The sequence below is a fragment of the Acomys minous genome (genome assembly GCF_964271855.1).
Source record: "Acomys minous genome assembly, chromosome: 8".
Lineage (NCBI taxonomy): Eukaryota > Metazoa > Chordata > Mammalia > Rodentia > Muridae > Acomys > Acomys minous.
This window is the reverse complement of record NC_140489.1, coordinates 74,359,972-74,504,150: the sequence shown is the minus strand read 5'-3', so window position 1 is coordinate 74,504,150 and position 144,179 is coordinate 74,359,972. Positions and strand designations below refer to the sequence as shown.

Genomic DNA, 144,179 nt, shown 5'->3' with positions numbered 1-144,179 from the left:
ATTGATAATTCATTTATCATAAATTTTAAGAACAAAAAGTAATAATAACTATTGTTGCTACTGATGTCATTGGGGAGCTCATAACATAGCAATCATCTGGAAAAAAACATTGAGAGGAAAGTAGGCTATGACTAATCCATTCTAATATCACATTTAAAATTTTTATTTTATTCCCCTAGATACTTTACTTAACCTTTACAATCTTTATTTTTATAGGTCAAAATGATTAGTATCATAAGCACATAGTAACATACCATCGCCTGGTTTTCAAGCTACTGTTGTATCCACTAAGTAAATAACTATTGTATAACATATGTGAATGGATTTTCTAACATGTGACATTCTTTAATTTCTCCATGAACCCTAATGGTTTACTCTTTTCCCTTTAACTGCATTCCAATGTTTCTTTTAAAGAGTCACATTTATATTACAATGCTTCAAGAACAAAACAGACGAATGGAATTTATTAAAGTGAATGACACTATTAAGTGAAAATATTTTGAGAGATGATTTATTAATACAACTGACAGACTGTTATTATCCAGAACTATACAGGGACCTCAAGTAACTCAATAGTAAAAATAAATAAATAAACAAATGAGTACCCAAATAAAATTAGGCCAACGACTTTAAAATAGTGACATAGAAATTGGTGACAGGTATCTGAAAAACGTTCAACATCAACAATCATCATAGAGATGCAAAGCAAAGCTACAATATCCTAGTGTCTCAGAAGTGCCTTATAGGTGTTTAAATAGCTAGAATAAAAAAAAAACAAAGGGTGATAAATATTGATGCAACTGTGACAAAAAGGAAACCTTTGTATACCACTGCTTAGAACATAGCAGTATGAGGGTTCTTCAAAACATATAAACAAAACCAATAACCAATCTAGCAAGCCCACTATGAGGTAGATGTAGCCAAAGTTAGTGAAATCAGCATACTAGGAAACACCTACATCCCAATGTTCACTGTATCTCTATTATAGCACTATTCACATTAGACAAGATACAAAGTCAGTCTACACAACCACCATGGATGAAAGAGAAAAATGTGCTATGTGCACGTACTAAAATGGCATTTGATCTTAAGGAAGACAAGAAGAACATAACATATATGAATCTAGAGGATACATGCAAAGTAAAATCAACCAGGCATAGAACTTCAACTACCACATGGTTTCATATACCTGTACAACTTAAGCTAAACCCTGAAGCAAATAATTCAGTAGTTAACAAGAAACAAATATAGGACTATGGAGAAATGAACATAGCCTGATCGATGATCCACAGCTTCAGTCAGACCAAAGGATAAATGCTTAAAACCCATGGGGCAGCACAGTGACTTTGCTTACAAATTTGTATCTTTAAATCATTAAGCAGGAGTTGGGGTGTCACTCAATGGTAAAGCACTTGCCTGGCTGAGGGTATAGCTTAGAATTAAGGACATGCTTACATATATGAGCCCAAGGATCAGTCCTCAAGACATACAGAACACAAGCCACAGAATCCCACTCTGTGTGTGAATAAGGGGCTGGGGAATCTGATTCCATGCAACTAAGGATAAAAAACAAAGTTTAGCAAAAATTAGAAGAGAAAGAAAGTAACAGCTCTTGAAAGAGCTCTTATGATTTCCAAAACCTCCAAAGGCATTGGAAAGAAATGCCTAGTATTCCGTCCACTTATTGACATCATAAAATTAGAGAGTATCTTGGAAATAAGAATGTGAACACTTTAGAAAGCCTAGAAAGAATGCATAGCTCTGACTAGGGGATATAAGAATTCAAGATTCATCATATTCCCTGGTGTTGTTTAAATCTGAACTGTCCCCATATGCACATGATTTAAACACTTGGTTCCTCACTCAGATGGTATTGCTGTATGGAGAGGAAATGCTGCCGGTAGAAGGTGCAGCCTTGAGATAGTTCTCTACTTGAAGCAGTTGAAAATGGTGTCCCACTCTAGATGAGAGAAGCATGGGAGAATGGGGAAATAGAAGGATCCAGAGGGTCCTTGAAACCTACAAGAAGAACATTATGATAGGCAGATTTGGGTCCGGGGTCCTGCTCAAACTATGGCACCAGCCAAGGACAATATGTGCAGTAAACATTAAACCCCTACTCAGATCTGGCCAATGGACAGGACATTCTCCATAGTTGAGTGGAGAGTGGGATATGACTTTCTCACGTACTCTGGTGCCTCACATTTGACCATGTCCCCTGGATGGGGAGGCATGGTGGCACTCAGAGAAAGGATAGCAGGCTACCAAGAAGAGACTTGATACCCTATGAGCATATACAGGGAGAGGAAGTCCCCCTCAGTCACAGTCATAGGGGAGGGGAGTAAGGGGAAAATGGGAGGGAGGGCGGAATGGGAGGATACAAGGGATGGGATAACCATTGAGCTGTAATAAGAATAAATTAATAAAGTCTATTTTTAAAAAGAAAGGAAAAAAGCAAACAAAATGGTGTCCCATTCTATCATTCCTGCACATTTACTCTAGCTGCTGGGCCAGCACAATGAGAATACTGTCCACTACCATCTGCTGTGCCACAACCCCCTCTATGCCTTCTAGGGATGAGGGAAGCTCTCCAAAACTATAGCAAACAAAGCCGTTTCCTCCATAAGTCCCTTCTGTCAGGTAAGTTAGTGACAGTTGTGTGGATGTGACTGTTGTGCTTATGAATGTCTGCATTTTTCATAAAGCCATATTCCATAATTATACAAATCAATAAAAGACATAAATACGTTTCTCTCTATGGAATTCAAACCAATCCAGATTGAGGCAATGCAGTGGCCCTTTTATATTGACCTATAGCAATGCCAAGGGTATAAGGTTAAACTAACTCATATCTGTACTTGATGTCACTTAACAGAAAGAGAAAACATGATTGAAGGCATTAGAAATCTGGTTCTCAGCAAGGCTGTCAGTGGTGGAACTGAGATAACAGTCCAACCACAAAATCTTTGACCCACATTTGTTCTGTCTGCAAGATGTGCTGGTGTAATGGTGCCTCCGAATTTATGAGAATGGCCAACTAGTGACTGATCTAACATAAAGTCTAAGCTATGAGAAGGAGTCTATACACAACAATGCCTAAATGGACAGGAACCAGAGACTGGATGCCTCAGAGACAGAGGGTAGAAACAAACATGACTGACAAAAACAAACAGAAAAGAAAGGAAGAAAGAAAGAAAGAAAGAAAGAAAGAAAAAGAAAGAGAAAGAAAGAAAAGAGTAAAAAAAAATAGGTCAACAAAATGATTCCTAATCATATTCTGCCACACTCATAGACTGATCCCTAGTCCAATTGATATCAGAGAAGCTTCCACTGGAAGCTGTTAGGAGCAGATACAGAGACTCACACCCAACCATTAGGTGGAGCTAGGGAAACCCTGTGGAAGAGGGGGAAGAAGGATGGTAGGAGCCAGAGGGGTGGAGGACACGAGGAGAGCATGGCCTACAGAACCAACTATGCAGCGTTCCTAGGGGCTCATGGAAACTGAAGCTACAATCACAAGGACTGCATGGGTCTGCACTAGATCCTCTGCATGCACGCTGTGGTTCTTTAGCTTGGGGTGTTTGTAGGACTTCTCACAGTAGGAATGAAGTGTGCCTCTGATTCTGTTGCCTGCTCTTCAGACAGGACAGTTTTTTCTTCCTTCTGGGTTGTCTTATCCAGCCCCAATATGAGAGATGACACCTATTCTTAGTGCATCTTGTTATGCCATGTTCAGTTGATATCAATGGAAGTCTTGCTCTTTTCTGAAAGAAAACACAGGGACAGTGGATCTGGGGGAGAAGAGTGACAGAGCACTGGGAGGAATGGAGGAAGATGAAATCTCAGTATTGTATGTATGTGTAAGAGAAAAATAAAATAATTTTTTAAATATTCTGGCTCTTGTTGAAAAGGTAAGTTATTGTGTTTAAGGCATGAGGTGAAAATAACAATAATATAGAAATTTCTCATGTAGTTTCAATACATTGTTTTGACTACATATTATTGGTTAGTACTAATATTACATAAATAATGGACCAATGAATAACAATTTTTGACAACTCAAATAAGTGAGGGTTGTTCTTGGCAATGAATATGCAGTATTTGAACACTGGATTGTTCACATTATCAGGAAAAGACTTACAAACTAGGTGTGTTACAGTTACACAAGTTAAGAGTTGTTGAAATGTGATCATCTTATTTAAGTTTGAATATTTTATTCAATTTTCTGGGTATGAATAAGATGCTGGGGATTCTGACTGCTGATAACTAAGGATAAATACCAGATGGGAAAGTGACTAACAGTCCTGAAGGGGCTGTTATGGGTTTCTAAAACTTCCTAAGGCATAAGAAAGAAAGCTTAGTATTTTTCCATCTAAATGTTGTCATTATAACATTCTAAAGTAACCTGGAAATAAGAATGTGAATTCCTTAGAAAGCCTAGAGAAAATGGAGAGATACGACTAGGGATGTGTGAGACTAGACATCCCTATTAACCAAAGTCCTCACAAAAATAGTGTCCACTATGGAACTCAAAGAAAAATCAGGCAACATTGTCTATGAACGTTGTTCAAACATGGCATAACAAAATCTGAGGAATGCATGAGAGTCGGCCACGCCATTGTTCCAAGGACCCACAATGGCTTCTTTCTATCTCCAACTGCCTCGATGCAAGTTATTTTCTATTCTATACTTTATTCTAGAGAAAATTCTACTAGGGACCTACTCGATTTTAAGTTCTGCTGTTTGTACTGAATCTATCTCTTTTTTATTTTGTTTTGTTTGGGTTTTTTTTTTAAAGACAGGGTTTCTCTGTGTAGCCTTGGCTGTCCTGGACTCACTTTGTAGACCAGGCTGGCCTCAAACTCATAGTGATCCACCAGTCTCTGCCTCCCAAGTGCTGGGATTAAAGGCATGTGCCACCACCGCCCAGCTAAATCTATCTCTTTTAATAGAACCTGATTACCTAGAGTCTGTAGAACTCCATTTGAAAAAGCCTTCATGAAAATTAATTTTTAATTATCAATTATAATTGCTATTCTTCTTGTAGGCTTCTGTCTACTAAACTTAGCATGAAAAGCTCTTGTTTGTCTGCGAATGGGAATCCATAGAAAAATAGATGTCTCTTTATCAAGAACTTTTATCATTATCAGAGTGGTGTTAGCCCCTGGTAAAAGCTAAACAGAGAGGGAGGAGGCCAAAAAGCCCCCTGAGAATTGTCTACATTGGTTATTGGGCCTTGATTTTGTCTTTATCCTGCCACTAATGTGTAGGTGGATTAGGTAATGTAGCATTCTCCCTGGTTGCTTAGTCATATTTCTCTCTGAAGTGCCTGAATATTCACTCAGTTAAAAATGCAGGAGGCTGGAAGTAACTGTAGATTTTAAACCCGCAGCTGTAGTAATTTATCCTCTCAGGAAAGATAGACTAGTTAAGATGCTATTATAGATGGAAAACTCAGAGGGGAGGGAACATTTAAACCTGAATAACTCTGACCAAGTAATAACTTCACAAAAAGGAATTTCAGGTGAAAAAAGATTTATGAATCAGAAAGGAATTGGGTAAAATGGGTTTTCTGAATGTTGAGCCGCATTTTCCATACAGAGGTAAATGCTATGGAGGCCCACGTTAAATCAGTGATTCTGGGTTTCTTCTGCTTCCTCTGGGGTTCCTTTGTTAGTGGCTGCCTCTTTGTCCTTGTCTGTGTTCTCAAATCCCTCTAGGCTTCTGGTCTTCCTGTCTTTTATTCTGTTCTCAATATAAAACTGACAGTTGAGGTGAGTCACTCATTCCCAGGCCATCCCAAACATGATACTGGATCCTGGCCCCTGACTTACATTCTCAACAGTTTAAAGACACATGGAGGTTTGGGATTGGAAGGCATAATATAACCCCTGTAGCCTAAATTCCTTCCATAATTTCTATCTTTTTAACATACTCACAGCAAATGTACTCAAACGCTTACTGCATGCCTGCTGGGACTGGAAATGTCACAATTATTTTAAAGACTTCCTCTCTCTGTTGGATATAGTTCAACTCTCCCTCTCCTCCAGAAGCCTATGACTACCATGATCTCCCAATGTCCTATGAGCCTCTACTTCAATCCATAACTGAATGATTACTGGTTTGGTCTCATATAGGGCCAATGGAGCCGACTGAGTTAATAGGTGCCATGGATCTGTCATGCCCTTAAGACTGTCTTATTGGCTTTCCTCCCTGTTGCCCAATTCTTACACTCTTCCTCTTCTCTTCCATAATGGTCCCTAAGCCTTTGAGCAGGAGATATAGGTGTCCTCCTGCACTCAGCAGTCACTTGGTCTCAGCACCTTGACCAAAACCTTAAGTTTCTGTAATTACCAACCCCTCACTACAAAGAGTAGCCTCTTTATTCATAGCCTGAACATAAAAACTGATTAGAACAACGCATTTTTAAGGAATTTTTCCTCTAGCTTTGTGGCAAATTTTCTAACATCAGGGTTTAAAAGAGCACCAGAAGGACTTGATTGCCTTGATGTCTGTTCATTCCTCTCTTAGGGTACTATTTGCTGTGTTTCCCAGACTTCTGAGCTGTTCCTCCCATTAATTCAGATACAGTTTCAAGATTCTACTGTTTATGGAGGTTTTGTTAAGATAGTAGTAATGCTGAGAAAGTGGGGAATCTAGTCATGTGTGCCTTAAGTGATCAGCTCACTTTCCCTTGAGCATCGCTCACCTTAACGTCTGTTAGCTGGTGTATTTGAGTTTTAAGTCTATCCTAACTTTGTAGCCTTGTCTATAAAAACCTCATGCTCAGCCTCCCAAAGTGATCTGAATTGTACTGCTACTGCTGGCCACTTTCCATGAATGCAGAGAATCCTGTGGTATGGATTTCTCTTCTCCTGATCTTGACATCCTTGTGGCTTTACACCTATCAAAATTATTGGGAATTTTAAGGGAAGAGTTAAGCACATCAAAGGGTTTTTTTTTAAAGATACTTGTTTATATTTTTAAAATTTTTAACGTGCTATTTAAGTCCTATATTCTCTAATTCTTTAGCTTTGTCTCCTAAGAAGAATGATCCCAATGATTATACTGAAAATTAAAAGAAAAAAGTAAAAAATCTCAGACAAGATAAAGATAAGTTGTCTATAGACACCTTAAAACTGGCTCCAGATGTTGGTGCTCATTTTATTTTAAAACTGGAGACCTGCTGAACTGAATCATCACTACACAGAGCATATTAACCCTTCATTCTGCTGCCACTGTGCTTTAGGTCAAGGGCTCTGTGGAGTTCACAGCTGCTTCCATTTGTTTGTATGTGTTATTTCTATAGTTGCTTTGATATTATAAATATTAACCAATGGTCACACTAGAATTGAGTAGTTTCAAAAGTATGTAATATCTGATACTTTACAGAAAAACTTTGTTGGTGTTGAAAAGAAGTGTTACTTTAGTTTTAAAAAAAAGAAATAAATCAAATGAGATAAAGAATCAGAGAAAAGAGAAGAAAACTTTAATACACTGACCCAAAAAGGTTTTAAAAATTGTGTTATTTAAGTATAAAAAGTGAATAAGAGCACCGTCTCCAGGATGGATTACTTTTAAGAACATTAAACTCAGATTTTTTTTTTGGTAACAAACTCTTTGTTCCATTACTTAATTACATAAACAAGTAGGAGATTGGAGCATTTGATACAATTTCTTCCCTATAACCTCAGTAGACTTAGCAGTATATAAGGAAAGACAGATACTTGGGTTGTTTCAAGTCTTTATTGTTTACAAACACCAAACAGTAGGACAAATCAAAGATCCTTCAGATTTCAATTCCCTTATGCACAGTGAGTGAATTAACCTGCATAGTGTTCACTGGCTATGATCCTATAAGGTTACAAAGCAGCAGGTACCAGCATCTTCCCTTGTGTGTGAGGTGATCTTGTGTTCTCCTCACTGTAACATTAAAAAAAAAAGCATCAAACATTAAACTGAGGAGTTCTGAAACTGTGGATGTGTTATGTGCCTATTCTTTATTTGGATTGTCTTAGAAAAATCATTTATGCAATTCCATGCTCCAGTTTCCTTTTTACTAAAGCAGCAATAATAGTGTTTGTGTCTGTAGTGTATCAAGATATACTATTCTTTTGGCAAAGCTATTTGGGATGATTTGGACCAAAAGAGATGCATAAATACTAAATTCCTTTTTCAAAATTAATTTTAGGTTATTACAATAATTCAAAAATACTTAACCTTACCCTTTAGAATTCTGCATAGAATATGCAAATTAAATGCTAAATTCTACATAGTCCTTACTCATGTGTGAAAAAATTAGATATTCTGCATCGTAGACAACTCTTCTGAAATAATGTCACCATGTAATATCACCGTTAGCTTTCCCAGCTGAGAAATGCTGTTTCCATGAATAGTGATAAGAAAGGAATTTGAATGGAATTTTACATTCTCATGCCTTGTTACATAAAATTGTCACCAAGGACTATAAATTTTATCCCTTTTATACCAAATATAAACTATCAATTTCGAATGTGTAGTAGAGATTTAAATGCATTTCTTTCCATTTAATTTTTAAATGTCAGGTAAACAATGTTGAGTAAAAAGAACTCACAATATGATTAGCTAGCATTAGATATATTAAATAAAACCATAACCCTCACCTATTAATATATTAAAATCCTTGCTATTTTTGTAATGCATAGCAATTGGGACTGTTTGCCTTAATAATCCAACTTACAGTAACACAAAATTTTAATAAGAATTTTTTAAAGGTCTGGACCTTTGGAAATGGGACAAAATTACTTCTTTTTAAATATTCACCCTTAACATTTGATACTTATGCTGTTAATTAAAGTACTCAAAAATTATGTTTATATTTCACCAGAAAATAGGATTACATATGATATGAGCTATGCACGTTTTGTGAGAGATTGTAAATTAATTTTGAGAAGTACTTTAAATAAGCGTACCACTAAATCAATTTTTAAGAATGCGTTTATCTGTATATAATGTAATGATCGGGAAAGTGTAGGCCTTTGGCTGCAGAGCCTGTCATTGTTTGCTGAGTTGAAATTGATTATTTAATATTTATGAAGCATCTATGAAGTTCACTGGAACCCATAAAGCCTGATCTTTGTCTAAAGGAGTGTATGCTAACATAAGCAACCTTTAAAAGGGCTTGCTAATGAAGGAGCAGAGAGAACAAATACCTTATCAAAATAGAATTCTGACAACATTCTTCTCCTTTAGACTTCAGTTTCTCTTGATACTCTATCAAAAGAAACTATGTTTGTTCACTATTTTAATGTGACAGTTTAGAGCCATATCCAGTGTTGTTCCTGCAACAATGGTATATTTTATCTGCATCCTTTCAAATTAAATTTTGAACACCACTGGTGTAGTGTGTGTCTTTGTTTCTTTGTTTCTTTTGTTTTCTGAGACATTGTCTCATGTTCCCAAGCCAGCTTCTCCTTCACTTGTACAGCTGTACATGGTGTTGAAATCCTGAGTCTCACCCCAAATACAGGGATTCCAGTCAGGCGCTGCCACACTGCAGCCATTTGTAAAGTATCCACAGGGTGTGTAAGGACCTTGTCCAAATTCATGTAAAACTCAACCTGCATAACTTTTGCAGTCATTCTCTTTTCTTCTTCTAAAAATGTTTAGCAATGTATTTTATTCATTCTATCTGAATATATACTTTAATGCTTATGCATTATTTCTTCTTTAATAAATCTAGCATTGCAGCCACCATGGCATCTTATCTTAAGCAGCGAACAAGTTCTGGGACAATTGAGATAACGTCCCATCTAGTAATACTGTTATAACTGGACCAAAGCACCCCATCTGATAGTTCACAAAGCCAGCTCTTGATAACTCATGAAAGCCTTGCCTTTGTGCACAATGGTAAAGACTTACAGTAATACACTTAATGAGCAACTCTTAGAAGCACAGCTTCAAACACACTACTGACTTCAGGACAATGGACTGCTGGGAAAGTCCCATGAGGCCACTACCATCTCCGTGCTTCAGAAAATGTCTTAGGGCCTGGATGTAACTTTCAAGAATTAAAAGTAATTTCACATGTTTAGCCCAACTGTCAAGGAAGAGTATGGCTCACATATGGACAAAAAAAAAGAAGTCAGTGTAAAAGAAGCACATGATCAAGTAGAAAGTGACCAGAGATTAAAAAAAAAATCAAGGTATGTAATGGGAAAGGGGAGGAATTTTGTGTTACATAGATTTTATTATGGCTCTTGATGTTGCCCATCTCCTGCTTAATGTTTTACTTTAACACTCACTCTTGGATGGTGTTGATGGTCTGGACCAAGGGAAGTGCTCCAAATGAAGGTCACTTCTCAAATTAGTTTGTAAAAAAGACTGGTTCATTTTGCTTCCCTCCTCTACCCTTTTGCCCACTCTTTCTAACAGGTGCCATCTGCCACACTGTGACTGGACCTATAGAGATGAACATGAGAAGAACTGAGCCTTTCCTTCAACAACCAACAGGAAAATGGAGACTTCCAACAACCAACAGTATTAGAAGTATTGGGAAGATCCATTTGTAGCTGGATCTTTCTATCAGAGAATGCCAGTTGACACCATGTACAAAACTCTTAAGTCAAAGGAGTGAGTTAGTGTGCACCCAGACCCTAACCTAGAAAAAAAAAAACTACGTTATACAAAGGTTTCTTGTCCAAAATTGTGAGGTTATAGGGTAAATTGTTATGAAACATGTGGATACATGTGTTTCCACGTGGGTTATCATACAGTTCTTTGGATTTTGTACTGCACTGTGATGTTTTTCATTCATATTTCTTGAAATGTAAAAGTATTGGATGATTTGGAGAATGGAAGCTAAAGCCTTTCAAAATGACCACGAGGTCATCTCTGAGGTATACACCTATAGCACTAGCACTCAACAGGCTGAAGTAGTATGTTTGTAAATTCAAATTTAACCTGGGTTTTATAGACCTTATATCAAAAGAGGATGAAAAGTATGTGGAGAGGGGAGGGGAATTACTGTTGTTCTCATGATGTCACAATGGGCACAATTTCCGAGGGATAAAAAAAATCAAAAAGTATTAGGAAACCATTGTCCTAGTTCAAGAGAAAAATGATTCAGGTCTAAACTAAGGCAGAAGCTGTGCAAATGAGAGATGGTCAGAATCGACTGTATTTACAGAAAAAGCCAAGAAGAACAGTTGATAATGGAATATAGTATGTAAGGCATGAGAAAGAAGGAATAACTCAAAAATGTTTCCAAAATATCAAAAGACTGCAGACTCGGACATGGTGAAAGCTATGCCAGAAATGGATTGGAAGATGAAAGATGTAAAGTCGCTTTTTGTGTGCGCTGTTGCATTTAATATCTGTATTACATATGGTATGTGAAGTTCCAAGTGATTAACTCAGTGCTCAGAACAGAGGTCCAAATTGTAAACAAAACTTTAGAAATATTCAGAATATAGCCAGCATTTGAAGGCCTGAGTCTGTGAGACCACGGAAGGAAACATAGCAATAGAGGCAATACGTGCACCAAACTAAGACTCACACTAAGGGCTAGCATTCATAGGCCTTCTTAAGTTGGGCTCTGGGAAGGAGCAGCAATAAATAAACAGGAAGATAAGGAAAGTACATGTCCTAAAAATCAAGAGGAAAAAAAAGTCTTCAAAAGCTGTGTGAATACATGAAGTCTTCTTCTCCTCTCCTTTCCCGGTCTCTCCTCCTCCCAAGATTTCTCTGTCTTCCCAAGCCCTGGAACCTCAGCCATGCCTATCCTATTTGCCCTGCTCAGGTATGATGGCCTTTTTATCGGTCAAACAGGTTAGGCTGTTAGGCAAGGTACAGGTGTGGCACAGAGATAGCAAGCAGTAATCAGCATCAAAATACATCACACCAACCTCCAACACATTTAGAATTCTTTTTGCTTTACATTTTCAGAAATAACTAATAATGAGAGGCCAAAATAGTTAGCTTTGAAGAAATGAGACAGTAATCAGCATTTACTAACTAGAACTATATTGGTTAAAAATATGGGAACCTGCACTAGATAGTAGCCTTAAAAAATAAGCCACACATAAAGTTTATAAGACATAAATGATAAGGGTGAATCTGAATATCAATGACAGGTATGAAGGAACAAACCAATAACAGACAACAAAATGTGCTGACTCCCTTTGTCTGGAAGTGTCAGGCTAGAAACTTAGAATATTAGAGCACCTGTCTTCAAAAAAAGCATATAGTTTTGTAAATGATCTGGAGCAGCACATGACAGCCTGGGAAATAATAGGGAGGAAACTTGCTTATTGTAAAGTGTAAATTGAGAAAGCCTCTTTAAGATAACAGTAGGTAGATTCTATAAGAGGTACCCTACTGGCTCAAGTACTTAGCACTCGGTGTTCATTGGTGGGGTAAGTTCTGGATTATTTAGGTGATTGAGATTCATTGGAGGAAGTACTTTACCAAGGGCAGGTTTTGAATATTTATAGTGTCTCTTCATCTATTTATCTACTTATCTATCTACCTATCTGTCTATCTGTCTGTCTATCTATCTATCTATCTATCTATCTATCTATCTATCTATCTAACATCTGTATCAACTGTGTGTCTATCTATCTATCATCTCTCATCTATGTCTAGCTATCATCTACAATCTATTTATCATATCAATCTATCATCCATTATATCATCTATCACCTATCTACCTGTCTGTCTGTCTGTCTGTCTGTCTATCTATCTATCTATCTATGTTTATCTTTCTCTCAGCTTCCTGCTCCAGCAAACTGTTGCCATAACTCCTCCCCTTGCTGGCCTCTTTTTATGAAACTGTAAGCCGAAATAATCTTTTTTTCTTAAGCCACTTTTGGTCTTGGAATTTTATCACAGCAACAGAAAAATTCCTAATACAGCTGGCAATTGAAGAAGGTTAGGGAGGTTGGTACCTGGATTCTGTCCAAGAAGAGATGTTCAGAAAGGGCTGTTTTGAGATGGACTTCAGATACAAGGATATGGAGTTGCAAAGGCACTTGGGTACATGCATGGCAGATGAAAACTGATAGGTACCCAAAAAGTTTGAATTAATAGAAGATCAGAGATGGAATCTGATCAAAGATGAGTTTATTTGAAGTTTGAAGTTTTGTCTAGTCTCTCTCTGTCTCTGTCTCTCTGTCTTTGTCTGTCTCTCTGAGTGTCTCTTTCTCTCTCTCCCTCCCTCTCTCTCTCTCCTCCCCCCCCCTCTCTCTCTGTGTGTGTGTGTGTTTGTGTTAGATGTGTGTATGTGTGTGAGAGTACAGGTATCCATATTCTATGGCACATGTGTGGATAGCAGAGAACAACTTTAGGGAGTTAGTTCTCTCCTTCCTGCACACTGAAGCAAATTGTTCTTGCCTCTGCAGGCTGCATTCTCAAGGCTCTAGGCCCGCCAGCTTCCTGAGGACTCTGCGGTATCTGCCTCCCACTTTACTATAGGAGCACTGAGATTACAGAGCCTTGCCACAACATCCAGCTTTTTACATGGTTTCCAGAGGCCAAAGTTGAATGGTCGGGCATGCAAAAATAGATCGTTTTGTTTTGTTTTGTTTTGTTTTAATAGAAGCCAAAGAATTTAAAGTTTAGTATGGAAGCCCCCTGAAGTCAGTGAGAAGAAGACTTGTATTAGACTAAGCTGTCTACTTGTTTTGCAACAATAGTGTTCACAGGACTAACCACACTCTTGTCTTTATTTAATTTGAAGTTAATAAGCCCCTTAAAGATGCAAAAGGGTACCCAACAAGAAGGATGCAGATGAGAAGGAAAAGCAGTAAAGTGGCCACAGTGCTCCACATGTTGCCTAGCACAGCATTGGGACACAGGTGATTCTAAGAAAAGTTCAAACAAAAACTATCTCCTACAGTCTGGGGGAAATAATAAATTGACAAGCAAGTACTTATTACCTAGTCTGAAATTAAAAGTGGCTTTAGCAAGTACTGTGACTGACTTCTCAAACAGAAGAAAAATGTTACTCCATGAAAGAAGACTGTTTATCAGAAAGCAAACAAAAGTTCTTCTGTTGAAAGTGCAAGGACACTGCCACTGTGACTTCCCCAGCCAAAGTCTTTAGAACGAACCCGATCGCAAGGATAGCTCCTACATTTTTCAGGAGAAAACAAGAAGGAAACTATAAGTAATGGCAGATATCAACTTTTAATCCAACACAAGAAAACATTTTATTGTATCTAAAGTTTTATGGGGAAAATATTCATTAATATCTCCTCTGCTCCCAGGAACTCTAGCTCAGACTGTCTTCCAACGTGCTATGGCCCATAGTGACCTTGAATGACTTTCCTCCTTGGGGACTTGTGGTGTGATAGCCAGCCTGCTTGGTTGATATGGACCATCACTCTGCCAACTGAGCTCTGTATCCAGCCTGATTATTACCTCTTAAACCAGTTTCTCTATATGGCCAGAATTAACCTCTGTAGTAGGTTCACTGAATTTTGAGTATAACCTGTAACCTATTTTTTTCCTCATTTTTTTTTTAACCAATGAAAATAGTTACCTCTGCTTCCAGTGTCATAGAAAATGGAGGTGTCTTGTCCATCTGAAACAATATAGCAGTTTGGGTCAGGTGGTAGTTGGAAGGAGGAAAGCTAAGTCTGACTTTGATTATGTTTTATTACAGACCGTCCCTTTAGACAATTAGCGCTTAGGCTTCAGAATCATGAATTTATTTTGAGATGTCAATTTTGAGACAGTATGAAAAAAAAAGTGTTCAAGGCAATGATAATGTCCCACTTTAAAGTTCTTATGTTTTTGCTTAAATGGTTATAATAACACATGCTGTGGCAGTTTTCTATATTTATTTTGGAATTACTGCTATGCGCATATGTATTATTCTTGGTAGGATGGGCATCTTCATATCTAGGGCATCCCACTATGATGGCTGATTATGTTCCAGCTGGTCTTTCTCTACTTAGGAATGAAATTTTTTACTGGAGTAAATTTAATCAGGCAATCTTGTTAAATGTGGCAATGGTCCCAATCAGTTGAAACTTTTGAAAAGAGGAAGACAAGAGGAAAAGACAAAAGCTATGGCTTTCTCCAGTGTGACTTCCGAACTCACATCATCTTTGGTTCGTACCCTGGTTGTGCCCTACACAAACCCTGCAAATGCTTAATCTCGCCACTTTAGGCTCTCTAGGAACACAATATCAACGACTGCATTTTAAGGTACTGGATGAAGGAGACAATGAAGGTATGCTTGCCCAGTATCAGGCAAATGGGAAATGGGCAGTCAGAGTGTCCTTTTATTGTTACTGTTGTGATCCACAACCAGTGCCAAAGTCTGATCTGTAAACCACCAGCTTCCTTATCTCACAAGATTCTTACTAAACTATAGCTTGCTGGGTATTTTGTACCAATTATTCTTTGAATTTCCTAAGGTTGAATTCCAGAAGTCTGTCATTTTTATAAGAACCCCAGGTGATTCTTATGCACATTAAAGTTTCATGGGCCAAATACCCACATTTTACTTTTAAAATACTGTCTTACAATCTCACAGTATTAGAAAGCTTCTTTTGGATTTCTGCATCATGTTCTATTGTAGAAATTCTGCCTCCCGGGAGGAAATGGATCACATTGCTGAGATCTATATGTAAATGTTCACACTTTCACATCTGAGCTCAAGGCCTTGAAGACTTGTCTCCATCCTAGAGGCTCCTAATTCTGAATCTCCCTCTTTTCTTACTTACCCTGGACAGTACCAGTGGATCCTCTCTAAAACATTCCTTAGGAACGCCTCAGAATCTTACAGCAGCCATCCCTGCATTAAAAACAAAAAGAAAAAACAAACAAACAAACAAACAACGATCCATGCTCCCTTTCAACTCTCTTTCTCCTTGCAGCCACTGACACTGTATATTCCACAGAAATAGGAAACTTCCCTCCCACTTTAAATAAGTAGCTCCCCCCCCCCACACTTTGATTCCCTTCCTGAAGTAAAAAAAAAAATTCTTAAAAGAGAAACATGGAAGTGTTATGTGGCTTTTGTGGACGAAGAACAATTGTATTATAATCTCCAGATGGCAGTTGTGCCACACTTTAGTGGACATAATTTCAATAGAAAGAAATGTAATAGCCTTCTCAGATCCTTTGTTGTTGAGACAGTCTCCATTTGTAGCCCAGACAGGCCTTTAATTGAGATCCTCCTGCCTCAGCCTCCTTAGGACTGGCATGAATATATATAACACACACACACACACACACACACACACACACACACACACACACACATATATATATCACTGCACCAGGGGAGATTTATATGCGTATTGTTGATCTGGGGACCAAAGTAATCAAGTATCAACTAACCATGACCTGATTTTCATTCCTTGATATTATACTGAAACAAGCATAAATAGATCAATCTCATCTTAACATTTTGTCATATTTTACTAATTTTAAGAGATAATTTGGCCAAGCCTATCATTTTTGCTTTTAGAAGAAACTCTAGGTCACATGGCCAGTTAGACTGAAGCGTGGGGACGATGAGAGACTTGGGAATAGTGGCCAGCAATACCACAGGTGTTTCTGTAGCTCCTTCTTATTCTGGAGACAATTACACTTTATATATAAACTGAATATAATATAAAAATGCTTATTTCTGGGGATAATATCATGTATATTATATATGTAATCCTTATAGTTTACATACAACCTATAGAAAAACAAAATCAATCATGTGGATATTTTCTACTGACCTACTATGAAATCTATTTACTTCAATTCTAACTTTATACTTGAAAAGCTGTCATCATTCCTGCTTATACAGATCATTTCTTATTTCTCAGTTCCATTAGCTTCTTAGCTCAATTAATATGAGATATTCTAATAATTTCATTCTTACAGTAGTTAATTGAGTCAAACTGGTGTTTAAATATAATCAATGTATTTCAGCTTTATTTTTCATTTTCACTAACCAGAAGAATTAAAAAGTACATATTTAGTTACCAGCGATGACGTTAATTAAAACATTTCTTATTACTTAATCCTTGCTGTGGTTGACTATGGTATATGGTAGCCAAGATAATAAGTTCCCTAAATACTACCTTAAATAACACATCATATGGCATGTCTGTATAAATATGTTGACATATATCTTATAAGTCTAAGGTGAACTCTATGTTAAAATTAAATCCATTATACAAAATAACAGTATTTAATACTTTTTCTAAAATATGCCTCTCTGAAAACTTGCCTGTGTTCTAAACAAAAATTTATATAGCAACACTTTAATGGACCACATTATACAGTCTTATTTCAAACTGTTTACTACTTAAGCACAATACATAGTAAAATCTGTAACTATGTTGTGAAGGACTGAATAGGAATGACCCCCATAGATTAATGTGTTTGAATGATTGGCCCATAAGGAGTGATGCTATTAGGAGGTGTGGCCTTGTTGGAGTAGGCGTGGCCTTGCCAGGGGCAGGCTTTGATCTCAAATGCTCAAGCTAGGTCTAATGTGGCAGTCTCCTCCTGCTGCCTGTAGATCCAGATGTAGAACTCTCAGCTCCTGAATGCTACCATGCTTGTTGTGTGATGGCAAGGAGCTAAATCTCTGAACCAGTAAGCTAGCCTCAATTAAATGCATTCCTTCGTAAGAGCTGCCATGGTCATTGTGTCTCTCCACACGATGCAATTTGGAATTTGGCAGACCTCACCAGTAATATTTTTATAAACATAGAATAATGTTAAAATACTTGAGTTTTCATTTTTAACTGTTTCATTTTCTCATCACGATTACTAACTATTATACAGTTGTTACACTTAAGGTCTTGAACCAAAACCTCGAATTTAAAAATCATTTAAAGTTTATTATTAGAGGGAAATGGATGATGGTTGGAGCATGGTAGAAAATGTCTTTACTCTCTGTACTCAGGAAGCTGAAGCCAGGTGGATCTCTGTGATTTGAAGTCAGCCTGACTTACATAGAAAGTTTTAAGGCAGCCAGGGCTTACCCAAGGACAAGAGATCCTGTCTTAAAAATAAAATAAACTTTCATTTGATATAGGCTTAAAGGGTAGTAATGAAAGGGTTAAATTAGCCAGGAGGACAGGAGGGGAAGGGAGAAGGAGATACGGGGAGGGGGAATAACACTAAAGACCTTTTAGAAGAATCAGATGGAATCCTACCTTCTCCTATAGGGGCCTCCTAAAACAGAGTGGGCACACATGTTAAAAAAAAAAATCCAAGACTATATGAACAGCACAAACTGATTTTATGGGTTAAAAGAGAGAGAGGAAGACACAGAGTTGGATTGCTAGAGAAGGAGGATTGTGTCTGAGTAGAGTGTAGAGGCATAATTATGACCAAAACATGTTGTACAAAAATTTCAAAACCCAATTAAATCAATTTGTGTATGAAGCTCTGCTCTACCATAGTCCTTTACAAAACAAACAAAGAAACAAACAAAAAAATGCTGCAATCTTTCATTTGACTATGACAAGAAAAATTATAATATAAATATAACAAGAATAAACAATATTTTCTTTCATAAAAGAAATAAATACACACACATTTTTATATTTTGGCTTGCATATGTTTTGTGTGTGCACTTATACATACAATATATATGACATTAAAAAAAAGAATAAGAGACAGGGCTGACGTGAGAGGGGAGAGGGGAAAAAAGACATAAGTTAGATAAATATGAGCAAAGTAAAAGGAGACTATGCATGAAATTGCCGTGATAAACTCATTATTTTGTTCACCGAGTAAAAATATTAATTAAAAATAACTGCAACAGTGTAGCAACATTTAAGGATTAAATACTAAGTGCTCTCCAAATCTCACTTCATATGTTTGATTGCTATTAAAAAACTTTAACCCAGTTTTATAATAAATGTCGTGACAAACAGGCTTAACACTTCTCGTCTTTTAGCACAGTTTAACAACAGCTGGTTCTGCCTTTTCTCCAGAAGTTGTGAAGGTGAGTCGTAAAATCGCCAAGTAACAAATACGAGACGGTGGGAATGATGCTGTCCCATTCTGTTCCTAAATTTCCTTTCTCCCATTGGCTTTATTACTTTGGTGGTCCTTTGTGGTTTTTTGAGACAATCATTTTTTTTTTATCACAGACTGGCCTCAAATTCATGACAATCTGCCTGCTTTAGCCTCCCAAGTACTGTTGAGATTGTAGATGTGAACCAAATAACTATCTCTCACGAATATTGCATCCTATCTAATGCCTCCTGTTATGCTATATTTCTAGATATTGTCCTGGAAACGTGTGTGTATGTGTGTGTGTGTGTGTGTGTGTGTGTGTGTGTGTGTGTGTGTGTGTGTGACTGGATAGCCCAGGACAAGCTCAAACTTTGAAAAGTATTTGAGGACAACCTTGAACTTTTGACCCTTCTGCTTTCTGCTTTGAGTTAATTCTACCCATGATAGCATCTGTATCCCCATCTTTGATTAAATACAAGGGTGTGGAAGAAAGGGGGAGAGGAGGAAGTTCATTGAATGTGCTGAACATCTGGGTGGCTAATATTGAACTTCTTGGCAGCATCACTTGACTGGCACTGTCTACTTTGAATAGGAAGTGGGCCTAGCTATCCAGTAGCAAAGCATTCTCCATTTTCTCATTGGGTCTATTGTTCCATGAGACCCTTGGTCGTCAGGGCCTGGCTTAGTGTCTACCACTTACTTGCATAGAAACAAAAACAATTTAAAATATATAAAATAGATTCATGGACAGCTTGGGCCAAAACTAGAAGGAGAGCAACCACTCAGTCTGCCTCTGCTTTCCCCTCCTGCAGTATTACAATTTCCAGAAAGGATGAAATCAAAAGATAGTAAACACATGTGGAGAGTTAGCCAGGAGTCTCAGTACATTATGCCAACATATCAGTCATAAAATTCTTGACTTTTGCCGGTTGGGTTCTTACTGTCCCCTCCAAATGTGTGTACCAGGACTTCTGAAAGAAACTGCCTCCTTTCTCAGTATATTGTCTGAAACAGAAAAGACAATTTAGAAAACAACAAAACACAATCTGGATATCATGGTTCACAACTAAAATCAAAACATTTGACAGACCATGGTGAAAGAGTTACCTACAGTTTAAGAACTGTCTGTGCTACAGTGTGAGATGCTTCATTAAAAAAGCAATAAGTAAATCCTAATTGAGGGAGCTCAAGTCATGCTATGAAACTCCTGAGTTTGGTCTAGTCCAGAAAGGAGATAGGTGCTAGCCAATCAAGATGGAGTTTCAAGTCAGATTCACTTCGATTTCATCACACAAAAATAAGATGATATTTCTATGAACTAAAAAAAAAATGGCTGAAATTAATAGACAATTAAAAATCCATTGAGTATATAGTACAAATATATACCTAAGTGAGTAAAATTACATTTTTCTGTGTGTTATAAGCAACAAAAGATAAGGGTCAAGCTTCATACAATGTGTCAAAGAGACATACATATTCCAAGAGAATGCAGAGAGAGCCGCGTGGTGAGAAAATGCATTCTATGTAGTTATTCTGTAGGGTTAGTCATCCAGAAGTTTCCATTGTATTAAAAACTTAAAGCTCTTGTGCTAGTTAGGTTTTGCAACTATGATCAAAACCACTTAGAGGAAAACAAACTTAATTAGGGATCAAACTATGGCTGTTTGCAGAAAACTATAGTGGAAAGAGGCAGATGCTGTTCTTCATTTTTAAAGGACAGAAACCTAAGAGAAAATGATATAGGAAAAGGCAGAACACAGTAAGGCCCTAAGGATACACCCCCAGGGAGCTACCTCTTACCTACCTGTGGGTTTCACTACTTCCCAAAGGTACTGGCATGTAGTGATTTATCAGTTAGGCCAGAGCCATCAGGACCTCATTGTCTATGAAAACCAGATACACTCAGCAATGTGGCTTAGTAATCCCCTAGGCTTTCCCTTTCTATCTTTTCCTCTTCCTGGCTGTCCTGCTACAGTAGTTTTTGTTTGTATACTTCGTCTTAGGACTCTGATACTTTAAAAAAAATATCCTTAGTTAACCTGGTCCAGGACAGATGTCAGTCCTCTAAATTGCCTCCCATAATGGGGCAGGCATGGGATTCCTGTCTCAATCCCATGCCACCTGCTTCTAATAACTTCTATCAAGCTACCTCCCATCCATAATCCCTAATACTTGTTAATGTTCTTCATCTGGGCCGGATTCTCCATCCATGCTGCTGGCCATTTGCTTCTTCTCCAGCTAACCCACGGTGGTCTTCCTCTCTTCACTTTAGGGTCTCTCTCCTTTCCTGGTGGCGAGGACTCTGATACTTTTCAGGGTTTATGTATTGTATGTATGTGTCGGTGGCTGTGCATGCCATGTGTGTGATGATAGCTATGTGTTCAATCCCCAGGAGCAGGAGTAGCAAGCAGTTGTGAGCCATCCAACTTGGGTGCTAAGAACTGAACTGGGGTCTTCTGGAAGTGGCTTTGTTTTGCAGGATCTTATGTGTAAGGTGTGCCGCCATTACCCCCCCCCCCCCCCGCCAGCTAGAACTGTTTTTGAACTTTAATGAGCGTTGTTGCCAGAAACATCTACTGAGAAAATTAATCCATCATTTCATTTCAAAACAATAGATGTTATTTACAGTCAGAATGGCTAGTGGTGACACTAATGTCAGGAGTAGGGAAGGGGCAGCAAGCAGATGGCTGAGATCAAGGCCAACCAAAGCAGGTTCCAAACAAACACACAGACAAAAACAGAGAATTTCACCAACAAAGTAAGGTTCTGCCCATTCTGTAAGGAAACCAAACTATGCAGATTTAACAGAGTATGGCTTAGTGACAAGGCACTTGCCTAGAAATGGGAAAATTTCTAAGTTTGGTCCCTACAAAGAGATGGCATACTGCTCTTATACAGGACAGAGGTTTGGTTCTGAGCACTTATATTAGACAGACCTTAACTTCCTGTAACACCAGCTCCAGGGTTTTCTGAAGCCTTTTGCCTATATGGACACTTGCATTCACATGCATATACCTTCACACAAGTACACATTCATTTGCAAAAGGTAATGTCAAAGATGTATGCGTCATGTTGTGTGGAAGTATAGAGGGGATTTTTATCTCCAACCAAGAAAGGAATTATATCTTTTGTTTCCTCTTGGACATAAGCCAGGTTGCCAAACTCTAATAAATTTTTTATGATGACAAATGTGTCATGAATATATTTCCTCTCTTCTCTTTATACTTAAAAGATATATGTATGTGTGCATAAATATTCTCAATTCTCTCCTTTGTAAACCGAGAAACAGAAGACTCACATTCATAACACTCATATATATATATGATACATATGATTAATATATTTGTAGGTATAATATACTAAATATTATTTAAACTAGAAAGATCTTTCATAATAGTGTATTAAGCTACCTTCTGTTAATATTAGGAAATATTCCTTAAATTCTATAAACTGTATACATTTTACCAAACAGGAAATATACATTACTCTTCTTTGTAATTCTCCCACATTTTTTGAAAAAAAAAAAAAAACTATAGGCGCATACAATCCACCAAAAGTATGGGAGGATAGAAGAGAATAAAGGAGAATTATGATGCATGAAACACTTTCCCGTAGGTCCTAATCAGTGGGACCCAGTGCTCTCCCTAGACACACATGCTGTTCACACAGAAACACAACCACACTGTTTTTATGCTTTTTTCAGTTTATTTGTTTCCAGTGATGAAGGTGTTTTCGATTTTCTCAGATACTAGGTGATTCAGAAGCTTGAAACACTAGTGAATAAATTATGAAAGGGGGAATAGTGGAGCACACTCAGCCACAGGGGACAATGGCATGAAGGACATGGACAGAAAGAAGTGCAGCTTCTGTCTGGGAAAGCACAGGAAGTGGAGCACCTGTGTAGGAAGAAGAAAGCCCCAGTTCGCCAGGAGAGAATGACTAGACAGTGGGGATCCTTGTAACTGCTGGACTCCCGCCCTTCTGTCCCCAGCTGCGACTCTGGTAGACTTTAGACATTTAGGGATGCTGAGAGGAAAACTTGCTCTCCAGGGAAAAGCAGACTCCGCCTCTGCCTTCCCCTCATATCCAGCTTCTGCTCTGTGCAAGTGGTGGCTTCTGGTGCCTCTGGCCTTTGGCACCCAGTCTGGCTTGGTACAAGAGCTTCTGCTAGGCTGTGGATTTGAGCTTAAACCATCTTTTGCTGTTGTTGTTATGTAGAAATATGGTCTGTGGCCTTCACTTGCACTTTTGTCTCAGGTTGGAGGTTGGCTTGCCTTTAAATGTCACTTCACCCATCTCTGACGTTTGTCAGTTATCTGAGACTTCTTTAAAGCCACTAGTCTATATGCAGAAAATATAATTGAAAGTTGAGTCTAACATCTTTCCCACATCCTTCGTTTTGTCCCCCTCCTCCCCCCCCCCCGGCCTTTTTTTCCATTTTATTTTAGTAATGATGAATCTGGTAATAATATGCATTCTTTGAAGGTAACCAAGCCTTTCCTGGCTCTTGGTGAGCTGAGCTTGGGGTGCCAGTGGGCTGAACATCAGTTAGGAAAGTCACTCCAATCCACTGGCTTCCTGTGGTGTTGTCTGACACCCGAGAATAGGAAAGAAGTGTAGACAGATGGCGCAGACCTGATTGGCTGTGGTCATGTGGTGGGGGAGGATGTCCGCTCTGCCACAGGTCCAGTGGAGGGGGATAAGTCTGAAGAGGGAGTGAGGGTGTGAACTGGAAGATACAAATGAGGGAGGGGATAACACTCAGTGTGTAATCTGGGTAAGTTGTAATAAATTAAAATTTAAAAATCAAAGAAGAACACTTGCTGTTCTTGCTGAGGACTTGAGTTTGGTTTTCACCAAGCATAGGACTGCTCAATAACCTGTAAATCCAGTTCCAGGAGATCCAATCCCCTCAAGTCTCTGTGAGAGGAAACAAGGAGGTGGGGATAAGGAGTGACCAGAGAGAACACCAATTAGGGAAAAGTAAGAACTTTGGGGAGTGTCATGGACTCCAATGGATGAATGCCAATGCGCTGCTCTGCCCCCTGGCCTCTTCTGGATCTTATGTGGGGAACTGGGAAAACCGATGAGATGTTTTCACCTTTTGTTTTTTATGTGTTTGTTTGTTGAGAAAGAGAGAAAGAACATGAAGGTGGGTGGATAAGGATGTGGGGAGAATCTGGGAGGAAGTAAAGAAGGAGAAACCATAATCAAAATAAACTCTATGAATAAAATGTTTTCATAAAAGAGAAAGGAGAGAGAGAGAGAGAGAGAGAGAGAGAGAGAGAGAGAGAGAGAGAGAGAGAGAGAGAGAGAGAAAGAGAGAGAGAAAGATGCTAGGCTGAGCCAGTGAGGAGTCTATGTGCCTTGAGCCTGCTTCCTCTGGCCAGTTAGAGAAGTAACCAGGGTTAATTTTCTAATCAAGTGCTCACATGCTATCAGACTAGCTGATAATCTGCTATTGCCTCACCTTTGCTGCCTCAGAAGAGATCTTTTCTGTTTCATACTTAGAATAATTAGGTATAGAAACTAGTCAGGAAATAAAAAATTTCCTAGTGATAAACATTTTCAGAGGAACTTGGTGAGAGATACATGCCTTTAAACCCATCACTCAGGAGGCAAAAGTCAGGAGACATTGAATTCTAGGCATCCTGGTTTACACGGGGAGTACTAGGCCATCCCAGCCTACACTGTGAGCTCTAGATCACGCTAGTCTCCACTGGTCATATACAGTGAGTTCTAGGCTAGCTGCATCTGCACTGTGAGTGCTAGACCAGATAGATCTGCACTGTGAGTTGTATGCCATCTGGGTTTGTACAGTGAATTCTAGGCCATCTAAGAGCTTCAGAGAAAAACTCTTGTCTCATGAAAGCTTCATTTGCTTTCAAGTTTCCCATTTCCTTACATACTTTGCGTGTGCAACAGGAGACCTTTCAGACTTTGAGCTCATGGCAATCAGAGTACAGCCTTGTTCTTAGGCCCTGGCTTAGTCTCCTCCCTGCAGGAAAAGTCCCAACTTTCTTAAACCAGTTGTGTGAATAATCACCCCCCAAAACATACCTGCCTATTAGTTAGAATCGTCTTAATCCTCCAATAATGATATTCCATCATCCATTCCTGAACAAAATGATTGGAAAACAGGAATTTTCTTCTTATGAAGATATAACTCCTGTTAAGGAATCAGTAAGGAAAGTGCTTTTAGATGAAAATAAAAATGGAAAAGGCAGCAATAAGAACAACAAAACAAACAAAAGTAGAGAGAGAGAGAAGGTTGATTTTCCCTAAGTGGTAGGGCAGAAAAACAATGATGCTGAACATTGCATAAATGATGTAGGTGATATATGTGTGTGTGTATGTATGTATATATGTATGTATGTATATATATATATATATATATATATATATATATATATATATATATATATATGCGTCATTCTTAGCCCAGGGGAGGGTGAGGACAGGAGGATGAGAAAGTCAAGGTCATCTTCACCTACTTAGAAAATGTGAGATCAGCATGGCTATATGAGCTATACATACATATAAAAAAAAATCCGGCACAATTAAATGCTTCTAAAAGTTGTTTAAACAACAGCAGTATTCCATTTATAAAGAGATATTTCAAATAAGAATGTTAAAATAGAAATAAAACATGTTTTAGTGCCTCAGTGTATATGACCTTTGAGAACAGCCTTACATCTTCCCAGATGTAGGCTTGCTGTTTTCTGGGAGTCTCACGAACAAAACCATAAACTTTGTTCACAGTAAAAGTGCTTAACTCCCTTGTGCAAGCCTGTGACCTACAGTTTTACCTTATCAGCCTGTGATTGTATCCAATGCAGCCTGGGAATCATGACAGGATCTCATTTACTCTTATAAAGAACCCACAACTCTTTGAACTATGCAACTTCAGAAACTACCAAAAATCATATGCAAACATAGATGCAAACACACCAACACACACACAGTACTTTTATTAATTTATTTACTTTATATCTCTGTGGCAGCTTCCCCTCACCCCTCTACTGCCAGTCCTACCCTCTCCCCTCTCCTGCGCCATTCCTCTTTCCTCTCTCCTCAGAGAAGGGGAGGCCTTCCAAGGGTATCAACTCACCTTTCACACATGCTAGGCAGGCACTTTGCCGTTTAAGCTGCATCCCCAGTGCTGTGATGAAATCCTTTACTCTCAGACTTCATAATGAAGGGGTTTCTTTTCCACACTCCTCAAATTTTTGCTTCCTATTTTGTGTCAGTACAGCTCTTGCCTATCATCCTCAAGGCTCTGGATTCTATCCTCAGACCCTGAAAGCAAATATAGACATAAATAAAAGAGAATACGAACATAAAACAAGAGACTAATGAAACGAAGAGGACTTGGCGTAAAATAGGGACAATTATCAAAATGTTGAGAGGTAAGATGTTAAGCAAATGCATAAATAATACAAAATGACATAATCTTCGATAGATAGCATGGCCATAGATCGCACACAGCTCCCCCTGCCCTGGGATTACAAGTATGTTCCACCATATTTGGTGTTGTTTAATGTACGCTCTAGTAATTAAAGTCAGGCCCTCTTGGGTACATAGCAAACACTTTACCAATTGAGCTGTCCCCCAAGCCCTGCACACCGTGGATGAATGCTAAATAGAGAACTCAGTTTAAACTCCACCACATAATATTTCATTTTCTCTACAGAAATCTTTGTCCTATGATATCAAATCACTAAATGATACTATAGCTTGAAGTTCTACACTTCTTTTACCTGCACAGCTCTAAAAATTGTCTGCGATGATAGTGCATACCTGGAATCCCAGCACTCAGAAGAAGAACAGAAACACTACAGTTCAAGGCCATCCCAGGCTACATAGCAAATATGAGAATATCCAGAGCACTTTGAGATCCTCTTTTCAATAAACCAAACCAAAGAAGCAACCATGTACTTATTAGCTGCTTTAACAATTTTTAAGTGTCTCTATTTGGATGTTGTTCTAAAGGGATAGAATTATAAACTGAATCTTATGAAATCTCTGGCATGGAACTTTATGTCTACTAGCAGAAGTTATTTATTGCATCTATAATGTGTTGTAGTTCAAACATTGAAATGAAAAAGGTAAGTGAAGACTTCCATGGGACATACCTTTTGGGCTAGTGTCTAATTATAATGAGTATATACCATGTGAGTCTTTTTGGGTCTGGGTTAATTCACTCAGGATGATGATTTCTAGTTCCACCCACTTACTCATAAATTTCAGTATTTCCTTTTTTTATAGCTGAGTAGTACCTCATAAGTGTGAATGTACCACAGTTTCTTTATCCATTCTTTGACTGAGGGACATTAAGGTTGTTTCCAGATTCTAGCTACTATGAATAAGGTCTCTATGAACATGGTTGAGCATATGACCTTGTGGGACTCTAGGTGAGGGAAATATGGGAGAATGGAGAAATAGAAGGATTCAGAGGGTCATAGAAACCCACAAGAAAAACATCATGATGGGCGGATCTCAACCCAGGGAGGTCTGCTCAACCTACTGCACCAACCAAGGACAATACATGCAGTAAATATTGAACCCCTTTTAAGATCTAACCAATGAACAGGACATTCTCCACAGTTGCAGGAGAGCAGGGACAGACTCTGACATGAACTCCATATTTGACCACTTCCCCCTGGTGGGGAGGCCTGGTGGCACTTAGAATCAGAAAAAGGATAAGCAGACTACTAGGGTGAGACTTGATAGGCTGTGACCTTATGGTGGGGAAAAAGGTCACCTTCTGTCACAAACCTAAGTGGGGGAAAGGGTGAAAGAGGGAGGGAGGGAGGCAGGAATAGGAAGATAAAAGTGAAGAAATAGCAATTGAGATATAATCTGAATAAATTAATAAAAAAGAAAAAAAAGGTTCTTTTGTCATTTTGTGTTACTGAGAAAATCAGAGTCCCCTCTTTGGGTTCTTAGGCATGTTAATAAAAAAAATAGAATAGATTGAAAAGAAAGCTCCTGGACAATTTTATTAGTGTTTAAAAGAAAAACCCTAGGGCAGCCAAGCTATACATCTTGACAGCTGCCTGAAGGGAAGAAATGGAGATGAGCGAGATGCAGAGTGACAACCATGCTTCTTAGAAGTAACTATTTGATGAATAGGCAGTCACAGGATAGGAATGGGGACATTAGAGAAAGAGTGAAAAAGTTCTAAGTACTAGAAAAGGTATACTAAGATTTTGGCAACAACCCAAAGAACAAGAAAGAAGAAGAGAGAGAGAAACTGAGAGAGAGAAAGCTAGCCACCATTCTGGAGGCAGACAGACGTAACAAAGTGGCCAATAGCCAGGATTGTCATTTTTAAACAAAATTTCCAATGTTCTATTTTACCAATGAAGACTTGGAAGCTAGATGCTGGAGTGAAAGCCTCCTAGCTCAGAGAGACACAGAAAGCACCCAGCTGACCCTTCTACTCACCTAATGTCCTAGAGAGAGAGAGCCTTTCTCCATTTCTCCATTATCTTTAAATACCCCTCAACTCATTGTCCCTTCCTCCTATGTATTTTTTTATGTTCACTCCCTCTGAACTGGTTGCTTGTTCTGCCTCTTGACCTATGATTGGCTTTATTTAGCTCTTGTTTAAAGAAAGCTCTTGGGTCAAAGGTGTGTGCTAGGGCCTAGCCACACCACAACAAAAAATAGGTTTTTCCAGTTGACAACCTCTGGATTCACAATAGGACCAAATATCCTGCAACAAGGAATTCTGTCAAAAGAAGTATATTATCTCATTAAAGGGATACTTTTTCTTCCCATCTCTTAAGATGAATCAACCTCCCTGGGTAGTCCTTTTGTCAGGAGACTGCTCTGCACAACAGTATTAACTCTTAAGAGAACAATGTCATGCTTTTACCACAGATAGATTCTAGTCATTTAACCAGAGGTCATAGCTGCCTTTTAAAGGTCCTTCAGTGACACTAAAAATGTATAAATTGACCACTAGTGGTTCCAGCCTCCTTAGGATATCCTGTCATCAAGTAGGTTGGCTTGTTTGACAACATGTTACTGAAAGGATGGTATCACTTCTAAGATAAGGTTGAGAAAGGCTTCATTGAGCTCTCTGGACTTACCCAGGGGACCAAGTGATGAGCAACCTTACAGAGAAACTCACATTTAAAAAACTGAGTTAACATGACCAACCATCAGCAAGGAGCTGAGCAGGGTGATAAAATTCCTAGTTCCAGATGATGGCAACCTAATATTCTCAACAACTTAGTTCAGCTTAAGAGAAACAGGATTTGGAGAAATAAGAAACACACCCCACCACTCCTTGAACATGGGAAGGAGGTCTCCAGTGACTAACATAGGTTGGTATATGACAGAATGTCTGTTAGGAATGGTAGGGTGCAAAATTCTCCCAATTTGGTTATGAAAGGGTTAATTAGCTTTTTATTTACTATTATGAACCAGGTGACATCCATCCATTCTCCTAAGCAGAGAAGGACATCAATGAGTTGAAACCCATGGGCAACTTTTAGAAGCAGAAATAATAATAATGATGATGATGATGATGATGATGATGATGATGATGATAGTAATGGTAGAGTTACTGACAATAGATTGGTCATTTTCCTTATGAGAATAAGAGAGACTAATGCTGCAATTGTGATCTGGTTATCTTTTCCTTGTAAGATTACATCTTAGACATAATCAAGTTGGGCTTTGGTCAAGAGATGTGGAGCTTCAGTATAAGTGACTCTTGTCTGTTGTATTTTCCTTAACACAGATACATTACTGAGATCCTAGAAGCTCTTCTGAGGTGTTTTTCTGTTTTATTCCTCAGTTCTTACATTAGGATCTCAAATTTGGTAAAATGTGCAATAGTAGTGTAGACTGAAGAAGGTACTTTAGGATTCTTGAGTCAAAGTAATTTGGTAATAATGAATGTAGATTGATTTAAGTTTTTAAGCTTCACACTAACTTATAACTCAAGGATAGATAATTAATATATGCATTTCAAGTACATATAATTTGAGAATCAATATAGAGTATTTTGAGCAGGGACCCAATACTGAAAGCTTAAATAAGAATAAACAGGATATTGCTAAAAGATAAGAGTAGATATTGCACTGGTGGTGCTAACACGAAACCAGTGAGTGAATGATATGTCTTCCTTTTGTAAGATTGAATCATCTAATAAATATCCCACAGTATGTCAGGAAAGAACCATATAACAAGCTACTTATAGATGTTAAATAAATGTTGTGGCCCTTTTATCCATGTTAACTGATAACACTTACTACTTTAAGAATTATACGGGGTTTGGTGGTGTATGACTATAATTTCAGCACTCAGGAAGTAGAGGCAGAAGGATCACAGGTTCAAGCCCAGCTTCTACTTCATAACGAGTTCAAGGTCAGGTCTGGCTATATCATGAAACCCTTTTTCAAAAAGAAAATTAATGAAAGAAAAAGACAGACATATAGAGAGAGACAGGGTGGAGGGTGGAAGGGAGGGAGAGGAAGATAGATCTCAATAGATCTCAATAGGAATGGCTTGACAACGTGTACATGCTGAAAACACAGTAGCTATTTTTTAACTTGAAATGCAAATACCTGAAGCAGTGTGATTCCTTCCTGAAGGCCGTTCTGATAATATTGCCTTCCTTTATTAATGCAAATTGTAGCAGAAGTGTAAATCTTCCCTCAGAAGAATAAGATTCGAGTCACAAACAGCATTTTTCTCGGTAGATGATGTTACTCCCAAATATGTATGATAAACTAATGAGCACTGCTATTATTTGACACCATTGCAGCAAGGAATAATTGTGATTTGTAATCTAAAAGTGAGCCAGGAATAAAGGCCCAAGTTTTATTTAGAGTGTGTCACATAGATACAAGGAAGATTTGTAGCTCTCTTTGATGTGCTCACATGAAATGCCTGTAGTCAAACGGCTATTTTTAAGCTTGAGAAGAAACTCAGGACAAAAGGAACATTTTAAATATAAAAGGGAATTCAGGAAGATCACAAAGAAGTAAAATCACTATTACAAAGTTCAAAGCCACATTGTTCTTCAAATATCAAGAAGCTGACTTAAATATCATTGGTGACCCTTTATTCAGGGGAGACTTTCGAGGGTTTAAGGAAGTGATGGACACAAGGCCACTCTTTGCCCCCTTTTGGAAACTGCCTAGTTCTGGACCACTATTATGTTTTACTTTCTTGCAACCAAGTCTCCTGTTGTGTCAGACTTTTGAACTCAGAAAGGAGATCTTAACTGCAAGATAATGGGTAGGCTGTGGCAGGCATCAAGTCAGCTGACCACCAAAGACAGGGAGAGGACTCGGAAGTGTCAATCCTCCTGCCTGTGTTTGAGACCAAGAATTTGCCCCTGTACAAATGGGAACCAGAATTTTGTATTAACTGTGAGAAGAAGTCAGGCTGCTTCTTGTGTCAAGGATAGTCCTGCAAGCTCTCCTTAAGGCTCTATGGACAGATCACAAGCCTTGCCTAGAGAACAGATCTGTATGTGGTCTTAGAAAATCTTTTAAATGGCCATGGATGGCAACTTGTATGGAACTCTTGCTGAGCAATTCAGTTTCCTCCTTCAGAAATTTTGGAAAATAATATTTATATGACATATGCAAATGTGGAAACTGACACTGGGAAAGAAGTAATCTGGCCAGTGTTGGAGCCAGATTTACCTACAGTCAATGACTGTTGAATGCTGTCTTTCCACTACTCTGGCATAGTATGTGTGTGTGTGTTCCGCTCCGCTCCCTGGCCCTCAACTGATGTGCTCAGCTAAGTCATTTATTAAGAATATAAAAATCACAGGACTGCTTTTATGGCATTTCAAGAACATCTATTATAAGCCTTTTATTTAATAAATAAGAAATCAAAAGAGGCACTAGTGTAGTTGGTATTTTAATCCATATATTTCAGACATATTCTTGTTATACACATCAATATCACATCCACAGAAATCACTGAGAATGTATGTTTCTGTTCAAAAAGAAAAGATAAACCTGTACATTTGAGAACTAGATTGGGCTCTGTGTCACTTTTAAATCATCATTTCATAATTATTAGAGCAAAATTTTATTTCTCAGCTTTATTGAAGCAAGATTAAAAAAATAAAAAAGATGCATCATATAATATACATAATGAATTTTGCTTTCAATATTACAGTTGAAATCTGGGACTTCAATATATACTAGCCAAATGCCTCCCACTAAGGGATATTCCCAGCCACCTTCTCCTCCTCTTCCTCCTCCTCCTCCTTTATCCTCCTCCTCCTTCTTCCTCTTCCTCCTCTTCCTCTTCTTCTCCCTCTCCTCCTCATCCTCCTTCATTTTCTTCTTCTTCTCCTCCTTCTCTTCCTCCTCCCTCTTCTTATTATCTTTTTATTTATTATTATTATTTTGGTTTTTATAGTGGCAAGGTTTTTCTGTTTATCCATGATTATCATGGAATTGCTTTGTACACCATGGTGGGCCTCAGAGATCTGCTTGCCTCTGCTTCCCAAGTGCTCAGATTAAAGATGTGTGCCAACATGCCTGACTCACCTTTTCATTTTGAATCAGTGTTAGTAAGCTGCTCAGAGTAACCTTGAAATTGTAATCTTGCTGCCTCAGCTAACAAGTAGATGGGATTATGGGTCTGCTCTATTAGACTGTATTCACAGTTTGAATATATAAGTATATTGTGAAACAACTGTCACAATCAAACTAATATAGTTATGAACTCATATGGCTATCATACAGATGTGCATGTGTGCATGTGTGTATCTGTTCCTGTTGGGAACATTTGAAATTTACTGAAAAACTCAAGAACAATATTGATCTTCCTGGCACTGTGATCTGGACTTGTAGCATGACAGGTCTGGAACTCCTGGCTTCAAGAGGTCTTCCCACCAAAGGCTGCTGAAGAGCTGGGATGACAGGCACGCACCATCATGCCCAACAGAACACACTTTCATCTTATCCCATTTTCTGTGCTGCTATGTGGTCTCTCTTAGTTCTCTAAGGGACAGTTTTGATTTTACATTTGCTTAGCTTGTGCACTTTCAGAACAGCATCACTCACGCAAGACTGGTATATGTGCTGGTTAATTTTTTTGTCAACTTGACTCAAGCTAAGTTCAGTTGCAGGATGGAACCTCAGTTCACAAAATGCCTCCATCTGATTTGCCTGTAGGCAAGTCTGTAGGGCATTTTCTTGATCGATGATTGATGTGGGTATGGGAGGGCCCAGCCCACTGTCAAGAGTGCTACCCTTGGGCAGATGATCCTGGGTTGTATAAGAAAGCTAGCAGAACCAGGGAAAGGAAGCCAGTAAGCTGTATTCCTCCATGCCTTCTGCCTCACTTCTTATGTTCACATTCCTGCACTGAGTTCCTGCCCTGACTTCTTTCATGACAGACAATGATCTGAGATAAGAACGTGTAAGCCAAACGAATCCATTCCTTTTCAAGTTGCTTTAAAAAAAAGTTGTTTTCAGACCTCCTTATCCAGAGGACGAGGTCAAATACGGGACACCAGAGTTCGTGTGAAAGTCAGTCTCCACTCTCCACTCAACTGTGAAGAAATGTCCTATCCATTGGCTAGATCTGGGTAGGGGTTCGAAGTTTACTGCCCGTATTGTCCTTGGCTGGTACCATAGTTTGAGCAGGACCCTGAGCCCAGATCCGCCCTTCATAATGTTCTCCCCTGGATGGGAAGGCCTGGTGTCACTCAGAGGAAGGATACCAGGCTACCAAGAGGAGACTTGATACAGGGGGAAGAGGTCTCCCTCATTCATAGTCATGGGGAGGGGAGTAGGGGGAAAATGGGAGGGAGGGAGGAATGGGAGTATACAAGGGATGGGATAACAATTGAGATGTAATATGAATAAATTAATAAAATATATTAAAATTTGTTTGTTTGACAACATATTTATCTTTTTTGGGTCTTTTGTCTGCATGCATGTATGTCTACCACTTGCATGCTTTGTGCCCTCAGGCATTGGGTTCTTTGGAAATGGAGTTACAGTTATGTCCTGCCACGTGGGTTTGAGGAATAGTCAAACTCCTAGCCCTCGGCAAGAGTAGCAATGAGCCATTATTCCAGTTCCTACCTCTGGTCATGGGCTTTATCACAAGAAGAAAGAGCAAACTAGTGGAGGCCAGTGTCTGAACCATTTATATTTTGAAGGAAGCCATTCAGAAATATGCCATCTATATATCAACTCACTCAGCTGACAATGTGCACAAAACTGTCTACATGTCTGTCACTAAGAACGTTAGAGTTCAGAGGAGTTTATCAGTGGGCATATAGTGACAAACGTTAACATGGAACACAGAGCGCAGGGAAATACCCCTTAGAAAGCCGATAGTGCAGATCACGCTAATGCTTCTATGGTTTTCAGAACTGGACCTAGAAAAAGAGTCTGTGAATATGTGTACTGTACATAGGTACATCTGTCTTTACTCACGCTATCTTCTTTATAAAAACAAAATATACAGTACTGTAGGTTGTGTTTTCTAGTTTGGTTGTTTGGTTGGTTTTTCTACTTTTTAAAAAAGAAGTTAGTCAGGAAGACAGGAGCAAACCTAGACATGCACACACAGAGAAAAAAAATCATGGTAGAAGTCTGGGAGGCAGTGACAACAAGGCAGACAGTCACTGAGAAAGTGCACAAGGGCAGCACTGAGAGCCCAGGTCCCTTTACAAGGGATCTTACTTCCTTTCAACACCACTCCCTAGTGGTGATTTCCTCCCCAAAACAAGTTCTTTTCTGTTGGAAAACAACAGAACTCGCCATCTGTAAGTTCTACCCAGGATTATTAGATTCTTCAAATACTGCAGTTGTACATGTATGTGTTGTTGGGCTTAATCTGAATTTTAAATATTGTCTGAATTCCATGTGAAAGCAAATGTGTAGGTCAAACAAAACATGTCTGACTAACACACTTTGCACACTTTGAAGAAATTAGCCAGGGTTCAGATCCCTTCACACTAGCCCAAACACACAGGACCCAAGACTATGGACAGTGTTAGGTACCTGAAATTTTTAAGGACTTCCTTTTGTAATCTTATTTGAGAAGCAGGAAAAATCATACAAGAGAAAAAACAGGTACATAATCACATTTGAATTCCAGAGCTTACACTTCACTAAAGTGATTGCTTTATTTGTAGGGTTCTATTATATCTTGAGTTTTGTGGGCTTTTTCTTTTTCCTAATCTTTTGTGAGGTTTTTTTTTAAGTCAGGATTATTGGCTCCAACTTGAGGGTTTAACAGCTAGTTCATATTTTAAGGGCCAGGAGATAATGAAAACTTACCTTTAAAACATTACATAAAGTAGCAGCATAACCTGCAGCATCTGTGGTTTCCTTCAGCTCTATCACCCATGTTTCTGGGCATTAGAAACTACTTTCTGCCATCCTGCCTAACAGACTGTCACTAGATGACAGTGGCAGTGGCTCTGGTAGAGAAGAGGATGTCCTCTACACTGTTTTTCCTTGATACTCTTAATCTTTGCCCCAGATTCCTGCTCCCATTATCAAGGACATCCTCCTGAGGTTATCAGTCATCTTTCAAAACGGCGAGGAAGACTGCACGCTTCGTTCATGTTATCTTCCCTTTGTTTATCATTCTGTGTAGTGGTGTATCTTCTCCTGACCTACTGAGGTAGTCCCACGTAAATCTAGGTCAACAACAATCAGATTGTGGTAAAAAGAAATTACAGAAGTTGCTAGTTAAGTTAATAATACAAACTTGAGAACTTTTTTTTTTTAATTTTTAATCATAGTAGTAGTGTGTGTGTGTGTCTTCCTGTCTTATCAGCTGGAACTTGCTCCATAGACTAGGCTAGCCTCAAACTTGCAACCATTCTCCTGTCTCCCCCTCCTGAGTGCTGAGATTAAGGCATGAGCAACTTGCCTGCTCTATTAACCGCTAAAAAAAAAAAGTAGGACCACAATAATTTATATTTTTTTGCAGACTACTTTTAGAAGTTCAGTTACTTAATATGTATGTTCAATGTCATAAGTCAACTGCAGAAAAACGTGAATGTATATTATTTTACTTCATAAAACAGCAGCAAAGGAACTATAAAGCTTTAAATAGCTTTGTATGCAAGATTAAAACTTTCCAAACTTAAAAAAAAAAAGAGGACTTGGGGGAGGGGTGTGTGTTCCCTCAAGACTCAAGAACTCTAATTTCAAAACCCAGATGGGATTTCAAAATACATGTAAACAAATGTCAAAGCCTCTCGGCCTCTGTGCTGCCATTCTATGTCTGAAATCTTGCCAGAATGAAATTTTCCATTCAAGAAGGACTAAAATGTACTAAACCGATTTAAAAAGACAGTCTCAAAAAAGGGTGGAAACTTTGTGCAACTTCTGAGTCCTTCTTCTTGTGCGCACAGCTGTCTCTGCATTTCACATCTGTATCACACAATTGAAAATTAAAATCTCAGCCCTTTCCTTACCTTTTGCTCCTGAGTCGATTGTTCTTTTCCTCAGGATCAAGCATAGACCATAACTAGGTGTCAATCTGGAAGCTAGTATTTCACTAAGGGGCGAGGAGCAGAGAAGACAAGAGTGTAAGTGTCTCACTCACTATGAAGGTCGAAAGAGAAAGTGGCAGAGAGAAGGGGCTTCAAACGCTTGCTTGCAAAACTCACTTACTTAACGTATCAGGCTGTTACAGAGGAGCTGTAGAGAGAATGGCCGCTTAGTCACATAGGAACTTCTCTTTCTATTATCGTGAGAGTCCTATAGTTAACAGGTAGGGGCCCTTCTAAGGAGAGGGAATATGGAGCTTCTGCAGTAAGATGGGCTGTCCTAAGAAAGGAAGGACTTGTGTAGGGCTGCTGGACTTCCGAAAGCTGCCTGCCAACCAGTTAAAAACTTGCACTAAAAGGAAACGACACCGAGAAGACTCAAAGGTACAAATGGAAACTGCAGTACATTGGAGGAGACCGCTGGATACTTTTTACAGTGATGCAGCTTGCTGAAGAGCAAGAAAAAGTTACTAGTCTTTTTTAAAGAAGCTTCCTCCCCACTCTCAGTTCCCTCTTCTTTAGCAGGCTTTTCTCTTAAGCGGGGCACCCTGAAATTATACCGCCTGAGCGGTCCTTTAACCTAAGCTTACTTCCTATCGCTGTCTTCTACTGTCCTTAGACCAAATGGTACTTCCTCGTCCACTGTCTTTGGTATCAAGAGTGCATAGGAGAGGTAGAAAAAGAAAAAAAAAAACCACACAACACAACAAACAAAAAAACTTTTGTGCTTGGGGAACTTGGGCCTTTGTTGTGTCTGCGTCTTTTCCCTTGTCCCGCTACGCCCCCAACCACGTGACCCAGAGAGCTTGGGATTTTGTGAATGGAGCAGAAAGGTGGATGGCGGGGGAGGGGATATCACGGGCAACGCCCCCTGCTCTAAAGCAGCCAATCCGCTGGCGGAGCGCTGCAGGGTCAGCAGTAAACAACAATGGACTGGAAATCTACGGTTTCTCATTGGCTTAGGGGACAGGCTCGCGGGGCCTTTCGAGAAGCTCCGCCCTCTCCCGGTTGCTCTGGATACCTGTCTGGCCCTAGCCTCAGAGGAGGGCTTTGGATACTGTTGCCGGCTTTCCTGGTTTTGCAGAGCGGCAGGGTATCCCCGCTATTGTCCCCTGTTCTGGCTGCACCCTCACAAAGCACTCCAAAGCTTCCCGACTCCAGCCTTGTGGCACCCGGACCGCACTCCTTGCCCAGGCTTTGATGCTGTTCTCACTCAAAGGGGACACGCGCGGTTCACTGATTTGTCTCGCAACAAGCATTGTGTGTCCCCTCGAAGACTACACTTTCTCCATGGTGAAGCGCAGAGTGTTTTTGTCATAGACCACGCTCTTCATCGGCGGGTTTTGGAGTGCCAGAAGCGCACGCTCCCATTTTTATGTCTCCACCATGTTCCATTTAAGGAAAGAAACTTTCAAATACGATCGAGAAGCGCAGCACGCTGTTCAAGGGGTGAAACAGCTGTTGGAAAAGTCCTTTAGTCACCAGCCGTGGTCTCTGCCAGGGTCTCAAGTGACTTTCAGAGCCGTGAAGTCCCTGGCCCCCTTCTCCCTGGCCTCCTATCCTGGTTGGGACTGCGGCTGCGAATGGGACTTCTGATCTAAGCGCCCTGGGCAGGCAGTTTAAGAAAGGTTCTCTCTTCCAAATGTCCCATCATTGTCCTTGTAACCCGAGCCCTCCCGGCTCTTCCCCCTCAATCCACAGAGGAGGAAGTGAAATTCTCAAGTACAGTAAGTGACACCCTCCGCCTCTCTGTATACATAACAAAAGCCCCGGAAACGGAGGGTTGGGTGGGTGGGGGGCATCTGAGGGACCAAGTCTTCCCCCACCCCTCTGTGGTCCTCAAGAGCTTTCTTTTCCCTCAACACTTGCCGGGGTGAATCTGATTTTTATACTTTCTTCGCCTACACTGCTCTGTATGCCACCGGATCCTCTCTTCCAGCGCCACCTCTCTCACGAAGCAGCTTCTCCCGCTTGCTTTCCACATAGTATTTTCAAGTCCCACGGACGAAAGGAGATCGTTTTAGTTGAGGATTTTTTGTTGTTGTTGTTGTTGGTGGTGGTGGTGTTAAATCCAATAAGCACTATAAGTTAGTGTTGTAAAATGAAAAAAATAGATTGGGCCGAAAGCTGCTGCGGAGCTAGGCTGGAGCTCGCGGTGGGTGGACTCGGGGTCAGATGTAGAGAAAAGGGATTGGGGACACTCGTTTTGTGGTTGTGTATCTGAACCTCCAGACAGTGTTTTAAGGACATCTGACTAATAATGGACCAAACAACGCTAGGCAGGAGAACTGGTTGACTCCAAAAACTAGGTTTCAGTATCCACACCGCCCCCTCCCCCGGCCGGCTTAACAAAAACAGCGAGTAAGGAAGGAAGTAGGTTTTCTTGTTGCCTTTTCCTGGGTGCCGACCCTGCGATTTCCCGTAGAGTGGTCGCGTTGGCAGAGGGGCGCAGCAGAACCCAGGGAAGGGGCTGAAAGCCGCCTGATTGACAGCCCGAAATCTGATCTTGTGAAAGAGACGTGGAGCCAATGGGAGGCAGCGATCCATCAGTTTGGATTGGAGGCCCCTGGAGGAGAAGTAGAGGAAAAACCACCGAATTCAGCTCTGTCAGAGGCGCTTTCAGCTTCCAAGGGGAAGTGCTGGGCAATAATTAATGTTTTTATTAAATTTGGAGGGAATTTTTTGCAGCCGTTCGCCTAGCGTGGCCTTCAGGTGGGTCTTTCCAACAACTTTTTATGTCTCTCCAGATAATTGCATGGTCGTGGGTTGCAAAAACTATTCTTATGAAAGAGGTGTCTCCGTCTCTTTAGTCCCGTTAGGTGAAAAGCAAGTCTCGTTGATCGCCATTGCTAGTTTTGCACACGTTTGCGAATCAGAGCTGCCTGGGATACACTGACCGAGCAGGGAACATCCAGGGTGTAAATAAATACATTTCCTCTTTTTAGGATTTTTGATAGGACCGAAAATATGTAAATTGTGAACTCTCTTGGCTCTCTTTGGATCCAGGTGAAGAAGGCGGTGAAAGGGAGGGTTATTTTTGTGAATGGGACTATCAAGGATAATTAGCTATGCAAATGCCAGAGCTTCATTCATGATTTTTTTTAAAGCCTAAAAGCCATCTTGTTCCCCTCTAGGTTGATAGAAGTCCAGATCCCGAGGAAATCTCCAGCTAAATGCTCAAAATATAAAACACTGAGCTAATATTTGCGAAGAGGAGCAGAATGGATGGATTTTATGACCAGCAAGTGCCTTACGTGGTCACCAACGTGAGTGATCAGTTCGAAAGTTGCTGTTTATAAACTTGACTCGGACGGGGTGGGGAGGGCGAAGAGATGAGAAGGGAGGGGGCAGGGGGTTGGGACTGCAGACACTTTATCTGCTTTGTTGCCACTGTAGGGCGACTCTGCTTCTAGACGCCCCAACTACAAAATGAGCTTACCTTTGAGTGATTCGGATAAGGCATAGTTTTGTTTTAAGACCCCTTCTCGTCAATGTGCCCACGATGAGTCGACGAGAAGACCGAGGGCAGCAGCAGTTGCACTCAAAGTTTGTGGCTGGGTTTGTCTGCCACATTGGAAAGAACGAAGTTGAGACAAATGCTGGCACTTTTTGTTTACATGGGGTGTCTTGGGGGTTTGCTTCCCCCCTCATCTTCTCACTTTTACCAGTTTTCCCGTCCTTTGGCTGCTCTTTCTGAGGGTGGGGGTGCTGCCTGAGAGACGATGGAACTCACCTTTTTAATCTTGAGTTGATTCAGTAAAAAGATATTAAGTGTTTTAGCTTAATGTTTTGATGCTGAGATTACTTGTAACTATGATGAGGGTAAACAGGAGTGTTGGGATATGCTTTGGGAAGCAACTCTCCCTTGCTGTTGAGCTCCCAGCCTCAGCTTTCACTGTCAAAGTCAGACAATACATATTGGAGTTCTCCTATGAACCCTTGGGGTTTTTTTTTTTTTTTCTACTCAAAGAATCCAGTAGGCTTATGTTATGTATGCATGATTTTTAAAAAATGTGTGACATCTGAGATTTATATTATTTTTTTAAAGAATTTTATCTTTCCCTTTGTAGAGTCAGCGTGGGAGAAATTGTAACGAGAAACCAACAAATGTCAGGAAAAGAAAATTCATTAACAGAGATCTGGCTCATGACTCAGAAGGTGAGGTCTGGTTCTGAGTTGAACCCCTCTCTTTACCTATACTCTCTACCTTCCAAAGAAGGGTCACAACCCAATCGCATCTAAAAGCTAATAGACATTGAAACATGGACTTTACATGCGACCATTCACATAGTGAGTTTGGAGACTATTTTCTGGTCTTGTCACAAAACTAATGAAAGAAGGAAATAAACACCTACCAGTGACCTTCTTATTTTAAACATTAGTTTGTGTTTATTCTTGTCCATATGGCATCTAACCAATTCCCTATACTACAATAACAAGTTCAGACTGTAACACACTGGGACAAAGTAAACAGCTATGCATGCTGCTTATGTTTTTATTTCAACTTAATTACAAGTTAAACAATATAAATAAAGCCATATACTTTTGTTGAAATTTTATGAGTGAGTTTGATAACTGCATTGGGAAGTCATGACATCTTCTTAGCACGCCTTAGCATGGTCACTATATCAAACTAAAGGCTTAATGAATGCTTATATGATGTGGTGAATTAAGCTGTAGGTTCTTCCTATAAACTTTTGGTGGGAGGGCAATATATTATGAATTATTTCAGCCCCGTGGGAACATTCATAATGGACTGAAAAACCTACACTTAATTACCAAAGTTCACTTTGAATTTAAATTAAGTGGACTGAATTCTGAAACTTCATTGCATTTTCATTCGTATTAGATATCTTCCTTTCTCCTCCCCAAATGCCAGAATACAATTTGGAATTGATAATCAACAGAAGCCAGGTCACTGTCTGCCTTTGATTTTTATAAATCTGCTAATGTAGAAAAAAAATATTTTTAAAAATGCTTATATTAGAAGTTGCCTCTGTTACTGTTGAGCTATTTGGACAGAAAATGTAACTTGGAAGCTAACTCAATTTCTGTTGGCATTTTATTTATAAAATTGTAAATGTTCTGTCTTTCTAATCTGTACCCTGCTACTAGTTTAGTAAGAGATAAATGTGCTTAGGAAAGGTTTCTGTACATGGATCATCTTTACTTCAGCGTCTTGGTGAATTTCAATGTGTGTGTGTGTGTGTGTGTGTGTGTGTGTGTGTGTGTGTGTGTGTGTGTTTTGTTTTGGTTTTGGGTTTTTTTTTTGTCTTGTTATTTCTGTGCTTACTTCTTAATTGTTTATTGAAAAAGATAAAAAGATAAAAGAGGATAAGTGATATTATTTAGTTGCCTAAAGAAATCTTTTAAAGTGTCACTTGAACTGATGTCACAAATAAGCAGGGTTATTGAAATACTTGAGATATGATTTCTATGTTCAGTTGATGCTCCCTAAATTAAAAATCATATTGAATGCTAGCATCATGGCCAACATTTTCATTTACTGAAGATTGCAGACTGTTGAGTCTTATGTTTGTGTCTTTGACTTGCTTTTCAGAACTCTTTCAAGATCTGAGTCAGTTACAAGAAACATGGCTTGCTGAAGGTAAGGGGGAAAATGGCTTTAAAGGGGAAAAGCAACTCTGGAAGTGGGTGGAGGGAGTCCCGAACTTGCTGTCTTACACGTTCAACCCAATTAATTGAGCTCTGAAAGAGCCACCTCATGTGTCATGCATACATTAGAACCTCTGATGAGTTTGTCTTCGGGGACTCTGGGGCTGCTCTACCCTGTGTCATCACAAATTACCAGGAGAAATTGCTTCCAGCTCACAAGCACATCTGCTTTTGGCAAGAACTAATGCACCAAGACTTCAGGTTCTAAGCCTCTGTTCAGATTTTAATTGCAATTGATCAGGTTTATATTATTGTACCTCGAGAGACCTCAAGCCAGAACTGGCTGGCTTGCTGTTTCCCTCAGAGCAGAGCATATGATTGTTTGGTGCTCTGGTGAAGGACTTTTCTGATGGCAGAAATTAGTTTCTCTGGGCTCATCAGGACGGGATGCTTCAAGATTTAAGTGCAGGTGTCTTCTTTCCTCCTTGCTCACAACACAGAACTTTAGGTGTGTATGCCACAGCTAAGAAATCTGTTGGTTTACGATAAATCTTTTAGGGGGATTTGAAGATTTAAAAAATATTTTATGTGTTATAAATGTAATGTTTGTTGAAGTTTGATTTTTTTTATGACTTGTCACTTTTATTAGGATTTGATATGGAGACATTTAATGGCATTTTGTTTTCTTTTTTTAAATTTCATGCGGCAACCTATTATATCTTTTATTGTGTGCAACTTTGTTTATAGGAACAATGAAATGTGGCTTCAGTAAAGCTTGACATATGTTCAGATATAGAAAGCTTTTGTTGGTGTCTACAATTTTAAATTTTTCTCTTGGAATTGTGAAATGTTATGAGTGAGTGAGTGAGTGTGTGTGTGTGTGTGTGTGTGTGTGTGTGTAGGGAGAATAAGAAAGTTGCTGATATTTAAACATTTAATGTTTTGTTATTTCCGTACTTGCTTTCTGTGGGGACCTAATTCTGGCACTAGATTTTCAAAATGGTTCAAAGGAAAGGGAGGGTCTCCTAGTGGAACCCAGGGCTTTGGTACTTGCTCTGAGATAGACGAAAGAGTTTTTAGCCAGGGTTTTGTTTGCAGTTGTTCAAGTTGCTTTTAGCGTGTAAACAAGTTTCTTTGTCTTGCTGATAATTCTACTTCTTCAAAAGGCTTTTACAATCCTAAATGATTCAGAAAATCATTTAAGTGTAATAGCTCTTAATTATCCTTTGAAAGAGGGATTGCATTTATATGTTAATGAATGGTAAGTATTAGTGAAAGTTTTCTTTAAAATTAAGGTCATTTTTGCTTGTCTCTAAGTGAAACTCAACTGCAATAGATTACGTAGTATTGTAGCATAAGGCATATATTCAAATGACTTTCTCAAAAAAATTTTCGGAGGCTCCTGCCTTAACTGTTATCTATTGAAGGTTCTGTAGCATTTTGTTTATTCAAGAATTTACTCGCTTATCCAAAATAAGTTTCCATACTCACTTAACTGCTGTGGAAGGCTTATTGGGTCTTAAAGATGTTTAAATCTGAAAACTGAATCCAAGTCAGTGCACTGCTGGCTGAGTTTGAATGTGCATAGCAGCTGTTTCTGGAATTTTAAAATGTAGATCTGTGGCAGGCTTTTATCATTTCAGAACAATTTTTCTTTTATATTTTTACCTTTCACTTGATTTATTTGTGTCTTATAGCTCAGATAGGAGAGTTGTGTAATTTATCTGAGTTTGAGTTTATCTTTTAAAACAGTATGGAATATTCTTATCTCTTCATTACCTGCAAATCAACACTGAAGGCTTATCATTATATAAAGTAAACCTAGATAAGGACTAATGCATTTGGAGGAACATGCTTTTACTTAGAAAGAATTCATAAGCTTAATTAAATTCAGGAACTAATCTTGAGGTCTTTTTTTATTGAATACCCATGTGTACTAATGTTTGAAAAATGCATTTTAGAATAATATAAACATTTTTGAAGTGTTACATTAATTTATATAGTTATATAGTTATGTGGTAAGTAAAATTTATTAAAGTAATTTAAAAAATATAATAGTAAGGAGGGTTTTTTGAATGTTAATAATCTAGATATTTAGCTCAGGTCCTTAGCCATTAAAAATAATTATTGTGCACATGTATTTTAATATGGTTAATCCTATGACTTGAACAATATTAGCTAAGAGGGTTCCAAAATTATACTAATTTGTTGCTACTTTTTTTTTTTAATTTGTGTTCTTCTGGACATGCAAAAATGAGTGGTTTACTAAAGTAGCAAACTCTAAATTGTTACATATTTCTTTTCTTAATGTTCTATAGTAAAGAAAATAAACGTGATTTTAAGGCAATTTGGTCTTTTAAATAGAGATCACTGACAATTAACCAAGTTTCTCCCATGTGTTAAACTCCCTCTGGGAAGCCAAACAGGTCTACAAACCTTTTTAGACATAAGAATCAAGTTTGCTACAATGTGTCATGTGATAATCACTTGTAAAAATTTACCCTGAAGTCTCTAAAGAGAAATGATGAGTCTTAGAATTTTTGTTTTTCCAATAAGAATTTTTATAAATCATAACATATTGATTAGCTATAAGTAAATTATCATGAATCATGAAATATGTTTTATCTCCAAAGGGCAGTTGAGGGCGATAAGGCAGGACTATTGGAGGGTAAGGACAGAGTTCCTATATCTATCCACTAAAGTCCTCTCTAAAAATATAATTGCATTCTTCCCTGCAGCTTTATCTCCATGCAGAGATCTAGAATATGTTTACAGAATGTAACCTCACATTAGACACATTTTTCCAAGCACTAATGCTTCAATTTAAAATATAATACAACTTAAAACCACCGCATTTTGTGGAAAACTATAAAGCTAGTGTTTTCAGTGACCACAGTACCGGATAAAAGGACTAGAGACTATGCTTAGTGTGTTAAATGTTACCATAGCTACTTCATATTGAACTTCACTATGGGCAATTCTTTATTGATTCTCAATTCTTTGCAGCATTAGATTGCTACTGACGGGCAATTGGAATGATTTGATCCCTTGAAATAACTTTTCAAATGTCACTCCTACTTTTGGTTCTTAACTTGCTTTGAAAGCTATAGTAAGTGGTGGCCGAAACTTCTTGTGCGTATTTGTGTGTGTGTGTGTGTGTGTGTGTGTGTGTGTGTGTGTGTAAGAGAGGGGGATGGCAGACATAGAAACTAAGTCAAGAAAGCATTGCATTTTTCTAAACGCATCCTACCAATGCTCATCTATTACTACAACTTACAGGAAAATACGGTATTTCAGCGTATATCTCATGTCTTACTTTGCTGAGGTCTCGGTGTCTTGAGATCCTCTATTATGAATGAGCTTGAGGAGAAAGTCCCCAGTGGTGATTCACCCCCAGCAGCGTAGAACGCTTTCAGTGACACAGTGAAGTTACGTTTCAGGGTGCACGCACAGCTACACCTTCAGAGTCTCAACACCAAGAACAGAGTTCCACTTCAAACATCACTATTATCTCTTTCAAATAAGGAGACTGCCTTTGGGTCCTATGAAGTCATCGAATAATGATCCTGTTGGCCTAGAAACAGAAATGGCACTACATTTCCCTCAGTTTACTTATAATACAAAATGTACGGCTACATTCTATTTCATGATAGTTGCTTGGAATGTGAGCTGTTGGTCTGCTTTCCATGTGGCCTTCTCTATTCCACACAATATTCATGAGACACTCTTTTATTGTTCGAATACCCTAGCCCCTCCGTCACCAAAATAGAACACAACATTGATGTTGGATGGGCTCTTTTTTTTTTTTTTTTCTTATTTGGTGCAGTTTTTAAAACTATAGTATTGTATGTGGTTATATAAAACAGGATCTGATAAGTCAGGATTAAGGAAGTACATATATGTTATTATAATTAGGTGGGAGATACTTCTTGCACGCTCTCTCTCTCCCTTTCTCTGTGTGTGTGTGTTTGTGTGTGCATGCGGGTGTGTGTGTACATGTGTGTGTGTGTATGGGGGTTGGGAGGGTGGAGTGCCTACTGCTATCCTCGTTTTTTGTTGTTGTTGTACCATAAAGCTGTGTAAGATGTGAAAGGACTCTTTTTTGGAGTACAGGTCGAAGATAAAACAAATGTTCTTTACACCTAAATAATAGTTGGAAGAATCTAAACGTGGCTCATCTATGTTCTACTTACAAAAGAAAAAAAATTTAAAGGGAAAAATTGGGTTTGGTGGCCATACTATAGTTTTTCAGAAAGTGCTGATGCGTGTCGGTGCCGTGTTGCTGAACTTTTCCAGTTGAGTTACAGAAAATGTGTAATATCTTGCATGTTATACTGCAACTTTATTTCTTTGATTTATGCACAGTTTTGTAACTAAAAATAATATGCATAATGACAGAGTCAGACCTCTGTAGTACTAGAGAAAAAAAAAAATGGCTGCAAAGTGTGCCTGGCTGGCTCTGGGCTTCGTGTTAAGTTTCCAAGGCACCGCAGGTCAGTTTAGTTAGAAATTGAAGCTGATTTGGGACCTTCCTGTTTTCCTGCTTTTACCGCATATATGTACAAAGAGTGTGTCAGACATTAAAGGCCTTTCTATCTAGGCAAGTCCCCCTTTCCTTTCTCCTTAAATATGTTTGTATTTCTGCACTAATTAATGCTTTTACCTTGCAATCATTTTAATGTTAAAATCGGATGTGGTATGAAGCTAGGCTTAGCGAACTCAGCACTTTTTGTTCCATAGACTGCACCCTCATTTTAGGATTAGAAGGGGGCACCACAGTGTAAATGTTGATTTTCTTCATGTTTTACTTAAAATAAAATTTACATTTCCTCAGGTAAATTTGTTTCTATCCTTTGATTCGAATGCTTCGAACCTCAGCCATAATCTGCTATATTCTTATGACTAAAAATTTGAATGGTAGACAAGCAAAAAGGCCTTTCATTTGTTTTATTACTAGTATTTTTTGTTGCTTGGAATAAAATTCAGGACTCCCACATGCTCAGCAAGGGCTCTATCACTTAGGTACACCGGAGCCCATTTGGTGGCCCTACTTTCTCCCACCCCCCCTTCCTTTCCTTTCTTTCTTTTCTCTTTTCATACACTTTTTTTTATTCTCCACTTTCTTCCCTAAGTTTTTTAGATCTTCTGTTTTTGGAACAAGGTACCCTTTAAAATGTGATGGATTAAATATGTGTGTACACAACTCTTTCCTGCCCCGATGTGTCATTTATTTTAATGTGTTTCTGAATTGATCTGTTTGAGACAGAGCAATAAAACTGGTGTGTTTACTCTGCAAGTTCAGCTTACTTGCTTTAGTTCTCTGGAAGGGTGTGACATGAAAAGATTGTGGTTGGGCCTCATGGTGCATGCTGGACTGAGTTTTTGTGAATGGAGGCAGAAATCCAGTTCTGCCTGCTTGTCTTGAGGAAATGGCTGAGGAGATCAGCTGTCTCATTCACGGGCAGAAAGAATGAGTCATACATCTTCCGCCTTGTTTGGCTCCAGGTCATTGTTACAGTGGATAGAACTGGTTTTAATTAAATATTAACCCCTTTAATACTTGACATTTGTTTCATTTGTAATTTTCCCACTCCTCCCCCTGCATCCCTCTGGCTTTAAGAGAAAACCCAACAGACAGTGAGATTGTAGGAATGAGAGGGTTTTTATTTGCCTGCAGCTGAATTTGAAAAAGTGTTAAACGTTCATCATTTCTTAAGCAATGAATGTTATTATATTTAAAAGTTGAAAATGGGCATAAAGTAAAAGCAAGCTGTATTTAAAACTGCTGTTCACCAAGGCACTGTTGTTTAAGAACAGATATTGAAGTTTAAACGTGGGGCATTGGTTCTGTGACATTTTGGTTGCAATTAATACTTTTATAAGTTTCTTTCCCACAGTGCTGCTCTGTTGTATCAAGAAAGAGTGTTAGAGAACAGCTTCAGAGAGTAAGCTAGATAAAGCCACTGGCCGAGAGTGCAGACACTATCCTTTAAAGTAAAGCTTCGGAGACGCAATGGCAACTGCCCTATTAGCCTGAAGTGAACTGATAGCGTTGCTTCAGCTATTACCAGTAGAATTTACATGCTTGCTCTTCGTGAGAGCCACTTATTGGTCTTTGGTACATTCTTCCTCTTCTTCCTCTTGAATTACATTGTGTAGAGAGACATTTTCATTTCCCAAAGATGATCACTTGAAGCACAGCTTAGAGTAGGCAGTAATGCAATTAAAAACATTAAAAAATATTTTTTAGTTTGGCTTGTATTATTAATCTTTAACTTTGGGTTCAGTATGGCTTGCAACAATATTTCAAGCAGCTATAGATTACGTCTTCACAGAATAATTGTGAGGTAAAGAAAAAAGTAGAAAATGTACGATACAAGTGTGCTGATACAGTGTCCTGTTTTCCTTGCCCAAAGCCAACGTGTGTTTTTAGTTAAATGCTTTCTTTCCTTTCCCTCTGACTTGAAGTTAGGGGTGGACTTGAGCCTTTGTCTATTTAAGTGGCATGCTGCTTTGTTCAGTCTCTTCAGTTTCTTAAGATTAGCTTCTGTGAAAATGTGAGTCATATGTTTTTTGTTAAAATTCTGTAATATGTTCAAGCATACGTGTGAAGTACTTATTCAGTATGTTAAGGAGTTAGAACAGAAATAGCATTCTTCATCCTTACTCTCTTTACAAATTGTTAGTATGGAGCTATTTTCTCTGTTCTTGTAAGATATACCTTCTAGATTTTTCTGCCCCTTAACCATTACCCCTTGCCCTACATGTATGCCAACACTCGGCACAGAGCACACACCCACTGGGGCCTTCCTTGCTGCTACTCGTGTGGTGATGTCTTCTAAAGAGCTACAACTCTGTCATATGAAATGAAAGAAAAGTCTGGCCAAGAACATATCTGTACTAGCATATAAAGTTGCTAATAACTTACTACCTATTTTTAACCATCCCCATACCCAAGCATTAAATTTTTATTAGATTATTATAAATGATATTTTATTTGTCTGCATTGTGCCGCCAAACTGCAATGAAGGTTGACTTTAAATCTAAAACCATTTTATTGTTGTATGTGTATGGGTACTTTGGCTGCATGCATATCTGTGTACCATGTGTGTACCTAGTTCCCTCAGATATCAGATACTCTGGAACTGAAATTATAGATAGTGTGAGCCAATATGTGGGGTGCTGGGAATTGAACCTAGGTCTTCTAGAAGAACAGTAAATGGTTTTAACCATGAAGCCATCTGTACAGCTCCAAATGTTAGCTTTTTAAAAATTCATTTCTTAGATTTGTTTTTATTATTTTATGTTGTATGAGTGCTTTGCTTTCATGTGTGTCTGTGCACCACACATGCTGGTGCTTAAGGACGTGGTGAGCCTCCTTGTGGGTGCTAGGGATCAAACCAGGGTCCTTTGCAACAATATCATGTGATTTTAACCCCTGTACCAACTCTCTAGGCCCAAATGTTGGCTGTTTTTGCATCTTAAAGAGACACATACGCATTCACATGAGTATACATATATATGTATTTTGTACATATATACACACATACATACATATATATGTATGTATATCTATATGATTATTTGAAGGTGTGTGTGTGTATCCATATCTGTAGATGTCTAGATGTCCTGGAATTCACTCTGTAGACCAATATGGTCTCAAACTCAGAAATCTACCTGCCTCTGCCTCTGACACCCTGGGACTAAAAGTATGTGCTATCACAACTGCCCTGTATCTGTTTAGCTCTTAATTTAGAAGGAAAACTAAATCATAGATATACTTTTTTAAAGTTCAGGATTTAATTATTTGCTTGCTATTATTAAATATTTATTAAAGTGTATGTATTAAGGCATTTTCAATTAATGTAGATATAAAAGCACATTATAAAGTACATTTTGCCCATGTGTAATTCATCATTCTGAGCAGAAGGTCAAGCCAACCCCAATACCAAAACCTATGCTGTCAGTAGCAAAAATACATTGTAAATAGCTAAAAGAATGCCAGTACATCCTTTTATTCTGATGTCAGTCCTGTGTTTGTTTGTTTGTTTTGATACAGGGCTTTCTGCATAGCTCTAGCTGTCCTGTAACTGGCTCTCTAGAGCAGCCTGGCCTCAAACTTCACCTACCTCTGACTCATGCTTGCTAGGATTATTTTTCTAGCAATAAAAGTGTGTGCAACAACTGCCTGCCTCGTCCAGTCATGCTTGTTAGAAGTAATAATATAAAAACAGTAAGCTGGCCATAATAGTGTTTGAAGTGCATTTGTGAATGTGACTTTTAGGAAAAGGGGCGTAGTAGAAGGTTGGAAAGAAGAAAGTACCTAATATCTAAGTGTCTGGGATCGTGCTTAAACTACTCGATTTATTGGTTTCAAAAAACCCCTTATATTATTATGTTAAGTTGAGTGCGGGAGTTGAGTGGCAAATGACATTTAAAGAAATTAAAGAACTTACCTGTATGTGGCAAGTCATCACATTGAAAGCAGAATTTTCCAACTTGAACATTGTTATACATAACATCAAATACTGGTGAAAAGCTTGCTGATCAAGCAGGTACCAGTTATGACGTGGAATTATTGTTGGTCAATTTGTATCTGGTAGTAGGGGATGGTCTGTCTTCAAGAAAATTAAGTACTGGTATGAAGGGAGACTGTTAGCAAGCAACTATGTGATATATACAGAACAATACTGGGCAAGGCTATCCTGGGACAGTTATATTCTTGGCTAAGGTAACATGCTTTATTCATCAAAATATTTCCATTTACAAAGAATGCTATCAGATAAATATGGAAAAAACTATTGAGACTGTCTTCCTTTTTTTTTTTCCTTCATATGATGTGGAATTTTGTCATATGAAACTCCATAATTGTATGGTTTTTAATTAACTGGCTTATTAGCCTAAAATACTTCAACATACTACAGCTCTTTTTGTTATTATTATTATTTGATTTTTGAGACAGAGTCTCCAACTGTAGCCTGGGCTGGCCTGGAGTTCACTGTGTATCTCATACCAGCCTCAGACTGTTGGTGAACCTCAGCCTTCCAAATGCTGGAATTAGATGCCTGGCTAAGACTGAGCATTTTAATTAACATTCCCCACACAGAATAAGTTCATTCCAAAAAAAAAAAATGATTGACATCTCTTTTAATATGACTTGATTGGATAGAAATTTACAGTATTATACAATATTAGGAAAGTAATACTAGCTAATGAGATCACATTGAAAGCTGATACTGATGACAGTTCATTGTATGTTGTAACCTGATTTCTGTATTGTGTAGTTTGTTTATAGAACAGGTATGCATATCTGTGTGTTTGAATACTCGGTGATATCTTACAGGATTGGAATAGGTTATTTCCGTGTTCACATCAAAGGTAATAAACATTTCAAGGTGAAAGACCGGGCTTGTGCTTTAACTGCAACCAAGTAAATGCATTAAGTTCTCCCAATTCTTTAGTTCTTCCTTTTCCTTTAATAAAACAAGAAGCCACTTAACCTTAGGGCTGACAAATGGTGGGAATCCTTTCTTTAGTGCTAACTAGTAGCCAGGAAAATATTGTGCATAAAAAACATTTGTTTTATTGTTTGTTATATTTACTATTATTATTACTAATACAATTGTTAAAATACATTGCTTTGCTGCATGTGGCCCAAGTCTATGACAGTCCTTGCGTTCTTGCATTTTTTTTTAAAGCTTTACAGCTTGCTTTGAAGAACTTTAGGGCAAATGTTTTTAATTATGGTAGTCTGATTTGCAGGAGGTGAAGCATACCAAAAGAAGTCATTTCTAAACAATGAGAAGGGATTTGTGTGCTAGCTGCATATATGACTTGGAAAAATCCCTGTAGTTCACTGAGATGGACCGTGTAAGCACAAGCAGTGGTGAATTGAAATGCTTCTAGCACAACTGCAAAGTACATCTCTGTACATGATATAGGAATCCTGTATCTTTTATTCTCCATCTCTTCACTTGCTTTCTGCCAGGTGAAACTTAGAGGGACTACACCTGCTACCATTATATTTTTGGCATGCTTACATTGTTCCAGTGTACTAGTGGACCTTTCAGCTTCCTCTCCTATGCATTCCTGTTTTACATAGAAGGTTATTGGCAAATAATCATCTAAACAGGCCTTGTTCAGCCCATCTGCCTTGGCAGGTCCTCCCTTAATTTTTTAAAAAAATTTTTCTTTTTCTTCTTCAGCTCAGGTACCTGACAATGATGAGCAGTTTGTGCCAGACTATCAGGCTGAAAGTTGTAAGTATAGCATGACTCATCTTTTATGTTTTTGCCTGTCTTATTTTTCCGTTCTTTCTTTTCAGTTGGTTTCTACTTCTCCTGTGTCTTTGCATTGTGCCAGTGTTGTATTTGGTTTACAATCCGGAGGTGTGTTTATTTACAGGTTGTGACATCAGCAAAATCCCTGCCCAATCTGGGCACAGCTTCCAGTGGTAGGCAAGGAAAACTGAATTGTTGATAGACTGGCTCTGTTCTCCATACTTAGTGAATTTTCTTGGAGAGCAAACAGGGTGTGATACGCGAATGTGCAAGTGTTTACTTCAGTTTTGCCAGTGCGTTCACAAGGAAAAGTCTGGATGCTGGTGGCAGGCAGAGTAAAAACCCATGCAAAATTACTTATCCTATAAGTTGTAAAAAAATTCTTGGCTTGGACATTCATTGGCTAATTGTATTACTCTATATTCACAAACCGTCACCTGCTTTATTTAATTTTTAGCCTGAAGTTTTTAGCTTCCAGGTTGCAGTTGCAAATACGGCAATAGCCATTGGCTTTTAACAGCAGCCCTTTTGTGTCTGTATCCCTGAGCCTTGCTCCAGGCCCTGTCAGAATGCAGGAAGAGTGATTCATGGATACTTGCCCTCCCTTAATTGCAGAGTGAGCATTTTGCCTGCACAAACATAGTTGCCCCAGGGTTTACTGCTGATATTTATACTTTGCAATTCTAGCATTAACCGAAGCTACTGACCCATGAAGTAAACCCAAAGGAGAAGCAGAGCTGTTCCTCATCCCCCAGGGATATGTTCCAAGATAGCTGGTGGACTCATGTCTCTGTGGCTAGAGCACATGTCTCTTGAATCTTGTACTCTAGAGGCTGCTTTCTAATTGTTCATACATTTAAGAATAAGTAACACTTAATTTATAAATTAGGCACAGTAAGAGATTAGCAATGATAATAATGAACGAGAGCAATCATGACAAAACTTTATCATTAAAACTATTTAAAATTACAAATGATTTCTAGAACTTTCCTTTTACTGTTTGGCCGGTGTCTGACTGCAGACAACTAAACTTGTAGGAAGTGAAACTGTCTGTGAGTAGCGAACATTGTGCCATATTATGAAAGTTGATTGACGCACTGTTTATTCTCAGTGCCATTTAAAACTCCAGCCTATTCTGTGCATTCTCACTGCTAATAGTATCAGATGAGTCCATGTCAGCAGTTTGAAGAAATTCTTACTTGCTTACACCTCATGAAACCCATACTGTAGACCTTGATCCCCAAAGTGCCTATATTACCTCAAGTAACATCCGTTTGCTGAAAATGTTTGTTTCCAGTGATTCTTATCTTATCTTAAAGGGTAGTTAGTTAGAGAGTTCTCAAGAACAAAAGCCAGCTAAGAGGTCAAAAGAAGAAAAGGTATAGAACCGTGACCTCAGGGTAGTTTGGTTTATCCGACTGCTGGTGTTGCACTGTTATCCTCGACAGTTTCTTCAAATGTGAAATGACTGATCGAAGCTCCATTCATCCAGCAGCTGACAGGTTTCACCTGCAGAAAAAAACAAAAGGAATTCAAGATCCTCCTATTACACTTTGATTTTTAAAGGCATTGAAAGAAAATGTACATAAAGCAAATCCTATCATTTGAAGTAGCTTAAGTGTAGAGTTCATGACATTAAGTACATTTTTATTGCTAGCCTGTCATCAACACAGTTCAGAATTTTCAATTTGCCCTGAAACCCTACACCCACAGTGCAATGGCTTCTGTCTCCCCAGTCCAGGCAAACATGGTTCTGTCTCAGAGATGAGAATTTGATGTGCTGTTGGTTATCTGCGTACAAGTATTTTGCACATCTTTCATGAAACATATTCCTGAGATTTCAACCTTAAGGAGTAGAGACCATCAGAACTCTCATAAGAACAATGGCTAATGACATCTATGCAAGGCATACACTGTGATCAGAGCATGGGAAAGGTACCTTTTCCTTCCTGTGAGGAACTTGACTTTTTTTTCCCCTACAAGCTCAAACTGTCTCCTGAGTGAATGAATGAAGTCTCATTGCATCATCTCATTACCAAATAATTGGTAAGGATTAAAACAAACAAAGAAACAAACAAACAAAACCAAATACTCCAAACTAATTTTTCCTGTTTTTCTTACCCGACATTTTTACCAGCTTTTATTCTTGAGTGTTTCATCTCTCAAACCCTCAGTCACAGCAGGATAGCCTTTTTCTCCTCTTTTCCCTCTTTTGGTTCTTCTTACTCCACTCACCATGCAGCCATTAAGTTGATGAAATGTGGTGAGTGAGACCACAGAAATAAATTTTTACTTTTGGTTACATTTGGTTACTTTCATCTCAGACTCTTGAGGGTGCTGGTTACTGTATTGATCACACAGCTCTGAGCAGCCACATCTACCATGCCATCATTTCCAACCCAGCTCTCTGCTCTGGTCTTGGCTCCTCAACCTCTCTTGATACCTCACGAGGAGAGGATCCCCTATGTAACTGGCAAAAGGCTGCACCTCCAGTGTCACCATACACTTTCTGTTATGTGTTGGTGAAAAACAGTGTTTAAATCAACATGAAGCTCTAGACACAGTTCATACTACAAAGACTAATGGTTTTCCAAATCGACAGGTGTTTTAATTTTTATTTTTGAGATGAATCTTATAAAATTTCAAGCTGCCTTCAAGCTTACTGTCCTGGATGGTCCTGGATGACCTTGAAGTGCTGATAATTTTCCTCCACATCCCAAATGCTGGGATTATTGGCAAACAAATCTGTCATTTTGGTTTCGCTGTCCTTCTAAATGAAGACATCACTGTCCAAGGTAAAAATCCCCAATTTAAACTGTACATTCAGCTCAGTGCAAAAACTTGCAGTCACTAAATTGTTCATTCTGCCTCTCAGAAGCATCTCTTTTCCAACCTCTGCCTCTTCCCTGTTCCCCTGTGTTCTCACACCATCCGGCTGCCAACGCACAGCTTCAGAATAGGTTTTGTGGTTGGTGTTCTTGCCTGTGAGCCCTTTTCCTTCCTGCCTGCCCTTTGCATCCACAAACAGTTGCCTGGCTTTGTTAATTTTCTCCTTGCACTTCTTGATGGACAAAGTCCTTATGTTTGAGCTCTGCAGAAAATTGTTCTATAACCCAGGTCTTGACCTTCTCTTCAACTCAACTTTTTGACTCTTGTGCCTTTGGTACTCTGTCCCCTCTAGCTGTCTCTACACCTTAGTCTTTTTTTCACTTTTCAACTCTCCATGAATGACACACTTTTTATGCCTCATATTCCTTGAAATGGTTTTTAGAGCTTTCTATGGTCTTATTTCCTACTCAGCTCAGAATACCTTTTGTTTGCCTTTCTTGACTTTTTCATGCTGCTCTTGCCTTACAGAGTTGGTCCACAACATTGTGTGTCTCAAAGCTGTTGAATTAGAGACTTACAGTTTTGTTTAGTTTTTAAAGAGACATGGTCTTCACTACGTAGCCTGGAGTCCTGGGCTGGCCAGGAACTCAGTATGTAGACTATGCTATCGTTACACTCAGAGAGATCTGTCTGCCTCTCTATTCCTCTGCTGGCATTAAAGGTGTGAACCACCACACTTGGCCCAGAGACTGTGAACTTCTTAGAATAAGGACCATGTCAGAGTCAACATGCCTGGCGTGTTACAGAGGCACAGTAAGTAAGAGAGCTATCCCAATCATCTTAGTTTTACTTTAACCAGCAAATAATGACAGGTTGATCAGACCTTGAGACTCATAAATGAAACATCTTTATAAAAGGAACCTATAAACAAAGGGTAAACATAAGTCTAAAATCACCTAATAAAACTCAAGGTAAGATATAGTTTATCTCAAGTTTTAACTGACATAACAAACTGGTTGCTCAGCTGACACTGTCCAGCTAATTTCACTTGCTATTAAGGAGAAAGTAAAAGAATGACTTGAAGAGAGCAGTAGAGTATCTTGACATACAGTGAAGGAAGGATCTCTTCATAAAGTGCCTACCAAAGGAGAATGAAGAGGTCACATGGTATCTGAAGCACTTTTGTAGACGTTTGATTCTTTTCTGTCTGGAGATGTTTAGTGGGACAGAAGAAATAGGAAGAGACTGCGCACTCCCCCACGTGGCCTGTCACTTCTACATTTACCCAGGATGACCATAGATAATTGCATTTCGTTACATACTTCCTTGAAACAAGATGGTTTTGACTTTTTCTTTATTGCTTTACTTCTTTGCTAAAAGCAGGGCTAGCCAAATTAACAGCACAATTGTATTCAACACTTTAGGCACACTATAGACCATCCGTGGGACTATGCTATATTTAATTACAAGTAGAAGAAGGTGAGAGAATAGGAATTTCAAAAATTGTGAACTGAGATAAAATTATAACACTTGGGACTTTAAAAAATATTTTCTGAATAGTTGTTATTTTTATTGACAAAAATATTTGAATGAGTAATCTGGAACCCAATGTTATACTATCACTGGCTAATTTTTCAGAAATTGTAAGTTCTGAAGCAAGTATGGGCACTAAAACATTTCAAATAATTCATTCCAAGAATCAAATAGTTTGAACACATTATTTGTTTTGCACGAATGCACTTTTCATATTTTAGGCATGTTGTGGTAATGCATAATCACTTTAGGATATACTCTTACTTCAGTGAGGAACTACAGTACATCTCTTCAGAAAAGGGACCTCAAGGGGTAAAACAGAAATGTCTGGCTAATAAAATGTTTCAGTGGCTGAGGACACTTGCTGCCAGATCTGATGACATCAAATTTCCCAGATACACATGGTGGAAAGAGAGAACTACCCCCCAAAAGACCTTTACATTCACTGCACGCATGCACTCACATACACACACACACACACACACACACACACACACACACACACACACACACATACACACACACACCCCAGAGACAGAGAGAGAGAATAAGAATATATGAGCTTTGCTTTTCTGAGGTATGTATAGGCTTGGAAACAAACTGAACTTTTTTTATATATATGCATTTTAAATTATATAAATTATATATCAACTCACAGTTTACATTCGCTCATAACACAATAATCTTTTAAAATCTACTCTTCATTCTGTTCATCATGCAGCTACACATTATTTTTACAGCCAGTTTTTTTCTAGAGGTTAAATTTGTCACGTCAGTCTTCTCTCTGTAGGATTCACAGGATGGTCAATATTCACAGTTATACCTCACCTTCGCCCAGGAAGTTCCCAGGAGCTCAGTGCAGTCCCAGCAGGACAGACCTTGTAGAGCTATCTTGCATTTTTTCCCCTTAAAGTGACAGTGGAATGCAAGGCAATCAGAAAGAAGACATTGGAGGAATAACCTTGACGTTAATATGTTTATGAAAGTAATTCTTTCCAACCAGGTCACTCTATCTGATATGTGTAATAGAGTGCTAGAAGACCGCCTACAAACAGACGAGACAGAGCCATGTGTAGGGAATGAATGATTTAAAAGCAATTACTACATGGTGACACCTTCCAGTAAATAAAAGCCACAACATGGGATTTTCTCAGGCTTTTTCAAAGTTAAGAACTACACTCACTTTGAGTTTGGGGGCAGTAGAGGGGAGCACTTTATAAACTACTGTAAGAAGTCTGCTTCTTTTTCTGTCTTGGAGGGCAGGTGCTGGGGACTAGCCCAGGGCCTTGCATAAACTGAAAACACACTTTCCCACACAGCTGTGTTCTAGCCCCTTAGATCTCCTTTCTAATAGGTCAGTGCAGCCTGTCACTCATTTATTTTGTGTTAACAGAATTGGAATATTCCACCTACAGCTTGTTTTTCTTAAGGTTTTGCCTTTCTACTAATCTATACTTTCCTGCATCCGCTGCTTCTATGCACACAGCGAGCCCTTTGTAAAAGCTTGACTCTTTGTATTCATCTTGACATCTTCCTCCTTTGATTAAATGTTGGGGTTTGACTGGCCCAGAGGATTTCATGGTCTTTTTTCACTGCCTTGGGCTGATGAGCAAGGCGCTCTCAGATCAGTTCTGTTGCTATGACTTTAGATCATGTGGGTTTGTTTTGGTTAGTTTTGGCTTGGTTTTTGTTTTGTTTTGGTTTGTTTGCATGCTGCTAGCTCTTTCTTTTTCTTTTCCTTCTTTCTCCCCTCCCTTCTCCTTCCTCTTCCTCTCCCTCTTTCTTTAAATGATTTTGGTGGGAAGGGATGGGATCTCACTGTGTAGCTCTGGACGAGCTAGAATACTCTGTGTAGACCAGTTTGGAAATCACCCCGACACTGCCTCTCCTTAATTTCTGAGACATCCTTAAGCACACTGTCCTTGTGAGCCACTTGCAGGATAAATTGTCCTTTCTTCCTTCGCCTGAGGTCTCTGTCTGAGGTCTGAGTCCAAGCTCTCTGGAGGAGTCGGCCTCTTCCTTCTATGGTTTATTGCTGTTTGTTGGTTTGTTATTGTCATGGCTTTTTTCCCTTTTCTTTTTTACAATTCAAATGTTTTACTAAGGCAACGTAGGTAACATGAACACAGGGTTGGCGTACATAAGATCATTTCCTGTGCTTACCTCCTCATCTCATAGCCCTTTCTAGAGATAAACATGCACTCTCCCCTTTCTGGTTGTCTCAAGTTTCAGATAATGTGCAGATAATGCCTTGTCTATTTATCCGCATTAGTCTATAGTTTCTTTTTTCTCTTCTTTTAAAGAGTTTATGTGGCCAGGTGTTTTACCTGTATCTCTCTCTGTGCTCCATGTGTGTGCACAGGTCAGAAGAGGAGGGCATTGGAGTCCCTAGGATTTGAGTTGCAGATGGTTGTGAGCAGTCATTTGGGTACAGGGAATTGAACCTGGCACCTTTGGAAGACCAGTCAGCGCTCTTAAGTGCCAAGCCATCATTTCAGCTCCCCTTTCTTATTTTCTGTTTTACTGGGGATGGTGTTCTATGTTGGTGCCTGTTTTGCGATGACATTGTCTGTTATGTTAGGGAAGCAATGATGGAAGCTGCATGGAGCTACTTGATCATCTCTGAGCACATCAAGAACCAGAGATGAATGCTGTCATCTACCTTTTTTTTTTTCTCTTTCCCAGTTTCTTTTTTCATTTCTCTTTTTCTTTCTTTCTTTTTTCTCCAAGGGTTTGGAACAAGATCTTATGTAGCACATGCTGTGCTTGAACTAGATACATAGTCAAAGATGACCTTACATTCATAAAGCCCCTGCCTCCACCTCCCAACTGCCAGGATCAGAGACATTAATTACTATGCTCAACTCTAGATTTTATTTCTTGAACATTAAAATAGATACAGAAAAAGAAGTGTATCTTGGCTAAATCTTAATTATTTTATCTTGTAAGAGATAGGAAATTCTAGAACCAGGCCTCAGAATCTCTAAGGAATTTGTATATGATTCCCATTTAGACCTACTACAGATTGTAAGGTTAGACGGGTTGCCTGCCCTGTCATTTGCTGACTAAGCATAAAGACGACAGCACCAGACTTTTGCAGTAAGCTAATGGTCCCTGCTACAAGATTATGTGTGTACATAGAAGTATTATACAACCATCATGGCCAGTTCTAACAATGTTGTTTAAGTAATGTATCGTTCTTTTAGTATTAAGTAGACTAGGGGATTAGGAAATGAAGTCTGTATAAGATATTTTTAAATCTTTGCTATAGTAAATGTATATTTTTCAACCCCAAAGCCTAATCTCTCTTTATTTTTTCTTTCCTTTTTGAGAGTCTTTGCTGATTCCAGTATAAAACTATGAGTGTAAATGCTCTGTGTTACTTAGAAAGAGAAGTACGGCGTTGCTGGCCCCACCCTATGGGGAGGTTTTCTCCTTAGGTTTCTCGCCCATAAAAGTTCTATCTACTGTAGGTGCAGGTGTGTCCTGTGTTTGTCTCCACAGAGGCCCCATTCTGCACCCTTGGAAGAAAGGCAGAAATCTTAGTTTGCTCCTTGGTGGTTTCACAAGAGGTGTATTTTCTAATCAAGCCAGAAACGTAATGACAAGTCTCCAGGCACAGCATCCTGATTGTTCCGGATCTTCTCGGCTCTCAGAAGCTAAGCTAGGCTGAGCCTGATTAGTACTTAGATGGGAAAGTCAACCACAAACTTTGCCTTGCAAGATTTTTTTTTTTTAAAAATGGATATCAAAATTCACTGAATCCAAGAGAAGAAATGAAGCTAAACTGTCTACCTTGGGCCTGTTACTCAAACTTGGCTTACCTGTGGGATGGGAAAGAGCATACTGCTTTCTTCAGCACAGCCCACATTTTGAGCCTATGATAGTTTTTCCACACTAAAGGAGGAAAAAAAGGGTAGCATATAAATATGGAGAAATGGATGCCTGAATTTAAAAGTGGATCTGGGGGGGGGGGAAGGGGGGAGAATGATGTGTAATTAATGTAGAGGTCAAAACTACTATTAAGAAATACTAAAAATCTTCTTTAGTCTTTGTTTTAATATATTCTCTAGACTATAACAAAAACATGTGATTTTTAAAAAATCAGTTTTTTCTTGCGAAGGTCGATAAGTCAGACCTAATCCCAAGATAAAAACCGAAACGCAAATCAAAACGGTGGACCGAAGAGCACAAAGGTTTGCTGTTCCATTATAGGTGAAAATTGAGATAGCTTCCAAGCTTTGTCTTCCCCATTCTACTAGCCTTGAGTTTCCTCTCGATGCGCAGGCATGCCCTGGAAACTGACTTCCAAAGCACGTTCAAGGGAAGTATGGCAGCAAATACTTTCCACTCTTGCTGCCGATAATCAGTAACAAATTATTTTAAGGAAAGTGATTGATGCGATCTTTGGTTGAACTTCACTCACTATTAAATAAACATGTTGTTACACAGCGAGTGGACTTATTAGGGGTAAAACAATCTAGGTAGAGGATGAGGGTGGGGAACGACTTGTAAAACCAAATATTGCAGTCTTGGTTCCAGAGCTCTATTATGTACACATAGTACATGATCTGGTGTTACTCACAATTGTGTTTAGTATGCGAAATTTACTAATATGTGAAAAAATTTCCACAGAATCTATAAATTTCATGAACTTAGATGGAAATTGGCAGCTATATGAGCTAATCCAGTACATGAACACATCTGTGTAATTTTGTGTGTTCACTGTTTCTTAGGCATTTTTACTTGCATCTTTCTCTCCTGTTTCCCATTTACTACAATGTTAAACAATACTTCAGTGAAATGATTTTCAGTGCAAGCTTTCATATATATATATATACACACCAAGTCTCACTCTGTAGTCCTACCTGGACTGAAACTTGTTACATGGACCTGGCTGGCTCTTCTTCCCTGCTGGGATTAAAGGCATTAATAAAGGCTAGGATAAAGGGATTAATGCCACCATACCTTGCTCAAGAACCATTTAAAAACAGTGTTTAACAAATAATCCTTTTTAGTGTAGATGTCATATCAGGCCATTTAGACAATGTATAATGCATAGCTGTTACAGTGATTTGGGACCCTATAGAATAGCTTTTTCATCTCTTACTTTGCAAAGGAATTTTGTGTTTATATTTTGTTGTTGTTATCTTACTGAGGATTAAGCTTAGGAACTTGTTCATGCTAGGCAAGTGGTTACTCACTGAACTACAGACCAGAATCTATACCTATATTTCTCTTAGTAATACTGAGATGATTACATTTTTACAAATACAATGTATACTCATAGCAGGTCATTCTGTGACTTTATAATAGGAATAATACAGTTTAATAGTGAAACAATTCTTACATTCATTATTAGATGGAGTGTTGTGGAGCCAGTCTGGTTCTGAGTTTTTTATGTAGCTGAGGATGACCTTGAACGTCTGGTCTTGCTACCTTCATCTCCCAGTGCTAGCTCTGGAATTAAAGAGATACACTAATGTGTCCAGTTTAGTTCTTTTTGCAAGATTTGGCATTGCTTTGGTCCATGCCACAAGTACTCTACCAACTGAGTTCATGGTGGTGACCTTGTAAAATTTAGTGTTACTTGTACTATGTCCACTTACTTTTATTGAGTACATGTTTGTATAATTGTAGTCAGTACAGATATACAGTAGAATTATAAGACGGCAAGCATCTTTATTCAGCAAATATGATTTGAAGCCCTATTTTGTGCCTGGCATGTTGTGAACAACCAGACAAAACATTGCAATCACAATATAAACTTGGATCCACGCCTTTCCATTTATGATATATCACTTGAGGGGTATTGTCTATGCATAATAATTAATATGTACTTACATTTTGATCTTGTCTTAAATGTAGAAAAAATTTGGCTAAGCCTTGTCTTTAATTTTACAAAGTACATTTTGCATACATGTGTAGCTACTGGGTCTTCCAGCCAATAGCTCAGTGTTTGTGAATCTACTTCTGTCTCACATCAGCAAGTAAGGGTAGAGTTGTTCTTTTTAACCCACTTCAGATAGCTTATTCTTCCATGTCTTAGACATAGTGGCTTCTATGTGTCAGTGTATGCTATACATATCCTGATGTTTATTCACATTTCAATTGGCTTCTAGTGATTGGATCACATCAAAGTCATCTTTGTGTGACTCACATGTTGTAGGTCTTCACTGGGTATCGAATTGAATGACTAATTGCTTGGGTAGTTAGGTAGAAGTCTTAACATCCATGTACAGGTGGCTCTTAATTGTCTGATGTCTAATGCAAATATCTCCATTCTTTTTCTGTTTCATTTTCCTTTGAGGGATTATGGAGACTGCATGTATGCAACATTAGATCTAGACCCTAGTTATTAAATTTGAGCTCTCTAATCAATATTAATTTATACTCTTATCTCAGGACATGTTTCTCAGCAATCTCTATTCAGTATGAATACTGAGAAATTGCTTAGGATTGTTTTTGTTTTATTTAAAGAGAAATTCAGAGATCATAACAAAATCAAATGAGTAAAGCAAGCCATGAAGGATGTCATGCAGCTCAGTGGTCAGCACCTAGTTGCTTAGTTTATGGGTAACTTCCTTCCTGGACACCAGCCCTTGGGCCACATACAAATGCAAAAACAATGTCTACCTTTAGAAGAAAACAAAACAAAATATACATGGCTAAGGCTATGAAAATTGCTCTATGGTAGGGTAAGAAGCTTGAGTTCTTGAGTTTGGTCCCTGCCAAAATACACACACACACAAACACACACACACACACACACACACACACACACACACACACACACACACGTCAGGGTTAGCAAAGATTGCTCATACAAAAAACTGATAGTTTTGAAAAATCTTATTAATGTCTGATGAATTAAAAGAGACTTGGGGAAGATAAAAGGGGTCTTTTAGCAGGTGATAGTTTCTGGAAAGATACCCTGGGAATTCATTTGTTTTAAGTCTGTAAACAAGATGGGAAGTTTGGTGTTTGGAAACAGCAGCTGTTGTCTGGGATGGTGTGCTTAGCTTCACTGTCGGGAAGATTTTTTTTCTCTTACTTATTCAAAACATGAAGGGTGTTTATGAAGGCACCGTGTATTTCATGCTCCTAATGTTGAGGGGTTGGTTTCTCAAGTTAAAGAGATCTGTGTGGACCATGGAAGTAGGAGCTGCAGCAGCAGAGGCATTAAGGGGAATGCTAGAGGGCACAGGCTCGGGATCCCAGCACTGTGGAAACTGAGGCAGGAGGACCACAAGTTCGAACCTAGTCTGGGTTTTATGGCAAGAGCCTGAATGAGAAGCAAACAAGCAACAGAATCAAAATCAGGAACTGAGGGAGAGAGGAGAAAGGGAGAGGAAAACCAGTTAGCCTGCTGGCAGTGCTGGGAGCATTTCTGGATTCCCAATATTAAGTAGATCGCTTCTCACCAGAGCCCAGAGCTTTGGTTTGTGATGATACTACAAGTTAATGACATCGACATTTTAAATTTAGTAATGAAATATTGAAGTCTTTTAAGAGTTCTTGGGGGTCTCTCTGATTTTAAAAGAAGATGATATGTCCTTAGTTATATGCTGGGGAAATTGAAAATAAAAACTGTAAACCAATACACTTTCTTCTTTATCAAAATTGTCTTATTTGTATTATTGGAATATGATAGGCTTTCTTGTTTAAAAGATTATTTTTATATTCTGCTCCCTTATAAGCCCAAAAATTTAATAGATGAAAAGATGAATCAATGCAGTTTGTTATGCCCAGCTTCTTTAAAGTATACTTCAATTATTATATATGCACATAATTCTTATAGTTATTTAAATTGTTTACATTAGCTGTGATCAAGATCTATAAATTTGTGTATAGTGGTTCTGGATATATTTAAACAAGATGCATGCATCCTTTTTTCTCCGCTTTTTGTACTGAACTTCTCAACACTGACATTTAGTGCTGAAGTGTAAGAGGCTGTTCTTAGAATTTCCTCTAGCTGCTGACTTGCTATCAAAACCATGGAACTCACTTAAAATGACACCTTCTTAGCAGAATATTGGACAGATAACATTGAAGCCAACCGTGAGCAGTGTTCCCTTTCCCTTTGAAATGGTGGTCATGCTGTGGAGTGAACTTTTATCACTGTTTGGGGTTCTTTTTCTCTGTCCTCATGGACACAACAGCCTTACTATGTTGATGTGATATGACTTTCCAGCCCTTGGCTGGGGCCAGACTGTCAGGTGATGCAGTTGTCTTAACTCACAGGCCTGCAGAGAAAGCTAAGGAACTGAAGGACATTGTTCTGTTTTTCTGGATGTTTCTGCCTGCCTTATACTTTTCCTGTTGTGTTTTCATTCACGATAATCAAACCCTGTTTTCCATTCTGAAAGCTCTACTTTCATTCACTTTCTTTTTATTGCAGATTAAAGGCTGGTACATTAGAAGGTTATCAGTTAATCGATAAGCTTCAGTCATGCCATCTTGTGAGGAAGATACCCATTGATCAAAGTGGAAATTTAGGTCCTAGGCTTTTAAATGGCAATTTCTGAAGGTTAGGAGAACGTTCTTGTGGAATGTAGAGGCCTATATCAGTATTTCTAGTGAGAAGGTGGACATGAATTTATGCATATGTATAACATACACAAACCCATATATAAATTCCTCTATTTGCATGTTATGTAAAATTACACTCACATCTCTTAAATTTTTGTTAAATTTCAATCAGTAACTCTTTCCATACATAAGTGTGTGTGTGTGTGTGTGTGTGTGTGTGTGTGTGTGTGTGTGTGTGTTTATATGTTAGAACAAGAGAGGCAGGAGGAGAGTAAGGAAGAGGGGGAGGTAGGAGGGAGGGAGAGAGAGAGGGAGAGAGAAAGGGAGAAAGAGAGGGAGAGAGAGAGGGAGACAGAGAGGGGGAGAGAGAGAGGGAGAAAGAAAGAGAATCCCATATACATGGAAGGACTAACATTTTTTATTTGTTGACTAGTATTGTAATATCTTCTAAGCCCCTTGTGATTACAAAACTGGAAATTATGCTTGTATTCATATGAAGTATATAGCTAAATCAACATGAATTTAATAATATTTATCATCTTTATTTTTGAACAAATTCAGCATGTCCTTTTAATTATATCCTACTCTGGCTGTTGTGTTGTGGGAAATAACTTAAGCCAGTACTGGTTCAAAGGCCAGGTGCTGAGCGAGGTGCTAGGAACTAAATACTGTACTAGCATTGCTTAGCATCTTGGCATCTGCTTAGCACCTGAGAGTTCATGGACCGTTTTCACACTTCACATCTGTGTACTTAGCAAAGTGACCTTAGGCATACGTGTCAAGACCCACACTAGTTCAATGGCTCTCACCGTCTCAGAGGTATATGCATGACAGCATCAAGACTCACTTTATAGGATATTATTTTCCATACTTTCTGCAAATTGCTAGATTGACATTTACTGTGTTATTATTACTGTTTAAGTGACTGGGGCATATGTAAGTATTTTGGACACATGCGTATTTGCATGTATATACTTAAATGCTCGTAAATTTCAGTAAAGGAAATGGAAAACAAAAAAATGCATTTTCTTATTTATAGGATTCTTTTGATTTATCCCGAATGAATAGACTAATGTATATACAGAAAGCGCAGGTGTAGTAGACAGCATCCAAAGTTCCTTATTAACCTATGGAAATCTCTATCCTTGCGCTTTGAATTGGAGAAATGTGGTTAAGTCTTGTGTATACACAACTTCAGCTTCAGGAATCCTGAGTGTTTGCTTAACAAAATAATGATGATCCCAAAGGGGAATTTTAAAATTTTAGTCTGGACACTGTTTATCTTTGGGCAATGCAAAATTAGAACAAAACATTTGCTAATATTTGCTAAAATTAATTGAATGCTACACTTATTATCAAATTTTATCTGACACTGCTTTAAAAAATCATTTTCTGCTATATATAGTATTGATGCTGAAGACACTGGTGCCATGTACTATAATTGCCATGGTTTTCACTGGGATCTGAATACAGTATTCTGTCCTTGTACATGTGTGTTCAAATCTCTTTTGTTGACTATCTACATGGCTTGGGAGATGCAACTTGAGATCATTGTGTCTCCATTCTTTCTTATATGAAAAAGACTAAGTGCTGCCATATGGTAGATGACTCAGATATAAAATGAAAGTATATCTTTATGTATTTCTATAACATTTTATGTGCTTATATGAAATCTATAGATTTTTGGTACATAGAAAACACTACATAACCTTTCACTCTGTATAAAAATATAGCCAACAAAGTATCTAAGACTTACTCTTCATATCATTTAAATTGAGATCATTGTGATACCTTACATCTTTGTATTATATATTTCATTTGACTGCTTGTTCCCATAATCAAGATTTCTATGTACAACTCCTAGTTTTTGGGTCACACCTACAAATACTATAAAATACCAGCACCATGACTCTTCCTGTTGACCGTACTATGTAGCTCAATACACAGTCACAGTGACGTTGAGAAGGAACTGAGACATGTTGCCTCAGACCTATTGATACACTGACCACAGGAGCTCAGAAATAGAAGTCCTTTTAGAACCATTCTGATTTTTGTAACACAGACCCAGTTTTAGGATCTGCCAGCATCTTATGTTTCAGATTATGAATTCTGGTTGATCAAGAACACATTAATTTGTGGGTCTAGTAAAATTGCTCACATCTTCAGTGTTTTTGTTGATTCTGAAGTTGATGTATTCATTGAGGGGAAAAAGTGTTGATTTTTCAATTAAGATGCAACCTTTACAATGCAATGCGTAATAATTATAGTGTTCACTCAGCCTGAAGAAAAATTTTTACCAGTTAAATAGTAATAATCAAGATGAAAACTGCATTAAGAGGGTGTTCATTTTATGATCATCTCAATTTAAATAATAAAAAATCCACAGGACCTTTGCTGTGATAGTAATTCCACTGAGGCAATGCTCAGTTTTACATGCAGCCTCCTTGGAAGCCCATTTACAAATAATTGGCTGTTGAAATTGTGGATGGCCAAAGATCGCCCTTGCCAAATGGGTACCTCTCCAGCTGTTAGAGTCACCACACTTCAACAGGACCAGATGTATGTGACCAAAAGTATCAGTGTGGTGGTTCTTTTTGTTTTGTTTTGTATTTTGAGAGATGATTTCTCTGTGTAGCCTTGGCTGTCCTGGACTCACTTTGTAGACCAGGCTGACCTCGAACTCACAGTGATCCATCTGCCTCCCCAGTGCTGGGATTAAAGGCATGCCCAGCCTACTGTGGTGGTTCTTAACAGTCTTAGGGAAGATGAATAGCCACAGTAAAACAATTTACAACCTAAGTTCCAAAAGCTGGAGTTTGCCTGCTGAATATATGTAAGAGTAGAAGCTAGTTTTTCTACCCCCCAAATGGAACACCTAGCGCTTGAGGACTATTAAGTATCCATGTAGAATTTTGAAACAGCTACAAGTTTAGACTGCAACAACAAACTTGGTAGTACAGCATGCAGAGCAACTTGGCTCTGGACTTACCCCTTCTATGCAGTTTTATAAACAAAAGGTGAAAGTACTCGAGTTAATATGAGGTGGAGGACCGATAATTTATCAAGATTTCAGCACCTAGTCTGGAAAAACTCAGTAGCCCCCGTAGAGGTATGGCAACATCAGTATCTATTCAACGTGAATTAGTTTGAAGATCTGAGAATTGTATAAGGTACATCAATAGCAGTGAAGGTTTAGAAAGCAATATCAATACTGTGGTTGGAAAGAACATGAGGTGATTGTGTCTAACTGATGTAGCAACCAAAAATGTGTGTGTGTGTGTGTGTGTGTGTGTGTGTGTGTGTGTGTGTGTGATGTCATTCCTGATACACTTGTGAGTAGCGTATCTTCCCTAGGCAGTGTAGGGAACAGGTCCACTATCCCTGAAGCGGAACAAGTACTACAAATGTTACAGCCAATACATCCCAAATTTATGGAAGACCCTGCCTATTCTCTGGGTTGTGTGGCAATGTTGTCTATGTGTGGTCTAAATGTTTACTATATTCATGGTTGCCAATTGAATAACAACAACAAAATGGTTTCCTCAAGCACTCACTATTTTTTAAGCCTGTTTTAAGTCATTGCATTTAAGAAGTTGCTTGGTTTTATTTGCATGGTTAGAATGCAAAGATAAATGGTTATTCATTTATCTGAGAAATAATTATTATGTAAAAAACAAACAAACAAACAAACAAACAAAAACTTGACTCTTGCCTTCAAAAAGCATTCTGAAAAGCTCAAAGGAAGAAAGGAGACATCTTGGACATATTTAAATAACAGGATGGTAGGATAAGCTCCGAAAGTGACAAAGTCCTGCAAGTCAGGCTCAATTCCCCCTTTACTGCTTTCTTTTTATTTTGTCCCTTTGTGTGTATTTACATTTGTAGGTGTGTCATGTATCACAGACAGAGTTCAGAGGAAGCTGTGGGAGACACCTCTCTCTCTCTCTCTCTCTCTCTCTCTCTCTCTCTCTCTCTCTCTCTCTCTCTCCTTTGTTGGTTCTAGATATTGAAGTCAGGTTTTCAGACTTGGAAGCAAACCGAGCCTTCATGCCGGCTTCTCTGTTACTGTAACCTTGGCTAGTCGTTAATGTTCCATTCCTTCCATTTCTGCATCTTCCAAAGGGGCCAAGGATAGAAAGGATAGAATGAGGATAATATTAACCAGAGCATTTATTATGATCACAATGACTATGATATTCACAATAAAAAAGAAGCACAGATTGATGGTACAGACCTTACTTCTCTACTTTGTGGTTGTTGTTTTTTCCCTCTGGTCAGGACATCACTATAAATTGGAATAGTTGAGAAAGGCTTCATAGAGAAACTGAGTCATGCTCTTGAACTACAAACTAGGCTTGTAGAAGATTGGAAATGACAGGGACATGGAGATTCCCTACCCATTTTGTCTGTGCTTGCTGGACACCAACAGTTGTTGCCTAGGTGTCACTTGGTGCCACATGTCCTTCTGAGCATCCTTATATCATCTTAAGGCATCTGATTCTTCACAACAACCTAGTTTTTGGTGGAAACTACCATGTACTTTAAGACATTCTTTTTATTATTTATTTATTTGTTTTTTGTTTTTAAAGACAGGGTTTTTCTGTGTAGCCCTGGCTATCCTGGAACTCACTCTATAGGTTAGGCGGGCCTTGAACCCAGATCCACCTGCCTCTGCCTTCCAAGTGCTGGAATTAAATGCATACACCACCACTGCCCAGCCATTTATTTATTTGTTTAGGCTCACCCTCGCCAGCTATAGATTTTCCTCAAGAATTTACTCTTAAGCAGTGCCTATCAGATGAAACTGTGTCAAAAACTGACTATTTAAAAACAAAGCAATTTGGTCAAGGCAATAAACAATGCTAACTAGTGACAGAAGTAGAAATTAACTTCCCGTGGTATAGAATTGTCAATATATTTGTGTTTGCCACTTGTTATTGTTAATGAAGGTATGATGGTCTTTGGGAAGGATAAAAGCCAGGTGTTAATGCTGCTGAAAGACAACTCTGTTTCTGGTCTTTCAGAGGGAATAGATTCAAGTGTCTGAACACAGAGATGGGCACTTGACAGTGGGGAGAAGACAGACATAGAATTGTGGGTATTGAAAAAGAGAAAGAGGAGAAATAAAACATCAGGATTTCTTTCAAGTATATCTTAGTGTGTCAGTATACTTGTACTCAATAACCATATTTATGAAAGACACATGTTAAATAATGAATGTACTTTGGGAATTTTATAATTTCTTTTGGGATCTAATGAGATGATTCAAAGGAGTGTACCTGGGCTAAAATTCATGCTTGTGTAGTAAGGGAAGGGAGAGTCAGGCTTTGTCTGACCTTTCATCCTCTGCACACCCTCAATTTACAAAGCTCTATTTACTTCAAAGGGGCCAGGAGGAGAATGCAAAACAACCTATTATGTTTGTGATCCTGCGATTGTTTTGCAGCTGGGACCCATGTGCTTTTTGCAAAGCTTATCTCTTCTACTCTTTTTTTATTTACACACTTGGAAGCGGAGCAGTGTGCTTTTTCATCTTCATATTTTTTGAGCTTCTTGGAACTATCAATTACAAAGAGGACTGTATAAACACCCTCCTCCCCATCTTTAAGTGCTAGTATAAGCTGCTGGATCTGTCAGCTGGCTTCAGAATTTGATGCACCTAATGGCCCCCCCTTACACCTGGAGTGATAGCAAATGATTCCCTAAAGAATGAGATTATGATTCTGGGGTTGGTGGGGAGGAAAGAAAAAGGGAAATGTAGCAGGAAAAATGCATTCTGTACTCACTCTAATACCTCACGTTGTGTGGTAAGGAAGCTATTTGTCACTGGCACTCTCTTGATCACTAAATTATAGGAAAATGATATGCCTGTAGTCATGATCTCTGATAGCCATCATACTGCCCAACCTAGTGTTTAAGCATTCCAAAAGGTTAACTTTAAGTTAGCTAGGTCAACATAGCAATAAATATGATTGTGACAGTTTTAATGGGGGCAGCTAAACATTAGGATGCACTCTTGCTTAGATATGCCACTTAGGCCTTATCTAATATCACATCTTAGCATTGAAAAATTCATAACCTCTTAGTAACTAATATTTATTTGAGTGAAGTTTTTTTTTGTGAAAATAAGATCAAATGTAGAAGCTGTTTTTCCGGTTAGTGCCTCTGAACTCTGGCTAACAGAAAATCTTGCTTTGCGAAGGGATTACTTTTGTGTGTGGTTGATGCTACCACAAAATGTGGCACTCAAGATAGAAGTGAAAAGATGTGCAGTATTCAGATACCATTGGGTCTGTTGGTATGGTTTTCCATGTCCAATAGCTCCTAGACACGGGCTACTTTCTTCTACTCTATGCTCTACAGTTTGTGTGGTAATTGAATTTTTTATTTTTATTTTTATTTTTATTTATTTATTTATTTTTTGCTTTACAGTTAGCAAGTCAAATAAAAAATATATACACTGGACTGTTGCCATGACTCTTTTGCTCTGGGGTTTAATTGAGTGGCAGGTGAGATGCCTCTGTTCCCTTCAGGTCTGGCTCAGCTCCCAACAGATTGTAGAATGTGGAGTTGTCCTGTCTTGAAGCCTCAAGAGGCGTGTGGGCAGTAGAATGCCTCTAGAGTAGAACAAAGGGGCTAGGGATCCTTTGATCTAGCCTCTGGAAACTTACATCGATACATATAATAAAAATTGTAAGAGCCATTTTCTGTTCATTTTTTGGAAGCCTTTCTGATTCTATATAGAGCAAGAATTGGGAACATCTCTTACGTTATAAGCATGGGCACGTAATGAGGATTCAGGCAGTACAAACTCCAGCTACTCCAACACATACAAGATCATATCAGCTAAGTCAAATATAATCGTGACATTATATAAACACGTCTTGTTATCCATTGTTGTACTGTTCTGAAATTAGATTTAACAAGTTAAATATCCACAGCTTCTGAGCGCGTCTCAGAAACCGTTCATTCTCAGGATTGTGACGGTGGATAGACTACTCCCTTAAACTGATCCTGAAATACTGTAATGTGACCTGGTTGATTTGGGACTGTAACTCTCAGCTGGACTCAACTTTAAAATGAAACCTACTGTAATCCAGGATCAGTTTTCATGGAGTCTAATATGTCCTTTAGCTATGGAAATGTGATCTGTGTGTTCACTGGTTGTTTACAGTTTGTTACTATAATGCTTACAAAGTCAGGTTCTTACGTAAGTGTCCTACCATGGTGTCTGCCTGGTGCTGATCCCCTGGTTACGGATAAGCTTAGCTAAGTCTCTTGTTTGGTTTCTTTTATCAGTGGGTTTGATTTGTTACTGTTTGGGCTCTACAGACTGGACTTGTGAGCAGAGACTTAAACTTAGGGTTCTGATTTCACTCTGTATAGTGGGTGTTATTGTTTATCATTTATAAAAAAGATAAAATGGGAGGGAGTGCCTGATGAACAAAGTACCCCTCCCATTTCTACTCTTCTCTTACATATTTCATAGTTCTTCTTTTTTTGTGAAGACATTCTTTAGTTTGTGTATTTAAGACACAATCAGATATTCAATCTTATGCTTCCTAGGACTGGCGTGTGTGTGTGTGTGTGTGTGTGTGTGTGTGTGTGTGTGTGTGTGTGTGTGTGTATGTGCGCGCACGCACTCGCGCACATCACCTGCCCAGATTCTGCTGGGAAGCTTTTGTTTATTTTTTTTAAGATTTATTTTATTTTATGTGTACGAATATTTTGCCTACATGTTTGCCTGTATTTCACATGTAAGCTTGTGTCTGTAGAGACCAAAAGAATATGTCAGAACTCCTTGAATCGGAGTTCCAAATGGTTATGAGCATCATGTGAGGGTTGGGAGCCAAACCCAGGTCCTCTCCGAGGTCACCTGGTGTGTTTAACCACTAAACTGTCTCTATAGCCCTGTTGGGAAGTCCTTAGTCTAGTAAGTTTACATGAAAAAACTTCAAGATGATAAATACTTCATGTAAAAGCAGTTCTATAAAAGTGTTGGCTCACACATTCATGCAACAATGGCTTAAACATTACAAATCATTTGTTTGTTTGTTTGTTTGTTTCAAGAGGGGATTTCTCTGTGTAGCCTTGGTTGTCCTGGACTTGCTTTGTAGACCAGGCTGGCCTCGAACTCAAAGAGATCCTCTTTCTTCTGAGTGATGGGATTACAGGTGTGTGTCTCCACTTCCCTCTTCATTACAAAGCATTTTATTTTATTCATCCTTATTGTATTTCTATTATTTAATGTGTGTGTATATGTGCATGCTGTGGCACATACATGGAGGTCAGAGGACAATTTGTGGTAGTCAGATCTCTCTTTTGCTACATGAGTCCATGTCACCCATCCCATTACAAGGCATTCTGAAGGACCTTCCTTACATTTATTTTAGAATATAAATTATATGTATGTTGTGTGAAACTAGTAGTTGTTGTAACTAAAATGCATGCTGAGTATTTACCTGAGGCAGGGTTAGCAGCTGGAAGACGGCAGGATGACAGAGCATTTCTGAAGAAGGTGTTTCTGCCAGGAAAATTGCCAGGTTTCCTTTATAATCACTGTATCTTTGTTATTTTGGCAGCCAGCAAATTTTTATTAGTATTTACTGAAAGATACTTTTTTTTTTTTTTTTTTTTTTTTTTTTTTTTTTTTTGGTTCTAGTCAGCTGGCTTTCTTTTTCTCTCCCCAGCAAACTTTCCTAGCTCTGGTATTGAGAACATGTTTTCAACTTTGATTGTCTACTGTCGGGGTCTTTTTGAACAAGGAGCCAAGTGACTAATAATGTTTGAATTGATGTCAATCAGTCCTTTGTAGGGTCACACAGAAATGCGGCAGGTGTGCTGCAACCCTGTGAGGCCTGCTCCATACTTACTCTACATATTACTTTGGTGCTAAAATGGTCAATTTAAGACTATGCAAACTGCAGTGTTTTTTTTTTCATACAGATGAAAAGAGAAGCATGTAAAATTACCAAACACAGGATTTAGCAGCTTAGAAGGAAGTGGGATTATGCAAGTAGTAATGAGTTACCAAGTAAACAAAGCATCATTTTGAGGAGGTACATATGAAAACAGTCAATGTAAAAATATCTAAAGTAACAGAATAATAAAAAATTTTAGACATGTCTATATTGTATATTATAGGATGGAATGTCAACTCTCTCTCTTTTTGTCTTTCTCTCCCTCTCTCCCTCCCTCTGGACCATATAATCTGGCTTTTATTCCTAGGTTTATTCAGAGTCATATCCAAATGATGCTAATATGTGTGAGGTAACTTCCAAACTTATAGTCAGATTGCTATACAGCAGAAGACTTTGTTTAGGGAATTCACTTAAACAAGTATTTCTTTCACTCTTTATTTCATTGCTTTTAAAATTGAAAAATAGGTTATGTTTTCATTCACAAAAATATTGGCTGCTTGCTAAACCTTTTTTTGACACATATCTATTCTTTTGGGTGTATGTATGTGAGCATACCTACGCTACAGCGTGCATGGATGTCAGAGCACAACCTGTAGTATTTCTTTCACTCTGTGTAAGTCTGGGAACTGAATCCAGCTCCTCAGCCTTGGTGGTAAGCACCTTTCCCAGCTGAGCCATCTTTTTCAGCCTGACTACTTTATTTATTTATTTGTTTGCTTGTTTGTTTATTTATTTGGTTGTTGTTGATGGTGGTGGTGGTGGTATGTGTGTGTGTGTGTGTGTGTGTGTAAAATTTACAACTCATAGAAACTGTTGTTTGGTACTTACTTCACAAGGACAGACATATTAGTATTTGGCAGGCTTTTGGAGCAATGTAATATCATCTTAATTTTATTTTGCATATTACTGTGGCCCACAGTTAAAGTGATTTCTTTGAAATTTTAGGTTAGAATTTCTGTGCTCACAAGTTAATTAAAAAGGAAAGTTGAAGGTCACATTTATTATGGAAGGCTTTTAAGCGATGCAGTTTTGATGCTGTCATCTGCACTTTAGTTTTTTCTGTTTTATTTTGTGTGTTATCTGCTACTTTTCTTTTTTCTTTCTTTCATCTCTTTCTTCTTTCCTTCTTTTCTTTCTTTTTTTTTTAACAGTGAAATTTGAAACAAATTTAGCATACTTTTTCTAAGGTATTTGCAAGAAGTCAGTTATGGCCAGGTGCTGTGGCGCTCGCCTGGAGTCCCAGAACTCAGGGAGGCAGAGACAGGCAGATCTCTGTGAGTTGGAGGCCAGCCTGGCTCACAAAGCGAGTCCAGAACCATCAAGGCCAGAGAGAGAAACCCTTTCTAAAGAAAAAAAATGAAGCCTGTTGTGGTTATCTACTGAGGGGAGCACCCTAAGATTTGCTCTAGATGTTGGAGGAGGTTAAGACGCTAGGGTTTTCTATGCAGTGGCCTTCATGCTTGCAAAGCGGCCAGTGCAGAGTCACCTTGATGTCTGGATGCACAGGCCCATGTGTTGCAATAGTCTTCATAATTTCTTCATGCAGACTTAAGAGATACCAGGAAGTGTTGGAATATCCCTTGCTATGCCCAGCTAGGACTTCTCGCCTACTTATCCCCAATTATCTGTTACATATTTGAAAGAACACAGGTTAGGGTGCAAAGAAGTAATCTTTCTTTTGGGGATTTTGCAGATCTTAAAGATCATCTGTAGTAAAGCACATTAGGGCAGATTCAAAAGAGGAGGGTCTCCCTGCCCAGAATGCTCATAGTTAGAACTATATTAAGTAGGGTATCATTAAGGAGGTATGGATTTAGATGGATTTCCTTATCTGAGAACTTCATTCCAATTGATTAGATGCTTCTCAGATAGTCGCAGCTTCTTCTCTTTTGTTGTAGCCAGTTGGATGTGGAGTGCTGTATGTTTGGGCTCACAGCACAGGTTTTGTCCCCCCAAAAAAGTATCATGCTGCTTTCCATCAACTGGACCAGTAGGGTACGAAGCTCTGACTTGTTGGCGATGCAACACCCAAACGGATTCACTTTGGATTGTTTCTACGTTAGGCCTTCATTTCCCTGCTCCTGCCCTTTGCCAGTTTCCTCCCAGGGTGCTTTTGCTGGCTATTAGACTGGGAAGGTGAGGATCATTTAGCACCACTAAGCTGAAGAGCCATTATATGAAGTTTGGGCTTGAAATTTAGAGGAGTGAATCAACACGCTGTATACTCAGTCTCTTTATTTTTCAATTAATGATGCTTTTAGCATTAGGGATATAACTTTTTGTTTTTGATACCTCCTTTTGTCTTAATATTATAATAATATCTTTCTTTCCCATATCAACTAGAAAGTAGGTGGTCCATGTAATTGAGTTTAAGGGATATTTGAAATACCTTTTAAAACAGCCAGTGTTTTAAAATGCCAACCGTGTTGCCTGCACAGCTTGCTAATGTGCATTCTGTACCATCCTTGCTTAAATACAGTACTCATATTTGTACTTACTTTTTCATAATGATTAAGGGGCATTGTGGAGGCAAGTTACGATTATTTCCACAGTGCAAAAATGCCTGCAGCAGAATTTGGTGCCCATTTTTACAATATGGCCCCAGGAAAACATAAGCTCCCCAAGTCCTGTATCAGACCTTTGCCATTTTTCTCAATCTATTCTGCAGTAGCTCTAGATAGATAGGAAATTTTAAAGCATAAAAATAATTTGAAGCTGAGATCCAAAAATTATCACAAATGTATATTTACACTCAAATACATACAAATAATGAATGTGTTTGAAACCAGTTGAAATGTTGGTGACCTTTGATTGAGACCATCAGAACTGGAGGGAGAGAACTCCACATTGCAGGTCCACCACTCTTTGAGTAGAGGAATGGCACATCTAAACCCAGAATGCATGTCCAGTATATCCTCTTGAGGTGTTATAATGGCATATTATGATGTACAGAGAGTTGCATTAGAAAGTCTACTTTTGAGGAGTGCTTGTCCTATGACGTCACATCTTCATCAGGAACTCCATTCTGCAATATGTAAGGATTCTGGGCTCCTGGTTCAGCTTTGCCTTCAGATCCCAAATCTGTGTACATGTGATCCCAAATGGAGGTGTGAGTTCTGGAGTCACCCCCAAGACCTTTTCAGCTGTGACCTGCTCTTTGTTCAGGCATGCCTCTGACAGAATTATTCAGAAATCCTTGACACACAGAGCTCTCTTGGTGTTACTACTGATAGCAGTCACGGCAGGGTTAGGTCCTCTCTTAGGAAATGCATGGTCCCGCCAAGATGTCTGTTGATAGCAGGTATTGGATGTGCCCCAAGCTGCCCTGCTTTACTCTCAGGATTCTTCTTCGTATTCCTATCATCAAATGGTTCTGAAGATTAACCTATACTGTCTCAGTCTCAAAACCTTGACAATCGGTAACATCTTGAATGAAAAAATGCTGAGGTTCAGAACAATCGTTGTTTCCCATGATTATTAAATATGTTTTTTTTTTAATTGTAAAGGCATCTAAGGGCCCACTACATAGTGGATCTCTGAACCAGCACTATCTCCTTAAATTTTGGGTGTCATCTTTCTTATAACTACTTAAAGAATCTTATTTTAAGAGAGAAATGGATACCATGTTGCTATGCTATGGTCTGACTTTTTGCCTCAGAGATATTATAGGTAAATATATTTCCAGATATTGCATACAGTGAAAAATCATGAAAACTCGAATCAGGGTCCCTGCCCTTAAATGTGTTTCAGTTTGCATTTTGATAGCAGTTTAGAAATGTTATCGCTTGTTTTGTCACAGACATAATTCACATCTTTCTTCAGGCACTGTAAACAAGAGAAATGGTTTAATGGCCCCATAAAGGCACTCTGCTGATAGCTGAGATTAGGTTCTTTAGTAATGGATGTCCCTCTGTGTGTGTTTGTGTGTGTGTGTGTGTGTGTGTGTGTGTGTGCGCACGCGGGGAGGGGAGCACGCATATGTGTACGTGCCCACTCAGAGATGGTAGGGAGAGCTTGAAGAGCTGAATGTACTGAGAAGGAATCTTTTGAGAGGCTCCCATGCAGCTCAAGGACCCTCTGAGATTCTCTACCTTACAAAGCGTATTTACAGACATGGGACATTATTGTCCTTATTTGTACCCAAGCCTTCCCCTTTGCTTCTGAAATTGAGCCGAGTACTAATTGAGGTCATTGCCTTGCATTTATCACCTGATCTTGAAGTCATACTAACTTACAGTGACTGTTTCATCTACTGAGAGTACTCCTAACTACATATATTTGTATAAAAGGCTGCATGCATTTTTCATGGCATGCTTGCTTGGATCTGGTCTTAAATAATCTAATTTATGTATGCCATTTGTTTTTTTCACCTTTTACAGAGGTTTTCTATTCCTCCTCCTTGCCACTTCCATAGCCAAGTAATTTTTTTTCCCCATAAGCACTTTGCTGTCTACAACATGATTTGTTTTTGTTTTGACTTTTTCAGTTATATTTTCTAGACAGGTGTAAAAAAAAACCTCCATGTTATATGTCATCCTGGTCTAAGTAAGTGCTTTGAAATTCCTCACGCCTCATAAATTTGTAGTGTTTTAGAGTCTCAATATTGTGCCATTTTTCACCAGCTTGTTTGGGTAGTATCATGAATTGATTACAGGATGCCAAACAAAGTGTTACCAGATCCCAGGGACTTTTGCTGACTAGGTTAGCAGTACACATGAGCACACATCACTCTGCCAGCATCGTTAGTGTTTGCTTCCTCCCTTATCGCTCTAGACCATGATCTGAAACAAGGGTCAACAAGCTGCTCTCTGCAAAGAGTCAGATGGTAAATGTTCAGGCTTTGGAGGCTCTTCATCTCCCTCCTGACTATTCAAGTCAGTCACTGTGGCTCAAACTAGCCCCAGACTGTCTACCAGTGAACAGGATGGGAAAGAGTTCTATTAAAAGTCCATTTATGAAAACAGGTCGTAAGTTGTAGGTGGCCACAGCCTGCTCTTTAAGAACTCCTTAAGTACCATGCAGTAGATTATCCTAAACATCATGTTTTGGGTTTGGTTCTGTTTTCTTTATAGGCAGAAGTCTCAGAACCTGTGTGAAGAGACTCTCAGGAGGCTGCACTCTTGCCTTTTATCTCTTTAGAAATGGTAGATTTGTTTCAAAGAGCTCCTTCATTTTTGATGAGAACTGAAAAAAATGTTTCTTCTTCTAGGGTAAATGCTTTGCATTCATAGGAATTATTATTCTGTTTAGCTCGTAGAAGAATGAAGGAGTGAAAAGAGTGAAAGCTCAGAGCCCCTCTCACTTTTTGCTTCTGTACATTCTCTGGCCACATCTTCAAGAAGACTTGTGTGACACTTGTGATGTTTTGGTATCTGAGGGTGGGGCGGTGTGGGAGAGCACCATCTTTGTTTCAGTGTAACATGAGTAGTGTGAAATTGTAAATGTCTTTGGTCACAGTAATAAACTGGAAGGAGGCAGAATGCCTAAAAGCAAACACAAATGCTCTGAGAAGTTTCTGCCAAGAATGTATTAGTAACGGCATGCATACAGCTGTTTGTAACACACGCGCACACACACACACACACACACACATGAATTAATCAAACATAAGGAATACAGAACAGGCTAAAAGCTTTACTAGAGAAAATATTTTTAGAAATCTAAATAAAACTCTGATTGGACTTATCTACGCACTTGATGGTAGCGTGTCATCTTGCTTAGCACCTGCGCTCCATAGGTCCATATTGCCTTCTTGCTCTCAGTGCTTCCTATAGCATCTAGGGCGTGGTAGACACAGCAATTACCAAAGGAATAAAGCGGTCCAAAACACAGGGTGGGATTCTATACAACGTTATAATGTGTTCATGAACAAGAAATATTTTAAGTCAAATTGTAAACAAATTTTAATTTTATTGCAACCAAAATCACCATATTCTTTTTTAAAATTCTATTTATTACTATTTTTAAAGTAGAGTCTCCCTTAGCCCTAGGCTAACCTTGATGACCTTGAACTTGTGATCCTTTTGCTTCTTCTTCCCAGGACTGGGATTACAGGCATGCTGTAATATTGTTTTTAAAATGACATCAGACCATCCCCCAACACTATCATACTTAAACATTTAAATTAGATATATTCATTGTACTTCATATGTTAATATTTTGCCTCCATGTATGTCTGTGTACGTATATGACCGGTGCCTACGAAGGTCAGAAGAGGACGCCGGATCCACTGGAACTGGAACTAGAAATGGTCAGGAACCACTGTACGGATGCTGGAAACCGAACCAACGTCCTCTGCAAGAGCAACAAGTGCTTTGTTAATCACTGCATCTCTTCAGCCCAAGGCTCCAGTTTTCTACCTGCTATTATGATGCTATCTTAGATCTTTACCCAGACTTCACGCTTAGTTTCTTTATGACTATGTTAGCTCCCCGTATCTGTGACCAAATACCCAATAAAATAAACTTTAAAAGTAGAAAGATTAATTTGGCTAACAGTTTCAGAGGTTTCAGGTGACGACGGCCTCTGCTTCTGTAACCTGCAGGGCACCCTACATCATGTCAGCTGCAGCTCTTTACAGCTGGGAGGAAAAAGAGGCACCAGGGTCTGGAAACCCATACTTGCGCCAGCCCAGGTTCCTTCCGCTGTACCTTACCACCTAAAGGTTCCCTCTCCTCGCAGGCCGTGCCTCACCCTGGGTACAAAGATGATTAACACTTGAGCATCTGAATGTCAGTCAAGCCCAACCTTGACAATCATAAAATGCGACGCAAACTTTAGGTATTTTCAAACATGATTGCGGTTTCCTATTCGGGTCTAAACTCAGCTTCCCACAGAAATGCCGTCTATTCGTGGATGAGTGCTTAGTGGATAGCTGTCGCAGTCATGGTCTGTTACAGGCAAACTGCCTCGTTGTGATTAAGAAAGTATTCTCCGGAGAGACTTTAATTCATTCTTTCTCTCTCTCCTTACAAGTTATTTTATGTAGTGTTTCTGCTCATGTCAAAGATGCATTTTTAAAGGTAGGACACTTGCTCTCGGAAAGGTAAGGGTATCTAGGTGGTTCTGCAGTGTTGTAAATGAAGTGTTTTCCTTTCTAAAACCTAGGTAGAAAATAAAAGGAACTAAGCACTGTCTCACAGTTCACAGCTCTAAAATGAAAACAGTCACTAAATTACCAGGCACTTAACAATGAATACCATAACCCCCAGTAACCTCTCGGATTAAGCAGTAGTCACATTTATTTTGGAAGTGCATATTTTTAAGTCCTGATATTTTGGAGCTCTTAAATTTAAGCATTAGACAAACTCAGCCATCATTCGTCAGCCTTAAGATGTGGTTTTAAAGGTCAAGCTTCCATCAAGACAGGGAAGGAAAGGCCTATCTCTTGAGTGTTTTCTCTGCCTCTCCATAGAGGATGTGATCGCTAGAGCTGTGGCTCGTAAAAGGTTACACTGGAACCCTGTTTCAGTAATGCCTGCCTTGAGCTCTGCATTTCATACATAGATAAGTGATCCGAACTCTATGAAGTTGGGAATAAAGTATCACTTCAAAACATCATTTCTTTGTCAACGAAATGAAGAGGCTAACTCACTTGATTTAATTCACTGGAAAAAGGAAAGATTCACTTTAATTAAACTACAAACAATGCCGATGCCTGCAGGTCTGTGTTCCAGACCCAGGGAGGACCGCACTATAAGCGGAATGCTAGCAGCCTCGGCAGCAGGCTGGAGCCGTGTTCAGCGAAAGTAATTTAATTAGTGTTGATCATGAATCCAGATGATGGTGATTTGATAAGGAATAATTTAGTACTTAACAGCCTTTTACATGCACCAACTCCATGTGGGAAGGTACAGCAAATTGCACGAAATGAATGTGCTGCTTTCTCTTGCGCCGGTGCCAATGATCTGGAAAAACCTCCTATTAGCAGACGCTAAGCCTCGAGTCCTGTGATGAAATATACCTAGCCAGCTTCCAGCCCTCTCTGCTGGGAGTCTCTGCATCTCTCGTGCAAGGGTAAATAAGAGAAGTTTGTATACATGAAGTCGTAGGCAGGATCCCCAGGAGGCAGGCAAGCTAAAGTGAGGAGCAGAAAAGATAAATCGTACATTCTTGTGCAGAAAACTGAAGAGTTTGGTTTGACTTTAAGTTTTATACTTCACCTACAAATAAAAAGACGGAAAATAGAAATAAATGTGGTGTGTCTGGTTAGTCATTTGGCTCAGGACTAGTAAAGACGAATCAATTCTTGGCCCATAATGATTAATAGGAAGGGTCGAATGTAAAGACAGTGGAAACCCTCCATTGCTAGAGCTGGAGAGCCTACAAGGTGGAGAGCCTACAAGTGCTGGTGTCTAACAGAGATTTTTTCAAGGGCCGAGTCTATGTGAACGCAAGGTACAGTGGTGGTGTTGCCAAGCCTCACCCTGGCCTCAGCATTTGTCCAGGATTGATAATCCCCTAGAAATATTTGTAGCATAAAATCATTACACAGCCAACTTGGTGACAAAAAATGCCTAGAAGTGGAGCATTTCGTCAGGGAGCAATAGCAAGGTGCCATGGACTGGGAGGATTAAAAACAGATATGGATTGTCTTGATTTTCAGAAGCTATAGAGCCAGGTGAAGATGTAAACAAGGTTCTAAGGAACGAGAGTGAGGATCTGTTCCACAAATGCCCCCTTCCCTCTCTGGTCTCTGCCACTCTCCTATCAGTCGTTGGCATTTCTGGGTTTGCAATATCCTTAACTTGATCTCCACCTTCAGCTGAACATGATGTTCTCTTGAGTTCATATCTTCTGTCCACATCTCCCCTCAGTTTGAAGGGCACTAGCTATGGAGTTACAGCTCTCCTTAATGACTCAATTTAACTGAGCCTCCGAACAAGATCACATACTAAACACAGAAGGAAATCTTTACACTCTCAGCTAGCTTTGTTTTGGAAATTTACAGGGCGTAACTCCATAGCTGTGAGAGCATCTGTGTTTTTGGATGCATTGGAAGGTGCTTTATTCCTTGTTATTTCTGAATATTCTTTGCGTGCAGATGCCATACTTTACTTATTTACCTCCCCCCATGAATATTTAAAACATTTTTAGCTTTCTTTTCATGAATAAAACTTCCACAAACATTCCTACAATATGTCTTTTGGGGAACATATGAATTCCTTTCCCATATATACATACACACATATATGATAATCATGTTGAACCTTAGCAAGCAGTCACGTACTTTTCTGAGGTGCTAATACCAACCCATGCTCTCAGCAGCTTGAATAAGAGTCCTGTTATCATGTTTCCTCAATATCAATATTGTCATTCTTTTGCAGTTTAATTTTTCTGATAAGTATTTGGTGATAATTCTATTATTTTGTTGGCAATTTTCTAATGAACAAACATTATGATTACATTTTTACTCATTTTTGTTGCCCACCCCACCTATGGCCCAATCTTTATATTTGGATATTTTCTTTTATGAACCACTTGTAAAGGTCTTTGGTCCATTTCAGTTGGTCATTTGTATTGCAATATAGCATCTTGGAGCTTATGGCGAATCCTTCACTCATCTAATGGTGCCTTTAAAGACTCAATTATAATTTCAGTAAAGCTTAATTTGTTAAGTTTTTCTTTTGGATTGTTTATTTTGCAAGCTGTTAATCTTTTTGTACCTTTTGGGCAAAAAGTCTTAAAGTAAAGCATCTTAGGTTTTAACAAATGTTATTCGTGTAAACTAGATCTGAACTCTCCGGTCTTTAGGTTACTTTTTTTGGGGGGAGGGGGGCGAATGGGTTTCTTTGATTTTGCTACAGCTTTTTCTTAGGCAAATATAAAACATAAGTTTTAGTTCAAAGTGTCAGAAATTGAGTGCATCATTTTCCTACCTATATTCAAAGAGCTTGCAAATGATTTAAAAGTTTTGCAAAAGGTACCAGTAAATATGTTGTAACATATATGTTTGTTATTCTTAGAATTGTGGGACCCATGTGCACACACATGTATCACTCATGTATACAGGAGGAGAGAGTTTCCTTGGTGAATGTCTTTGTGGTTTTCTTTTCCACGTATCAAAAATTTTATCATGGACATTTAGTAGTGGAAGAAATCTAAAGAGACTAGAGTGAACATTTGTGTGCTCGTCAGACTTTGAGAAATACAGTAAATTTATTAGTTGGTTTTATACTCACAAAATAAGCACATGTATGTGAATATATATGCATTTTTGTACTGTCCATTTTATGACATAACCTATACTAAATTAAGTACAGAGAATGTACATTCACTGTAATTTAAACAAAGCTAGATGTTAAGCTACATGAAGAAAACCACTATTTGATAGAGAATATTTTTTATTGAGGATTACATGTGATGGAAAAGTTTCATGTATCATATTTCTTCTTTATAATTTTAGTAGGTAGATAGGCAGGTATTTTTGTTCCTGCTTTAAAAATAACCATCAGCCTTAAAGATGTTGGTTTCCCTAGCCCTATACGGTTATGGCTTTCCTTAGGACTGACACCTGGATTTTCTTTGTCATCTGCCATGAAACCATTGCTGCTGAAGCATTACAACTTAGGAATGCTTAAAGCTGTACTCCAATCTTGGTTAACAGTTGTGGGTGTTTGTTTTGTTTTGTTGTTGTTGTTGTTTTCTGTTTTAGTCATTGGGCATCTTTTTGACAGGTTTGCAAACTTCTTTTCTGAAAAATGGGCTTCTAACATTGTCAATATCAACAAAGCCAATTACTAGTGATTTGATTTAGTTTCAGCAAAGAAAAAAATTCAGACTTGCACTTTGTTTCCCAGGAAAAAGTAGAAAAAGGACCTGAACATGACAGAGAATTTTTAGATTCTTTTCAGCATCCTGGGTTATCAAATGCTACTTTTCTTACAAGCATACGATGCCGTGAAATGCTAATTGTACTTTAAACAAGAGAAGTAAAACAGACTAATAGACTTAATTCCTAATTGAATTGAATCTTTATGAATATTTTGTTCTGTTTTTAGTGGCTTTCCATGGCCTACCACTGAAAATCAAGAAAGAACCCCACAGCCCATGTTCTGAACTCGGGTCTGCCTGCAGTCAAGAGCAGCCCTTTAAATTCAGCTATGGAGAAAAGTGCCTGTACAATGTCAGGTAAGCTGCCATATGCCCATAGACAGAGCAGCATCCCCCTTGGAAACAGAAACTGTAGACTGATATAAAAACCTCAGGCCAATTTTATGGGTTACATCTTCATTACATAATAAGCTAATTAGGTAATGCATTCAGCAGAACGCTAAAGACCCATTTGCCATACAGTCACACACTTTAGTATCATTTTAAAGTAATAATTCTCATCTCAATCATTAGCTGCTTTTCTACTGGGGTGATGCATCTCAGGGTTGAGAAGAGGGTCTTATTTGGCACAAGCAGCTTTTGAAGGTTCTAGTCAGAATGGATGCATTATGTACTTTAGACAGTTTGTAGAAAAAAATATATATAACATTTGGCAAGCACAAACGGTACATTAGTTATCTGACAGGCTTTCCAGATGATCTATAAGATGCATTCATGGACAATTGCAATAAAACTACAATTTTATAAGGCTTGGCCAAGGCTATTATCTATTAAAAAGCTAGTTGTTCTTGAGATGATAATAAAGGGTGGTGCATTCAAAGTACATTGTTCATTTGCTAGAAAATTTGATAACACATATGTTCATTTAAAACCTTTTGTAGTGAATTGCATGCTTTTACTTTTCATCTTGCCCTCTAATTGCACGGGAAAAAAAGTTGGCTCTAGCTATTGACTATTACTCTTGATTACAGTAGAAACTTAGTTCTTAATGGGAGGTGGCTTGAGAACTTATAAAAAATGATTCCAAATACTTGCACTGTTTTAAAAGGTGCATCAGTTCAAGCTCGTAGTACGTTGGGATCAAGAGCAATCTTGTGTTGCTGTGACTACATCTGCTGTTTGTCCTCTTTCTCATCTGTTAGATGTAAGACTCAAGAAAATTAGATTGTACCATCTCATGGCAACTGACCAATACTGAGATCTTTTGTTCCTGTTTGTTCTTGAAATTTATTGTTTTATATCTGACTTTCTAAGAGGCTCACTGGAGCCTGAAATTATGAGGCAGCTTAGTTGAAACTACAAAGTTTTATAAAAACAGATCTATTATAAAAGTGAACCATGAGAGCACACTGAGTTCCCATAAGATATTAATATGTGTTTGGAGACTTAGTTTTATTGTTTGCATTTTCTCCTTAAGGTGTGTATAACAACATAGTTATTTTAACATTGGATAATTTCTAGTCACTGAACCACTGAGATGTAGGATTTTCTTTGTAGTTCAGCATTGATTCATATGGTGACAATAAAAACAGTGTTTTTTGTTTGTTTGTTTGTTTGTTTTTAGAATATATCTCAGATCCATACATGAACAGTTGAGGAATTGGCAAACAATTTGCAGGATTTTGTGAAAATCAACTTAACCAACTTTCTCTCAGAATGGTGTATATAATATATTCTGACACTTCCATCTTTTTATAAATAATAAAATTTAATATAGCACCTTATGGGAAATAGAATAATGTTTTAGAATAAGTAGTCTTTTCTTTCTTTCTTTCTTTCTTTCTTCTTTTTTCTTTTTTTTCTTTCTTTTTCTTTTTCTTTTTTTTTTATAGACAGGCTTTCTTCATGTAGTCCTGGCTGCCCTGGAGCTTACTATGTAGACCAGGCTTGCCTTGGACTCACAGAGATCTATCTGCCTTTGCCTCTTGAGTACCTCTTAAGGCCTTGTGCCACCACCACCTGGCTTTCTTTCTTCTTTTTTATGGGAAAGACTCAATCAAGCTACTTCATGAAAGGAATATGTTTTTGTTCATAAATATCAGTAAACAACATAGGTAGAATCTATTGCCTTATTCCTTCCCTTCCAGTTCCTCTCCTTTTCCACCACCAATTTCCCTTTCTGGTATTCTTTATATGAACACATACCGCTTTAAGGATGGAGTAGATGTATGTAGCACATACTCCTATACTTCTGGAAAGAATATTTAAATTTGGATATAATTCTCTTGTAATAATAGAGAAGTTGTAATCTAAACAGAAAATATTTTAAAATGTCTAACACTATATGCATGCATGTATGTATGTATGTATTCATGTATGTATCTGTGTATTTGAGATTGAATCTCACTGGATGGCAATGGCTGGGGCATAGAACTCAGTCTACAGACCATGTTGACTCACAGAGATCTGCCTGCCTCTGTTGCAATTAAAGCCTTGGTGTACCTCCATACTCAGCTCACATTAATGTTTTTATTTGAAGAGTAGTTCTTGAAACTTTACACAGAATTGTACTTTTTTGTTGTTCAGAAAATAAAATCTGATTTTAGTAAGATATTCTTCTAGATTGGGACATTAGTTCTTATTCCAGAAAGCCACACATTGGGGAGCTATTTAAATTCATAAGATAAAACAAAGAGCTTACTTTCTTGCATCTGTAATTGAGAGTGGAATTTAGTTTATGATAATAGGATTTTATTCTTAATATTATTTTGTACTCACAGTCAAGGAAAATTTAAATATATCAGAGACATTTTAATTTGCCTCATTAATCTTTATTATCTCATGTGCAGAATTCAAAGCCAAACATCATTTAATATAAAACATCTAGAAAGGCAACAGCACTGCCTTAAATTCCACCACAAAAAAAGGCAAATCCAACATGATCTCTCTTACTAAACTGATATTAGGTCTTATTTTGAAGTGTAATATAGAGGAAGGATTATGATTGGGTATTAATGATTTAGGAGGGACCTTTTACTAAAAGACGTATGTTGAGAACAGACGGAGATGATGACAATCTCTTGGTAAAGGAGTCTTCCTTAACTAAGTTGTCTGTTTACTGAAATTTTATGTTACAAGTATTCATGTTATTATATAATTTCCTATTCCATTTTCGGTTTAAGTTCATGGGGACTTTGAAATGTGTACATTCTAGAATTAAAACTCAAAATCCATAGGAGTTTAGCTACCTTACCACTTATGTCTAAGAGAGGTCTTCTTTCCTAAGGACGGGAATGTTTAGAAATTACTCCAGTGCAACCTCTACTCTCTCTTGTTCTCTGAGTAGTGCCTATGATCAGAAGCCACAAGTGGGAATGAGGCCCTCCAACCCCCCGACACCATCCAGCACTCCAGTGTCTCCACTACATCATGCATCTCCAAACACAGCTCATACTCCGAAACCTGACCGGGCCTTCCCAGCTCACCTCCCTCCTTCTCAGTCCATACCAGACAGCACCTACCCCATGGACCACAGGTAAGCTGCAGATACAGTGTTCTAGACAAAACAAACAAAATCCTCCCAGCATCAGCTTTCATGGAGATCATTACCCATAGGTGTTCTGAAGATGTCTAGTGCTTAAGGTATGCATATTGATGTTGAACGTCAGTAGAAAAAAATCTTTAGTAAAAGCTTGCTCTATCTATACTAAAAATAGCTCATGAAGGAGATAATTTGTAAATACTTCTTTTATAAATGTGTAAGTTGTCAGCTAAAATTGAAGATTAATTTGTAGACTGACATCTGAACAATTCTCCTTTGCTTCTCTTAAATTGCTTCACCTAAACTTTAGGTCAGACCATGAACAAGCACATGCGTGCACTAGTTCTGTGAATTTAGGAGACATATTTTTCTAGGTGCGTATGAAACTAGGTTCATGACTTCGCATGGAATGGTTTAGTTATACATCGTCTTACGGAGTGTAACTTATTTCAATGATTATTCAGTGTCAGTAGAGCCATTACTGTGGGCATTACGAATGTGCTGCAGAGAGACAGCTGCCAAATGAGTGTTACTTAGAAGTGAGTGAGGCAAGAAGATGAGTGTGGAACTGGTGAGAGGGCTGCAGCAGGAGACTGTTGACTCTTAGAGATGAAGAAATCCAAGTTTGAACACAACCCTGGACGCAATGCTGCTTTAGCTTGTGCGTTAGAACACAGGTTCATTCTACCCAGCTAAGTCTGGCCCTTCTACTTTGTTCCTCCTTACCAGTGCTGTCCTGGAAACTCTTTAATAATAGTCTCCATGGGAGAAAAAGACTTTATCTGAAGTGTGGACTGAGTTGAAGATAAAATACGGCCTCATTGTGACAGCCCTGAATACTCACTGGAAAGAAATGTGCATCACACACCACTGTGTAGTATCTGTCGCCTGCGTTGGATGATTCGCAGAGCACAAGTAGGAGTGAAATCGTTAGGAGATTCAGAGCTTAGAGTTTTTATTGCCTTTCTGTATTAAAATATGCCTTTTAATTGAAAAACTGTATAATTACGTTCTTGATATGATTACTTAGACCCTCAAAATCCTGACCATTTATCCATGAACTGACACCATAACTCTCTGAGATACATCACTGTAAAAATAGCTGATTGAAAGAATGCCTCCTAGTCAACAGAGCAAGCAGGTGTAGCAAGACAAATCTGGATATATAAAGAAACACTTTATACCTCAGTCTCAAATAGTCACTCCTAGCTCTAAAGGAAGAGGATGAAATCACATTTTCTGATGAGAAGCAAAGCCGTGTCCTCTACTTTTGCTTCCATCACCTGGTCCTCCCATGCTTTCCTTACCAAATGCCTCCTGCTGCCTTTCCTTTCTCCCCCGCACCCCCCATAGACTTGAGATGTATTTAGAGTGAAATGCTATGCGCATCTGTGTAAACAGTTTTGGAGCTACAGAAGGAAGACTGCCTCTTGCAGGGTGGGCCATTAGACAGAAGCACATTGTGCAAGACCAAAAAGAAAATGCAGGGACAACACACCACTCTCAAGGTTGCTTTTGTCCAGTTCTGAAGACGTACCCACTTGTAGCCTCACCAAGTGCCCTGCAATTCAAGTGAGCACTGAATTATAGGTTACATTTGTCTGCCCTCTGCACAGGCTGGTTATGTCTAAGGCAAGATGACTGACTGCTGAGTAAGTAGTGTGCTTGTTTTTAGATGACCTAACTGGAGGTGCTTTCGCCAAATCCATTTTGGTATCTCAACTTGAAGTCAAATACTTGAGACTGAGAACAGCCGGCCCGGAACTATAAGAGGGAAGCTCGGGGTCTTTTCCCACTGCCCTCCAACTGAGTTTTGAGGATGGTACCAGCTGGCCAATCCCAGGAAAAATCTCTGAAGCCTTATGTTTCTGATGAGGATTTCTTAGAGGGTTCTGGCCAACAAATGTCCGTCCCTTGGTTATAAATGGCAAATTTGCTCTGGGAACAGATCCCTTCCCCAGATAGCCCTCTCCAGCCCAGGCACCCCACCTCACTCTGGGAACGGTTTACAGCCAGCTGGCCTGCTCCCTGCTTCCTTTCCTCGGCCTCACTGTATATCTCAGGCCAGCCCTTTGGCACTTTTTCTTGAACCCCACTGTGCGAGAGACCTGTCTGTTTTTCTCAGTGGTGCCCCAATGCATACACTGATTCTCTTTACCCACTAGTGTCTTTGCCTACTGTCCGCAGCCCCCAAACTTTACCCTCAGTCACTTTCTCTTCTTCATTGCTCAATGGTTCACCCGAATGACACCCAAACCATAGATCCTTCTGAGGAGCATGTCGCTGATCCGTGCGCGGCTTCTAGCAAGAACAAGCACAAATCAGGTTGACTCGTAAAAGCCAATGGCTTGCTTCCCGATAAAGCTTTCAGTGCAAGCGTTATTAGCTTCCTTTTAAGGCTTCAGAAGTGAGCCAGCTTCTTATTTTATCTTCAAGTTACAATTTTCTGATTCACTCCTTGACAGTTCTTAATGATAATTTCTGTTTCTTTTTTTGGCTAATGAAATAAGCAAGAGAAGGGAAATGAATGCAGTGCCAGCCAGCCTAGCTGTTTCACAATAGCCGAGTTTCTAAGTTTATTTTGTGCAGGTGTAAGTGGAATTTCCTTGTGTTTCACGGCAGCCAGTACACCTAGAGTTAAGCCCTGGCATGGTGTTTGCTTTGCTGTTCTTTGGCTTTTACCTTATTCTCATTTAACATTACTGAAATTAAATGCTACCTTTCAAAATTAAAGTCCCGGGAATGCTTTTAGTGGGGGGGTTAATAGGCTAATATTTGCCCGTGGATGTGCTTTAGAGGTTATTTTTTAAGCACTCCTGGGGCATTTTTAGAGTACTTTTAAATCTTTAATTACTCCACATCTTTGTGGTGGGTCAATGATAATATGGATGAGATACACAGAACAGAACAATTATATGTTCGGCCAATCTTTACCAAGGATGAAGGAGCACAGGGACTCACTTCCAGCTCTCTGCCTAGGCCTTAGAACATCATCATGCCCTCACAGCCTGCTTTACCCCAAACCTGTGCAGCTGCGTGTATTATCTTCATCTTTGGTGGTCAGCTGTTTATATATGCTTATTTTTTAAATCGACTCAACAGTTTGGAGCTCTTAGGAGCCAGTATGTCCTGTGCTGCTGTTGGACAGGACAGAGAGCCTTTTAAAGAAAGAAATATGAGCCCCCATAATGACTAGATTTATTTCTTACAAGAAGACATTGTTAATTTGGACATTATTGAAGAATTTAAGGGGCTGCTGATTGGAGAAGAGATTCGGTTCTCTTGTGTTTCCTGCATTACTGATGGCTATGGAAGGAAAGCCAATAAGTAGGCTTTTGTTTGGCTGCTCTTTTGTTTGGTTGTTGATTCCTTTGGTGACAGAATTTAAAGAGAAAGAATGCCTTTTGAGATCAGATTCTGTTTTTCTTGTATTTTCCTAGGTTTCATTATTTGAGAACCCTTTCTTGCAGAACTTATGTAAATGATCCAATTAGCTTAAAATTGGTCATTTTAGCTGCTAGGGTTCATATTAATTCCAAACACACCATTGTTCTACAGCTACTGGAGGCACACCTTTAATTGCATAATCTGCTGAATTGTTTGCAATGGATGGATTAAAAGGGGAGCATAAGTCATCACATGACTCAAAAATCATAGCACTACTGTTGTAAGAAAGAGAACTCTGAGTTTCATTAAATCTGTTCACGTTGGGCTGTTTGATATTAAACTATTCATTAGCAGTTAGGAATTATATCAGTCCTTTAAAGACACTTTTGTGTTACCATTTCATCTGAAACCCACTCTCTCCTCCAGATTTCGCCGCCAGCTTTCTGAACCCTGTAACTCTTTTCCTCCTTTGCCGACAATGCCAAGGGAAGGGCGTCCTATGTACCAACGCCAGATGTCTGAGCCAAGCATCCCCTTCCCACCGCACGGCTTTAAGCAGGAGTACCATGACCCAGTCTATGAACATAACACCATGGTTGGTGGTGCAGCCAGCCAAAGCTTCCCTCCTCCTTTGATGATCAAACAGGAACCCAGAGACTTTGCGTATGATTCAGGTAGGCTCCTCCTTGGGTGGAATTATGTGTAAACCACCTTTTCACCTCCCTTGTTGATTTGATTAGTGTTGTCATACTGGTGGCTTCTGACCAGGAATTTGCCAGTGGGATTATTCTCATTTTATCCTGTGTTTGAAACTTTCTACATTTGAGGGCATGGGTTGGTTATCAAATGGCTGCCATGAGATGATGATGACCAAAAAACAGGGCAGAAACCTAAGCCAGTTCAAACAAAGTACAGTTCATAGAATTGCACTTACTCCACCTAGAGCAGAAAATTATCATTTTTTTGTCTTGATACTGTTCTTTTCCCCTTTTGTATTCTGCTATGGTAATGTTATTTAGAAATAATTCTTGCAAAGTCTTTTAAGCTAGGCATTTACACCTGGTAAGTTAAAACAATTATTGGTGTCAAAAATTCCAGTCGTCCTAAAGTAAGAATTCTTACATGTTAGAAAGGGAGCAGGAAAAAAATCAGATTTAAGGTTCTTTCATAGTTAACTTTGTCTCAGAGAGCTGGAAAATTCTATTACATATCATCTGTCAAAGGAATGGGGTCTTCCTGAAGGTAAGGAAGCTTAAAATTGATTCCAAATGTTACTATTGAGTTTTGCCAACATTTAATTTTAAAGCCCAAAAAACTTACTCACCTCAACTCTACTGAGTTTTTCCTGCTATAAATCTGTGAAATTAGGACACAAGCTTTTTACACTTCTAGGTATTTTAAAGAGATGTGTGAAGTAAAGGGTAATGTTTGTAAGGAGGGCACCACAGGTCTGCAACTTTTCATTACTAACATTATTGTAGCCAGGCCCATAGCTGGTATTAGACGTGGAGATAGTTGAGTGCAGTCCAATTTCCTTCCATCGGGATCAAGTGACTGGCCATCCTTTATGAAAGAACTATTGTAAGAACTTACCAGTTCTGCTTAGGGAGCACAAAGTGGCTTCCAGGGTTTAAGTTGAATAAAACAACCTGCTTTATTGTGAAGGTCTTTCAAGAGTTCAACACAAGGGGGCCCTGTGACTTAGAGGCTCTTCCGCAGTTGCCACGCTCACAGATAGGAAGATAAAGGACTAAGGGCTTTGGCCAATCTAAAGCTTTCCTCAAAATCATGGAAACACAGTACTTTCCCCACAACCCCGAATTTCCTGCCCAGCTGACTCTCCCAGGGCCTGAGTAGATTCTTCCTAGGCTTGATTTCTGTCTGTGCCTCTGCCTAGGTCTAGAGAGCGCAGGGCAGACGGAACTGTCCTTAAGTTTGTGTGTCAGGCCTGCCTAGATTTGGGGCAGCATTGGGTTAAGGGCTGGGAAGGTGAGGGGCTAGTCTCTGCAGAAACATTGGTTCCAGCCTATTCCAGGGCTAATTTTGAAAGGTTTCTTTAAAAGCTAATTTGAACTGGACTTCTGGATTGTTTTCAAAAGAGAATATATCAATTTCATAGATGATTTACAACTTAGAAAAATAACTAAGCCTGTTGAATGAGGGCCTACATCTTGGGAACTATCTTGAAATTCTTCCTAGTGGTTTGAGCACAGCGCCTCTTCCTATCAGCGCTGGGGACTCAATAATTAAATACCTTGGAAGCCAGTGGACTTTACTGTAGGTAGGAAACATCTGTCTCTGAATTTCAAATTCTGTTAACTGCTATTATGCTTATCTCTAGCCATTTTCAGTGGCTTCAGTATAGTTTCATTCACCAATAATTTAAAGAAACTACAGAAGGAAACTATACAAAATAGTACAAATGGTCAACCAGCAGGACTTGTGTAATATGTTAAAAATTTTCTGTTTTTGCTTTTTTTTAAATGTATAATGCCAAAAATGAGTAACATCAACCCTTTTTGTGATTCTCTGATTTGTTCCACATGTATCTTCTTGTGTTTATATTGCAAACACCTGTATGTGTAGCATGGAATTAGGCACTTATACTATGTGAGCCAAGCAAAAAGAGATTTGGGATTCTAATGAGGCAAAAATTTAAGGGGTGGATTTGTGGGAGTTAACTTCATTACCTGTGGGTCAAATATAGTTTATGTCTTAGAGTCAGCCACTGTGTGTGTCTCAAAAGCTTACCTTTTGCCACTAATAAGTTTAAGGTAATCACCCAGGTCCTATCTTAAAAGTGTGGAGTGTCTCTTCTTTAAGTGTGCCATGGATCTTCCACTGGCTTGTAAAATACTATTTAACATTTGAGAGCTATCAATTTTATGCTATGCCCTAATTATACCTTAAAACGACACAACTATACCACACTTCTTAGTTCTAATTTTAGTTTTGCCTGTAGGATTGGGTTGCAGTTGAATAGTTAAATGGTAAAGACTGAACTTTTGGGTATGATTTCAAATGGAAGAGCTTTGGGATATGATTTAGAAAAAAAAACCATTAATCTGTTGGTATCAAGATACAGTTTGCTGCTATGAAGTGGACCCTTTGCATAAGTCACTATTGCAGCCAGCAAGAATGATATCTGGACATTTTGTTTGTTGTCATTAGCTCATTCATCTTTCCCAAGAGCACATTAAACAACCTTGTAGGAAAGCTAATGTATTTATCATTTGTATCAGCGCTCTCTTATTCTTATTCATTTTGAAACAGTTAGCACATTAGGAAGTACTTCATGTGTGATTTTAAAACAATACAAAAATGTTTTTCTAAGTGAGTTAATCTAGAATGTGTGTTCTAAAGTTATCATTTCAGAGGAATTCTAGGATACTTTATTGCTTAATTCAATGTACTATAAATGTTGTGACAATAAAAGATGTCTTGAAAGAGAAAAGACAGCATGATTGTGCTCTAATAAAACCTGACATTAATTATGACATGGGAAATGGAAGGTCTATTAGTTATAATTATAATTACAGGGATGCAATTTCAACTGCCGAATATTTAAGATAAAAATTCAAAATATTATGTTATTAAAGGAGAAATCTTTATTCAGGTGATAAAAGGGGGGAAAACCTTGGATCAGAAGACATAGAAGAGAAAAGAACTAGCTATTAAAAGGGCCAGTTTATTAGGTGTGGAGTTTGACACAGTTTCATCATGGCACTATGTTGGAAAGTTAATGCAGTATGTCTGCTCTGTTGACTTATTTCTCTTCCCTAGCTGGATGGTGCTTTGTAAAGCACTACACAAGATTTTGCTTGTTAATTAATTGCCTTCTAAAATCCAGTGTCTGTATAGCACTCATTGAGCAAATGACCACAGCAAGTAAGGATGTTCGGAGTGCCCCTTTTGGAGTGTATAAAACATTATCCCTAGGTTAATGAACTCATTTGCCTATCTTTGTAACTATCTTTGTCACTTTAGAATGCCAGTGAGATAGGTATTTTATTATTCACCTTATCTTTTTTTATTTTTGAGACTATCTTGCTTGTGTAACCCTGGTTGGTCTGATTTTCACTGGTATGACCAAGTTAGCATCAAATTTGTCACAATCCTTTCTCTGGAGTAAGTAGCAAATTACCAGACTTCAAATCCTGTAAAAGATTAAGTTGTGTTTTCTTTTATGTTTCTCTTTTTCTCTAAATAATGTATCTCAAACTTTCTTTTTCCCCTTTGTGACAGGGCCTCACTATGTAGCCCTGCCTAGCTTGGAATTCACTATGTGGACCAAGCACTCTATGATCTTACAGTTATCTGTCTGCAGAACTCTGGGATTAAATGCATGTATTACCTTACCTAGCTCCTCAAAGGTGTTTAAACATTGAGTTTATCAGAGGATGGAGAGATGGCTCAGCTATTGGGAATACTCACTGTTCTTGCAGAGGACCTGAATTTGGTTCTGAGACCATACATAGCAGTTCACAATTGCCTCTAACTCCATTTCTAGGGGATCCAAAGTTGTTTCCTGACATGTGGTGAACATACAGACATACATACATGTAGGCAAAGCCTCCTACATGTAAAATAAAAATAAATCTTGAAAAAAATGAGCTTATCAAAGATTTATCAAAGGTTTTCAACTCTTTATAAAGTTTTTCTGACATAGGCTTCAGTAATAATTAGAAAAACAGTAAGCAATTTAATAGCCCAATAGCTACAAGTCCTTTGTATGGAAGTTGATTTTGTCTGAGCCTTCTAATCAGGTTTCACTCATTTATTTTAATATCGTGGCATGTGATGCATACAGTTGAACCAGAAGACTTGAAACTTTGGTCAGCTGTGTTCACTTTATATGAGCAAGCTTGTGGGGTCCTGCAGTATCTGAAACAGATGTAAGGAAGCTTTTGGAAGAATACCATGACCCTCTTTTCATTCATCGCAAATCCATCTGTTTATCAACTCAGTAACATCTCTCAGGTGCCCCCACATACTTTTTACATGTTAGAAAAATGCAAAGTCTTATTTTCTGTCATTAGCCGGTAAAAATGTGATGTGTAGACAAAGAAATGGGAAAGCGACTGACTTATATGTCTAACATTCCCCTGGGCCTTCCAGAACACTTTACCAAAGACCTCTGAGCCATATTCAATGTCAGAAATGGGGCTAGAGAAGAAATCTTATGTCCTGAGTATTGTTCTATGTTGGTAGATGTCATCGTAAGCATTTAGATAGGCACCAGTGAAGTGAGTCCTAATTCACATGGAGTGAGCATAGCTTGGACTTAGAACACTGTTTTAAATTGAAGCTTAAATGGTGAGAAATCATTGGGTTAGGCAGTAAGAACAATGTGGCCCGGTTTTTGTTTCTTTGTTTGTTTTGTTTTTGTTTTTGTTTTGTGTTTGTGTGGATATACAGAGTCTTTTATGTGTGTGGAGATAATTTGTCAGCAACTTAATTCACTGTAGAACACTTATAAAACACTGTAAATGACTGAAAAACAATAATGAAATGAAGAAGGTTAAAACTACTCATAGTGAGTCTTCAGATTATGACTATTTTCATTGATACTCCCCATTTAAGAATGTCCTCGAACTCAGTCTTATACAGACAACGGGAGAGGAGGGAGGATTTATTTTCGATCATGCTTTAGGGATCTCAGTCCATAACCCTGGCAGTGTTGACTGCTGGTGTATAGTGAAAGAAAGCCTCATTGCAGTGGGGATGTATGGGCAAGGAGGCTGTGCTGCTCATGGCCAACAACAACCACAAAGAGATGCTTTGTGGATGTATGGAGACCAGATGTAACCTTTAAGGTTCCTTCTCTGGTGACTGAGAAGTAACTGAGACTTCCTCCAATTCCTAATTTCTACCACCTCCCAAATAACAATAACTAAGTCCTCTAATTAAGAGACTAAGTATTCAATAGGGTGCATGCACACTTCAACCATAACATACTTACTTTAAAAACCAACGTTGTATTTGCTTACAGAAAGAGACATACACTCCTATACCATTTGCAAGTCAGTGATTTTATTCTGAAGACACTATTTTTTCTTTTTCCTCTTCTTATTTTAAAAATCTAATCAGGACTTGGATTTCATTTGGGTAGTTAAGAGGGCAAAGAGCTGCAATATGTTTTTCTTCTCTGACCATCACCGCACCCTTCTTAATATACACCTTCTCTGATCAGCTACGTGACCATCTCAGTTCACTCCTTGTTGGTAGAGTGGAACACCTAAAATAGGAAAAGCCACCGATCTCGAGTTTTTTAACTCTTAAAAAAAACATAGAGGATACTTCATGGAGAATAAACTTATACTTTTCAACACATGTAGAAAGAAAATGCAAGTAAAATACATTTAAAATGTTTAACTTATACAGCAGTATAGCTTCAGAGTTGTACAATATTTTAGCTTGCCTTTCTTCATGATCACGTGACTGACAAGGAACTGCAGTTTATAGCCACTGCCCAGCATCACAGGAAAGAATCCACCCATTTAGCTCCAAACCTAAAAATGACCATAAAATTCAAATTATAGTACCTACTGAACATGTACTGCTCTTGCACAATCATAAAGTTAAAGATAAGTAGGAGGTTGTCTGTGTTTCAATGTAAGAACTAAACATAAATCTTGAATCAACTAGCAAATATTTTAATATCCATCCCAAAATAGCTATTAGGCTATATTCCATGAACTGTTTTAATCAGTTTTAAGTGTATGGAGTCATGAAGGCTATTCAGCATTAAATTCTTAAAAATATGGACTAATTTTGGCTCTGGTTGCATATACCTTTAGTTCCAGCACTCTGGAAGCAAAGGCAAACAGAGCACCAGGAGTTTGAGGCCAGAGTGGTCTATAAAGGAAACCTAAGGCCTTCAAGATTATATAGTGAAACCTCTTCTTTAAAACAAACAAAACAAAACAAATTTAAAAAACCTCACTTAAAATGGTATGTTTATTCATTGGTAATGTTCCATATGGCTGGGTAATCAATCATCTTCCCATGTGCCTTCTCCAATTATTTAAATTTAAGCCTCCAAATATTGTAATATTGTTTTTTGTTTTGTTTTGTTTTTTGTTTTTTGTTTTCAAGACAGTGTCTCTCTGTGTTGCCTTGGCTGTCCTGGACTAACTTTGTAGACCAGACTGGCCTCGAACTCACAGTGATCTGCCTGCCTCTGCCTCCTGAGGGCTGGGATTAAAGGTGTGCACCACCACTGCCCAGCTGTAATATTGTTTTCTAGCATTTGGTTTGGCTGATGTTAGAGGCTGTTAGTTAAGTACTGAAGTGTCATATGCCATAGTAGAAACATTTAAAACAGACGGTCCTGCTCTAGACTTCTTCTGCCCTCTCAAGGCATGAGGATGCTTTTCTGGTGAGTTGCTCAGGTGTGAACATGGAGCCTGTTGATTGCAAAATAAGTTCCTACGTGGCTTTGAGTCACCAGCAGACAGATGTGCTTTCTTCCCTCAACAGGAAAAGCCCAAGTTACAGATGGCTGATAAAACTCATACAACACTGTTTAGGTTAGCACCAGCCCTTTCCAATTCATCCCTGTGATTATTTAGATTAGAGAATGTTGAACTTTGCCATTTTTGGTAATTTCCAATGCAATTATTATTATGGTTACTTAAGACCAGTTTTTTCCCATTCAATACTGAAGCTTACCTTCACTCTCTCATAACTTTTAATGCTGTTGCTTAAAGAAATGCAAGTTGAGAAGCACTTGGGAATTTTTAAAAATAGGATCTATTGATTCTTTGGAAGATGTTAACCTTCTGTTTGTTGCTCTAGCATCCAAAGATAATTTTCTTTTACTCAACCCGAGGTTAGTGGACAAGTAGGCTGGTGTTTTAGGTCCTTCAATTGTGAAAAGTGACAGCACTATTTACCTACTTGATCTCATTATTATAATAGTTGTCATAGCTCGGCCTTACCATTTGACTCTGCTTTTAATTGCCTAACATGCCTTATGTGGGTTTTCCTGCATTTGATTCTGGTTAAAATAGCAACTCTCCCAAACCACAATACTGGTCTACGCTATCAGTTTTTCTAAGAAATGCTTCAATATCCTCTAAATCTACAGTTACTGTAAGTGGCCTTGGCGAGTGATTTGATTTGAGAATTGAGACTACAGTCTGGATTTACTCTTTATGCATTAACACAGGTCAAATGGACAGGGACTGCATTTTCAGTCAGTAATGGAAGGCTGATGGCTGTCTTAAACCAATCATATCATTTTTACCCATGACTGATTGATCCCTAGGGGCAGAGCCTTGTAAGCATTTCTTTTACATGAATGGACTCCATAGAGCCTGAAGTTTCATTCATAAAATGGAGACTGAAAGGAAACACACACATGCACAAGCACACACACACACAGCCTGGCTCTCTGGAATGCCACTTATACAGAGCTGGAGGGTGTAGTGTTCCATCAGCTGCTGCTTTTGCCAGTTGACTGGAAGTAATGATTAATGCTCATTGGTCCTGCTTGTGTAACCTGACACTATTTATGGTGTGCCAGGGTTCCTAATGTATGGTGAATGAGAAGACAACATTCTCAAATCAGAAACATAAACAGGAACTGGTGGTCTGAATTCCATTCAAATATGTCATCTCAGCCCCCACTGTGTTTGTCTAACTCGGATTTTACAGGCAGGAAAGGGGGATGGGAGTGAGAATGCGCTTGTCAGTTGTAGTGGCCTGGAGAGGAGAAATTGGCATGGGTGGAGTCCACTTTTCTAGTGTGTAATTTATGGTTTCTTTTCAAACAACACAACCAGGACACTTAGACTTTAAGTTGTTTACCACCAACGGGTGAAACTTACATATAACTGTTTTTATAAGTGGAGCTGAGATTTGAAATTAAATGAAGCAGTTTAAAGACCACAGGCTATCTCTCTGTGGTTGGTTGTATGTGTTTAGTGAATGTGAACAAAAAAAGCAAAAGATTACCTTCCTTTGAAAACTGTGTGTGTGTGTGTGTGTGTGTGTGTGTGTGTGTGTGTGTGTGTGTGTTTGTACATTCATGTATGTCACTAGAGTGTATATTTTTGGATTTTAAATATTCTTATAAAACATCTTGGAGCTCAACAATTTCCATACTCAAATGTGTTAGCTAGATAAGAGGAGAAATGAGTTTCTTAAATATTTTCATCTAGGTAGATGTGAGTAACTCGAAATACTTTTTACACAATTTGTGTTGGGTTAACAGATGCTTATTGTTTTTGGTGTGTGTGTGTGTGTGTGTGTGTGTGTGTGTGTGTGTGTGTGTTTGTGTTTCTACTTAATAGATTTCAGTAGTGCCTGGTAGATTTCGTAAGGGCAGGTAATTCAAATAAGTAGGAAGATAATCAAAAAACAAAATAAAACTGAAAAACCAGGGATCCTGTGGTGGTGGTGATTATTTAACAGACCCCTTAATCTTTAGTTTTTGAACTCGTTTTATCTGACTCCTCTTTTTCGGTGAGCCCTAAGAATTCATTATTTTATTTACATGATCTGTTTTTTAGTTATGGTCAGCATTAAATAATAAAGCTGCACAGTTGCTGTGACATTTGAAAAATACCACTCCTGGGCCTGATATCTGTTTACCATTTGTATCACATGAAGCACACTTTGTAATTTCTTTTGGCTCTCAATTTCCTTATTTACAAGAGGGGTCTAGTATTTTTGTAAAGATTAAGTATAGTCATGTTTGTGGAGTGATTACTAATAGTGTCTGACACATATTAAGAGACCCAAAAACAATGCAGGGCATTCATTGGTGTAATCTTTATCATGATTTCTGCAAAGATTATGAGTCCTATAATAGAGCACCACAAACTCGTACTTGGGCTAGAGGATAAGATCACGTGTATGAGATAGTTTATTAAAGTCACCACATTGAAATCCAGCATGCTGTGTCTGACATTGTTCGTGCTAAGCTTTGTTACTGGTTTTATTTTTATTGGAAGCAAGCAGAACACATTATGTGACTATAGTAAATGTCCCAGGAAGGATGAAAGCAAGGGGGAAGATTCTTCCTCAGATACTTTCCTTTCAAATCACATAAATTCCAACCGGAAGCAAATCCGGACCGTTGGGTACTCCACGTCAGATCCTTGACTGCAGAGTGCTGTTGAGAATCAATGGGTCAGCTAATGGCATCGGTAATATTTAATTTTAAACCAGTATTAACTGCCAGACTATAGCAATATCTAGTAAATAGCCCAAATCACAATGGTTCCTGTGCCTTCTGCCACTTGAATTTTATTTTTGACTCTAGCTTAATAAAAGTCAAAAGCCCATAAAAGTTACAAAACCCTGGGTTCAGAATGTTCATAAGCTGTGTAGGCCTGCATATTTTTGTGTGTGATACTATCCAAAAATATCTCAGGAACTTATGAGAGAGGTCTGTAGTTTCAGGGAGAAAGTTATGTGTTATTGTTTGTCACTATACTGCCTCCATGTCTCAGAAACATTGAATTCAATTCTCTGCAATATTCTCTTCTTCTTTCTTTGGTTTTGCCTTCATAGTTTGCTGATATAGAAATACCCCAAGCACAGGCAAAGCAATACTAAATTCATCACTCCCTTCTTAAAACTTAAGCTATGTCCAAACCCATTACTTCTTTATTAAGATATACTTATTCTACTTTATAAATATGGGTGTTTTGCTTCCTTGAATGTCTATGACCTACCTCATGCTCAGGAAGGTCAAAAGAGGGTGTTGGATACCTTAAAATTGGATTTATGTGGTGGTGAGCCACCAACTCAGTGCTGGGAATAGAACTTAGGTTCTTGGTAGGAACAAAATATATGCAAAATAAGTGCCCCTGAGCCAGCTCTCCAGCCCTTCCACCACCCTTCAGACTGTTCCAGTCAAACCTTTGTGGTTGAGAACAGGGAGGCCCATAAGGCTTCATTGTTTCATCTCCTTGTTGGCCCTCTTCCTCACGTAAATCTAGACTTATTTGGGGCTTAATAAGTTTCAGATTTCTTCAATATAGAATACATCATAGGTGAAAAATATCTTTTTCATAACTGTGTTTTTTAGGAAACTAGAAAATGTGTTATTGTAATTAACTATATACACATCAAATGTAAATCAGCGTTAAAGGGTGACATGGGTGTTTCTGTATTTGCATTTGTACCTATCTTCATGAAGCTTGCGTTATTTAGGCCCTGCACACCCTTTGGGTTTTTAACATAATATACGATATTAACAGTAAGTGAGAAGAAATAAATCCAAACCAGTAACAGTTGAAGAACTGAAAAGAATGAAAATAGTGGCAGAATAAAGTTTGTGTCCTAAGTTGTTAATATAGCTCATGTCAGTATATTTTTTCTCTTTAGTGGGCTTGAACCAAGTACTTCCTGCATGTTAGGAAGAAGTCTACCACTGTGTATATCCATAGCCACCTCAGGATTTCATATTCATATTTTCAGAAATTTGTTGAATAATAATTCTATCAAATAGTGTTAAATCTTCCAGGTTTGCATTGATGTGTGCTCATGTGTGCGTGCACACACACACTCCCCTTACAGAATCTAAAATACTTTCAAATGTATATTTTACAGACTACATCATTTTGGCTCTGCATATTTATCATTTTACATTTTCTCCTATTATCATAATCTACTGTGGTTCATGTTTATGATCCCAGTACTGGACCAGGTGAGTCAAAACTATAGAAGGAGACCCTATTTCAAAAGTGAATGAATGAATGAATGAATGACTAGTTCCTTGTAGACTTTTAGTCATATCACCCCCACAAGGAGTTTAAGTGCAGAATCAGGCAATTTTTGCATTCTAATTGAAGTGGAAACTAAAGGCACAGTCTTGAGCTACTCTTACCTTACTGGGATTCCTCATTTACCTTAAGATATTTGAAAGCTTAAGCAACTTATACACTGGTTATTGCTGCAGAAATCTAAGCAGAAGGATAAATGAGGGCGACTCGCTTTCCCACCTCCTTGCCCAGTTTGTTATATGAGAGAATCCCGGTTTTACGCACTATTTGATAACAAAGCTGTTTCAGCAGCCACTAAAAATGCCCTAGACAATTGTGACAAATCTTTCCTGTCTGGGCCGGGTGTAGCTTTTGGAAGCTTACACAAATGATACCCCAAAGGGGAATTTTCATTTTGTACCAACTGAGCAGCAAATATGCAAATCAGAGGAGTTGCCTGGCAGATTACATGTGCAAATTCAAAACTGCACTTTGTGGTCAAACCTTGGGCAAAGCTTCCCAGAGCAGTACTGTTTTGTTTTATTTTGTTTTGTTTTGTTTTACCCCAGCACAGCTTTACATTGTAAGGCAAATGGGGAGAAAGCAGCTTTTTTTTTAAAAGGAATTTCTTGTACATGTATCCTGATATGAAGTGATACTTTATCACTTCAAGTATGATGCCTTTAATGGCGACACTACAGGAAGTTTGCAGAGCTAGAGCACTGTGTTCTTGACTCCACCCATGCATCGAAGCCTCGGGATGCCAGCAGCACTTCACTGCTTTGAATTTTTACAGCATATTAGATCAGCTTTCATCACCACCAGAGCTCATCTGTAACAAATTACAGGCGCTGTGATTTCTGTGAGCTGATTTGGTCAGCACTAATAGCGTGTTTTAGAACGCTTTGATCCACAAGTTTCTACATCAATAAAAATCCTTTGTCTTAAATTCAATTTATATAATCCAATTTATAGACTGACTTTTAAACTTCATAGGCTGGTGTTATTTAAGAACGAACAAGGGTTAATGTTAAAAAAAAAAGACCCATAAAGTTCAAAGATAGGTCCTCAAATACTTAAAACTTGTGATGGAAATTCTGGCTTAATCATAAATTCATGATGACTGTTCAATCAATCACAGATTAAGAAATGAATTTACAGAAACTATTCAAGAATAACTTCACTAGTAACAAACCAGTCAACTAGTTCATGGAACTTAAACACAAGAAATAAAGATACTGAAATATGTAATTATATCATATATTCTTATTGACTGTATATGCTAAGGGAAATATTACATATAACTTACTCCATATATTCCTCTTAACAACCCTTTTAAAAGTATCATTAGCATTCCCGTTTTACAGATGAGAAGGTTGAGGAAAGAGCTGTTAACTAACCTACATAAAGCTACACTACCATGAAATGAGAGACCATAGACTTGAATCTGTGCCTAGTAGGTGACAAGTGGCCATTGACAATTATTGTGCTGGGCTGGTCATCCTAAAATTATAACTGGAGCATGCCGGATAAGATAGTATAAATGCTCTACAGTCCTAGCATGTTTGCATAGGTCAGTGGATTGTTGCCACAGCATTCTATTTTTTTCCACAAGTAACTGGAAGGCTCTGCAACACCTCCATCCCTGTCACCAAACATCTGCCTTTGAAGTTACCACTTAGCCAGTTTGGATCTTAGTTGAGCATTTAGCAAAAGTTCAAATGTAGTGCCAAATCTCACCAGTTGGACTATTTTTTTTATTATTAGATAAGGTAGAAATGAAAGCAGCAGGCAATTTAATTAGCAGTAATTTTTCTGGGCAAGTCATTACTTTGATGAACTTCAGAGCAATGTTTACGGCCCCTAATTAACCATGTTAGTCATTTGATTGAATAATCACTTTGGAAATGTTTCTACAATTTGATTAGAGTCTGACCCACTCTGATAGTCATAAATTAACTGATATCACTTTAGAATAACATGACTTTAGTTATTCTATGTGAATAAACCTCCTAGCCCTGCCTTTTATTTAATCTTTCCCTGGCTTCTCTGGACTATATAAATGGCAGCCATTTTAAGGGCAGACTGGATTTCACAATGCTAGCCAAGGTCTTGCCTTTAAAACTGAGTTGTTAATTTTATTTGCTCTCATGTAATAAATGGTAGGAATTGGGAAAGCACAGTTACTTCTCCATAAATTGCTACTCGTCTTCTTCAGAATGTCGGTCTTTTGAACACTGTTATGAAGATTCTGGCCTGAGCCTTAATGTGTGTCACTGATGTTTAGATACATTTTGGAAACAATGATGCAGATGAAGAGCTGGTGTTTCCGAGGAGCACAACCGCGTAAGAGAAACAACAGAGGCAACAGCAGCCTTCTAGATGCCAAAGAATTAATTACACAAACTGTCAAGTGTTTATGACATCATGTCCGGTTTTCCAGGATTACATGAATTTTACATCATGTTAGCACACTCTCTCCAAGGACCCTTGGTTTCTAGGTTCCTCCGAAATGTCCGAGAGTCTTCCTTGCCTCCTTGTCCTCTCAGCCCAGGGTCCAAAGTGCGCATTTAGCCCCACGAATGTGGGATAAGCATTAGTCTCTGTCTTTTCCTCTAGCTGCCTCCAGAGCAGCCAGCTGCTTTTACAGCCGTACTCCAGGTGTACAGCAGTCAGGAAGAGTATTTTTGTGGCATGGTGTCAACATCAGTTCAGCAAAAATGCTCGCCTCTGAGCAGCTGTTGCACTGACTGCCGTCATTAACACTGTCTCTTCCAGGCCCAGCTGTTTTGAGGGACCTTATGCCTGGCAATAAATCAGAGTAACATTAAAAATTAATGTGAAGCTTGGTCATTAGTTTAAAGTTGGGATAAAGTGGCTTGCTAACTATTTGGCCTATTATCAATACTGACATGAAAAGGGTAACTTTACATTCATAGATTAAGAATTATGCACTATGTAACAACTTGTATAAGACGCATTATAGAAAAATGTGTGTTTGTAAGCTTTGCACTGTCTTCATCACACATACACTATGATTTCTTATGTATTTTAATTTCATCTAAGTATTTCCTGATGCTGGAGATTGTACCTAGGGCCTTGTGCTTGCTCCGCAAGGCTTCTACATCCGACCTACCTGTCCAGCCTTTTACCTCCTGACTCTTTTTTTTTTCCTTCCCTTGTTTCTGTTTTGTTTTCTTGTTTTTGTTTTTGAGACAGAGTCTCCGTTACTCAGGCTGATCTCAAATTCACAATTGTACTTTGTCAGCATCCTGAATACTGGGATTATAAGTGTGTCACAAAACCCATACTTTTTAAGTGTTGTTGTTGGGATTATGGCTTACTGGTAAGATGTTTTAGACTAAACCATATGGGTTAAAATATTTTTATGAAAAAAATTGCTTATATTTTTGTTGACATTAGTCATTAGAGCAAAAAAAAATTAACATTTTTATCAGACCCCTGCCCCCCAAAAAAAACTGACTTTGAATAATGAAAGATTCTAGCTAAGAGAAAAGCCAGGCCAAATAAAGGATTCTGGTTTTCTATTATTACAATGAGTATGTAGATGAATAGATCTGAAGAGACAGCACTTTGAAATTCATTTCTTAAGGGTGGTGTATTTTAATTGGAAGAAGTGGGAAGGAGGAGTTTTTTTTTTTTGATTAAATAATACATTAGTGGGAAACATTTAGGTTTTTTATGTTACTAAAAAAAAAAATAGTAAAACGTACAAATGGTCTAATTGAGTTGATCTCAAGTGTTTATATGTTCAAGAATGGGACTTAGTTCGGGGACCTGAAACTTTCTGTTTGGGGAACTAGTCTTAAAAGGGGGAAAATGAAGTACAGAAATAGATATTAGGGCTCAGAAAAGACTGGTAAGACATGGGAAGGCACTTAATATTTTGGGTTGCCACACATCTGTCTCTGGTTCCTGAGTGAATCTGTCCTCAGTACCAGGGAGTTAGAGAATTGGAGGAGACTTCAGAGGATGTCTCTAAGCCCTCTGGTTTATAGGAATAAGGAAAGCAAGATTTGTCTAAGCATGTAGCTTATATAATAGTAAGGACTTGAATCTTAATCATTTTTCTCCTGGTCTGTAGTTATTTCATTTTTCCATGTTAAAAGCATCGAACATGTCGGTTTTGAGTCAAACTGAGTCAGGCTTCATAGTTGGCCCCCTTTGTTTTATCTTCCACACCCCTTGGTCCTGTAGGTGAGGCTTTTTCTTAGCACAGACATTGTGAAATTGCTTATTATGTACTGCTTCTTCTTTGGCTTTGGCTATGATCTATATTCTTAATAAACATTAAAAGCCAGAAATGCTGTTATCTGGGGAAAACAGTTCAAAATCTTAAACGCTTCAAGACAATCTATGAGATTTAATTATACTAGCTTTTCTTCATAATTTCTGTCTAGCATTTGTGAAGTCACCCATGACTGAACCTTTACTGGAGTTTAGCTCTGCGTAGACAGAATGCTGTGGGTTGTATATATTAATTGCACGTGCACTTAAATATATTGGTGTGACATCCATGTGGTATTGTTGAACTTCAGGAAAACTGAGTTGGCAAAACCATGTTAGGCTGCTTATTTAAGAGAATCAGGCTTCTCTGTGCTACACTTCGCTTTAATTTCCTGAAGGTCGCCACTGACAGTGCTCACCATATACTGACAGACTTGAAGTTTCTATTCTTTTCTATCTACTCTCTACCTGTCCTGCCCTTCTAATCTGCCTTTCTTTGACATGTTTTGTTTCTTATTTCAGAAGTGCCTAGCTGCCACTCCATTTATATGAGGCAAGAAGGCTTCCTGGCTCATCCAAGCAGAACAGAAGTTAAGTTCTCCATTTTTAAAAAGTCCTTATAAATAACTTTAGAAGTAATCACATGTTCCAAATATGGATCCACTTACTCATTTATTGTGTGCTTTGGGAAGAAGCATTTATGTTTCCAAAACATTATTCTTTATAAAAAATATTGTTTGGGGGATGGGGATGATAAATGGTTGAGGCCTTGGGTTGGTCCCCAGCAAGGCAGAACAAACACACAGCGTGCTGTATTGTCTGAAAATGAAAAAATAGTCTTTTACATCTTACATCTTAGTAACTTGTACCTGGTAGTTAGTATGAGTCCTGCCCACACAAATAGTTGAGTTCTTTTCTGCCAGCAGCCTGAAGTCTTTCAACTAGGAATTGCTCCTCAGAGATTCTCCCCTTTACTGCATCCTGATGACATGCATCTTGGAGAGTATCAGCTGCGCTCTTATAAACTGTATGAACCTAAGTCACTGAAGTAAACCATGGTAGGTTGATTTTTGCCTCTCAATGTCCTGAATTTTGGACCTTTTGGGAGAGTAGTTATTAAGAACAGCTTCACGTAAACTGTGGAGAGAAAGAGTTTTTACGTCAGGTAATCAGAGCGGAATGCACTGCTCTAAAGGACTTTGACGTCTGCAAAATAATAGACAAGAAACGACTGTCTGGACACTATCTCCACAGAAGGATTCCTGGAACCATGTACTTGTTTTTTAAACATCATGTTTCTTCACAGCCTTTTCAGTTAGGATTAGTATTCATGATTTTATGTGAATGATACTAATAGGCATTTAAGTGATAGCAGAAGACCACTTGAGAGCAAAAGCTTTGCACCAACGCAGTATAATTATTCTTGCTGCTGTTATTAACATTATAAGCCTACCATAGAGATCATTGTATTTGAGAAATAAAGCTATGCTTGAATTGTGTGAAATTTCTTCCTCTAATTTAAGGTGACAATTAGGTGAAGCCAACTACATGAGAAAAGATACCAGTTTATTTCATTTTTTTACTTTTCTGTGAGCTGAGATATGTTACAGCACAAAGCAAAACAGCAATAAAGCCCCTTTCTGACTCTCTTGGCTGTTAATGAGAAGAGGTTGGTGGGATAACTCAGGGAGGGAAGGTGCTGGCCACCAAGTCCTGCATTCAGCCCACCAATTCACATGATGGAGAGAGAGAGAGCGAGAGAGAGAGAGAGAGAGAGAGAGAGAGAGAGAGAGAGAGAGAGAGAGAGAGAGAGAGCACACCACAACAAGTGCCCTCCAACCCTCAGGCCCATGCTGTGACATACGTACAACACACACACACACACACACACACACACACACACACACACACACACACACACACAGTATAATAAAAATTATTTTAAAATGAGAATGTTTGTTCTACAAGCTATTTCTACAGTGAACTCAAGGGTAAACTAAATGTCTTTCAGAGTACCAGATACAATGCCAGAAATGAAGGACAAGACCAGAAATTGACCTTGCTCTCTCTCTCTTGAATAATGAAACAAAGTAGAGGCCAGAAAAATAAAACGATGCATTATTAAGCATAGAGTTGCCAATTTTTTTGGTGAGGTCTATGCTTATGTCGGCAGTTATAAATCTCTGGTGTTTATATATCTTTGTGCTATGGTGCCCTTCTAAATTGCAGTGCATGGAAATTATTCAGTCCTTACAAGAGCTCTGCATTATCACTTCCATTTGATAGATGGGGAAATTGAGGCAAAGAGCCAAACTAGTGTGTCAAATATCAAATGGCTGGAAAGTGGCAGTCACTTTCGAAACCTGTTTTGTGTTGGTGGTTAAAGAACTTGTGATCCAAGCCGGGCGTGGTGGCGCACACCTTTAATCCCAGTGCTCGGGAGGCAGAGGCAGGTGGATCGCTTTGAGTTTGAGGCCAGCCTGGTCTACAAAATGAGTTCAGGACAGCCAAGGCTAACACAGAGAGACCCTGTCTCGAAAAGCCAAAAAAAAAAAAAAAAAAAGAACTTGTGATCCTAACTTCATATTCCATGATTAATAAACATGTCCTCTTGTCCTCTCACAGGCTGCATGTTCGAAAAGGGCCCCAGGCAGTTCTATGATGACACCTGTGTTGTCCCGGAGAAGTTTGATGGTGGGTTTCTCTCAGGTCTCACTTTCCTTTTCTGAAAGCAGTTAACATTTGCCTTAGGCCTTCTATGCACATCGTTCGTCACACACTAAGTACCATGAAGTTGCTGAACGTTCCCTTTCCTTCCTCTTCCCCTTGCTCCCCTCCTCTCTTTGGTTCTGTGAGAGTCCTTTTTTTGGTGATGGAGGAGAAGACCATCCTTGATGCTGGTGTACAGCAGGCATCTTTCCATTGCCCTGCTGAGCACATGCAGCTTGTTATTTGAGATTTACTGAAAGCTGATCCAGTAATTAACAAAGCAGAACAGAAAGCATGCTACTGTGGATGCAGCGATGACTAATGCAGCCCCTTTCTTTTTATTGTTCATGAAAAGATGCATTATGGAGCACAGGAGCAACATAACTGCCCATTGAGCCTACTGATTGCTTGCCCCCACACCCCCACCACGAAAGATGCACATTACTAATGTAGCATTATGTCGTAATTGCTTAAAAGGAAGTTAGGAAAGCATTGCCTTTTAAATATCCCTAACTAGTGCAATGAAAAGGTCCCAGATCTTAGAAAAGAGCGTCAAGCTAGATGGAATCTTCTTTTCTTGACAAGCGTGGTGGCAAAAGCCGACATTTACAAGGAAGCTTGGGGGAAAAGGGAACAGTTAATTCATTTAGTGGTTCTTCGGAGTGGTCTCCACAGTTCCTGCTTTGATTGTCAAACAGGAAACGAGCAGGGGCCCTCTGATTAGCTGATTGCAAAAACTTTGGGGATCTCGGCTGTAATGACTTGGGTGCTCTCACAGTTTTTAATTGTCATGATTTAAACAGCAAAGTGCATGCTCAGATTGCTGTTCAACCTCATAATTACTTACTTGAAGACTTGGCTCCCAAGCTTCTTGCTGCTTTTGTAGTTTTTGGAAAGGATGATGAGTTTTAGGAAAGTCTGTTTCCTTAGCCTCCCTTTAGATGGCTATAGTTATCAAAGGTCATGGAGTTGAAACCCCAAAGGCGATGGCTCATGGCTTCTAGCTTTCTACAGCAGTGACTGACACTTCTGTTTCAGAAGTGTGAACCGCCATTAACTATCCCTGTTAGCAGACCATTGCACTTACTTATGGAAATGTGGTGTTTTCTGTTGCTAAGGAGCTTAAAACTTGCTCTTTTGAATCTTCTTTGTTCCTTTCATTTATACTGAGTCTCGCATTTTAGATACTTTTAGAGTTAGTAAGGGCATATAAAGAGAGAATTGATTTCAGAACTATGGGCAAAATAGAAAACTGGTGCTTAGGGAACTGTCTGGCTATCCTTGTTTGCTGTCTCTGACTTTAATACTGCAGTTTTATAGTAAACATATATGCACATACTAAAGATAGCACATGTCCCGCATTTTGTAAGTATTAAAGAAGCAATGGGCATTGTTTTTTGCATGTTGCTAGTGGAATACATTTATAGGTATCAACACCCTAAAAACTACATTTAACAAGGGGTCACTCTGTCTGCATGACTGCCTACTTGCTTCCATGAAAAATAAATTGTAAATACTTGAAGGAAAAATGTGAGATAAGTAAAACTTACTTTAAATCTTCATGAAGATACATTTCTATATTACCTGGTTAAGAGCAAAAGGACTTCATGATTTTTAGTGGCTATTGGCTGAATACTTATGTGTTTATTTGGCTTTTTAAAGTATTGCTTTTTTTCCTGGCCATGTACTGAGGTGTATTTCTACTTACTGACTACTGGAAATTTTTAGAAAGCTTGTGATTTAGTTTATTTTGTAGTTCACGCTTAGTGTGAATAGAACTACATGAATATATTCTTCCTGAATTGATTCTTCAGCAAAAAGAGAAATTCACACACCAAAACAGACCTATCTGAAGGGGTCAGCTAGACAGTCCCCATTCCAGGAAGGAGCACAGAGCTCTGAGAAGCATGGCTGGAGATAGAAGGAAATGATTAGTGGTCAGAATACCACTGTTCCCTTTGTTTTCATTTGTTTTTTTTTTCAATCCAAGATAGTTGTATAGCAGAAGCAGTGTTAACTCATGTTAGATTTCCTTCTTTTCTATACCATACTAGGTAAATATAGCAAGCTTTCTTCGCTTAACAAAAAGTCTATCTTACGGAATGTCCTGCTTTATACATGCTTAAGGTAGCCTTAAAAGAAAAAATAACCCAGCAAGCTAAATTAAATTAACAACATGCAAGTAAATTGTATTCATCATGAAGTTTGTTTTATTTACTGCTAAGTAAAAAGGCGATAGCTTCTGGAGGAGGGTATCTCAGGTGGAATGATGTGGCCTCTGACTCCCATGAGAGAGAGCTTCCTAATTCATATAAAGTGCAGGTCACGCAGACTTTATGAGATTACTAAATTTACCTTGAAATATAGGATTTTCCATAGTTTGTCATGTGAGGGTCAATAAACTATTTGCAAGTCACAGTTTGAAGAAATTAATTCATACAAATAAAATGCCCAGAGCTTGAAGCAGATTGTTTCCTCCTTTGTGTTGGTCAGGGCCATAGAAACGGCGCCGAGGAAGCAAACAGGCATGACTGGCTATGACGGCTTGAAAGATGGGAATGAAAGACAAACAATGGTGCTAGGTTTCCATAAGTAAACGATATTTACGAATATACTCCTTAACGGTGTCCGCTTGTATTAGTGAGAATGCATGTTGTTATGTTGTCTACATCTCTGTGCCGATTGTTGGTTTGCACTTAATCATTTGCTTATTTTAAAGCAGTATTTAATGGTGCTGTTACAAAACCCATGAAGCGATTGTGCTTAACCGTTTTCATGATTGATTTGGTGTAAATTTTATACAAATGACATAATATTGTTAACGGTGGTTTATTTTTTAAATTTAGGAGACATTAAGCAAGAGCCAGGAATGTACCGGGAAGGACCTACATACCAGAGGCGAGGGTCCCTTCAGCTATGGCAGTTTTTGGTAGCTCTTCTGGACGACCCTTCAAATTCTCATTTCATTGCCTGGACTGGACGGGGCATGGAATTTAAACTGATTGAGCCTGAAGAGGTTAGTCTAGTAGATTTTGAATAGGAAACCAAAATTTTCTGCAATATAAACAGGTTTGAATTTGTTAAAAAGTTATTTTAAAACTTTCAAAGCTGTATAGACAAATTTTAAATTTGAAAGTAGGTCAAAACAATGTAAAATAATTTACTTCATGGTCTTTCCTGTTGAATGCAATAGCGTCTCTCGGTTTGCAACAGTTTGCATCTGTTCAGAGGACTGGTTTTGCAGTAAAATCCTGGCTTCACACCAAACACACACACAGAGGACTCAGAAGTGGGAAACACCACTGCTAAATATTTGGGTGTTTAAATTTTCTAGTATATTTAAGGCTCCATTTGGCTTTAAAGAAAATTTGTTTTCCTGTAGATGTACTTAAATGATGTAAGTGAAGAACCACAAAATTATGGTGCAGGCAACATGGATTCAAGATGCCTAACAGAATAACCCCAGAGCCCTTTACCATGATGGGAATGCCTGTTCCTCCCTCATGGAAGATTTTAATAATCAAAGCAAGACTTGGCCTGGGGAAGTTCAACATGGATTTATGTCAGTTAAACAGGCATTTCCCTCCACCTGTGAGTAAAATAAACTGAGCAGAAAGAGATCGTTTTACTCTTGTCATATTTGTTAGAACGGGAGACATTACTGAATGATGTCAGCAACATTTGAGCCACTGGAGAGGAAACCACATTCTGCACGTGACTAAGTTCCTCATCCAACAACTCATGCCATTTACATGTTTGAGTCTGAATTAAGAAAAAAAGAGGAATATCTGACTAGATGACCAGTTAGTGCCCTCACATTCTTAGTTTTTGTGATTGCTGAAATGTGAGAAAGCTATACAAGCATGTCTGTTTCACACAACTGATTTTCCAACAACTTGGCATCACCAGTGTATCAAGACAAAAACAAGATCCAGTAATTCAGCCAGTTGGCTTTTTCCAAGTAGTACCTAGCTCAATAGGGACTGTTCAATAGGTCCTACATGTCCCCGATGCTTTTGTTCAACGTCCATCCCCAGCGGCTTGGGAAAACTGTTTACTAAGTAGCATGATTCAGCACAAGCATGACCATTTGATTTTTGTCCCCTGGAAGTCATGCTAAAAGCCAGGTGGAGCAGCGTATACCTTTAATCTTAGCACGTTAGAGGGAGACACATGAAGACCCTGGGCATGCCCTGGCTACCCAGTCCAGCTGAATCAGCATGGTTCAGGTTTCGTGAGAGACTTTGTCTCAAAAGACAAGGTCAAGAGTGATTTAGGAAGACACCTGCCATCAACTTGACATGCACAAATGTGTGCGCAAGCACGCGCGCACGCACTCGCGCGCGCACACACACACACACACACACACACACACACACACACCACCACCACCACCACCACCACCACCACCACCATTACCAAAATATAAATAAAAAATTAAAAATTAAATATCCTGTATCTAATTGCTGCCTAGCTCCTTTTTCACAATGATATCCATCAGACAATGAATGTGTAGTCGTCTCAAATTTCTTCTTTGGAAAGGATTTTGGCTTATTTTAGTTTGTGTGGCCCACAGTCCCTCTCTAACCTCCAGTACAGAACAGATCTTTCAGTAGTGACCGCAACAAACCATGAATTACGTCTTAGAAGCCACTATGCTGTCCTGTTCAGGGGTTTTGTTTTCCCATGTTTCATCTTTCAGTTTAAAGTGATAATGAGTGAATTTCTGAATCTGTCCCACTTACCTGCTCAGTGTGCTTGGATAACAATAACAAACACAGCTCTCTCTTTCAGGTATCTGAGATAATGATATATTATTTCCAATTTAGTCAATCATCCTAGGAAAGTATTCCCAGAAACAATCTTTAACAGAGCAAGACATCTACCAGATTCCATGCTGGTCTTTTGATGATGCTCAAGCTAGGTGAACAACAGGAAGTCACATTGCCAAACCCTGATTCCAGGCTCGCTTTCCCATAGCCAAGCATGACCTTCCAATGTAAGTTGGCAGGCTGGATGACGGAGGTCACTGGTGCAGTGCCAGCCTTGAATTCAAATAGCAGCACTACAAAGATATATTTATTAATATACTAAAATGAATTACTTAGACTATGAAATTGACTCAGTCAATGTACTTGACAGTAAAGGTGACTGCCACGACACGATACTCCGTGTATTCTTTCCTAACAGTGTAAGCACTCATTTGAAAGTACATCATGAGAAAGTCACTGGAAGTATTGCCCTCATTTTGAGACTCCATGTTGAAAATTGTGCCTTAGCTTTGAATGATTCTGTGTATGACATTGGTGGCACTTACGTGGACCAAGTGGACTTAGTTTTGAGGTTATCTGGAAGTAATTTATACTTCCTGTTAATTTTAGACCTTTTGTCTGCATTGTAAAAGCATATTGTTGTCGATTTTCCCCTTAATTTTGTCCCAGTTATGACACAATATTATTCTAAGAACAGGCTTCTTTATGTATAGACTAGTAATCTATAGTGCTGAGAATTAACTGACATTTATAAGAAGTAAACTCCTACAGTCCTCTCTTATGGTTTTGTAACCATCCTGTCACTCTCTCCAGAGATTCCTATGGTGCCTTAAAGTTCACTGCATTTTAGTTTTAAAGTGAACTCTGATAAAAATCCTAGAAATGACTCACTTGTACATGAATGGTTTCAGGAACTGCTTCTTAGCAGCACTTTTCATAGCCACATATAGCGTAGTTGGGTCTGTACTGAGCCACTGACATCCACTGTTATACTTTTAAAATATTTTATTTAAAAAACAAAACTAAACCCTTCCTTCCTCCCTCCCTTCCTTCCTCCCTCCCTTCCTTCCTCCCTCCCTCCCTTCCTCCCTCCCTCCCTCCCTTCTTTCCCTCCTTCCTTCTTCCCTTCCTTCCTCCCTTATTTGCTTCCCTTCCTTCCTTCCTTCCTTCCTTCCTTCCTTCCTTCCTTCCTTCCCTCTTTCCTTCCTTCCTCCCTCCCTTCCACCCTTCCCTCCTTCCTTCCTTTCTTCCCCTCCTCTCCCTTCTCTTCTCTGTTTAACGATTTCAAAGCTCAGTGTGCTCTGAGACTCTTGAGTCTCCTGCCTTACTCTCAGCTCCCAGGTGTCAGAAGTATGAGCATTTCTCACCGTGCCTGGCTTGTTTTAAATTGTATTGCCCGCATTCCCTGCACCGTTCACTGTCGCTTAGAACATTTACTGTAAAGTTTGTGGGAAACTAGGATGTGTCTGCCACTGCGACTGCCGACTTGAACTGACAGTCTTGTTCCTGCTTCATCGGATCCTTCTGCTCACCAAACAGTATACCAGCCCAGGTCATTAAAGATAATACAAATAGTGACAGAGAAAACATATTAAGGATCAATGTGTTTTGTTTTGTTTTGTTGTTGTTGTTGGTGGTGGTGGTAGTGGGGCAACAGAAAGGTAGTTGCTAATAAAGGGAGGGGAAGAGCAGATAGATGGCTCTGAGGATTTCTAGCGTTTGGGACACAACAAATTGGAATTTCTTGGAAACAAAGGGCCGCGCTCTGTTAGCGAATGTGCTCTTGGCCTCACTGACGCTGGGCATGGTTTCTCCCCAGACTACCAAAGAGTGGGGCTTCTTGACGTCATGGTTTCAGCAGGAGCCATAGGAACAGGCTCCTCTCTGTATGCCTCCATTAGCCCTGTGTGATGGTGAAGTGGAGCCGCACCATTGGGAAGAAATGCTTTCAAAACGCTGCTCGAGAGCTCCGCCTTAGCCAGATCCAGTGCTCCGCAGCAGCCACATAGGAACCACTTTTGAAACCGTTACTAAGCACACTGTGGCCATTCAGCTTTAAACGGGAAACAAAACCAACTCACATACATGCTGACTTTTCCGTTACCACTTTATTTTTAGCATGCAATTAATGTTTCGTAAATCAGCTTAGTTTTCCAGTTTGGGATTGACTATAGTTTTCTTACATGTTGCTTTAGGCAATAACATTTATTTGTAGTTCAGCATACTAATCGACATACTGTGTCCTCTGCTGACACACTGCCAGTTTTTCATTGTTTTGTACGATCTGAGCAGTGTCCCCCCTCTTTTCTGTTTTGTCACAAATGCAATAAAACACCTTTGCAAAGAAATTATTAAGTAGGTCCTAATCTTGAATTTTTGTCTGAACATTCAGGAAGGAAAAGACTGCTAGTCTGTGGCCAAAGGGAAAATCTGCTTCATCTTGGTGAATTGCAGTCTGTTCTTTCGTGATGCAAACACATTCCCTTATTTCCATTTAATTTCTATCCAAAACAATGGTGACAAAGAATTCTATTGTGACGTTTAACAGACCGAACTGCAAGCCTGGTTTAAACCAGGACACAGGAAATTCACATGAATGCTGTTGCGACTTTATTTATTCTGTGGGCTTGGACATGATTTTTTGTGTTTAGAAGTTATACATTAATGAACTCTCTCTCTCTCTCTCTCTCTCTCTCTCTCTCTCTCTCTCTCTCTCTCTCTCTCCCCCTCCCTCCCTCCCTCCCTCCCTTCCCTCTTTCTCTCCCTCTCCCCATCTCTGTATGTGTGTGTGTGTGTGTGTGTGTGTGTGTGTGTGTGTGTGTGTGTGTATTTAAAACTGAACACTAACAATGTTGTTCTGTTTTGGTGGCAGGTGGCCCGGCGTTGGGGCATTCAGAAGAATAGGCCAGCTATGAACTATGACAAACTTAGCCGTTCTCTCCGCTATTATTATGAGAAAGGAATCATGCAAAAGGTGAGGTAATAATACATCAAGACTCATTGCGATGTTGCCCACTGGTATCCACGTCATGTTTTAGAAAACACACTATCACTGCTTTGCTTTGAAAACCAGGCTTTCACCTGTGTTAACAAATGCTTAGCTGATGTTTTGACTATCAGGAATCTGTTTTCTTCATGGACATTGGAGATAAATATATAGTAATATCTACCAAATGACAGTTTTTCTGGAAGTTTCCACTTTATTACACATGGTAAAATATGTTATTTCTGAATTGATACTGGAGTTACATGTCTCTAGAAGTTGTAAGTTTATTGCACCCCACAGTCATTCTCTTTTGAAATGCTTGTATTTTTTTTTTTTGTTCTGATTCTTAAAAAAAACTCAGGCATCACTTGATCTTATTAGAAAACAAACAAACAAACAAACACTTTTTTTTCTTGTTAGGTGTCTTTCCTGGTTTCATCACTTAACAGTTTAATATTTCAAACCACTTACTTGAAATAAATGTTTTCACCTTATTAGGTTGGTAGAACAAAGTTCACTATATTTTGATTCAAATGAGCTTCTTTTAATATTTAAAAGTTGTTTTGTGTAAAATACAAAAACATGGATAAAGACAAAAGTACTTAAAATGAAACATTTACAAAGGAGGCTATGAATAAATGAATATATAAAGATAAAACATTTGGATATCTGTTGTTAGTTTCTTCAGCCTTGCGTGGTTAATGGCTTATCTAGTACTGTAGTTAGATGTGAATGCTGCCCAGAACAGACCTTTGGATGCCACTGTTGGGCACAAGGAAGGCAGTTTGTTTACCATGCAGGCACACAGAACTTGGCATCCATATGGAGCTACAAGGACTTAGCAAGGACTTTTAACCTTGATACAAACACAGCCATTTCTCTGCTATTCTAAGACCCACTCATGACTCCTATGGGAATTCTTTCTAGAATGTTCATCCCTTTTCATCATATCTATTACTATATGGACCCTTCTGATAAGTAAATTGTAGCACAGTTTCATTATTCAGGAATCCTATGCCTCTCCCTTTTATTACAGAAAAATGTATAATTACATTACAAATTTGTATGACCATGTTTATGTTTTGTCATTGGCTTAAAACTTTAATTAGGCATTTGTATTGTATCTAAAGAACAATTAAATTAGAAGCCTGGACAATACAATAAAAATAACCAAATGATTTAATGCAAGTGAAACATTTTAAATGGTAATTGACTTCAATAATTCTGGAATAGAAATAAATCTTGGAAAAAATTCTTGTACTTTGTTGATAAAATATATGCACATCTAGTTAAATATTTAGCAATATGTAGCAAAATACATATTAACATTGATATTTATATTCTGCATTGTAAAATTATGTTTGTTTCTTTTTGCTTTAGCTTTTACACTTGAAATTTTATCCATAGGTAGATATAATTGATTTGGGTCAAATATTCCCCACATTCCCTCTCCTTCAGATTTTGAAAAAAATATTTATTCAACGTGTGTGTGTGTGTGTGTGTGTGTGTGTGTGTGTGTGTGTGTACCATCAGTATATTTGTGTAAGTCAGATGACAACTTAGAGTAATAAGGTTTCATTTTCTACTATGTGTATTCCAGCAATTTAACTCAGGGTGTCAGACTTGGTTGCAAGTGCCTTTACCTGCTGAGCTATCTTGAAATTTTAAAAGTTGAAGTGTGATTTAAATATCTGTTTATGCTTTAACAGCATATCTACCTCCCTTTTTACTTCTGATATGTTCCTCCATAAAATCCCTGTGTTTTGTCATCTCCTTGTTGCACTTAGGCTTTACATAATACACAGATTTTCTCACACTGTGATTGTATGACTGAAAAAGGAAGGTGCCTTTACTTTGTATGTCAGTTCCTATTCTGAACTCAGCAGTATCTAACAGTGCTATAAATACAGTAATAGCACTAAAGGGCCTGTTCAGAAAAAACTAGAAGGAAGCAGAAGGCAGAAGTCCCTAGGATATTTTATAATTTCAATTGCATCTTGTGAATTTAAATTCCTCCTGATGAAATGTTTTTCATTCATTGCATTGCTTCTAAGTAAAGACAATCTCAACATGTCAGAGAAAACACGTCCAGTACTTAAAGCAAACAATTCTTTTTCTGCAGCCCTAAACCAAAGAGAGTGGGCCATAAAAACACTCAAAGGCATGCAGAGGAAGGCATTTATTGTATTTTCATTTCCTGAAAATACTTTGAAAAATAAAGAAAAAAGAAACAAAACTAATATTTATTATCTCTCAGATTTTGTCTTCTACTGACTGGTTTTTATTTTTGCAGTCACCTTTCCTTCCTTTCTTTTTTGGTTTGTTTGTTTGTTTGTTTGTTTGTTGTACTGAGGCCTAAAAAAAAGAGAATTAAGTAGATGTCTCCATTTGCTTTGAACTGTGCTAGAGTCTTCCTTCTATGCGTCACAGCTGGCCTTCCAAGGAGCCCTTCCTGTGTCAGTTTCACAAGATAGAGAACTGAAGAGCAGTTTAAGAAACATGTCCAGATTCATAAACATCGCTCAGTGTTGGCTCTTTCAAACCTCTGCATGTCCAGATTATTTGGCCTCTAACGTGGTTCCTTTTACTTAAATTCAGGGCAGCAAGTATTCTAAATCTTGAGTCCAGAGCAGCAGAGCTCCTTGGCAGGCATTCTCTGTCTCCCAAACATGCACACAGTTTATAAACTGTGAGCGCACGGCTTCCCCATGTCACAAATCAACTAGCAAGACCTTTTGACACAGAAACACGAGATGCTGAATCCGTTTCAGCTATCTGAAGTGTGAGCTCCACAGAAAGCTACCAAAGTTCATACAGAGAACTGCCTTTGTGCCCCACCGATCCCCTGGGTCACAAGTTCCTCAACATTATCTATTAACGGCAAACATATCTGTCTCCTCCAATTGTTTATCATTTTCCACAGAAGCATTACTCTTCAGAACTTAAGTTTGGGCCATGAATTTCCCTACAAATTGTGCTGCATCTCCTTTATTTCAGGCAGTTGTCACATTTCCCTTTCTCATTTCCTCCCTTCCCAGTGTGTATTTTAGATGCCTTTCACTTTTTTTTTTACACCTCTTACTTCAATTTGACACTTTACACACATCCTTAAGCTTCATCTAATGTATCTTGCCTTCATTTTAAAAAGTGATGTGCTCAGGATAATGGCCCCTTGCTCCATCCTTCATTTAAATAAGGCTATGTATCTTTGGGGTTTTCTTAGATGAGAACACACAGTGCCAGGGGAAAGACGAAGGAAAAAGAAGCGGTGCATCCTGGGAATCAGTGATCACTACTCTAGTCTTATTAGGAATAAAACACATTTTTCTTTTAAAATTTGTAAGTTGAAGAAATATAATAGTAAGAGGAAGATAAACCTTAAAGACAGATTTTTCTAAAGCATAGATGTTACCTTTAAAACAAAAACCTCAACGTGAATTGCTTGCATGGAAACATCGATTTTTCTTCCCCCAAAGACAGTGTAAGTACACCTTTATGTTGGAAAGAAAAAAGCAAACTGCTGAGTGTCCTTGCTATTTGTGGAATAAATTAATTATTACTCTAGGTCAACATTTTGTGCTTCCCTTGACTGAACTACGGCTTATTTCACAAAGCGAGAACTTTTAAAACGCTGTGAAGATGTGTCTGTTACTCAGATGCTTCTCCTATTTTGCCCTCCATCCCTGCTGGTGTATTAATCCATGTTTATTTCTCTCTCCCCGACTCCTGTGGGGGTTGACGACGCCGGGCTTTTCCACGGTATTCTCAGGTGGCTGGAGAAAGATACGTCTACAAATTTGTATGTGACCCGGAAGCCCTTTTCTCGATGGCCTTTCCTGATAATCAGCGTCCACTGCTGAAGACAGACATGGAACGTCACATTAACGAAGAGGACACAGTGCCTCTTTCTCACTTTGACGAGAGCATGAGCTACATGCCAGAAGGGGGCTGCTGCAACCCGCACCCCTACAACGAAGGCTATGTGTACTAACATAAGTGACAGTCAAGCGGGGCACCTCGTGCTTCGCCTCCTTTTTTTCAAGATACAGAGAATCATCGAATTCTCCTCAATCTTTGTTTTATTTTTGTTGTTTGTATTTTATTTTTTAAATAATAATACAAAGGGGGCTTTTCCTGTTGCATTATTCTATGGTCTGCCATGGACTGCGCACTTTATTTGAGGGTGGGTGGGACTAATCTAGACATTCATTCCTTGTAACAGGAAGATGGTGGGTGAGTGGGCAGAGGGAACTGGGGAATTCCTTTTTACTTAGGCTTGGGATGGGGTCCTACGGGTTTTCTGTATAATGAAACTATATCATGTTTGTTCAATTTCATAATAACGTAAGATAATTTTCCCTGGGTGTCTACGGTACAGTTGATTTCACGTTATGTAAATAATCTACTTGGAGACCATTTGCCTTGGGCATTTCCCCATCATTACTGAGTCTCTGCAGGTGTACAAAACAAACAAACAAACAAACACAAAAAACTACTGTAAATGGCAGTTTAATGTTAGAAATGACTGTTTTTGCACCTCTTGTAAAAAAAAGTATTTAGCAATTGCATTTGTTGTTCTTTCTGTTTGATTTTGCTTTACAGATGACTTGTAGGAATTAACCATGAATGTGGGCAATTCTCTCTGAAGTTGAGTAATCAACCATGAGTGCAAATGAGGGGCATAATTTTGGACTCTGGCTCCAACTGAGTCATAGGCCAGTAGCATTTCATGTATCGGGTGCCATCTTGCTGTTTCGGTACAAATACTGTCTTTTAAGTATGTTGATGCCCATTTCTGCTCAATAATGACATCATGATCCTTTGTAATCTTCATTAAGTGTTAAATCTGGGATCGCAATGAAACAAAAAAAAAAAAAAAAGAGAGAAAAAAATTACCTGTCTCTTTTCACTATCTTCAGTACATAAATACATTATTTAATCAATAAGAATTAACTGTACTAAACAACATATTATGCTGTCCTAGTTACAGCAAGCACTCCTTAAGAAAAATATCCACTACACTAAATAGGTACTATAGTAATTTTTAGACATGGTACCCATTGATATGCATTTAAATGTTTCACTGCTGTGTTCTGTTGATAACATATATAAATATTAGGTAATGATAACGCTTCTGCTGCTGTCTTTTCTGTAATATTCTCTTTCATGCTGAATTTACTATGACCATTTATAAGCGATGCAGTTAACTACAGATAGCATTTCAGGACAAAATAGATGACTCAAATCATTTATTGCTTAAGAAACAGCTTACACCATGCTATGCTATAAGCAGCTTTTATGCACACTGACAAATAGCGAGTGAGCTTCAGCTTGCTAAGGGAAACTGTGGAAACTTTTGTAACTTTTGGTGAAATGGAACATTGTTTGTGAACTGTTAAAGAACATGAGGAAGTTGCTTTGTGACATAGTGCTGGCACTGATATTGTCCTTCATCGCCTTCTGGCACACGCCTGTAAATGTGATCAGATTGTACCAAGGAAGATTCAAAGATCTGAAGTTTCAAAGTTTTTGCTCTGTTTTCGTTCTGTTTGTTGGTTGTACATTGAAAAACAACAACATTCAAAGTGTTTCATGTTGCTTCCTTCACTCTGAAAACACAAAGGAATGGTGTCTTAACACCCGTGAGTATTAAGACCAGATCCACGCAAAGAAAATGAATGGTGTTTACTCCATTATAATCCTGGAGGAACGCCTTTGTAAAGAATCAACAGCAAAATGTCATTTTTAAGAGATCCTAAAACACAAAGTGCAAATAAATGTAGGAAGGTATTTCAGGAGCACAAGAAAGACCATGTGAAGAGAAGCCCTCAGTACTTACTTTCCCCACACTTTGCAGATCACAGTTGTTTCTGTAAATCAACACTTCCTTCTCTCTCCACATGCTCCCAATTGTCACTCTGCACATCCTCCAGAAACATTCTGACCCCTGCCTATGTCTATAAGTGATTTCATTGACTGTGGTGCATGTGATTCGCCTGTCCCTTCATGGGCTGATAAATATGCCTTAAAAATCAGGACACCCACTATGATCATGTGGCTGTTTACAACACTTAGAGTAAAAAGAGACTTTCTAAATAACCAGTGAAATATTTATTGGACAGACACCTAAGATATACAACCGGGCTATTGGTAAAATAGAAGGAAAGTCTAACTGTGTCTTTAAATGTAAATTATAATGAAGAGTCTTTTCTTTTTCTTTGCTTCCCCCCTACACACCTTTCTTATTCTTGTTCTAGTCAGTCACAGAGGAAGAATTGGGTCCCGACTTGTTCTAAAGGATCAAGAGAAAGAAGGTATTAATTCTGATGTTGAGAGACAACTATATGTTTTTTGTTTTAATAGGCAGTAAGTAAATGAACTGAATAAGCCCTCAGCTAACATTAATTAAAATAGCTTAAAATGACAATTTTCAAAATATAACATCTTACCCTTTAGCAAAGTAGAAATTTTTACATTATGGGCTTTTTTTTTTCTTTCTTTATTTTGTTTAAGTTCAGAAGCTGATTTCTGCAAGAGTCTTGCATTTTGTATTTCAACAGCATTGGCTACCAAACATAGAAATTAGTGAAGTAAAGTTTTTCTTCAACTAGTTAAAAGAAATGAAAAGCTATATCCACTGGTGTGTGAAGTCTCCATTGAGGACATGCATACATACAACAATTTCTTACAACAAGGAATGTTACCTTTCAAAGAACTAGTGAGAAGGCATTTTCTTAGGCGGTGCTTCAAAATGAAAATCCACAAACTGAGGGTGTAGTCTTTCCTCATAGCACAGAAGCCTTGCTTGCTTGAAATGCTATAACAAATTGCTTAGACTTCAGTAACAACACAAATTTACCTTCTTACAGTTCTGAAGATCAGAATTTCAAAGTCAACCTTAAAGGGCTAAAATCAAGATGTTAGGAGGGCCACTTCCTTTTGGAGGCTCTAGAGACAGGCCTTGTATTTTCCAGTTTCTGGGGATGTCAGCTTTCTTTACTCCTAGGTACAGCACTTGAATTTTGCCTCCCTCATCACATACCTCTCTCTCTGCAATCACATATCCTTCTGGCTTCCTGCAAGGCAAGAACACTTGTGGGTATTTTTCGGGTTTACATTAAAAGACCCAGATTGATCTTCCCCTCTCGTCCTCCTCACTCATATTCCGTGTCCCTTTTGACAGATAAACAATTCATAGGTTCCTGGGATTATGATGTAGTTATGGGATGGAGCAGGAGGCTGTTTATTCATGGACAAAAAGTTCTACTGAAGTAACTAAGATTGGTACATACTGAAGAATACGGTACCGTAACATTTGGATTATCCCTCCTTATTTGCTGAATATACTTTGGAAAAATCTCTATAAAATATCATCTATTCTAATAACTCACCTGGATTATCCCATCAAGCCTTTATATGACTTCAGTATCCCTCCTCTCCTAGTTAAGCACACTATGACAGGAAGTATAACTAAGCTGTGATCACAGCAATAGCACAGTAAAATCTGATGCTCATGCCATACTACCTTTTTAAAATGAATTTTAATATCAACGATGAGTTGATGTTCTGTGGTTGTCATATCTATAAATGATAGCAGCTTTTTTTAGTAAACAACCATCAGGATGTGTCTATTGTTAATTAAAGGAACAATTCTAACATCTGAGTCAACTTCTCTTTATATGGCAACGAAAGGCATTTCCTGTTTGATGTCACAATATTTGAGACAGATTTTAGAGTTCAAAAATGAATCATGTTTTCCCTCATGCAGCTTTGTCAGATTATATATTGATGAAACATAATGGAAAAAAAACTGTTTGAGTCCTTAAACTTTTTAAAAATCAGAAACAAGTAAGCTACTTTCTAACTATAGTTTGGTTTGGAGTAAAGACATTGAAAGTAGGCAAAACAATGGAAAGGATCAATTTAAAGAAGGCAGGTATGTATGTCAGACAATTGCAACAAGAATTTCTTAGAAGCTAAGTTCCATAAAGGTGTTTGTATTACATTTAATAAAGAGAGAGAGAGGTGGTGCCCGGGAGGATGGAGATATCTTGGCTGCTTCCTATGTTCTTTGGAAAGCTGACCAAATTTAATGACAACTCAACTACTATTTTTAGGACTTTATTTTATTTTATTAGGTGAAACTGACTTAGCCACTTTAAAAAAAAAAGCAATTTATGGAAAAGTATAGTTTAAGAAGAAAATCTGGTTAGACTAGTGGGTGCCTTTATAGAAATATTGATGGTTTTGGAATGTTCAATGAAAATGTGTATATAATATCTGTGGTTTAAGAATCCGTATTTAAGGTAGGTTTTCTTTTTGCATATAAATGCCAATATTCTTACTTAGTTCCATTTGAAAATTATGTTACTATGGAGGAGATTTTTAAAAATTTGCTTGATTGTATTAAATTATAATTACATTTTGAGAAAACATTATGAAGTTCATGTGGTGATAGCAAATTAAATATGCTCAAATTTTAAGCCTAAAATAAAATCCCAGAAATTGAAAATATTGGGTTGTTGTGATCACTTGGAATGGTGGCACATTTAGATCCCATGAATGTCATCTCAGGTGTTGACTGCCTCTTAATTAAATAGAGTTTGAATAATTTATGACCCTACTGCAATATTTCTGCACCACTGTTATTTATCCTTTTATTCATTTTCAAAAGGATTTAGATACCATGACAATTAGCACATTTATCCAGTTGTGTTCCAATTTCTTTAGATATATTTCACTAAGATATATCTCAATAAATGACCTGAGGAGAAAAGAAAAACAGTAGTTGGGGGAATCAACAAGAATATGTGACTTATCTATACTGCCACTGTTGTCACTTGGTTTGTCTAATGAGCTGGCAAACTAATAAATGTCATTGTGTTGAGATGTCAGGAGATCATGAGTAAATTCATAACTTGGACTTACCTGTGTTCTTGATTTAACTTCTCATGACATGAATATCTATTACAATCATGTTTTGATGGAACAGTGTTATTGATTGGTTTCTCAATCTTACCTTTGAACACTCCTTGTAGAAAAGCTTAAAAATAAGTCAAACACCTTTTAAAAAACAACAAAGACAAATGAAAATAACCCAAGTGCCCTTTGATTCATCTCCATTGAAAAATTCCAGACATACATACTTGAAGGAGAGACTCAACCTCCTTCAAGCTGTAATCTGACCCCCACATATGTGCTATGGCATGCATCCACCCTGAAATAGACAAATAAAACACAAATGTTATTTATATTTTGAAAAGCCTAATCAAATAATAATGTGACCCATTGGTTTCATCTTTCTATAGTTTGAATTTAAAGATTTTTATTAATAAATTCTAGTATATGGATAAACTGTGTAAGATACTAATAATATAGACAAAAATTTTTAAAGAAGCAATTTTAAAGCATGCTATATTTGAGCTAGCATGTAATTAATCTGAAATTTTCCTATTGGGATAAAATGGGCAAGCCTTCACTACCTTTCATTATGTTTTTCTTTAAACATTAAGAACTTCTTAAACTAAAGCATGATGAACTTTTTCTGTCTCCTAACTTTCCTTTTGTCTTATTTCATTTTTTTAATCTGTTATAGTATAGAATTTAGTAGAAGCTAAGCAGATTTAAGAATGACATAGTGTGACTTTGAGTCTCAGCATCTGAGTTTCAAACTGCTGATGGATGGAGCACCTAAGAGGACAACTCTTATAGGCTCCTATCTGCAAGCATAGCAGGCATATCCAGTCTGCAAGCACAGCAGAGCATCATTAATAGTGCAAGCACTTGACTCTCTTCCATGGGATGGGTCTTGGGCTGGGCCAGGCATTGGCTGGACAGTTCCTCAATCTCTGCTGTATCTGTTCCATCTTTATCCCTCCATGTCATGTAGAGTAGGGTAAGTTTTGGGTTGAAGTTTTTGTGAGTGGGTTGGTATCTCATTTCAGTAGGGGTCTTGCCTAGTAAGCGGGTGTCCTTTTCAGTCTCTGTGGTCCCTGCAACTGAGTCTCAGCTATAGTCCCCCTTATATCCTCCCAGAAGCCTATTCTGGGCAAAGCATAGGGAGTTTAGTGGAAAAGTGAGGGGAAGGATAAAAGGACCTAGAGGTGACAAGAGCTCCACAAAAAGACCAACAGAGTCAATAACAGGGCACAGAGGAGCACACGGAGTCTGAAGCACCAACCCAGGACCATACATGGACTGGACCTTTACATAGATGTAGCTAATAAGCAGCTCAGGCTTCATGTGGGTCCACTAGTAAGGGAGGGAGGGGCTGTCCAGGGGAGCTGTCTCTTACATGGACACTGTGGCCAGCTTTTTTTTATCACTTCCTCCTGCTGGACTGCCTTGCCAGGCCACTGGGAAAGAAGAAGGACTCAGTCTTGATGGGACTTAATGAGCAAGAGTAGTGGAGGGGTGCCTCTTTTCTGAGGAATGGGAGAGAGAAGGTATGACTGGGTGGGGAGGAGAGAGGAAGTTAGAACCAGGATGTAAAGTAAATAAATACATTAATAAAAAAAAAAAGAAAATGATCTAGTGTGGATTTTAGTTCATTAATGAAAAGGCAGGATCTACAAATATAAAGTTCCTATATCTTGTTTTCCGTTCCTTAAGTATATTTTAAGAATCTTTTTCCTGTGTTAATCGTTTGAGAATTTCATATAGTATATTTTAATCATATACTGTATGAAGTATAATCATTTAACCTTTCCCGTCCCCAAAACCACTCCAGATCTTCTCTACCCAAATTTATATTATTTCTTTCTTAGAAAGAAAAAAAAAGGTCATTAAAAATGAAGTCATTTGTGTTGACCATTTACTCATGCCTTCGGAGGCTGTTCTGGAGCAGGCTGACTTACCCAGTGACACTCCTCTGAAGAAGACTGCTCCCTCTCCCAGCAGCTGGCAGTTGCAGATATCTTCCTGGCTGGGGTGGGACTATCTGCCCACTTCCTCTCCTTCCTTCTGAAATTTTTGTCTTAAGTTTTTCTAGGATTTTGCACGTTGTCACAGCCTCTGAGTCCTGTTGTACATTTGCCCTGCTATGTCTAGATAATGCCAGTTCCTTAAAATCATCCACCACCCCTGCCTCTTCCAGCCTTTCTATGTGCCCCTCACCCCTGCCCCTGGCCCTCTGCTTAGAGCCCTGAGCCCTGGAGGGAAGGATGTAATACTCAACACTCCTAAGCCTCGGACTCTCTGCATAATGTCCAGGTGTGGATGGGGCTCATACATATCTTTATTTGCTCCTGAAGTAGTAAGCAGTACAAGTGACCTAAACATTGTTATACAAATGAATTTGCATGCTTCCCTCTCTTAAATTCACTATCAAGAATACTATGAAAAACAGTCTAACTGGTAAAAAGCTTTCTTTCCAGAATTCCCTATGTATTTACTTTCACAAGAATTTATAATTTATGGAGAACACCCAAGGCAGTAGTTCTTCAACAAAAGCAGTAAGAAATGAATGAAATTTAAAAAAAAAACAGTTCAATGCTTTCTACCCTTTGGATTATGCACAGAAATGCTATTATTTGACTCACACTAAGATGGGCTTTGGATTACCTGTTTGAATTTCTTCTGTGTTGGGAAGTTCACATAGTCAATCCTTCAATATCCTCACATATGAGTCTTTTAAGAATTAAAATTGAACACATGTAAAATCAATTACTTGCATATGTTGTCCAAATTAAGTGCCTCCCATGTAAGGTAGATTTATAGAAAGTTATCCTTGTCTACAAACTAAATAAATATAAACAATATAGATCTCACTCAGATGAGTATAAATTTGAATGCATCATTCAGTGCTGTGTTTGAGACCCTATACAAAAAGGAAGTAGTTTAATTATATCTAGTAATAGAAGCATGGGACAGTTTCATTCAAATGAATTTGCAAGTTTAATAATGCCCATTGCTACAACATAAAGCAGCTAGTTATCAGTAACTATAAATGCATATGCTATACGATATGCACGACATCAAGATTTGACAATCGCAGTTCAGGCTGACTAATTAGCTTCTGGACTGCATTGATTAAAATCATTTGCCTAGTGCGCACTCTGAGCATGCTCACATACTGAGATGTCATAATGTGCAGTGTGAGGATTGATGTGTTATTTGGTGTCACTAGTTCTAAGCAACAGTAACCAACTGTTGCAGAGATTGCCAAAGCCGAAGGCACCCTTTTTGTAGGTGGAATGGCTATTTTTGCCATACTACCCAACAACTGGCCTCTTATCCTGAGCCTAACACTGATGGCCACAAAGGGCCACAGAAGTGAGTAACAAGATCCTACCAACAGTGACTCATTTCAGTCCTTGATCTGTCCATTGACCTGACTGATAGCAGGAAACTGGGCTTGGTATCTGACTGGGTTCCCACCATGTGTGGGGTACTGTTTGTCTGCCTGAAGCCACCTGAGCTTACACCAGTGCCCCTGCATAACATTAATAGTGTCCAGTTTTCCTCTCAGCGTTTGGGAAAGTTAACTCATTAGCTGTAACCTGAGTCAAACAGCATATCAAAAATGCTCCAGTTGAGGTTGCCTTGAGGGAGAATTGTTACACTATGTTCCAGCACAAGCAATCCTGAAAAGTAAATTTTTCTAAATCTGATTAAACTAACCTATTTCCCCTTTCTATACATGGTAACACATAAAAATTACCAAGGACTTAATTTTCTTGTATTCCAAGACATTATACTATCAGTCGAGGAATGGTAAAAGGTAGGAAACAGGGACACAAGCATTTACAAATGAAGAGAGGCCAGGCTTCTCACTCACTCACTTCTAGGCTATCTTAGTCCTGATTTCCCAGAGGAAGACCATTTATCAGCTCTTATCAGGTATCCTCATTAGAGTAACATTATATTTAAATCCTATGTGGCTATCCCTGATTCACCACCATTGTGCACAAGGAAGAAGACAAGGCAGCCTAGAAGTCAAACTGCTTCCTTCAGACTACCCAACTTTTGGAAGATTGTCGTGTTCATGGGCAAGAACAGCATGATGTGCAGGGCCATCCTGGAGCATGTGGGAAAACATCCAACCCTGAAGAAACTGTTGTCTCATATGCAAGGGAATGGGGGCTTTGTGTTTACCAAAGAGGGCCTCCCAGGCTTAGCGACATGTAGTTGGCCAATAAAGCACCAGCTGACGCCGAGACTGTGCATGGTTACTGTGCCAAAACACTGTTCTGGGGCCTGAGAAAACCTCTTTCTTCCAGGCTTTGGACATCACCAAGTAATATCTCCATTGATATTCTGAGTGATGTGAAGCTGACAAAAACTGGAAGCCAACGAAGCCACACAGCAGAATATGGTGAACATCTCCTTTTGCCTGATCTAGCTGGTCTTTGACAATGGCACCGTTTACAACCCAGAAGTTCTTGACATCACAGAGCAGACAGCACTCTTGCTGCCTAGAGGGTGTCTGAAATGTTGCCAGTGTTTGTCTGCTGATAGGCTCCCGACTGTTGCCTTAATGCTACACTCTGCCATCAATGGATACAAATGGGTCCTGGCTCTGCCAATGGAGACTAAGTATATTTTCCCACTTGCTAGAAAGGTTAAGGCCTTCTTGATTGTTGCATCTGCATTTGTGGCTGCTGGTTTTGTGGCTGCCACCATTGCAGCCCCAGGCCCAAACGAAGCCAAGGAAGAGTCATAGGAGTCAGATAAGGATATGGGATTTGGTCTCTTTGACTAGTAACCCCAAAGCAAGCAGCAGAGCCAGCTTAATTTGGGAGAGGAGGAAATAGAAGAGGAAGGAGGAGAAAAAGGAGATGGTGGTGACTTAACTGAGTACAAGTTAAGGTGTATGGACTCTGAATGTATCTCCATGAAAATGAGACCAGCTCTCTGCCTCCTTTATATGGAAAAAAGGAGATGACTACAGCAACAGCAACTAGAGAACACAACTTTCAGAAATAATAATAATTTAGATTTAAAAACCCCAACTTCAGGAAATAATAAAGTCTGCTTATGTTCCTACTGCTGAAGCCAGTGAACATCAACTCTCTTTGTGTTCCTTTATCACTTATATCAACATTTTGAACCCAGAAAGTTTTTTTCTTGATTTGTGTCAATACTCCTTGCCTGCTAAAACAGAAAGCTTGCTTTGTAGTGCCAGCACGCCTTTGTGCCACTTTATGAAAGTTAATTCTCCAAGGTAAGAGCTATATGTTGAATGGTTCTTCTTCCTCAAGTAGCTATAAATAATACTATAGTCCATCTTGAGACCAGGAAAACTGGTCAATTTAGAACACCCTTTATGTCTGTCCATCTTTGTTAGGTGTTTTGATTCTTATGAGATGTTAAAGCAGGGTGGTGTGACAGTGCTTTACAGGAACCAGAGTGATTTATCTCATTGTATAAGAGTATAGGGAAAGAGGAATAATGCCAAAAGCACAACTAGGTACACACAGTTAGATACTGTGTTAGCTTTCCAGGGCTGATGTAATGAAGGACAGACAAATGGTGGCGTTATCTCACAAGCCTAGAGACCAGGTGTCCCAGACCCAGGTGTTGGTGGCTACTGAGTGCTGTGTCCTTCCAGGCTCTTTCCTTGACCTGTTGTCTCTCTGCATGTAGTTACATATTGTTTCTTTTATGTGTTCCTATCTCTGTCTAAATTTCCCAGGTTAGAGCAATACTAGTTATACTGAAATCTTGGTCCATTTTCATGATCCAGTTTTTGCTCCCATCTGTAAAGAACCTATCTCCAAATAAAGTTACCCTGGGAGGTACTGTAATTAGGACTGTAACATAATTATTTTTAACTAAGATAAATTGTAAGTGTTTAAATTGGTCAAATGAAAGTGAAGAAGTCCCTAAGAATAGCTAAGGCTTAAATCAGACCACTTTCTTATGTGAGGAGAATAGAGGAAGAAGTTGTATAATATGACAAAGATATTCCATTTCTTCTTAAGGAGATGTTTGACATAAAATTAATTTTCATACTCATTGTACCTTTTTACAAATCAATTTTACTAAAATTATGCTACAAGGAAATTAACACAAAGGGGTTATTGAATAAAAGTCTAATAAAAACGTGGAAATAAAAAATGGACAACTTAATGATATAAGAATAAAACAAACAAAGAAAAAAATATTGAAAAAAAATACTGTTTTCTAGGTTTTAGGACCCAGAAGCCAGCTAAAAAACACGAGCAAAATCATCATTTTCCTATCGCAAATGAGAAGGTGGATGGAGAAATTTGATTTGAGCACTATTTATTATTTAAGCACGATTGAGCAATAAGATGCGTGGGTTGACATAGAACAAATCATGCCAAACAAATCTGATTGCTTTTTTCTTTCATTGAATTACAAGATTAGTAGATGAATGCAGTGTGAGAGAGCTAATACATTGAAGTTTAGAAAAACATTTGATACAGCATTTCATGAACTCTGAAATACATTCAAATAGGCAGGAATTTTAACACCAGTGTTCAGCATGGTTATTAAATAAAAGATTTCAGGCAAAAAAAAAGAAAGAAAGAAAGAAAGAAAACTGGAATAATGCCCTGTGATGTGGCAGCAGAGGAACACATCATTATAAGGTGCTACAGTGTGTTACAGTGATCACAGGATTTATTCAGTACATATTAACATCCGCATGGCTTTCTTGAGCTTGATAAAAAGAATTGGAATAAAAGACTGAGAATGCACCCCATGACCTCAGACAATATATACAATCAATCCAGATTTAGGGAAAGAAGAAAATAGATTTAGCCTCATGGATTTTTGCTGCTTTTGAAAGCAGTTACTTACATACACTAGATGATTTTAGTTTTTACATGCTCTATGGTTGCATTTATTTAGATTTTCTGTGCATCTTCTTTAAGTCACTCAACTGACCTGGTGTTATATAATGGTCCACAGAAAAGACAACACAGCCTGTCCTGGTTTCCTGACTCTACCATGGCCAGGTTTGGCCAGGATTCTTGTTTCCACTGTAGCATGTGAGTACTTCATGTTAGACACCGATCTTTAGGTGCAAATTAAATAAGGAGGTGATTAAATAAATAGAAGTGAGTAGAAGTACTCCAGTGAAATTCAGTTGCTTCTAAATTAGGAGCTGCTGCTACAAGCATAAGGCTAGTAGCATCATAGCGGCGGCCCGGCACAAGTGATAAATGCAGGAATTAAATGTAAAGCAGGGGAATAATTAGGAAAGAGAGACGTGGGTGGCATTCATTCCTGGGATGCAAGGAGGTGACAGCAGACAGAAATTTACTCATGAGTTTATAGCATCAGGTGTCACCCAAGAGATGCACCCTGATATTTGATCTATTAGATGAGGTTCAAGACGATTCATCAGCTTCTGAATATATTACTAAAATCGCTTATGGAAGATATGATGTATGCCATCTAGAGACATTTCTTTTTGGAATAACAAAGGGGTACAGAGGGAAATCAGAGCACACAACAAGAATGGTTATGAAGTGGCAGGATTAACACACCATGAAAGATCAAAACGCATACACTATTAGTGAGACAAAGGGTAGAAATTCATCATACGGATGTACAGTATCTGCTGGTGTAAGTAGCAAAAAAGATTCCATGCTTTTTAAAGAGAGAGCACGCACACTGTGAATGAATTCACTTATCCTCACATTAATAACAATTAAACACTTAGGTGGAGAACAGCATATGTCTGAACAAGTCTGAAGAAATGACTTGAGAATGTGCCATAGAGTATAAAAATGTAATGACTTCCTGAGCAAAACTTTGGCAAGAACATGAACAAATTCCTTACAAACTGAGAGCTAATATATTTGAATAAAATGGTAAAGTTCCAGTCACTGTGACCATAACTTAAACAGGCCTTTTCACTACTTTTTGCAACCTAATGTCTCCCTACCAGCTCCTGGCTACTTGGACTAAATGGTTTCTCATAAGCAGAGTCCATTATAAGAGGCATTCCATCTATAGACACTGGCTATTCAATGCCAATAGGTCTCTCAGCAACAGCCACATCCTGAATTTATGCATACGCATGTGTATACAAGCATGCGTACATTTGCTGGTACCCCTATGGCCCTCTCCACAGAAAGGCTTAAAAGGCTTACAGAGTCACTACTTGAAGGCCATAGTTAAGGTTTTCATACTCAAATCTATTGCCATATTTACTTTATTTATGGACTTTCAGGTCTCCAATGTCACAAGAGCCTTTTATCATTCAAGATAAACCAATTATGCAATAGGGTTGACCAATTTTAAATTTCTTCTTCTCTCTCTACATGCTCATCATGGGTCAGTTCCAAGCTGTTCCCTTTCTGCTAACACACTCTGAAGCCAGAGCAGGTGTTTATAGTGTGGGGAAGGGAACTTGATGTCTGCCTCAGGTAGAGTTTCTATTGCTGTGATAAAACACTAAGGGAAAAAGTAACACGTTGGGAAAAGGGCTTATTTTAATTATATTTCCACATCACAGTCCATTATCAGAAGAAAGTTGGGGCTGTGTAGGAACCTGGGGTCACGGACTAATGCAGAGGCCGTGGAGGAGTGCTGCTTGCTGGCTTGCCCCTCATGGCTTGTTCAGCCTGATGTCCTATATCACCGAGAACCACTAGCTCATAAATGACCCTGCCTAAAAGTAAACTGGGCCCTCCCATCTCCCATGCCAGTCAAGAAAATTCGCACAGCCCTGCCTACAGGCCAGTCTGACAGGCCATTTTCTCAACTGAGATTCCCTCTTCCGAAGCAATTCTGGCTTTTGTCAAGTTGACATAAAACTAGCGGGCCCATGTCCCATCCTCTGACACTGAGGGCTTCTCCTCTGAGGTTTTCTTCCACACTTCTTTTCATAGTGACACCATATGAATATATCCCATGAGGAAGGATAGGTAATCTCTTTTCATGAAGAGGTAATTGAAATGTATGAATTGTCTACTTCTGTTTCTTACACTTTTTAATTTCAAGGAAACTATTATTATTCCTTTACAAAGTTTGCCCTATTGGGGATGAAGCCTTTAAATGAGATCATGGTCACTACAATGACTTATTTTCTATATCAAATTGCTCCGTATTTGGCCACATAATTGATTAATGAAAAGAAAGTCGAGTCACACAAAGCACTAGAATGCATCCTGCTTTCCTATTACTTTTACTGAGGTATTTGAATTATTGTGATCACAAGGTATGTAGTCTTTTGTTATTTCAACACCACATATTAGATGTACTCTGGACATAAAACTGATAAAAGAATCCAGGTGTGATGACATACAGCTCTGATACCAGCACTCAGGTACCAGCACTCAGCTTCTGGGATAGGATTATAGCAAATCTGAGGCAGGCTTGGGCTCTACTGTAAGACTCTAGGTCCAAAATAGTGAGGAAACAAACAAATAAAACAACAACGATGACCAAAAAAAAAAAAAAAAGCAAAGATGAAGATGCATAGAAAACTCCCAGTCCAGTAAGGCAAGGAAGAAACAGAGGACACTGATTATAATTCAGTGTAGGAAACATTGTAGTATAAATATCTAATAAGTATTTGAGTAGAGTTATGTGAGCAGTTAATCTTTCTCAAATGTGAAAATGGAGACATCTTTATAGAAGAGCTGATATATGACCTGGGTGTTTAAATTCGATAGAGAACTTGGGGAAGATAATGGAGACTGGCAGGTAGGAGAACTAGAAAGGAGGAAAGTATCGAATTATTAAGATCTTCTGGAAAGCATTCTTTTTAAATAATTAATTAATTTTTTACTTACTTTACATACTGGTGAAGTTTCTCCTCCCTCCTCTCCTCCCAATAACTGCCACCCTCCATCTACTCCACCTTCCTTTCTCTTCAGAAAAGGGGAGGTCTCCCATGGACGTCAACTTACCTTGGCAATACTAAGTTCCAGGAAGACTAAGCACTTCTTCTCGTATTGAGGCTAGTCAAGGCAGCCCAGTTAGGAGAAAAGGATCCAAAGGCAGGCAACAGATTTGGAGACAGCCCCTGCTTCTGCTGTTAGGAGCCCTCCATGAAGCCCAAGCCACACAGCTGTTACATGTGCAGTATGTGGTATATGGGCCTAAATAAGTCCCATGCATGCTGTCTAGTTGGTGGTTCAGTATTTGTGAGTCCTTATGGGCCCAGGTTAGTTGATTCAGTGGGTTTTCTTGTGGTGTCCTTGATCCCTCTGGCTCCTACAATCCTTCTTTCCCATCTTCTTCAAGATTCTCCAAACTCTGCCTAGTGTTTGGCTGTGAGTCTCTGTATCTGTTTCCAACAGTTGCTGCATGAAGCCTCTCTGATGACAGTTATCCTAGGCTCCCGTCTGCAAGTATAGCGGAATATCAGCAATAGTATCAGGGTGGTCTACCTCTCATGGCATGAGTCTCAAGCTGGACCAGTCATTAGTTTACTATTCCCTCAATTACTGCTCCATCTTTACCCATGCACATCTTGTAGGTAGGACAAATTGTAGGTCTATGAGTTTCAAACTGGGTTTGTGTCCCAATCCCTTCATTAGAAATTGAGTTTTTAATATGTTTTTGTTTTTGTTTTTTATTTTTATTTTTTTTTTTCTGGTTACAGGCTCCATATAGCTTGGGTCACCCTCTCAGATTAATGGGAAATTCCATTGCCCTATGTTTCTAGCTCATCCAAGAGCTTCCCCTTCCTGATTCAAGTTGTCTCTCCCAGTACTCTCTCCCTCTGTCCTCTCCTCAACAGGTCTTCTTTTGTTCCTAACACCACCCACCCACTATGTCTACTCTATTTTCCCTTCTCAGTGAGATTCAAGCTTCTCACCTTAAGCTCTCCTTGTTACTTAGCTTCTTTGGGTCTGTGGATAACAACATGGTTATCCTTTACTTTATGGCTAATATCCACTCATAAGTGAATACATAACCATGTTTGTCTCTCTGGTTCTGGGTTACCTAACTCAGGATGACCTTTTCTAGTTCCATCATTTGCCAGCAATTTTTATTATGTCATTGTTTTTAATAGTTAATTAACAAACACATGTATAAATGTATCACATTCTCTTTATCCATTCTTTGTTTGAGGGATATCTAGGTTGTTTCCAGTGTCTGGCTACCACCAATAATGTTTCTATGAACATAGTTGAGCAAGTGCCCTTGTGGTATGGTAGAGCATCCTTTTGGTATATGCCCGGTATATATAGCTGAGTCTTGGGGTAGAACTATTCCAATTTTATAAAATTCTGTCAAATTGATTTCCAAAATGGTTATACAAGTTTGCACTCCCCACAAACAATGAAAGTGTGTTTCTTTTGCTCCTCATGCTCATCAGCATGAGCTGTTACTTGAGTTTTTGATCTTAGCCATTCTGACCAGTGTAAGATGGAATCTCGAAGTTCTGTTGATTTTCCTTTCCTGATGGTTAGGGATGTTGGACATTTCTTTAAGTGCCTCTTATCATTTAAAGATTCCTCTGTCAAGAATTCTCTGTTTATATCTGTAACCCAATTTTTAATTGGGTAATTTGATTTGTTGATGTCTACTTTCTTGGGTTACTTATATATTTTAGATATCATCCCTCTGTTGGATATAGGGTTGGTGAAGATCTGTTCTCATTCTGTGGGCTGCTGTTTTGTCCTATTGACTGTGTTCTCTACCTTACATATGATTTTCAGTTTCATTTGGTCTCATTAATTAATTGTTGATCTTAGTGCCTGAGGTATTGTTTTGCTGTGCATGAAGTTGTCTCCTGTGTCAATGTGTTTAAGGCTACTCCCACTTACTCTTCTATGAGGTTTAGTGTATCTTGTTTGATGTTGAGGTATTTCATCCACTTGGACTTCAGTTTTGTGCAGAGTGATAGATATGGATCTATTTGCATTCTTTTCTTTTAAAAACTTTACATATACATTTATGTTATATAGTTTATAAAAATAAACTACATACAGCAAGAAGAACTATGAAACAATCAGGAATTATACTAATGTTACATTCATAGTGCTTTGGTTATTTGTATTTGGCAACCTTGAAGAAAACATATTTCCTACCTTGGTTAGTTTAAAATTCTGAATGTAGATCAATATCTATCATATTTCATCTCTATCAATTTCAAAACATCTAGACTTAAAAAACATCTTAACCCCTAAACAAACAACTAACTCCATCAGAGACTTGAAAAGGAATAAAATTAATTACCTGAGTAAAGAGAAAATACAGGTTAACAGCTTAAAAAAAAAAAAAAAAAAAAGAGGCAATTTGCTGCCTGAACAGTCACCCAAAACTCTCTATAGTGTTGGTGCATTCATCTTCAGCCTTCTGGTCCAGTATATCTGACAGACATATTTGTGAATCAAGAACACTATTTGCATTCTTAAACATGCAGTCATCCAGTTAGACCAGCATCTGTGATGTGCTAGAAAGAAGGTCTATTTTTTGTGTGTTTAGGTGAAATGGTCTCTAGATATCTTAGGTCCATTTGAGTCATAATATCTGTTAGTACCATTATTTCTCTCTGTAGTGTCTTCTGGATAAATTGTCCACTGGTGAGAGTCAGGTGTTGACATCTCCCACTAATAAGGTATGGGGTTTTGAGTGTTATTTAAGCTTTAATACTGTTTCTTTTACAAATATGCATACCCTTGCATTTGGGGCATAGATATTCAGAATTCAGACATCATCTTGGTGTTTTTTCCTTTGATAAGTATGAATTTTCCTTCTCCATCTCTTTTGATTCATTTTACTTGAAAGTCTATTTTATTATATATTAGAATGTCTGCACCAGCTTGATTCTTGCAGCTATTTTCTTGAAAAATCTTTCTCCTGCCCTTTAGTCTGAAGTAATGTCTATTTGATGTTGAAGTATGTTTCTTTCATGTAGCAGAATGATGAATCCTGTTTTTGTATCCATTCCGTTATCCTGTGTCATTTTATTGGGAAATTGAGTCCATTGATGTTGACAGATATTAATGACCAGTGATTTTTTAATGGCACATGCAGCTGTTTTTAATAAATAAAATATTTTTTTTTACTAAAAAAGAAGATAAAGTAGAGAAACAATTGAGGAAGATCCCAGTACTCACCTGGCTTCCAACATACATATGCACACACATTCATTTTTTTATTATTAATTAATTTTATTGTATTCACATTACATCCCGATTGTTATCTCCTCACTCATATCTTCGTATTCCTATCCTTTCTTCCTCTTCTGCCCTATTTCCCTCCCCTAGACCTCTAAAAGGGTGGCCTGTGCCGCCTCTTCACCATCAGATCACAGTCTATTGGGTCTCATCAGAGTAGCCTGCATCCTCTTCCTCTATGTGCCTGAAGGCCACCCCACCAAGGGCCAATGATCACATCACAGGCACTAGAATTCATGTTAGAAGCAATCCCCTCTCTCCCATCTCCCCAAACACGTGGAGAATGAGATGTTGATCAGCTACATCTGAACGGGGGGTCTAGGTACTCTGGATGCCTTGTCTTTGGTTGGTGCATCAGTTTGTGCAGGCCCCCTCTGGGTTCAGCTCCACTGGTCTTGGTGGTCTCCCTGTGGAGCTCCTAACCCCTCCAGGTACTTCTCTTCTCCCTACTCTTTCATGGAACACTCATCTCTCTGTCCGGAGTCCTGCTGCAAGTGACCAGTGATTTTCTTTATTCTTGTTATTTTGATATTGGTGGTAGTAGTTTTGCTTTTACTAGTACAGAATTATTTCTTAGGTATAGTTAACTTTCTTGGATTGGAATTTTCCTTCTAGTATCTTCTGTAAAGCTGGATGTGTGGATAAAGATTGCTTAAACTATTTTTTTCCTATAATATCTTATTTTATCTATTTATGGTGATTGAAAGTTTTGCAAGTATAATTCTAATAGGTCTGCCTTTATATATTAGTTATATTTTTCCCATGGAGCTTTTAATACTCTTTCTTTGTTATATACATTTAGTGTTTTCATTATTACGTGACAGGAATTTCCTTTTCAGATCCAATCTTCTTAGTGTTCCATAAGCTTCTTGTGTATTTATAGGCATCTCTTTCTTTTGGTTAGGGAATTTTTTTCTATGATTATGGTGAAAATATTTTTGAGGCCTTTGAGCTGGGAATATTCTATTTCTATTATTCTTAGGTTTGGTCTTTTCCTAGTGTCCCAAATTTCCTAGAAGTTTTGTGTTAAGAACTTTTAAGTTTTTGTATTTTCTTTGACCTATGTATCAAATTTTTCTGTCATATCTTCTATACCTGAGATTCTCTCTCCCCTTTCTTATATTTTTTTGCTTATTCTTGTTTCTATGAATCCTGCTCACTTGCCTAGACCTTCCATCTTTAGGATTCTCTTACTTTGTGTTTTCTTTATTGCTTCTATTTCTATTTTCAAGTCTTTCACTGTTTTATTCATTTTCTTCACCTGTTTGATTATATTTTCCTGTATTTCTGTAAAATCCTGCATCAGTTGGATTTAAAGTCTTTATTGAGTGTGTGTGTGTGTGTGTGTGTGTGTGTGTGTGTATTCCAGCTGTGTTGGAGTATCCATAGCTTGCTTTATTAGGATGGATAGCTGGACTCTAATGGTGCCATATTGCCCTGGCTGGTGCTGATTGTATTGATTGTACTCTTAAACTGGCCTCCTGCCTGCCATCTGGGTTTGGGAGTTATTATAGGTTTACATGATGATTTGAGTTTTGTTAGATGAGTGTGTATTGTTTTGTCTTGTTTTGTTTTTGTGGCATTTTTGTAGCAATTGTTCAAATGGAAAAATGGCATGGAACAAGTAAACCTGAGTTCTAAAAAGTGGCCCACTAGACCAATTCAGTAGAAATCAGAAAGTTCTAAAACCAGAACTGTTTGTGGTCTAGAATATAATGGGTAAAAGAGAGATGGTGTATGAAACATCCAGGCAAGGGTGTACTAGGCCAGGCTCATCAGCAGGGTGAAGGAGCCAGAGGGATAGAAAAACTCAAATGCTATAGACCATTCTTTAAAGATCTTCATTGTGTTGCCTAATGTTTGAGAAAGTGATTTGAAGGGATACTTTATGAAGAAAATGGTTCTGTAATTTATAAAACTTACAGTTCCATTGTGACTAACTTGAAATCTAGGAATAAAGCCTTGCTCCACTTTTCTGCCATGTGATGGCATTGGCAAGGGAGAGATAGCCTTCCCCAGCCTCCCTCCCTTGCCATCTATGGAAGGTGAGAGCTGGCCTTGGGGTCATGAAAGCAGGAGACCTGTTCCTGCTCCTCACCTCTTTCAGCACTCAGAAGAGGAGGCCCTGTACTTCACTTAGACAACATAGTAAAGCTGGCTCTGGAAGTGGAGATTGCGAGTGAGGCAGCCTGGAGGATGTGAGCATGAGAAAGCTGACCCTGACTCTTGTCTGCTGTTCAGTGAGTAGATGAGGATGAGATGTTTTCTTCCACTCCCTTGTCCCTTGCTACCTATGGCAGGCAGAAGAGCTGGCCTGGGGTCATGAGAATGGAAGAATTAGCCCTGTCTCTTACCAGCTGAAATATTCTGAAGAACAGGCCCTGTACCTCACCTGAATAGCAAAATTGAGCTGGGCCTGGGGTGGTAGAGTATTGCAAGTGAGCTGGCCTGAGGGCATGAAAGGAGGAGATCTGGTTATGCCCCTTGCTGGTGTCTGTATTGGATGAACCAGCTGGGGCAGGGTAGAAGAACTCACTTCAAGTGGTGTGGATGTGAGAGAACTGGCAGGATGACCAGCTCAAATACCTTTCAAGCCCAGATTCAGATCTTTGAGTTGCTCCACCTCAACATCTACCTCATCAATAAACTGCTGAGTGCATGAAGTGGCCTGTCCTACAGATCTTAAACTACAGGATCTCCATCACACAAGGCAACAACCGGATATCTAAGTAGAATCACTGTGAGGTCCTAGTATTGATGGTGTAGCAGAAGCCAAAGTCCTCATACTAGACCAAAAACTCATTGCAATGAACATTTGCAAACAAAGAAGTGTAGACAAAATGGTAGACTGTGGGACACTCCTCTACACTACAGTTTCCACAATGAATTATTTTTATCTGTTGAGGGGGGAGGTTGCAAAGGTGGAAGGCAGGTATAACAGGGGGAGATGAGTGAGATAGGGGTACATGATGTGAAATTCACAAAGAACCAATACAGTGGAAAACAAAGCAAAGCAAAACAAACTAACCCCCCCCCAATAAATTCCATTGTTGTGCCTAGAAAATCACTTATGTGACCCACATGTGATTTATTGCTCCAGTGTTCTAAAGATGAATTGGGAATAACTATATCAAAACTGAGTTTATTACTAAAAGGGAATTTGTGCATTTAAAAAGTGTAGTCATTTTACTAATAGGTCCACAGGTTAATACTGCATCCAGTGATCTTTTACAAACTTAATCTCTCTCTCTTCTCATATACGTTGTGTGTGTGTGTGTGTGTGTGTGTGTGTGTGTGTAGGGAACTCAAGTTTTTATAACAAATGTGCCTAAACATTTGAGTTATATTGGTGATTGGTGTCTGGGATCAGGCAGCTGTGATAGTTATATCTTTAAAATTGCAGATTGAGCTCATAGTCTATTGGCCACTAAGAAAAGATGAACAGACATTTAGAAACTCATTGCTTGACTTCAACCTCATGTAGAAGTTAAGGGTGTAAGTTTGCTACCTAGTAATACTTTCTATAGAGGCCAGTAAAACATCAAATTACCTTCAGTTTCTTATGTAACTTTCTCACCGGAGAAAGGTATTCTGTTGCCCTTCTTTTGTAAAATAGGCACTTTTAACAACACAGATTATTTGGTAGCAATATTGTAGTTTGAAGAAAGTATGCTTTGGATAAAATCCAAATGTCTCTGTTATTTTTCTCTATAGCTGTTTGCCATATTTCATGAACTGTCAATTGTATTCCTATAGGGAATATAATTACATTGTCAAATATTTATTCAGA

At 38.6% G+C, this 144,179-nt stretch overlaps 1 protein-coding gene across 5 annotated transcripts; it reads left to right on the top strand.

The window, feature by feature from the left end:
- The first annotated feature begins 38,092 nt into the window (after positions 1–38,092).
- On the top strand, positions 38,093–123,755 carry ETV1 (ETS variant transcription factor 1). Of its 5 annotated transcripts, none has more exons than XM_084793769.1 (13): positions 38,093–38,211; positions 39,619–39,750; positions 40,555–40,642; positions 42,045–42,092; positions 52,306–52,359; positions 85,196–85,325; positions 88,315–88,503; positions 92,323–92,570; positions 108,387–108,455; positions 110,490–110,558; positions 113,420–113,589; positions 118,218–118,319; positions 122,101–123,755. In XM_084793769.1, exons 2-13 carry the CDS (start codon positions 39,706–39,708, stop codon positions 122,320–122,322), a joined length of 1,434 nt encoding a protein of 477 aa, XP_084649895.1. In that variant the 5' UTR covers positions 38,093–38,211; positions 39,619–39,705; the 3' UTR covers positions 122,323–123,755. The 5 variants fall into 5 exon arrangements, with proteins under 5 accessions (XP_084649895.1, XP_084649894.1, XP_084649896.1 ...); XM_084793768.1 differs by lacking the exon at positions 38,093–38,211 and adding an exon at positions 38,743–39,196; XM_084793770.1 differs by lacking the exon at positions 38,093–38,211 and adding an exon at positions 39,366–39,490.
- The last annotated feature ends 20,424 nt before the right edge of the window (positions 123,756–144,179 follow it).

Excerpts from the sequence above, each read along its gene's own strand:
- ETV1 (XM_084793767.1), top strand. The coding sequence starts at position 39,987 with ATGAGTCGACGAGAAGACCGAGGGCAGCAGCAGTTGCACTCAAAGTTT. Across the intron at positions 40,643-42,044 it reads TCTGGCTCATGACTCAGAAG|AACTCTTTCAAGATCTGAGT; the intron begins GTGAGGTCTGGT and ends CTTGCTTTTCAG. Across the intron at positions 108,456-110,489 it reads TCATCCAAGCAGAACAGAAG|GCTGCATGTTCGAAAAGGGC; the intron begins TTAAGTTCTCCA and ends GTCCTCTCACAG.